Below are 144,179 nucleotides of genomic sequence, written 5' to 3' on the forward strand. Positions count from 1 at the left end.
GTTAGATTTTTGGAAAATAGAGGATTTTATTAGGTATAAAATATAAAAATATGAAAAAAATTAGGCTATGCACTTATGATTTAAATAAAGACGTGGGGCTCTCTATTTAGGTATAAATAAAAGATAACAAGTCGAATTTCCAGAGTATTTCTCTTTTTAGCTAAAAAACCTACATTTTACTAGTGTGGACCTCATTTATTGGTCAGTTCGTTCATCCAGTACTACGGGTAGGGGATGGGTGTAAAGGTGGTGGATGGGAAGTATCGTTATTTTAGCCGGCTATGAGTGTTACTTTATAAGAGCACATGAAAATCTAGTGCACCATTCAAGTAATATTATATCGATTCCTTTGACGTTACTTTTTTGAACAAGTACAATTGTAGAATAGTTTTGCTATTATTAAAATATATATTTTTTACAAGGATTAATTACATCATTTGATTTTGAATTACCATTTGAAAAGATTAAACAAAAAATGTCACTTTTTTCCTACTTATCTGCATACATAAATTTTTTTTTGAATTGGAACCCTTTGAATATCACTATTGTGGCGGACACAGGATGCCAGCAAACCTTATACAGAGCGAACATTTTTCATAATTTTTTTATTGGACCTCATCAAAGCATTTTTGGTTGATAAAATAATGAAATATTCCATAATTGTTAAAAGTCATAATGTAAAATATAACTGTATAATCCATCTTTAGGTTCCAGATATAATACTTTGCAGATCTATTCTCCAGATCTTAAAAGAAAACTTTATAACGGCTCCTATGAGCGCATTTTTTTTACTTCAAATATTAACCTAAATGTATAAATGACACATGTAACAATTTTGTAAAGATTTAGACATTTTGCTGTCGATTGCTTGCTGCTATACAGCTACGGCCAGCAGCTGCTTTGGACCAGCTTAACCGCTGACAATTTCCTTCTAGTACAAAAAATAATAATTTTATAGATGTTTTAATTTTTTAAGTAAAAATATGACCTAATTGTAATATTACGTAATAAAGGGGTTACTGGAGAAAAAATAGTTTTGACTGCTAAAGCCGGGCGGAGAATCTCAATGAAAAAAGAAAAACAATAGCATTTTTTGGACTTATTTAATAGATAGTAAGAATTGGCGTTTTCAACTGCCTCCCGTCCCCGATCTAAAAAGGTTCGTCTGCGAACACAATCTTTTAGGATTAGGAATTTTTTTCCGACTTGATTGGATGTTTTTATCCTTGTTAATTGCGTATTTGCGTCTTTGATTCTGCAACTTTTATATTAACAATGAATTATTAATTTGTGATATACATTATTATAATTTTAATTTAGTTTCAATCTTTTTTTTAATTTTTAAAAATATATTTAGCCTTTTTTGCTCATATATACCCCTGTATATGGATCAGCTGTTTACTAGCAGACGCCTTCCCTTTTTACTCTATTCTCCAGTTGATCACTGGGACACACAAGCACAAATATTTTCCCCTTTTCACAAACTTTCTTTACCCCCTTCCCCCTGAATAATTACAGAAATGAGAAAAAGGAAGGAAAATACAACTTTTGAGACTTTCTGTGTTCTTTTTGGTGTGACTCGACTTAAATCTTTCCTTTTTATTCACAATTTTTCCTATATTTTATGTCAATTCATTGAGTGACTAAATTTCTAAAGCTATCGACGCAATTAATCATGTTTCTTTTAGAGACACACGTACGTTGTGGTGAAATTTTGCAATATCGTAAATGTTAAAAAAAATATCCAATTAATTGAAAAACAAGAATTGACAATATCCACAAAGAGCGAATCTTAATAAATTATAGACAAGTGAGCGAACGAACATTGCCAATTTTACTGACAGCTATTTTTAATAGTAGAAAATTATAATAAAAATCCGTAAAAAAGCAAATGTTCATTCGTTGACAATTCTAGATAAATAATATTTCTTTTTGTATAAATTATATACACATACGTACAGATGCTACGCTTTTAACAACGTACCAAATCATAACAAAATTACTCATTTAGTAGAACAATTTAAAATTTTATGTTAAAATATCTTTAAAATCTACTTAATGTGTCATAATTATTATTTATAGTATTTTAATTTAAGTTCTCAAGGATTATCTAAAATTGGTACAGTAATCTTCATGCTCGGTTTAAAGTCGATAGAATGATTCAATCAAGCCTGGCACAATGAAAAAAGCGGTTGAACACACTCATCATGTAGAAAGACAAGAATGACAACATTCATATAAGCTTTCTTAATTGTTTTAAACTGTTAAGAGGCCAAGTTTTAAGTTTTAGAATTTGATAGGACAATTTTTACATGCCTAAATTAAGGATAAGAGCTATCCATTACGGAAAATCGTCCGGCCTCGCTTTTGAAAGTATATCTTAAAGACATTGTTGGATAGTCTAAAATACTGCAAATTAAATTTAACATAGTTTGTTAAATTCTATTCTTATTACCTATTCATGTTTAGTTTCAGATTTTAACGCGTATAATGCAAATTTATTAGTGAAAATCCAATCAGTAAAAACAACATCTCGACAATTTTGTATCCCAAGCGTGTTTTGACAAAAGTCGACAATAACAATTGAGGAAGCATAAAACTGATAATAACAAAAACTAGTGAAAATTAGAAGATCTGACAATGACTACTGCTGCTAGACGAAGATTAATGAGGGACTTCAAAAGATTACAGGTAAATGCCGGCAATGGATGTTATTTCAATTATTGGCATCTCTAGCGTTTAATCGTCATTTTCTTTGAGTTTGCCATTGAATATGTCATATTTTAGAGAGAGGGAGGTTGGGGGTTGTCATTTATGAAATACAACAAAAAACAATAAAAATCGTCTTAAAATTAACAAGAACATTGCTTTTACTTGTTACATTGTACCTAGATCTAAGACAACATTGAGTAGGTAGCTTGAATCAATTGAAATATCATTCATGAATGATTCCCTTTATCAGGAGGACCCGCCAGCAGGAGTGTCCGGTGCCCCTGGTGAAAATAATATTCTCTTGTGGAATGCTGTTATCTTCGGACCACATGACACACCATTTGAGGTAAATTACTTCATATTTTAAGACCCTACATTACTCTTTTTTGTTTGGCAGAGTTTCTAAGAAGCTTGACCTAAGACGGAATGGAGTAGAACTAAAGATCTTAAGGAATAAGAAAATTGACGTTAACCCCCGATTAAGATAATCAAATTTACCCCTTACTGTAAATAAAAATTAATGGTGGAAAATTTTGAACACTAAAGTTTTTTTTTACAACCCAATCTAGATTAAATCATAGTTTTGGAATCAACGAACAAGTGATAGAGTTTTTTTAATAAGATGGTGTCTACTAAAATAAGTTACAGTCTCCTCTCAATATATTTTATGGTACCAATAAAATTTACAGTTCCCACTCTCCCCGAGACCATCTCATTCTTTTATTTTTTTTATATCTTTTTCTATCGTTTTTGGCCTACAGAGTAGAAGTTAATGTCATTCTTATATTAGTAAACAAGGATGACAACATCCATAAGTAGCGAAGCACAAAAAAATCATAGATGGGAATACGTACAGGTAGATTTCTAAGGTTTTTACTAAAATCAAGAATAGATTTATTGGATAAAATAAATATGAAACCTTGTTTTATTTTGTACTAGAGTTGGCTCGATATAATTATCTCCCTATTGGCTAGTTTTCTAAATGCATATCTATTTCTCAATAAATCTATTTTCCTCACCCGGCATTACTATCTAAAAGAAAGTAAATATTTAATAATCTAAATGATTTTAAAAAGATTTTTTAAATTATATTTTTTTCTTTACATTACCATCACCAAAGGGTTAATGATGATGATTATAATTTTAGTTTAATATTTGAACACACAAAGTGTCGCCACAATCGAATTCTTTTAAAACAGAGTTTTCTTAAATTTATTATATTATAAATTTAAATTTTCTTTTTTATGATTAGAAATTAAATACATTGATATAAGGTAAATAGCAACATGAAATTAAAAAAAGGAATTTATTTTTGATAAAGTAAAATAATGGGTCTTATCGTTCTGGGCAATGAGAGTTTATTATGGATTATTGGAGCACTATGAGTTTTAAATAAATATTCCTTGGAAAACTTGAGCTCGTTTATAGACATTTATTTCCTATATAGATCTGACATGGATCTTGAAGCAATTAAGCAGGCCGTTTTGTACATGTTAAAAATTGGAAGATTTCATTAAATAAAAGTTATCGCATATATACTTAGTAAATGACGACAAAAGTGGATCAAAATAAACAAAGATATTGGGAAATATGTAAAACATATAAAAATAGCCAAAAACCTGATAAAAGGCAGTCTGGCCGCCATGGTTGTTTTCTTAAAAAGACAAAAAATTTAATTTTTAAATCCTTAAAAACTTTAAAAATTTGGAAAATCGGACCATATACACTGAAGATATGGAAAAAAGTGTTAAATATATTTATAAATAGCCTAAAACCTGCCAAAAAGGCAGTCTGGCCGTCATGGTTATTTCCTTTAAAGACGGGAAATTTAATTTTGATATCTACAACTGAAAAATTTTTGAAAATCGAACTATAAACACTGAAGATATGGAGAAAAATGTTAAAAATATAAAAAAAAGCCTAAAACCTGCTGAAAAGGCAGTCTGGCCGTCATGGTTGTCTTCTTTAAAAGACGGGAAATTTAATTTTGATATCCATAACTGAAAAAATTTTGAAAATCGGACCATACACTGAAGATTTGGAGAAAAATGTGAAAAATATAAAAATAGCCTAAAACCTGCTAAAAAGGCAGTCTGGCCTTCATGATTGTTTCTTTAAACGACAGAAAATTTAATTTTGATATCTGTAACTGAAAAAATTTTGAAAATCGGACCATAAACACTGAAGATATGGAGAAAAATGAGAAAAATATAAAAATAGCCTAAAACCTGCTAAAAATCGGTCCGACCGCAAATGATGTTTTATAGTCAATTGTGCTCCTTAATAATGGGAATGTTGTCAAAAAATTTCAGCATTCTATCTTTTATAGGAGCTGAGTAAATCCCATTTCCCCCATAGCGTTACGGACTGACGGACTGACTGACGGACGGACAAAGTGAATTATAGAGTAGCTTCGCTACTAATAGCTTCGCTACTAAAAAAACCGGATAATTAAAATTTTAAGTGATTTGATTCGCATAGTAAAAGGGTTTAGCATGAGACGGTACTTTATACAAAATTCGTATCTCTTTGCTGCTTGTCCTGTATGAAATTAACAAAATTCCTTCCTACAAAAGAAAATCCAACCCTTTCTAATGTTTCTTTAAAAATGAAAATCTAGCCATATAACTATAGAGATATAACTAAACTATAATTTCAGGATGGAACTTTCAAATTAACAATGGAGTTTTCTGAAGAATATCCAAACAAACCTCCACTTGTAAAATTCCTGTCAAAAATGTTCCACCCTAACATCTATGCGGATGGTGGAATATGCCTAGATATTTTGCAAAATCGTTGGTAAGAATTTTAAAATTAATATAACCTAATAAAAACAATAAAATGAGAGATTTGTGCATGTTAAAAACTTTTTGTTACTGTTGAGATATTATGATTCACCAAGAGGTAATACCGACAATAGATTTATTAACCTAAATAGCCAATCAGAAACAATAATCCGTCAAACTAATTAAGGATTTTTAGCTGAAGAAGATTACTGATTAGATTTAGTCACAAATGATTCAATCACATAATGCTATGCGAGCGATTAAATTTCCCCAGGCAAAGCTTTATCTTTCAATATGTTTCCCTTAACTATTCCTTTCCTTAGACCTAATATGTGTTAGACCGACATATCCTTATTTACAAGTGCGAATTAAATATAATGATGTTTTTTAGGTCTCCAACTTACGACGTTTCTGCCATTTTGACAAGTATTCAATCTTTGGTAAGTATTAAAATATTATTTATACTTAGAGTTACTTGCACACAACCCATGTAAATGTAATGGGATAGTTTTTCGCCAGAAATATTTGTGTCTTTTTTTTAAATGGGGAAAATAAATATATATACAGAATCTATTTGCCTATAAAGAATACAATTAAGCCAACTTCAAATAGTACAGGAAACGTTTAAAGTATTTTAACAAAGCAATCGTTTTGTTCATGGTTAACACATATGCGTCCTAATTTTTTTTCTTTAAAAATTGTCTGCGTGTTAAAGGCATTTGATTATTAGGAAGTTACAGCTTCAATTTAATATTTTTTGTTTATGAATTTTTTTAAGATCACGAAATTATGAAATAATTATAATAAAAGTAGCTTTGCCGTTATTATCTAGTGACTCTGTAGTTGAAGGGTAATAGAGGGGTATAAAAATAGCATGAAACCATATCCCGGGGGCGGTATGAACTTTCCTTAAAAAGGAAGCTGTCGGTTTAGTGGTTAGGGTGATTTTAACGGACAGACAAAAGTACCGTACTCTCTAGGTATGTTTGAAAGATATTTTCAAAATATTTATACTTTGTAATTTATTTCAGTTGAGTGATCCCAACCCCAACTCTCCCGCCAACTCCATGGCGGCCCAACTTTTCAAGGAGAACAGACGAGAATATGAGAAGAGAGTGAAGGCATGTGTGGAACAGTCCTGGTGTGATGATTAGTAACCAAACCTGTGTCTAGACAATATTGTCAATGCCTTCCTTTTTAATCAGCCGCTACCTTCATTTCCTTTTTTTCTCATTTTTCAACCTTCACCTGAAGAAACAAGTGTATATGATAATGTACTGAACGTACAATATTAAACATAATATGTATATGTCACTAACACAAGATTGCTGCATCGTTATTCTTCTTTTATTTTTTTATGATTGTTCTTTTAAATAACTTCATAATTTTTTTCTGCAAAAAACAAACAAACAACTTTTTAAAAGTCTACTTTTTTAAAATTCCTCTTCAATTCTTTTTTATTTTTGAAAATAAGATGCCTTCTTCTATAAAACCAAGCTAAATTATTTTCTTATTCGGTTGTTCTAATAATCTAAGAAATTAGTTTGAATAGGTTAAAAAGTTATTCTCATTTTTAATCTTTTGTCTGAAGCTTAAGGATTCTTTGGTTTACAAAATAATTTTTTGGCTCTTAAATTTTATCAACTGATAATTTTATGCGACATAAGCTGAGAAAATGGGTTGTTTAAAGTGTTTAAAATGTAAAAATAAAGTTTATCACAAATTTAATGTATTGTACTGTATAAAGTACTGGAAGTCAAATTTTTAGTTAATATGCATCAATCATACATTTAATATTAGACTAATTTATTCTCTTTCTTGGTTTGGGCCTTTTAAAGCTGTTTGAGGGCTTGATTTGGCTTAATAAAGGTTCTAACTTAGAGAGAGAAGCACTCTCTTTCCCTAGATAAAATTGTAATATGTAATATTTCTTTATGTCTAATCTTTTAACTTGTTTCAAATAAAAATTAATTATAATGAAATAAAGATATCTTAAATAAATAATTTAATAGTTTGTATCATCAAACGACCATTTTTTTCAGATAGTAAAAAAATTTTATGAAATACTGTTGGAAATTATTGTTCCATTTACTTATCTCAATCAATCAATCATTTTGCGCACTTGCCGCGTAAACTTAAATACACAAGAGATAAAAACAAACTTGAACAAATTAGAAATGAGTCATACTCACAACTCATATTTTCATTTCTTACAAGTTAAAACTTGCTTGTTAGTTCTTGTTTCGTTTTACGAGATGGATAATTTTAATTAAAAAATCACATTTTAAGTTATGAATTTGTTGATAAAGGGGTTGGTAGGTTGTGCTAAAATTCCGTAAAAGTATGCGTAATCCTTATTGAAAAGAAAATATTTTCCTAGATAATATTATCGTTCTACTACTGTTTTTAAGCCTTTAAACTCGCACCTATGCGGAAATTTAGCACAACCTACCTCCCCCTCTATGTATATATAAGGCTACTTGATTCTGTTAGCTATTTTTTTTGTTTTAACAGAATCGATAATGAATAGCAAACAATACTGTTGTTCATAAAAGTTAATCGAAGCATTGCATTGGTAGTATAACATTTTAGTCTCAATTAAAAAGTATAATTCTATGTTTAAAGGGATAGTTTCATTAAGTTTATTTAAGGTACCTAACTTCAATAGATCATCTTTCTCGTGCTTTTTTATACTTTAAATTAAATCCATCTAGGTATGATTTACTAAATTAATTGAAGCCAATATAGAACTTAATATCAGATATATTTTTTTCATTTAGAGAGGAGACATAAACTGGTAATTAAACTATGTAGTTTTCAAAGCTTTGTAACCAAGAACTTAACCATAAACTAGTTTTAGGGACTTTATTAACTAATATAGACTGGCAATGTCCAAATGTTTTGCCAATATTTTTAACCTAAAGGGTAATTTTCTGTACAACAGAGGTTTACATCAATTTATCGTCCAACATCTGCGTTTTCTTTCAGAGATAATTTAGAGAAAACAAATGAACAATCATGGCCGACATTGCGGAATTGATGAGAAAACTTCACAAAGACAAGATAACAGTATCTATAGAGTGGCTGGAACAATGTGTGGGATATATTAGGCAAGAACTTCGTCCCCCAGAGGCAAGACTACTACTAGAAATCCAGGTAATTATAAACCTTCCGTACTGGGCACGAAGAAGTGCAAATATAATTATAAGGCCCTTTCAGCAGTGACGTCAAACTTATTTTGTATATAGCAAGGTACTAGATTTCTTTGAAAAAGGAACGATTTTTTTTGTGATAATATATACCTATCAAAATATTACCTATGCGACTATTGTCAAAAAAGGCATGAAATTATTTGTTGAGTTCAATATTTAAAAAATCATTGAATGCTATAAAAGGCTTGAGTACAATGTTTGTGTAATTATAATTTAATTCTATTAAGCAATTAAATAAGATCCTATATTATTTGACAGGAGCAATGGCTAAGTACAGATATATCAGAACCTGGTGTAATGCAGAAAACAGCCTTTCCTCAAAATATTTCTTCTATTGATAAATTTTCCTTCGCTGGTTCCGTGGCTTTGCAGGTAACATATTTGGCATGATACCTATTCAGCCTATGCAAACAAATCATGTAATGATAACTTGTACATTAACAAGGATGGCAACATCCATAAAAGCGAAGCACTGAAACGGTAGGACAAACGGACATTAACGCTTGTATAGTGTCAGAGCTGAATAATCAGAATATAATTGTAAGTTTTGTTGAAATACTGCTTGATACAGGATAATGTTTATGGACATACTTACTTTTTTAGGACTTGATTATAGAGTTGCTTCGCTTATTACATTATACTTTGTTGTCCCAGGAATCAATATACAAAAAATTATATTAATCCGATGATTAGATCACATAAAAATTTGTTGTTAAAATAGTAAAAAAATCAACATGTTTCAAATGGACGTACGCTTTCTAAATCGTACCTAACCACTAAAGGAATCACCATGCAAAATTTGAAAGCGATAGGACAATTCTAACATGCCTAAATTAACGAAAAAAAGCTGATGGACGAACCGACCCTAATTATAGAAAAGCTTCGCTTTTAAAAAATATTCTCCGTTATTTTATGAGCTGATTGCACTGGAAGCAGAGTTTGTGTAAAGGATAAAAGTAACATGTTTATAATTATCCAAACTTGTATCTAACTTTGTGTTTGTGTTTTCTTTAGGTGAACTATGGATATGATATTGGAAACTCAGCATATAGTCAGCTGCAAAAACATTACAAGGTAGGTATGTTTTTCATAGTTTTGGATAAATGCACTGGACACTGCGAAAGATTAAACGTTGGATGGTCCTTGATCTTTGCTCAATTAGTGAAATCTTTCATGCTGAAACTTAAGACTAAATTTTTTATTTTAACAATTTTATGGCAAAAATGCACTGGAAAATACTAAAGATGTACAAACAAAACACGTTCATATATTTAAAAAAGAATAGTAACGCTTAATTTTTGTCTTTCTATTTCAAAATTCTTAATATTTAGTTGGAGAATGAAAATGCGCGAGTGTCAGCGGATATATCTGAGGATACCCAGTCAGGTTATCAGCCCAGCCAGGGCAGATTTGTAGCCAGCTGGGAACCAAAACCCTCCAGAATGCTAAAGCTCGCTCTTACAGATGGTTTCCAGACTTTAGAAGCTGTTGAACATGAAAGAATAGGTAAATGTTTATTTTTCATCGTATTAGAAGAAGAGTAACTACTCTACAAATGAGGTGTTTCGGATGTATCTTCTTACTCCACAAAATTATTAGAAATTTAGAAGTCACATCTAACAGTTTTGTTAAGTATATTTTTTATGCATAATTATTATTATATAATTCATTCGTCCTTGTTGGAACTAATTTCTAACTTGGTTGCAAAAGTAGACAAAGATACTGTTTGAAATCAGAATCAGGAATAAGGAAGTAGACTGTTTTACCTTAAATATAATCTCAAATGTCGGCTCATTCTCTATTCTGATATTCGCTATAAGTTAAATAGAGTTTTTTTTCAGAAGCACTGGATACTGTAATAAAACCAGGCATGAAGATTCAACTGTTTGGCCCTCTACAAATCAAAAAAGGAAAAATTTATCTTCGCAACAACAACATTCGTGTGCTGGGTGGTTGTGTAGACGAACTTGTGGAAAGGTTTAGCACAGAAAATGTTCTATCTCAGAAGGTTGGGAAACGGGTTGACGGTCCCGCCTTCCCATTCATGAAGGGCGCACCCAAACGGCCCCAGTTGGATTTGACTAAACTATCAACACAACAGTCAACACAATCTTCAAGTCAAAGGCCAGTGCAATCCTCAACGCAAAGACCAGTTCAACCATCAACACAAAGACCAGTGCAATCCTCAATGCAAAGACCAACGCAATCTCAAGCAGGTTTGCGACAAATAGCTCCCACCCAAATTCAGGTATTTTTTAGTATCATCTTACAGAGATTCATATACCTACCTTCCTAATAACATTGTACAATAGCCTTCAATCTTGAAAAGCGAAATATTGTTAATGACCAGATCAACGCTCCCATGTGATAAGCTCAACTAACTTCACCCACAAAGAGGAAACAATTAGAAATTTACTTTTACTATAATTAGCTTTGTATAATGTACCTATATATTTCAGAATCAAAGAGCCAGTAGTGGTGTTAAACGTCCATCAACCGGAGGACAGGGAGGTAGACCACGTAGTTTGCAGGCAGGTCCCTCACACGCAGCTATGTCAGATGATAACCTCAATGATATTGATTGGGATGATGATGGGTTTCCCGACAACGATGGTTTCGACGATGATTTTGGTGAAGATGATGTGCCACTGCTTAATCAAGTCAACAACTCGAATCGCAGACCGGACAACCAGTTTCAACAGCAAAATCAACAGTTTTCACAACCACAGCAAAACACAAACACCTTCAGGGCACCCCTGAAGAATATTTCCTTGCCAAATAGTATTTCTTCTAATCCATTAGAAAAGAAGCCTCAGTCGGTTGTTCGACCTCTATCAAGATCCTCCGATGAGGATAGTTTTATTTCTCCCACCAAAGGTTTTCCAAAAAAGACAATTCAGACCTCAATAAGTTCATTTATAAGCTCTAAAAAGCCTAAGCTTGAACCCCAGTCAAGTCAGATAGAACACAAGAAACCTGTTCCAGCATCCCAACTACCGACAGCGCCTATTTCTGTACCTGACTTTGATCTGGCTGCTGACATGGACTTCTTTGATGATGACATGGACTTAACTGATATGGAAGTATCTCAGTCTGTGTCTAGTGAACCTTTTGTTTACCTCAGCTTAGTAAAACAAGAGCTGGAGAGAAACCCGAATTTAAACACGGTGGTTTCTATTAAGGTATTGAGGAGGGATTCATTTTAAGTTTTTTATTCCACTACCTATAGAAAGAAATAAAATGCTTTTGTTAAGCTTCAAGTCCGTTTTATTATATTTTTTTTTCTTACATAGGTATCAAACCACATTCCAAGTTGCCATAACTTAACAAAAGCTATGAAACTCAATAATAAGACTTAGGCTAGGGGTAAATTAATTTGCGAAGCTTTTTGTACAATACTAACTAGGTACCCACAGAACTACAGGGGGGTATGTTCTGCACAAGATTTATTATTTAATGTTTTTGGTCTACTTTATTTTCTAATAATCCCCCCTTAGCTGGGGATTCCATGCAGAATATACACACCCCTGCGGGACTACTTAGATTCTTTATATTGAACTCCTAAGAGTAAGATTATCACGATTTTTTTAGGCTGTGAGTGCTACTCTGGTAAGAGGCTTGAAGGTCGCGAAGATGCCAGGTATAGATGGACCTGTCTGGAGCATTGGACTACTAATCAATGATGGATCAGATTTTTTGCAGGTTTATTTTTATTTCCTTAACGAAAATTCTTCTATAAAATTTGGATTAGCCTTTTTTAGATAAATTATTCATAAAAACATAGATTTTGAAAATGAAAAACACTTAAACTTAATTTCATTTTAAAGATTAACCAATAGCAAACTTTAATTTTTTCAAGTTTGAAAGGTACTAACTAGCGGATGCTTTGCAAAAATGATTATTTAAAAAATCTCAAATTCAGGTGGATATGAAAGGAGATATTCTGGAGAAGGATCTAGGAAGTCCATCTGAATACATGGCCGCCCAAAAAGCTGGCAATCAACAGGTTACTATATTAACTCTTTTTATGATTGTTCATGATTTATCTAGTTATGGATACCTTAGATTTGACCATGATGATAATTTTAAATACTGAACAAACCCCAAACACGAAGATACAGAAAAAACAACTTCTAGATATGTTGATTTTTAAACTTTGCAAATTTTCATATTTAGAGACTATTAGATAATAAAATTTGCAGAAAATTATCAAACGCATGTTTATTTCATAAAGGTGAAGGCTAGTTTCAAATCTCGGATGTCCGAGCTGAGCAGAAAGATAGCAGTCATCAATGGAATATTAAAATTGAGGTAATTTTAAAATTGTATTTCTACCGTAACAGTTGCAAACATAAATACAGGTTTTTCCTTGTTACTTTTTCGCAAGTCGTATTTATTATTTTCACTATTGGTAACAATCAAAGCATGCTCGTACGTAACAAAATGCGTGAATACAATATTCTGAAAAAAAACAACCTGAATATTGCATTGTTTTAGGTTTACAGGTGGAAGTGAAGTCCCATGCATTGTTAACATTGAAGAATTGTCAGGATTACATGTTGCTAAACTCAGAAGAAGGAAGTTGAAATAATGAGTAGGACAGAGAACGTTATTTTAATTTCTATCCCAATTATTTTAATGTCACCTTTACCTTGGTAGCTGAAAATTCTTGGGAGGAGGGGGGGGGGGGATATGTTACCTAGTGGAAGAGTATATTCCTTTGGAAATAATATACATTAAATTACCAACAAAAATTGGATTCTAAGTATTATTGCATCTAAAAGGTTTTTTTGCCAGTTATGAAAAGTATTTTTTTGTATTATGTAAACATTGGAACCTAAATGAAAATTCATCTTTTTTTCTTACATTATGCATTTAAAAAATTCTTATTTCAGAGTTAAAACATAAAAAAAATATAATGGCATTGAAACGTGGAGCTTTAATTGTGTTTGAAGGATGTGATAGGTCGGGCAAAACAACTCAAATTAAAAGACTCGTGGATAGATTGAATGCAGAAGGCAGCAAAACAAAGTATGTATTGACTTTTTACACATTTATTTCAGTCGATTTAAATTGTTATGTTCATTAACTTAAGTCACTCTTAAAGATAGTCTAAAATCTGACCAGGATCTAAACGAGGAGTCTGAGATAAATTATCTAAAAATAGATTACTTTAGAGATCTTACGGATTACACAAAATCACACATGCTTCTATAGTAGGTATGATTCTTGTAAATCAAACTTCTTATACTTGAAAATACCTATTTATTGCACAGTTCTGTGAATTTTTTGTCTGAAATAAGCAAAAGCAAATACCTATCGAAAGCATTGCCCTTAGTAATGGTATATAAACCGGGGGACTGCCATTTACACATCCAGCAAATTTACAGTGGATGAATTTTCGCCAGTGTAATGGATGTATTTATAGCAAACTGAATTTTGACTGTATAAATGGCAATAAAAATCGATTCTCCTCACAAACTTACATCTAACATATTATTTACACTGCACTGTCTAGAATACATTAATACTGGCATTTATACATCCATAAAAATAAATGACAATATAATCGATTCTCCTGACAAACTTACATCTAACATATTATTTATACTGTCAACAATACAGTCAACACTGGCATTTATACATCCATATTCCATATAAATAAACCATCCATTAACTATAACATGACTTTAGAATGATGAGGTTTCCAGAACGTGACACAGGTATTGGTCAGCTGATCAACTCGTACCTGTCATGCGCAAAAGAAATGGACGACCATGTGGTTCACCTTCTCTTCTCTGCAAACAGGTGCCAATGGTTGTTGCTTTGTTAAAAACTAGCGGCTGCATTCCTAGCTTCTAGTGGCTCTAGATTCGAAGGAAAGGGCAGAAAAATAGCTTAAAACCATACCTACTAAGACTTATTTATAAAAATGAAACTTTATATAATAGGATTTAAAACATGATTTAATGTACCTACCGTAAAAACTAAAGAGTTGAACAAGTTTAGATACTTAGCGTAAAGGCCGTTTTATTGAACCAAGGATGAAAACATCCATAAAAGCGAAGCACCAGTAGGACCAACGAAGATTAACACTTGTAGAGTGTCAGAACTGAAAAATCTGAATATATGTGAACAAAACAAAATTTTTAGTTAATTTGGTTAAAAACTGCTTAAATACAGGATAATCTTTAAGGACTTACTAACACTTAGTTTTAGGACTTGATTATGGAGAAGCTTCGCCTATAACATTGTACTTTGTTGTCCCAGGAATCTTATTTCAAATATCAGAAAAATCCGATGATTTTATCACATAAAAATTTTATGTTAAAAAAGTTAAAAATCAACATGTTTAAAATGGATGTACGGACATTCTGGTAACGATTATAGAGTTGCTCCGCTTTCTAAATCGTAGGTACCTAACTGCTACAGAAATCATAATGCAAAGTTTGAAATCGATAGGACAATTCTAACATGCCTAAAGTACCGAAAAAAGCTATCCGTCACGGACGGACGTACCCTTATTTTAGAAATGCTCCGCTTTTTAAAATCTGAATCAATGATAAATAACCTAAGCAAATTAAATTACTACTTTATATCATAGCAAAACTCAGATAGGTAGTTAAAATTAAGCATAAATAATATATATATTTTAAGATGGGAGTTAGTAAAAGACATCAGTTGTAGCCTGGAAGCTGGAACCAATGTTATCATTGACAGATATGCTTTCAGTGGAGTCGCTTTTTCAGCTGCTAAGGTTCCTTAATTTCTTTCCTTTAAAGGGAGGGGGCGGTTGTGACACTTTTTGAAACCAAAACTGAAGGAATTCAACTTAAAAAAAGAGTTACAGCACTGAAATTATGAATTACATTCGCTTTAAAGAGGTACAATGTGGAACTGTGAAGAAAAACTGGTGAAACCGCCGCTTCCGCCGTTGCCCGTCAAAAAATAATTCGGCGATAGCGGCGGTTCTGCCGCCGTTTCTTCACAGTTCCACATTGTTCCTCTTTAAAGCAACTGCCATAACAAATTTCAGTGCTGTAACTCTATTTTTAGTTGAGTTCCTTTGACTTTTAGTTTTGGTTTCAAAAAGTGTCACAACCGCCTCCCCCTTTGGTTAATTATCTTATTAACTTTTATGTTTTTCTATTTACAGCTGCTATGTCAGGCGTCGTCATAAATAGTATGAATTAATGAAATGACTTAGCGCATGAACAGGCGTTCTAGATAAATGGATGTAGAATATACGTGGACTGGATATTATGACAATTTAGGTTGCAATTTCTCCTCGCTTTTATTGGTCGGGACGTTTATCCAATCCAGTAGAAGAGGAGGGGATGGGGTAAAGGAGAGGGATTGGGTAAATCGTTATTTTAGCCCACTACAGAGTTCACTTTATTAAAAATAAAAATCTGGTGTAAGATCTAAGAAATACTATATCCATTATCACATTACCTTGTACACTGCACAGTTTAAACTTCTAGACAGTGTTCGTGCACATTCAAAGAATTGTTTTATTTGTTGCGGTAGTTAAGAGGTAGTCTTTATGAGAAATGGAAGTAATAATAAATTGTTTATTTTTGTTGGGTAATTGCCCATGCCTTTAATTCAAAGGTGTTCAAACATCTTTAACACAAGACACGTAGATATTAGATTCAAAAGTATATTGGTAATATTTTAGGAAAATATGGATCTGCATTGGTGTAAACAGCCGGATGTTGGACTTCCTAAACCTGATCTTGTCTGCTTTCTAGATGTATCCGAGGTTAATACCTAATCAATTCTGTTTAAGATATTTTGATTCATTCCAAAGTTTATGGTTTGTAGAAACTTGCATCGAACTGAAAGGCTTTCAGTATAATTTGAAATGAAATATGTAACATTTATTTTCTCACTTGTAATCTTTTTAATATTTTTTGTACCTACCTGTTTCAAAATTATTTTGACCAAAGAAAATGTTGTACACATTATATTTTTTAGGATGTAGCGAAAGCAAGAGCTGACTTTGGAGGTGAAAGGTATGAAAAAACTGAATTCCAATCAAAGGTAAACTTTTCCTTTTACAGCATTGTAATAAATTCAGGAAATAATATAATAATGACAAATAAAATGATCAAGCTTTGCTTTATTCACTCCGACTAATTGAGACTAATTGAAATGGAAATTAAAAGTAGCTAAAATTTAAATATATATTCATATATTAGAATAATGTATTTTCTCGTATTCATTCGAATCCGGTGGATAGGAACCGGTTCTCATCCATAAGAAAAAACTATGTCTAGCATCGTATTATATACAGTTTTCTATGAATATAGAAATGTACAATCATAAGATTAAAACCAGTTATTTTAGCCGGTGCCTCCGGCACCGCGGGGCTAAAAAAACTAGTTTTAATCTTATAATTGTACATTCTATATCCGCGGAAAGCCGTTTATAATACGATACGAGAAATAACTATTATTAAACTTAGGTATTATTTTTGACCAACAAATTGTAAAGATTTAAAAGGCAAACCTTCGCAATTGAAAAATTAGAGAAGATAACAATTTATCCTTTACTAGTTGCTGCGCTTCAAACTTTTGGGGAAGACTGACTTTATCTTATATATTGTTTTATCCCTGTGTAATAATGTCTTGGAGAATTGATTATGAAATTTCTATAGGTACGAAACAATTACAACTTGTTATCAGACAAATCCTGGAAATTTATAAATGCTGACAAAACTTTAGATGAAGTACATTCAGATATCTATGACGTCATCAATGAAGAGGTAAGTTTATATGCTTAGAGGGATTGATGCAACTTTTAATTTACATACATAATCAATTCTACTGATTAAAATATGGAAAAGAGAACAAGACAACATATGATATGAAATAGACGCGCAAAGCTATTAAAATGAATTTTCAAAGTTTCAATGCTGTATTTACAATTTTACATTGTTACTGTACTCTAAATGGTCACAAATGTTGAGTTCTTAATAATAGTCGAATTAAGTAGAAAAAAAAGAAGCAAAACCAAAAAGAGATAATTCACAGTTAGAGGCATACAAATATATTGAGTGATGGCAAGTTTTGTAGAACATGCTTTGCGGCTGCGCATTAAAAATAGAAAAATAGACATTAAAATTGTTAGGTATATTGTACATTTTTCTTTTTTTTGGCAAAAACTAATTTTTATTTAGATAAAGAAAGTGAAAGAACCTGTAGGAAAATTGTGGATGGAAGAATGTAATGGACATGCACACACAAATGAGAACTAGAAAAATTATATCGTTTTCTATGAAAGACTGAAAAGAAGTACCTAATACCTTACAAAGTGCCCCTAAACATAAATCCTCTATTGCAAAGGAGTTCTTTAGATAATATCAATCAAAAATATAATATACCAGTTTAAATATTTGAAATCTTCTTTGAAGAACTAATCATACAAATGCATTTTTATATTATTTTATTGGTCCAATTATAGTACCTATTCTTATAAAATTGTCCTCCAAAAAATGAAACGAATAAGATCTTAAAAATCTGGTGACTGTAGGTATAATGTTTTTAATTTTACATTGAGAATTTTATTACTTTTCTCAAATTAAGTACTTTTTTTATTTTTGTATGTACATTAAGTTGACAAATAGAAATATTTTTTTTATTGCCTAGCCAGCCATACATGTTATTTTTTACTAATATTTAAACAATCCTACCTTCTTTTTTTTAAAATTCTTAATGAAATGACTGATAAATTAAAATTACATTCTACATTATTTGATCTCAATCAACTAGAATAATTTTTAATAATAAAAAAAAAATTGATTTCTCAATTCTACATTTGTATTATTTTTATACATCAAGTTCATATTTTTATATTTTCAGACAAAATGAAAGAAGTGGATAAGAGTTTGGACATCCTGGTGTCGACCCATAGAGAAAATATTCAACATTGGAAGGTAAGTTGTAACTATTTGTCATTGAACTACTGAATTCGTCCCTAGTTACTAAGCTTAAAAGGTGGATTTCAAATATTTGAAATTTTTTTCTCTTTGATCAATGCCTGACTCAGTTGTTTTCTGAATCACAAACGAATTTATTATACCTAATTCGTATTTTTATTCATATTTTAGGTTAGGTTAATGAAAGATAAAAAAAATCCCCGAACAGATAGTACCCGTTAGTGAAAGGGTTAGAGCTCTCCGTAGGGGCTAGAAATATTATTTCTCTAAAACTAAAATTAAGGGTAAAGAAGATGGTTCGGGTTTAGTGGTTTCAAAGAGTTATTGGATGCACAAACACTCGGCTAGTAACAGTAATATAAAAACTTATAGGTAGCAATTTAGTTTTGTTACATTGGAGAGGGAAAAGGTGTTAAGCGTTAAAGTTACCTACTTGAATTTTTAGAATTTTACCTTATATTTTAAATTTAGATCCATTTTTTAGGCTACCGAAGGAGAAAACATGAAGTTGGTGGACACCTGGAAAAACCACATCCAACAGAGGCAACTCTTTTCAAGTCTTGACGTTTCTGAAACACAACTGAACGACCTTTACCCAGAAGCCAAAGAAAACCTGAGCCTCAAGTTAGAAAATAAGATTTCGGAGTTTCAAACCAAGCTCAATAATATAGTTGATACCATCGAGAAGCAAAAGAATGACGTTCTGGATATTTGTGAAAAATTTGATCGTCTGGCAGAGAGACTTGACAACGAAGCAATGATGGAAGATAAACTAGATCAGGTGTCTACTGCCTACATGCCTGAGTTTGTCTTCCTAGTTTCCAAGTTGTACATTCACCATTACAATTCTATGAAGGCGTATCTCGCTTCTCAGGGCAAGACTGGCAGCTTCGATATTGTTCCTAGTCTCGAGAAAATATTCAAAGATTATTATTTTATGTGATTTATTTTTATAATTCTTTCCAGATAATAAATATTCTAAAATGCCTTTAGAATGGTTGTTTGGCAGGCGTATGACGCCGGATGAAATGCTTAGGAAAAATCAGAGAGCTTTGAATAAGGTAAAAATAACAATAATCAAACGAATTTTTATATATTAGTATCAAAAAACATTCTGTATGAAAAATAAGGACGGCGTTTTTCAGCTAAGTCTTACCTGTGATCATGTGACACCAAAATCGAAAGTTGAAACTAATACTCTTACATATTTTTTTTAGTAAAAACCTGTAGTTTTAAAATTTAAACATTTTTAATTTTATTTCATTGTATTTAAATTGCAGGCTATGAGAGAATTGGATAGAGAAAGAGCAAAAATGGAACAACAAGAGAAGAAAATTATTGCAGATATTAAGAAAATGGCAAAACAAGGTATATACTATATTTTTTTGTTAATATACTGAACATTACCCCGTTCCGTTTTAGAAATTTTTTTTTTTTTATTTTTGCCCCCAGCCATAATATGGTTGATTTATGCAAAATAATGACCCATCCAAAATAGTTTTTCTGTAATGCAAAAATTGCGATGGTACAAGCACTGCAAAGATTTTAAAATTTGCAAAAAGACCTGTTTTTAAAGCTCTTGTACCATCTCAATTTAAAAGTTTTTACAAAATTTCAATTCTAGTGTGTCGATATAAACCTGAAATTTACCCAAAAAAATGGGGGCAGTCTCAATTATAACATATGAAGGACAAAGGTGCAGCAAATAATTTTCCAAAGTAAAAATTGCCAAATTGCATACACAAATAATAGTGTTGGGCCGGATTGGACGGATACAGATATCCGACTGATTTAAAATGCTGGATATCCGGTATTCAGGTTTATATTGGCACACTAGAATTGAAATTTTGTAAAAATCTTTAAAATTGAGATGGAACAAAAGCTTTAAAAACGGTCTTTTTGCAGATTTTAAAAAGTTTGTACCATCTCAATTTTAAAGATTTTCACAAAATTTTAATTCTAGTGTGTCAATATAAACCTGAATACCAGATATCCAGCATTTTGAATCAGTCGGATATCCGTATCCGTCCAATCCAGCTTAACCCTATTATTAATGTATGAAATTTGGCAATTTTTACTTTGGAAAATTACTTGCTGCACCTTTGTCCTTCATATGTTATAATTGAGACTGCCCCCATTTTTTTGGTAAATTCCAGGTTTATATTGACACACTAGAATTGAAATTTTGTAAAAATCTTTTCAATTGAGATGGTACAAGAGCTTTAAAAACAGGTCTTTTTGCAAATTTTAAAAACTTTGCAGTGCTTGTACCATCGCAATTTTTGCATTACAGAAAAACTATTTTGCATGGGTCATTATTTTGCATAAATCAACCATATTATGGCTGGGGGCAAAAATTTTAACAAAATTTTTCTAAAACGGGACGGGGTACTGAACATATTACATCGAGAAAAATGTGCTGTTTCACCGAAAATTTTATGTAACTTAAGTTTTGATTTTTTTTGCTTATAATCAAATCTTTTATACCTCTTTCTTCATTATGACTTTGCAATAGCAATATGTTCAAAATGTTTGATTTTTTAGTTCTAAATGACTTGAGTAATTCCTATCTTCTCTAGGTCAAATGGACGCTGTAAAGATCATGGCGAAGGATTTAGTACGGACAAGGAGATACATCAAGAAGTTTATGTTGATGAGAGCAAATATTCAGGCTGTGTCACTCAAAATTCAAACACTTAAATCACAAAATGCCATGGCACAAGCTATGAAGGTATAACACATTTTCATTTACAGATATTTAGTTTTGCACATTAAGTAATGCAGATTATTTGTTTCAAAATTCTCCAAAATTCACCGAAACTTATCGTAAAAATTTGAAATAGGGCAATTTCCTTCATAATTCAAATGGACCCCAAATAAATTATTTGAAAATTGTATTTTGATTCTTACTAAAGGTTAGGTTAGGTAAGGAAAGGTAAAAGAGCATCGCAGGGATAGTACCCCATAAATATTAGGCTAGAACACCGAGCCAAATATATACTTTTTTCTCTTTAAAGAAAATTTAAGGCCCTCTAAAAACTAGTCTTGTTTTAATACTTTTTTTTGTAGGGTGTGACAAGAGCCATGATGAACATGAACAGACAGATGAAGCTGCCTGAAATACAGAAAATTATGCAAGAGTTTGAGAAACAGTCAGAAATCATGGATATGAAGGAAGAAATGATGAATGACGTCATAGGTATGATTTAAAAAATCTATTAACTTGGACAGGAAACACGTTTGGTACTTCAAAAATTTGTAATCAAATAAAAACCAAAATCATATTTTTTATGTTGTCTATAGTGTCATGAGGGGACCAAAAAAACCGAGGATTATTTGACAAAAATATTCAAGTATTTTCTGCTTGAAATCAGATAGATAATTTATTTTCATTCTTACTCAGAATGTTACTCTTTTAAGTAAAAAGAGTAACATAATTATTTTCTATTATTCGGATAGAATTCGGACTTAATTGTCATTGATTAAGATGATGCTATGGGTGACGAGGAGGACGAGGAAGAAAGTGACGCTATTGTCACTCAAGTGCTTGATGAACTTGGTCTGCAGCTGGGTGATCAGCTCACAGATGTGCCTGCAACTGGCGGAACTCTGGCAGCGCCAGCTGGTAAGGGCAAGACTCCTGTTGCGGCGGGTGCGGATGTAAGTTTTTTTTAAACATAATTTAAATGATTTTGTGTTCAATTACCAATTGATATTTCAATGCTGTTAATTTATGGCTACGGTTCAATATGTTTTTTTCAAATAGGAGTTCTTGCTTGAATTAGATTTAAGAAACAATAGAATAAACATTCAGCATTATAAAATTAAACAAGGACAAACAAGTTTTAATTTTTCTGCGTGCATGGGTTAAAATTGTATTACCCTACTTGAGTTGAATTTTTTTTTCAAAGATGGTTGTCAATTTTGGTAAGAAAGGGGTATGACAACTTTACCCCCAAGGATGTTCTTGCATATGAAAATTATTCATAAAATAACCAGTGAACAGATTTTAATAGAAGGTGTTCCCTTTAGCAAATGTAAGGCTGGCATCGTCTTATTAAATCATGCAAGCATACATAAACAAACCCTAATAATAAAGTAGTGTGTTAAAGTAACCTAAATAATAATTATTAGGCTGACGCAGATGCTGACCTACAAGCTAGGCTGGATAACTTGAGAAGAGAATAATGAAAATAACTCAAAGTATTCAACAATATTATATTATTTTAAATATTTAACTGTCTGGGAAATAATGGCATCTAGAGAGAAACTATATTGCCTTGAAGTACATTATTTTTTGAAAGATAGGTAGATTTTATATTGTTCAATTTCCTTTTATAAAATATCAGACAATTATATGTTTTCTCTGGATGCTGCATTAAGTTAAATCTAATAAGATCGTCAATAAGTATTTTGGAACAATTTAAATAATGTTATTCTAGCTTCTTTGTTGTAATGGTTAATTGTAGAAAACTCGTAAATCAAGGTATCAAGAACATATAAAACCATCATAGACAGATAAAACTTTTTTTTAGTCTCGTTAGGTTAACAGGCTCCATTAAATCCCTTAAAAAATCCTTTTTAAGCCAATTTTGCATTTTATGGAAAGAAATGTTAAAATTACCCGTCAGCATTTACATTCGTTTCAATTGTACATAATTATTTTCGCCTTAAAATGATGTTTATCAGTTTTTATCAACAAATTAATTCGGGAAAAAATCATGAAACCTATGCGTTATTTCAGCTGTCGTTGGGTGTCAACACCTAGTAGAAATGACGACCTTTACAACTGTCCACCTAATATTTTAGAATTAACTTGCTTGTTGGTTATATCTCATTCCTGGCTATTTATACCTTGATTAAGGGTTTTCTCTGCAATAATCAACTCTCACCAAACAAAATATATTTTTTCATTCACATCTGTGATTAGACAATATTTATAAATATTTGCACTTAAACTTAATTATAGGTTTTGTAAAAGGACTTCGTAAACTGTTTGATTCTTGCAAAATTGTGCATTTTAAAATTGGATTTTGCTTTAATAATCAGGTTTATATTATTTCAACATTATAATTCATCGTTTTGTACTATTTAATAAACTATGCTTATGTAAATTGTATACCTAATAACAAATGATAAATAAAATTTATGATATATTTAAAAATATTTATTCTTTAGTAAAACATAAAATTATGAAAATCTGAACATAAATTTTCCGGCTTTAAATCCTTTTAATGTTGATTCTAGTGCTTGCTGATAATCCTGATTTCAATGATAATATTATCTATCCTTATTTAAAAGTAACAGGAACTCTGTCTGTGTGCTTGTCTGTACCAAAAAATCTTGCTAACCTATTATATGGTTCTCAATTACAGTGTAACTTCTAAGTTCTCATAGTTCATGGGTTTCTAACTATATAAGGCTGCCAACACCCCCCACCTCCCCTAGAAATTTTTTAAATCCTTGGTTTACACAGAAAATCTAAAGAGTTTTATTTGTTCACCCTAACATAAAAGTACCAATATGTCTACTTTCTGTGTGTGTAAAGGATCTCGTTAACCGTTGAAATGATGAAGTTCTCCCATACAGTGGAACTTTTCTTAGGACCAGACAAGATTTATAACTTTTTTAACTACAAGAGAAATCGTCCTTTGAAAAAACAAGTGCTGCAAAAAAATGTTTGAAAATTATATTATCATTGCCTGCAGTGTAATATTAATAAGTGGAGGAACCTGCAGTTCTCCATTGTGTACCATATCTGCCAGGTAAGAGATCATATCCAGCCTGGCTTGGCTCACACCTTGCTCCTTGTACCACCGGGACATCCAGAATCCTCGCACACTTATATCCTTAATTGACGCAGTAGGGTTAGGTTAAGATAGGCCGAATTATATAAAAATTCCAGGGTTAAGAGTTAGGGTTCCATTCCTTTAATAAATAAGTTGATGTTTAGTTAAGAGCAACCCTCGTCACTATCGTAATTGTTAACTAGCAGAGAAATAGTCGGGTTGTATAGCCTAAACCAAACTGTATCATACCTACTGGTTACATTAAAGATACCCACTACTTACGTTATTATTATGGGAATGCCTTGATCTACATATATTACCATGCACAGTTAGGACTTCGATATAAAGTTCGTGCAATCAAAACTATAAATCATAAATAAAAATTACTTTAAATATAAGATGTGAGTTGCCAACAGTGACAGGTTTCAAAGACATTCCTCCATATGTAACATGAACACCACCATCCGCCAGAGCCTTACACAGCTCTGTAGAGCTGGTCCCGCCCACACAGTTCAGGGCTAGACGTGGCCGGGGCAGCTCACGCCAGCTACGCCTCGCCTCCTCCTCAGTGAGCACATGTGTCGCGCCTAGCGAGGTCAGATAGGATTTAAGGGAATCTATGTCCTCACGGTTGCGAACTACATTGATGGTCTGAACTTTCTTTTTCTAAAAAAGAAATTGTCAATACAGCTTTCCAAACATTTTTCAAAGCGTAGTGTAGTTTTAAGGAAAGAAATATTAATTTAAAAACGTACAAAGACTATGAAAATTCAGTCACTTTTTTATTTTGTGATTATCGCTTTCATGAAAGCTCCCATTAAATTTATTTAAAAACGTATATAGTTAACCTTGGCTATTTGAATGGCCGCTAGACCTACAGCGCTGTTAGCTCCATTCTGGACAATCACGTCTCCTTCCTCAAATTAAATAAATTTATTAATATTTTATTGAAACTATGTTTATTTACTAAATGGGTAAACCTATTTATTCAGCAAAATATCTGAATATTTAGGACAAATGTCATACTAAGGCCAGAGAAAGGAAGTACTCCGTTAAGGTTTCTTTATCCAAATAAAATATGACTTAAAGTTCACACCAAAAATATTTCCTTTGGCTAATTCCTTTGAGAACACATTAGGTGCATTAATTGCCAAATGTACCACTTTTCTGCACTACCTCTCCGATTTTGTTAATACTCTATATTTTGGTCCGTTGGGTCATTCAAGGATGCTGGATGGCCAAAAAAAAGTTTCAGAGTCCCTGGATGTCTAGATATCTAGCTATCTATGAAGGTAGGTAACAAAAATGTAAAAAACACCCATTTTTTCACAATTTTAAAAATTAATTTTTTCATCAATCTTACATCCAATCTATACATTTTATACACCAAAATGATCGTTTATTCATGTAAAAAGCGCACAAAATGCTATTTTGGCCAAAACTCTAATTTTACAGGGTGTCCAACAAAAAGTGTATTTTGGATATCTAGCGTAATACCCAAAATACCTGTCCGAAAAAAATCATTTTTTTTGGCTTAAATCCTGTGTTTTATCTGTGTGCATATGTGGTATATAACGGTTCGGACCACCCGGGACTATAAGGTTGTCAAATTTCACTTTGGGACACCCTGTAAATGTGATTTTTGCGTCTGTAGAGCTAAAACTTGGTCCAAATTGGCTATTTTTTTCAAATTACTCTAATATGTGTCTTAGTATGTTTGGCCATAGTGTTTTCTGACCAGATCAATATTTTCATATTTTTTGGACACCCTGTATTTTCCAAAAAAGAGAAAAAAATTTTTTTGTTTTTTTTAAATTTTTTTTCTATTTTTAAGTTACTTAAAACTGTCATATAGATACAGATTTTGACTAATAACAATAATATTTGCCTATTTTACAAATTTTTACACTTTTGGGACACCCTGTGCATGTTTTTGAAAAATGATGGTTTTTGCCCATTTTTGGGGGGAAGGAGTCGTTTTAGGGCCATAGACAATTTTTCTACATTTTTGTAGAACTTTTCAAGACACATCAATTGTTATTAATGCAAAAACCGAACCGTTTTGCGGTTATTCACCGCCAAAGGCAGAATTTTTTACGTTTTTTGCCGTTCCCGAGGTTCTAATGGGCATTTGTGGTAAGAAGACGTTGATTTATCAAGATAACTGTGAAATACTTTTATTTAGGCATTTTAATTTACTAAATTTCATGTGAAGTAAATTTTTTTTGTATATCCAACCGATTTTTGTCAAAAGGAATTTCAAATGCACATGATTTATGTTTCTTTTATCACTTATGTTATAGCAATTATTTATGTTATATTCACTTCATTTTCTTGTTTTAACAATTGAAATCCATCTCGACGAAAAACGGTTAGCTGCACAAAAAATTTTACTTAATATGAAATTTAGTAAATTAAATACCTAAATAAAAGTATTTAAGAGGGATCTTGATAAATCAACGTTTTCTTACCACAAATGCCCATTACAACCTCCGGAACGGCAAAAACGTAAAAAAATTCCGCCTTTGGCAGTGAATAACAGCAAAACGGTTCGGTTTTTGCGGTTTTTGCATAAATAACAAATGATGTGTCTTAAAAAGTTCTACAAAAATGTAGAAAAATTGTCTATGGCCCTAAAACGACTCCTTCCCCCCAAAAATGGGCAAAAACCATCATTTTTCAAAAACATGCACAGGGTGTCCCAAAAGTGTAAAAATTTGTAAAATAGGCAAATATTATTGTTATTAGTCAAAATCTGTATCTATATGACAGTTTTAAGTAACTTAAAAATAGAAAAATTTAAAAAAAAAAAACAAAAAAAAATTTTCTCTTTTTTTGAAAATACAGGGTGTCCAAAAAATATGAAAATATTGATCTGGTCAGAAAACACTATGGCCAAACATACTAAGACACATATTAGAGTAATTTGAAAAAAATAGCCAATTTGGACCAAGTTTTAGCTCTACAGACGCAAAAATCACATTTACAGGGTGTCCCAAAGTGAAATTTGACAACCTTATAGTCCCGGGTGGTCCGAACCGTTATATACCACATATGCACACAGATAAAACACAGGATTTAAGCCAAAAAAAAATGATTTTTTTCGGACAGGTATTTTGGGTATTACGCTAGATATCCAAAATACACTTTTTGTTGGACACCCTGTAAAATTAGAGTTTTGGCCAAAATAGCATTATGTGCGCTTTTTACATGAATAAACGATCATTTTGGTGTATAAAATGTATAGATTGGATGTAAGATTAATGAAAAAATTAATTTTTAAAATTGTAAAAAATGGGTGTTTTTTACATTTTTGTTACCTACCTTCATATATAGCTAGATATCTAGACATCCAGGGACTCTGAAACTTTTTTTTGGCCATCCAGCATCCTTGAATGACCCAACGGACCAAAATATAGAGTATTAACAAAATCGGAGAGGTAGTGCAGAAAAGTGGTACATTTGGCAAATAATGCACCATTAACAAATAAAAAATAGTTTACCTGTAACTGAACAAAATCTTCCAACATTCTTAGTGCAGTGGCTGGGTTAATCATAAGAGTAGCTGCGCCCTCTACAGATATATCCTGGCGAACTTTTATCAACTCTGTCTCATGGAACACACAGTGAGAAGTCCAGGTGCCGGACATAGATCTTGCTGGCAGCACCCAGTCACCTGGCAGGTGATGTCCGCCACCTTCTGTTTCAAGAACTTGAGCAATCCCCTCACCTCCACCCACAGCTGGTAATATTGGTTTGATTGGATAGGAGCCCTAAAAAAATAATAGGTTAGATAATATTTTTAAAATAATATGCAAGCTGTAAAGTCTTTTTACATTCTGTCAACATGCAATTCTAATTACTTATGTCGACTACCTATATAAGAAATTAACTAAAAGTGGTCATGCCATTACTTAGATTATCTTACCAACTATTGATGTGTCGTGTTGACTTTACGGCTTAACATGAAATTGCCTTTGCTGTCTGATAAAATCGACATAACAACACTCTAGTCCACCCGTTTTCTAACCTGTATGGTATTAATATCTGCAGGATTTACAGGACTGGCCAGAAACTTTACCAATACTTCTCCCTTCTTCAAATCAAATGTTTTCTCCTCCTTAATATGCTTTATGACCTCAGTTGGAATCCCGTAGTTAGTGTATTCCAGCCTTTCTGTTGCATAACTAGATTGTGACCGTACAGGTTGCACGAAAATGTTTCTGTAAAATTTTGGAACAAATGTTCCTAACTTATGCATTGGTTTTATTATTATACCTGTCATCTGAAAAAATATAAAAATATTAAATATTATTCATGTTTCTGAAAATTATAGGCAAGGATGATCAGTATTTTTTTGCCCGTAACTTTTTCGCCAATCAAAATAATAGCTAAGTAAAAATATTGTAATGATGACAATTGCATTATATTGTTAAAAAATAATGAGGATTTTTGATTGGCAGAAAATGGTACCCAGAAGTCAAAATAGTATTATTAACTCCAACATTACTTTAAACTTATCCGTTTAACTGAATTTTTATAATTTTAATAGGATCACTTGTTTCATAATCACAATCAACGCAACTAAGTCCTTGATCAGACAATTCTTTAAGAAAATGCGCATAAGTTTTTTCATTTCTAATTGTGCTTGCTATAAAAGCTAGGCTGTCTAATTTTCTGTTTATTAAACTTTTTATTGTCTTAACAAGATCAGGAATAATTCTGGAATCAAAAACAATATCAGCTCCCAAGACAACATCTATATCAGCAAAATTGTCAGTTTGTGGCGTCTCTGCCTCCCAGTCCAGGGTTGCCAAGCTGTAGGAGGAGGTATCAGATGCCAGGTTGTGCTCCAGGTTTATCTCCAGGTTGGACAGCACCTTCGGATGACAATCAGTCAGGATATATTTGCTGGGAATCTTGGATTTCAGACAGAAGATTCCGGTAATTCCAGTTCCAGAACCTTTATTTAAAAATGGATTAAGATGAATGAAACTGATTTCAGCCAGAGAAAAATTATTTTTTTTAGAAAAGACAATGGCAGATAAATTGATGTCAGTCCCCAATGATAATACACGCTCTTTGTAGATTGAATTAGTTGTTAAACGTTTAGATACTTAATGAACCAACCATTTTAAAATTCAACAAAAGCCCCCAAAGTTGTCAAAGCCAACGAAAAAGTAAATGAAAATGTAAAACTTTTGGGAAAAGTGTAATAAACAGCCCAATGTACCCTCCCTGATTATACCACTAAACAAGTTAAATAATTTTAGTTACCTACCTAATTCTAAAATTTTCTTTTGTTTGAAATGTTGATTGTTTTGTGAGATATAATGAGATAGGTGTATACCAGCTGGCCAACTTGTCAACCCCGTTGTTCCATCACTGAAAATTTTTGTTTCAAAAATATCATGGTCAGTTTTAGTACTCAAAATCACATAAAAACTGAAAGATCGAAGGGATAAAGAATAATTTAATTATTTACCTTATTATTTGTTTTGTTTCAGCCAATGATACAACTTGGTCCTCGATAAAATAGGACTTAAAATATTTGTCAACCAGACTTTTGTCTGAATGTTCTAACTGTGGTTGAACAGCTTTGAGTTGAACTTCATGTAGAACATCATAAAGAGTTTCTTCAACTTCAGCGCCATTAGTCTCAAGGATCCGTAGCAAAGCTTTTATGAACTTTAAACAAAACTCTGGGTCCACAGGGTTTTCTGTATTTACTAAATAACAAAAAAAGGTTATTAAGACTTTATTACTTAAAATTTACAATAAAAGGAAAATACAGTTTTATTTAGGACCATTCAAAATATAAGTATAAATCTTTTATTGGTAGACGTTTTATTTAGAGTTTAAAAAAAGGAATCGACTCATAAACTCTAAACATTAATAACCCTTTTCTATAATTTAAAATTGACCTTTTAATTTTCCGAAAATAAATTTGGTAATTTTTTGGATATTTTGCCTAGATCCCATATCATATAAGCTAATTAGTGAATTTTCATGTATCAAAACCAAACAATATAATAACAGAAAATAACATCATACGACAACGTACTAAACCAAGACTTCCGTTGGTTGCATAACCTTTGCTTTAAAGTCATAGCCTTATTACAAGCTAACGCTTTTTCTGTTTAACTTATACTTTTGTCACACGTTTTATACAGCTAAGCGGATGTTTTATAATAGCATAAAAAAATTCTGATTATTTACCTTTACAAGAAATAGTTTTGTGTATAAGTTTGAGCTGATGTGACGCTGAATTATTATTTTTAATGAAATCTTTCATTTTATTTTGATCAATTTTCCACAGGAAAAAATCAGATACTATTTGGTCCATATTATTTTTTTATTCGTAATCTATTCAAATCTGAAAGCAAGAATGACAACAGTCATAAGTAGCGAAAAATCTCCAGAAAATTAAGGCATCATCTAAGATCTGATAATGAAATTTTAAGTCATATCCTCTATCCTTAATAGCAGTTGAGAAAATCACGTTTCCCTCAAAACGTTAGCGACAAACGGTCAGTCATATATTTAAAGTTTAAAAATCTCGGAAATTGATGTTCCGAATGGGTTGTACTTATCAGGGAAGCTTTATAAATGTCTTGGGCGGTTTTAGTCTATTTTTCGGGAATCCTTAAACATCAAGTAGGAAATACGAAGTGGCAACGCTTAATAAAAACATAATATATATTATTTATTAACAACAAAATAAACATTTTAAAAATTGTGTTTCTATTTAAGAAAATGCACATTTATTTTATTCAAACTGTAGTTGCTATAAATGTAAACAAAATTGTCTGCTAGACAAAAAATATATAACTCGTCTGCAAAACAGGGTTAAATATTAATAAAATCAAATCAAATCAATTCCACACCATACTATAAAGAAATTGGGTATTTTATTATTTAATGATAGTTTTAAGTTGTTTTAAGGTTTTTTTTTCATTTGATACAGATGGTCCAAATATATTATTTTATTCATATATTTTTTTTTTATAAATGTGATAGTACATCCCTGTTTTCATCATGTAAGTGTACACATGTAGAAATAAATAACACAAACAGCTGATCAACTCACCTTATAATAACTTCTCATCCCAGTTTTATATAATTTTTGTTATTTAAAAAAATAAATGATTATATATTTATGAAACCTTAAAATGGAAAAAGAAATAAAAAGAAAAAGAGACCCCTCAGAATCAATATGTGGTCAAGGTAATTTTTCTTTCATAAAAGAACAAAAGATTTGATAAAATTAAGGGGTTGAATAAAGTCGATGTTGTTAAGACCTTCATAATGGCCTTTATGAGGGAGTCCTTGGTGTTTTAAAGTTACCTAGGGTTGTCCTTTTTCAGCCGTGAATAGTAGAAAAGCCCAGATGATTTATATCTGGACTAACAGGAGGCCAAAATTACCTAATTGTAGTCACATATATCCTCTATTTTTTTCTCGATTTTAAAACCATCTATATTATTTCGTTTTAAATATAATTGAGTGTTTGCATTTGAACTGATTTTTTTGAATACTTCACTTTTTGGTTAACTAGTTTGTGTAGTTAGGAAACTTTATATATTTATGGTTAAACAAAAAAATATATTAATTCTGTAGTCAAAGTTCAGTTGAATTTAACACAATTCAATTTCTATCCCAAATAACCTATTTGAAGCCTTCTTAAAATCGAGAATTCATCGGTTTTGTTGAAAGCTAGATATAAGTAGACGAACAAAAAACCATACTAGTTTGAGCAATACAAAGGATTAATCATTTTCTTTTTAATTTAGGTATAAATCCCCCACCTTCAAATGGGAAGAAAACAAAAGGCCGAGTAAAGATAAAGACAGAATTTATAGAAAATAAATTGCGGAGATACACAACTTTTTCCAAAAGAAAGACTGGTATTATGAAAAAGGCTCACGAGCTCTCTATTTTAACAGGTAAAATTTAACTTTAATCGATATAGTATATATCCCAATTGTCCTCAAAAGACCTGCTCTCGGTTTATTTGTTGATAACGTTCTATATTGCATGATCTTAAGGAGATATTGCAGTTTATAGTTCGTTGCATTCTTTTCTGTTGGGACACAAAAATGTTTCTTTCCATAAATAAAATATACCAACAATTGTATGATTTCATATGTACCTAGTATTTTGATAACGATAGAGGTATTTTTATCCATTCTCTCATTATCTATTTACAATATTTTTTTATTCTCAATATTCACAACTGTTTTGTAGTTAAGTATATAAGATGCACTGTAGACGTAAGCATTTGTATACCATCCAATGTAATACTTCTTGTCTTTGAAGCGAAAATTTTAAATAAAAGACTTGACGCCGATAAAGCTGTTTATAATTAAAATATAAATCTGAGATTATATTCAATTAGGTCAATGTTTACAGCCTTCTGATTTTTGTTCAAAATAATGATATTGATTTAGAGCCTGCAGTGCATAAAAACAAAATGTGTAGGTATTTATGTGTATTTATAATAAGGAACACAAGTGATGTTGCTAGTCGCGTCTGAAACTGGCCATGTGTACACCTTTGCCACCAAAAAGTTGCAGCCCATGATCACCTCGGAGGCGGGGAAGGCCCTGATCAAGACCTGCCTCAACTCTCCTGATAAGGGGGAGGGTGGCAAGGAGGAGGGAGACCAAAGAATGTGCGCCGAGGGTTTTGAGGAGACAGAAATTGTTTACGAAGTAAGAACTTATCTATTTATTTGCCCCTAGCATCTAGAGTTCTGGTTTTATAAACACCCAGGAGCAACATGCAGCTTCTCTAAAATGGAGAACTCAAACTAAGCGATCTAGTTAATCATGCGCGTGAATAGATATTTTATAGAGGATCAATAAAGAAGACCGTACACCAAACTGAATTTCTTAGCTTAAGGGGTTTTCAAAACATCTTTTTTATTTGATTTAGAAACTTAAGGCTTCATTAAATACCTATCCAAGGAAGTTTTTTCTCTCTCTTGATATTGAAGAATATACTAAAAAAATATTTTCAGGTTGAGAACAAGGATAAGTTGTGGAACATGGAAGCGGAGAGTGATCCTGCTGAGGGTGGTGCTGCTGGCATGAAGAATGAGTATGAAGAGAGTTATGATGATCCAGGTATCTAAGTTTTGTTTTGTTAACATTTCATTTTGATTCACAGGGAGAAAGGGATATCTTTTGGCGAGAAATTTTCTCATGTTTAGAGTAAGATGGATGCATTGTGACCAACTTCTTTAGTTGTGACACCTGCAATAAACATATTTTAAAAACATTAATACAAACACAGCTACACTAAAATTTATGTATTGTAATCTCGTAAAAAATTGTCATAAAATGAGTAGGTACCTATAAAATATTTGAAATAGGTAAGAAATTTTAGATATTTCTAGATATTATTTTTAAGATTAAAACAATTTTACTTTTGAGTTGCAAACTCTAATTTTTTCTCTGGTTTCATTATTTCATTACTTTTAGGTTCTGATGACGGGGATTCTGAATCTGACTTACCAACCAATCTTTCCATGAACAAGAGAACTACTGATAGTGATCTTAATGATTATTCCAACAATATCTCTATGCCTAAACGAGCGCCTGACACTGAAAGTTTTAATTATACAACTACTAATAAGCCCAATACCAAAGGATCAACAATACTATCTGAAAGACAGCCTATAATAACATCAGTCCAATCATTAAACCCAAGACTATCGCCTCCTCTGGCCTTATCAAATAATCCTAACCTAACCGCGTCAACTCTTGGTAATAACGGGCGCAAAATCCCATTATTTCCTCAGGGTATTCAGCTGTCAGAGTTGACTGCTGCTGGTCTCCTGCAGGCTCCACATCTACCTGCAGAGGTGCTAGCACAGCTTGGCTATACAACACTCCTGGCACAAGCACAGGCACACCATCAACAGCAGCAACAACAACAACAACAATCTAATGCCTCAACAACCTCCCAACTACCTCACCATGCGCAGCAGAAAATTTTCACTAACATAACTACTTCAAATCTTTCCCCACATCCTCAGATATTAAATAGTCATACTACCAGCCACAGTCTTCCAACTGCTGTTGTTTCTGCCATGACGGGCCCTCCTAGATTTTCATATGTGTTACCGCCGGAAAGCCAAGCGCCAATAAATTCGCTTGTCGGCTATCAACTACGGCCAACTGGAGGCAATTCTGCACCACTTTCGCCGGCGGCTAGTGAAATGATGCCTGAAAATTTGAGCTTACATGATAAACATAGCTAGTAGATACTTATATTCTTGTTTTTTAAAATTTATCCATCATCAGTTATTTTATACAGAAAGATATCTTTTATTCTTTTGTAATAAACAAGTTATATATTTATTACTTCAGCGTTTTGTTTTGTTTTCTCGGCTTTTTCTATATAAATTATCACCTTTAACACAAGGACTTATTTTGGTGCAAATGAACTAAATAATGTATGTTCTTATGCTACTTACGTCCTACAAATCACCAACCTCTTATTGCTTGCCGATTGTCTAAAGTTTGTAATTGTGCTTGTTAATGGATGAAAAAAAAATATTTATAAATAATGCTATGCATCTGGCGTAGTATATGTAGGATCCATTTTATATTCTGTTGGTATATATTATTCAAGATTCGAACCCAGTATATCCCAGGTGCGTTTGTAGTTAAAGCTTAAGTCGCAGGAAGGTTACAAATTGCGATTGAATCCCAAATAAACCCCACCGATTCTTATTTCTTAAATATACAGTCTTTTTCTCGAATTACCCATTGAATAAAGCATAACTTGAAAATTAGCTTATAATTTTTTTTTATTTTGAACACAATATTTGTTAATCATAGAGTTCATTATGGATTAGCAGCAAGCATATTTGGAAACTTTTATTATAGAAAAAAAATATTTTATATTTTTCATCAATATATATTTAGAATAAAAATCTGAAAGAATCTTAGAATAATAATGATAGAACAATGACGGAAAGAACTATTATAGAATAATAATATAATCATAGACTAGACAAGAGAGAAGATACTTGAGCAAAAAACTTGGCAAGTGCAATAATCACAATTAGTTGAAAATTAGATTTAATCCATAATTTGGCAGATCAATGTTATTGGATAAATTCTAGTTTGCTTAATTTATAAAGATTATACATACTAGTAACTTAAATACTTTATTTTAAAAGCAGTGGCTACGCCCCTTGAAGCTTTTAGGGGCACTTGATGGAGAGAAGGGGGGGGGGGTTAGTCGACCTTCCACTTTCAATAAAAAAAAATGAAAACTTTTATTACACCCAAAGGAGACCTATAAGAAGCTTTAATGATACAGACAGACACACAAACAAACATTTCCTGTTACTTATTTTTATAAGATTTAGACATATTTTCTATTGAAATAAGTAAATATTTATACCAAATAGAATTTATCAATAACATTTACATTTCAGAAAACAATTTTTACAGCAGATTTTCACTTTTGCCCTCAAATTAACATTTCATGGGTTGAAAAACATAACTATAAAACAGTTTATTAATAGAAATAAACTTTATCCTACCAATCAAATGACTTATTTTTCAGTTTTAGCCGAATTAGATACTTTTTAAAAGCGAAGCTTTTCTATAATTAGGGTCGGTCCGTCCGTACGTCCGTCCGTCCGTATTCCGTCCGTACGTCCGTAACGGATAGCTTTTTACAATTTAGGCATGTTGGAATTGTCCTATCGATTTCAAATTTTGTATGGTGATTCCTTTAATAGTTAGGTACGATTTAGAAAGCGTAGCAACTCTATAATCATCACCAAAATGTCCGTACGTCCATTTTAAACATGTTGATTTTTTTACTTTTTTAACAACAAATTTTTATTTGATCTAATCATCCGATTGATCTGATTTTTGGTATATTGATTCCTGGGACAACAAAGTATAATGTAATAAGCGAAGCAACTCTATAATCAAATCCAAAAATGTAAGTATGTCCATAAACATTATCCTAAATCAAGCAGTTTTTCAACAAATTTACTTACAATTTTACTTTGACTCTTATACAATTATATATGATTATTCAGTTCAGACACTATACAATTGTTAATGTCCGTTTGTCCTACCGTTTCAGTGCTTCGCTTTTATGGATGTTGTCATCCTTGTTTTTGTACAAAAATCTGCTGTAAACAAATATATATGTGAACAAGAATATAAATATGTGTAGACGCAACAATAAATTTATCACAGGAAAGAACAAAGCAACAGAAACCAATAAGTATGGCAGGTGTTACACTTATGCAAAATATTTTGAGTCTATTTTGTATGGTCACTTATATAGCTGTTGATCTATCCCTTTCCCCTGATAATAACAACAACATTTAAACAACAAGAAAAGATATTCAAAAATAGAGGCAATGATATTCAATTATGGCTAAAAATTCGATTGATTTCCGATGGATTAAAACCGGTTCTGAGCCATACTGGAATAGAATCATGTACCGCATCGTATTATTGACAGTATTCTCAGAATAAGAAAGTAAAATCTTAGTGTTCATTCCTATTTTGTTGACCCTCGGGACCAAAAAAACAGAAATTATAACTTTTAACTTTCTTATTCGCGGATAGATCTTTAATACGAGGCACTACATGTATTCTTACTTTCTCACTTAATAAGGCATAAACCATCCATTAATACACTTTTTTTTTAAGAATATCACTTTAGAGACCATAAACACATGAAACGTGGCCTCCTTTTAGATCAAAGATATATCTGTTCAGGGTTCATTTAACTCCTCATGGAATAAACTTTAATTTTAAATTATTAAATACAAATATCTCACCGAGATACATTTTAAGTTTTCTAGTAGACATTTTAAAAGGAGGTATATTTGGATTTTCTAACACCATGTCAAAAAACTTTGAAGATATTAAGGGATAGTGTGAGCTAGCTAATTCATTAAGAGACATGAAACAAACTTTTAATAAATCATTTAGATTTTTAGTAAAAATAGAAATAGGGATTTTTAAAAAGACACATAAGGTAGTTTATTGCTATTCATTTTGAAATTTAACTATTAAAATTATAATTGTTAATCTTTTTCATAATAAGTTCAAATGTTATCATTGGATACCAACTATTGAGAAATAATCATTAATTGAAAATTTTTAGGTTTAGTTTAAGATTAGTAAAATAAACTATGTATCTGAAATATTACTATTTTACTATTTAGGAACTATTACTATTATAACTGCACAGATAACTATAAACTATTTATTTTCTACTGTACAGTAACTGACTTGATATGACTTGGAAAGATTTAGGCTGGTTTATTGTTTGTATTGGTCTTTGGTTTAGAAAACAAAACAAAACATGACCTAAGTTGTTTTTTTTCACATTAGTCTTAAAATGAATCGAGAAAAAGTTGAGTTGGACCAATCTGGACAAACAAGTTGTGAAAGAGTTAAATGCTACAAAAAATTGCTAAAAGACCAATTAAATCCACATCAAGAAAATTGAAAACTTTTAAACTTCTCAAGAACATCCAATTGAAAATTTTTATGACATGAAATTATTTTGATAGAAGTCCACATTTTTTCGTGCTTGTCCGGATTTGTGAAACTACACAACTTTACCTTGAATCAATTCAAGATAAATGTGTTATGTTAAAGGGGTTTAAGATATGTTCCACAATTTTCAAAATTTAACTTTTCACGAGTAAAGATAAGGAAAATTCTTAGGCCATGATTGTTTTCTGTGATTAATATCTGGTTTATTCATTTTGTAGTCACATAGCTTCTCTAAACTTCAAATGTTTAAAACAAATTAAACGAAAGTATAAATCTAATCAGTAAAATTAAAATAGAATGATTTAAGGATTTGCCTCGTTTCTTTTTCTGGAACACATTTGTTACGGTAGTTTCAATAAAATTTAAATTTTAATGCGGTATCTCTTTTAGAGTTCGTGGTATAGAAGGGGCTTCAAAAAAAATACATTTAGAATTTATTGTCATTTGCTGTGATACTTAATTGTATATCATTCTTAATTCTTTTTATCATAATCTGAATTTAACTGATTTGATCAGTGTTTGGCACGTTCCATGGCACAATGGTAAAGGGCGGCAATAAAGTTTGTGACGCCCGTATCCTTCGGTTTCTCAAGGCCCCGCCGTAATTTGTTTCTGAGAACTGAGATAAACTCTTTCTTGCTCAGCCCACCATCTCCATCCTAAATTTTATTATCCGATTAATACAAAGTAAACAGATCTCTGTCTGTGTGTGTACCGAAGTATCTCGCTCACTACTGAACCGAAATGGTTCATCTTTGTAGGGTAGGTCCTGGGAAGGTTAACAGCCATTTTGTGGGAGGGAATCAACACCCTCCCATGAAAAATCGACCCTAGAAAAAATAATCCACAACACTTTTAAAACATTCTTTTTAAAACTCTAAATAAAAAAGGGCTCTTGAGGTCTCTGAAGGCTTAGCCGCTAGTCCTCTTAATAAATGTAATAGGATAAGAGAAAAAGGACAACATAGAAACTATTTTGGATATTACCTCATCAAAAATAGTGAAAAGAACATGAACGATATGCTCAGATAGCTGCACACCAGCACAAACCTAAAGTAAAAAGAATATGAAGAATATGCTCAGACAGCTGCACACCAGCACAAACCTAAAGTGAAAAGAATATGAAGGATATGCTCAGACAGCTGCACACCAGCACAAACCTAAAGTGAAAAGAATATGAAGGATATGCTCAGACAGCTGCACACAAAGAAGATAAAGTATAGAATAGAATCCAGGTAGAAGATTCTGCCTGGCTAGCCTGAAGTAAAATTGGAACTTTTGAAAGACCAAAACGGCTACAAGGCTGTTAGTAAATAACATGATTTCAGTAATTATTCAGAAAAACTATTCAAAATAAATTTCTTTTCCAATGATTTACTAAAAGCCATGTAGCCAAGAATCCAGCTTCCTCTTCCCTATTCACAATGGATTAAAAATGAATTTAATGTGCATATTAAGCCTTAAAAAATAATTATGTAAGAAAATTTACAAAAAAATATTGGTCTCAGTATTTATATTATAAAACTAAGTTGCGCTCTTATGTTTCTTATATTAGATGTTGATACAAATTAAACTTTTCTAGTTTTGTCCAACTAGTCATTGTGATTTGTACTTTATCATTATTGTCTTTACTGCGCAAGTCAAAGATTCCTTCAAATTTCCCAGAAATATTTAGGGTTTTCATTTCTATTCCTCCTTATTCTATGGCTGCACACCAGCACAAACCTAAAGTGAAAAGAACATGAAGGATATGCTCAGACAGCTGCACACCAGCACAAACCTAAAGTGAAAAGAATATGAAGGATATGCTCAGACAGCTGCACACCAGCACAAACCTAAAGTGAAAAGAATATGAAGGATATGCTCAGACAGCTGCACACCAGCACAAACCTAAAGTGAAAAGAATATGAAGGATATGCTCAGACAGCTGCACACCAGCACAAACCTAAAGAGAAAAGAACATGAATAATTTTATCAGCATTACACACAAATATAAATGACTATTTCTACGCCTAGATTATTAGAATATATATTGGATTTTGCCGTCAGCTTTACACAAAGCTATGATCGTGCGAACTAAAGAAAGCATTAGGGGCTATCCCCCTTAATTTCAAATTAATAAAAAAAAAGCAGGGGAGAGTTTCAGTGCATGATAGACACTTTGAGGGAAAGCACCAACATAAATATCATTGCAAATATCATCAAATCATTGCAAAATGCATCGCTACTATTGGACTTGATCTTCTTTGTTTTAAAAAATAAAATTTGAAATCCTACCTTTGAAACATGCATGAGAGTGGAAGGTCCTATAGAAGATCCTGCCAGGTGATAGAAAGATAGAGCCTTGTCTATGTCATCAATGTGAATCAAAACTTGGAATATTTTGAAATAATCATCCAAAGAAACTCCTAGTTCACTCTCCTAAACATAAAAATAGGTATTTTACTAACTATTTGATACAAATTTATCGTTTTGTTTTATAGACAGTTGCCCGCAGATAGAAAAATAAAAAGCTATTTACATCATCTACACTATGATCTTGCCATTTCCTGTAAAAGTTGACCAACTAAATATTACTAATGAACAAAAATATGGGGAACCAGCAGGAAAATAGCCCATAACAACATCAAACCTAAAATTATATGAAGCTTCCCTAAAGGATAACATAATCCCTTTAGTAGTTATCGAGATTCTAACTTGCAGACAAAAAAGCTTATTATTTAATTCTTCTAAAATGTTTGTTATCATTTATCATGAAGAGCAAAAATACCTTAAATGTTTTCTTAACCCGTTTAAGAACCAAACTTCTTTTCTTCTGTGTATAGTCAGCATACGTTAGCAGCAGCTCTGCAAAGGATTTTTCATTGATAAACCCATTCTCGTCCGGTTCTTTCCGTCCAAATTCCAGCTGCAGAATTTCTCTTTGGAGCCTAAACATTTAAATTTTTAATATTGAGGAAAATTATTATACCACTAAGTTTGTTTGCTGAAAGACAGAAAATGTATTCTGGTTGTGATTGTGTTCTATAGAGTGGTTTAGAGTCATGGAGTTAAAATGTTCTAAAATTTGTTGGCTCAAAAACTTTGGGGACTTTTGTTAAATCTTTGTTGGATGGTAGAAATTCGTAGTGAAGTCAGGGTAATATAGTAAAAAGAATTTATTTAGTAGGAGGCAAGATTTAGAATTTATTTACATCAAGTCCAATAAGATCACCTGTATTAGATAGTGTTTTGGCATTGTGCACAAAATTTCCACACACAACAAACTCAGATTTTTTTATTTCCACACATTATCACAAAACTTTGCTTGCAATCTTTAATCAAACTTTGTTCAAGTTATTCATACAAAAGTTTGTGTATTGTAAACAGGGCTCGGCAGCAGCAATCGAAGCAGCTTTGCTCCATTGCTCTATATCCAGCTGCTTGTCAGCTGCCACTCCACAAAAAGTATACCACATCGGATAATTGACACTCTAATAATGTTTGTTTTTTTAAGCTAATAAAAAGCGCTAAAAACGCAAGATAGTCATTCGTTCTTTTATTGGACAGTCCGCAATTTTAATCTATTTTGAGTTCTGGATCTGATTTTTTAATAACTCAACTTCAGCTGCTATATTGATTAACCAGACTCCTTACAGCCGTTTCAGTACAGCTAGATGAAAATAAAGCTGCTTGATTAACATGCAGCTGCCGAGCCCTAATTGGAAGGCTTTGAGATAAAGATAAATATTGTCAGAGAAACTCTTAAATTTCTTCTTTCTTTATCAGAGACAATTTACAATTATAAAGTTAGTATTACAAGAAAATCTACAAACATTCTCTATAAAGTCAAAAGAGCATAAATTTGGATGCCGACAATTTGAGGGTGGACATCAGAATACCCTCCCCAATCCAATCTTCACATTTTAAAAAGTCTTTCGATCCCTTTCTGGTCTTTCCTTTCCCACACATTGGTTATTTGATTTTTAAAAAAATTTGGGGGAAGGGGAACAGAATCCCATATGTATTTTCTGTAACCAAATCATTTTTTTTTTCAGGTTATATCTACAAGATGAAGTGTCATACCCCATCTCCAAATAGCCTTAAACCTTCCCTGACCAATTGAAAACTTGTCTGAATTACGTGATCTTGGCAGAAATGCATAGACAGAAGACATCCTGTTACTTTCCAGTATGAATTACTATATAAATAAAATATAGGCTTTTATAATAATAGAGGGTCTACTCAACAATTAACCACAAGTGTATGTATGTAACTTACTCGTCCTGAAACTGAAGGAGATTGTCAATGGTGAGCTTGCCATCATTAGTCTCACCAAAGAGATGTCCAATGATGGCGGATTTATGTGTGTGGTGACCAGGAGCTTCCTTGTGACGGCCAGCCCAGGATGTTCTTGCCCGCAGGATATTTTGTACCTGACATAAAGGTGAATTAATTTACATTTACAACTAGACTAAGATATTTTTTTTTTAAATTTGCGAATGTGGCGTAACACGTAGTGCATTTACCATTGATCAGAGGGGAATTCTTAAAAAAACTTTTACCTCACTAAAATCAGTTTGCCCGACTAAAATTTTAGTGAGGCAAAATTATCCCTCTAAATTTTTAGCGAGCCTCACTGATTTTAGTGATAATAATAAAAATAATTCCTACTGCTGCTTAAGCAGGCGCGCGACATATAAATAGTTAGATAAAGGAGGAATGCCTTGGCCAAGAACATACTCAACTCATAACCATTCACAGTTGGGACTATATTGCAAATGTCATTCAATCAAAGGGTTGGTTATCTGAAGACATTTTACCAAATAATCATGCATAGCATGAAGCAATATTTTGTTCTCAGACACACCAAAATAAAATCATGTATCATGGTCCTCTATAAGGTATTCGAGAATAGGTTTTCCATTTTGGTTAGATTAAGATTTAGTATCAAAATTTTAAAAAAATGACTTCATGGCACAAAATTATGAAAATTTCCCCGATTTTTATTAAAAATATATAACCTGATTAAATTCTTCTAGATCTAAATCTCCATCACCGTTCACATCCATCATCCTTAAAATCATACATACAGATTGCCTTTAAAGCATATCTAAATATTATCTAGATTTAAAAGATATACTAGTGGCTAGTGCCCCTAGAAGTCTCTAGGGGCACTTAAGTTTAGGGAGAGGGGGGAAGTCGTCCTACCTCATTTTCAATTCAAGTTTTAAAAGATTTTTTTTGGTGGGGGTCATTTTTCATTTGGAGGGTGGAGATACCCTTCTACGAAATAGTTAAAATCCTTCACTGGACCTATAAGAAGCTTCACTGTAAGGGAAAACAATATAGATTGAGCGATTAGAACCAAAATATATTACAACCACAGAAATGAAATAGTATATGTCGCGTAGCATACGGACGGACGAGAAAAGTAAAATAGATAGTAAATTGCTTATATTCATTTTGAATTACAGTCAAAGAAGTAAAAAAAATACATAAGGAATGATAGAGTAGGTTCGCTACACAAAATATCTGTTTCTTCATAAATAAATCAAAGTTGAACATTAAAAAAATTGCGGTTAAAAATCTTAAATACCTGAACGCAATCTCAAACTGTCGTCTGCTGGAAGAGAGGATGGTGAGTAGGAAGATATAATCAGAGAAAGAGATGAGACCATAGTCTCCGAGCCGACGGAACAGGCTGTTCTCCTCCAGCTTGATGTCAGAGGACTCCCTGCTTGATGGGGACCCGGTGTATTTCCTAGCAAACATTTTTTTAAAGTTCAATTATGACCACAAAAAAAGAAAATTCGGAAATAGCTTTTCTAGATTTTCTGTAGGCCATTTTCAGAGCTTAAGGACCTTAAAGGTATTTTTTGGGAGGGAGAAGGCAAGAAATCTTAATAACAAAAATCACTAAAGGTCATAGATTAATGTCTATAATGCCTAATATTTTTTATTAGTTTTTTTGTATTATAATTGGGGATGTACATCAATTTATCTTATCCCTTAGATCCCTGTTAATAAACAAAACAATCCAATCAAAATTAATGTTTATCTTAGTTTAGCAAATGAATATATCTCATGTACTTTGATTATCTAATTGCATGATAATCTTTATACTGTCAAGGCCAACATATCTTCAACATGTTAGAAAAAACTTTTTACATTAATTGTAACTCTGAGATCATTAATTTTATTTTACAAAAAGATTTCCAACATCATGATATCTTCTTAGCTCAACATAGAAAATATTATTTTTTTACATTCATGATTTTTTGTGTGATGTAAATTTGGCCGATTTCACTTTAACCGAAAGTAGGCAAGAAAAAGCAAATGGTTTGAAAATTTGTATTTTAAGGCTTATTTCAAGTTGGATCAGGGGTAAGAAAGCCCTGAAAGGTTTGAGTTTCCCGCAGGAATTATACCAAGTTTTTTTTAAAGATTTAAAATAAATCCGATCAAAATAGAAATGAAAACTTTAAAAACCTGAGGTTTCCCTGAATACTTTTTTTAGCTTTTAAAGATTTGAGCCAAAAAAAGGGGATTTAGAATGTTTTATCTGTAATTATTTTCTCCCTTCATTAATTTTCAAAACTTAACTTACATGTATTGGTCGAGGCCGAGTCCTTCTGGTTGTTTGAGTCCAGGGGTAATGGAGCGTAGGAAGTCTTGTGGTGTCATATACACTTCCTCTCCAATCTACAAATAAACAAGGATGACAACTTTCAGAGATATATATCCTATTCAATTCAGCTTCAGAAATCTTCATTGTCATTTACACTTTGTCCCCAATCTAGACATAATTAAGGATGACAACATTCAAAAAATAATTCCCCTATTTCATTGAGCTTTATAGTTTTGCGGTGTCAAACAAACTTCCTCTCCAATCTAGAAATAAACAAGGATGTCAACTTTCATTGCTAATTCTCCAATAATCTAGCTATAGTAGTTTTGTGTCATATACACTTTCTCTCCAATCTAGAAATAAACAAGGTTGGGAACTTTCATAACTAAATCCCCTATACTAATGAGTCTTAGTAGTCTTTTTGTTGTGTCATATAAACTTTCACTCTATTCTAGAAATTAGCATGGATGACAACTTTCAAAACTAAATACGGTTCCACGACAAACGCAGGAGTCCCAAACGTCGGAGTGGACTAACGCAGGAGTGTAAATTAATTTAAGTAGGTATTTCTATACAGGTTAGGTTAGGTTAAGATATGAATATACAAATAAGCCCCCCGCAGGGGTTAGGCATTTAAAAAACCTAAAACATGGTTTAAAATAGGTTAGGTTCGGTTAAGGGTCCACTCCTGCGTTTGTCCACTCCGACGTTTGGGACTCCTGCGTTTGTCCTAGGACCCTATATACTCTTTTTGGGTATAGTCCCTTTCGTGGCAACGCCTCTTAAGGGGCGTTTCGTCGTATTTTAACATTGGCTTTTGATAGGTTTTTTAGGTTAGGTAATTGTCCCGCAGGGTTAGTGAACCCTGCAGGAGCTAGAAATAGGATAAAAGCTACTTAAGAGGCGTTGCCACGAAAGGGACTGTGCCCTTCTTTTCTATCAGGCTAGTAAAGTAAGGTTTGTAATAGGCCATTTCTTTGTCAGCTAAAAGCAGTGAATGTTAAATTTTAATTTTATGAATCCTCAACAATTTAATAAATGCAACTTTAATAAATTAATAACTTTTAGATATGCTTAACTTCATTGGCAAAAAGTACTGCAAGTTTCTGATAAGATATACTATTCATCTTGTAGATTACTTTTTCATATCATATTTATTTTTGCAAAAGCAGAATAAATATTTTATCTCTAAATTTAAGACCAGGAGTAAGTAAAGTTAATGCAACAAGACAGGAATGAGTATCAACTATCATAGCAAAGCTTTAAGCTAAAGAAGGTGTATTAACTTTTATTTTTATAGCTAGCCGGTGCTTTTAGTAAGTAGTAGATGTCAATTTTTCCATAGAATTTAGATATGCAATCGGTTTTTTAAAGTTTTTTTTTTAAATTAAGTCGATTTTAAGGTACTAAAACGCAACAAAAAAAGAGGAAGAATAAAAATGTTATAAGAAATACTAATAATGATTTAGGATTTAAAAATTCTTATTTATTCAAATGTATGCAATTTAAAGCTCTTAACATTTGATTTAAATAGAAATTCGAGAGATGCCCGAAAATATTTCTGTAAATATCATCAACCCCCCCCCCCTCCAAAAAAAAAGACTCAGTGTATACTTTAGATAAGTTTTCGAATAAATAATCCAAAAGAGGATAGAGGGGCTACCAAGGAGTGGTTCTACAGCTTTTCTGGGAATAACCTAACCTAAACTAAATAATACTATCAAAATAACAAAAGTTCTAGTGGAAGAGAGGAGGGGGTGGGGTAGGTCAACTGACAGAATAAAGGATCTTTACAAAATGTCTGATAAGTTTCAATCAATTTAGTTTTCATTAAACTTTCAGTTCTAATTTAATTTGATACACACATGAAATGGAATTTATTCAGGGATAGGACATTGGAACTTGAAATAAGAAAGTTCGAAATTATGTTACTCCGAAGATTTAAAAATGCGTTAGAAGATTTAATCTTTAGGAAAGATTCCGTATTAATCAACGCATACTTTTCTTTCGTATAGAGGCATTATAAGTAAATCTCCTATCGAAAAATCGATTAATCCCTGCAATTTATACAGGAGAGATATAATAAACTGTATGTAATAAAATTTTACAACGTACGAGCATACCTATTTGATAGAATAGCTGCTCTACTGCAACAATACCTTGTAGGTAGCAAAGTATCTGAATATTTTATCAGGAGTTGAAAAGGTTCGAATCCGGTTCTCATAATCAATAATTTTTCTATCTCTAAAGCATTTAGGAAATTATATCTTTTATGAACAAGTTTTTAATTCCATTAAAAAATAAGGATGAATACGTCAAATAGCTGCAAAGCTGTTTGAAATTATAGGCTAAACATAAAAACATGTAAAAAGAGAAAGAAAAATGAAGAACAGGAAAATATTATAGAAATTAAAGGAAATACAGTAATGAGCAAGTGAGATAATTATCTTTAATTGTAATAAAGATCAGTCATTTTGTTCTCAAAACAAGAGATTATTTTTTGGTGAGAGGGGTTGAGGCAAGGTTGTTTTTTTATTCATTAATATTTTAATTAATTTTCCATTCCTGAATCCAACTCTTTGTTTCGCCTTTCCCTCTTCCTCTCCCTCATCTTCCCCATCTTCTCCTTCTTCTTCTCCCTTGCCTGTCTGTGCATGAGAATTATCTTGGTCATGGTCATCTGTCTCATGGGCAGAATTTTCATTCTCCTCATTTTCACTTGTTTCTTTGGCATCTTCGGTTTCCTAAAACATTCCCTTTTTTATACATTAAAGTAGAAGATTTTGTTCAGGCAATTGATATATAATTTAAAAGGATATTGTGATATGGGAAAAATTGTCAATTTAGCTTGCAAATATGGTACTCGTTTATATTAGTCAATTATTTGGATGGGGTGGAAGGGGAGAATCGTCATTTTAGCCTGCTGCTAGTTTCACTTTATTAGTGAATATGAAAATCTGGTGTAATATCCAAGTAATAATATATCCATTGTTCAGCCAAACTTGCTAGCATATTTGACTGCTATCTTGTTTTTTTTTGTTTATTAACTGTCAAACAATCTGTCTTTATCTAGTTTAAGTATGCTTGTGTCAGTTCAACCCCATCTATTCGACTATTTGTCTGTATATTCTTAGTCTGTTTGATTCTACAAATGCATGGCTGTCTGTCAGTCTGTCCCTGAGTCCATAATAGTAACTATCTGTGTAAGTATATACCTGTTTAAAAGCTGGTTCTGTTTCTGCTTTCAGTGTTTCCCCTCGAGCCAGACCAACAAAACTTAATACTTAATAAAAAATAATATAATATCCTATTATATAAAAAAGTAAGCATTTTTTTTGTCTGTAGCGAAGGATTTAGCTAACCACTGAACTGATATGGTTCTCCTTTACAGTGAAGTTTTTTATAGGTCTAGGGAAGGTTTATAATTATTTGGGGAAAGGGAATCTCCACTCTACTAAGAGTAATCGCCCCCAGAAAAAAATTACCCCCCCTAAATTTATTTTTTAAAAGTTTTAACTCTTTAAAACTTAAAATGCAAATAGGGGAGGTGGGTTGGGGTGGAGGATTGACTTCTTCCCCCTACATTAAGTGCAATTAGAGACTACTATATAAGATAATGTAGTAAGGTTTTTTTTGTCTGAAGCTTAAGATATTAATAACTATAGGTTCTATGATAGTTTTATTTTATACTTTATTTTCAGATTTAAGTCTTGGAATGGTCTTATGCTATTTTTCTAGTCAATTAAAAAGTAGTTGTTCAATAATATCTGGCTTATCAAAGAGCTGATTTCATTTCGTTTTGGGCAGTTTCAAATTTTTTAAATACCATATTTCTGGATTGAAGATCTCCCTGAAAGGTAGAGGCTAAGCTGCTAGTAAGCTTACAAACCTTTTAAGGTATACCTTTAAACTTTTAAACCTAAAATATTTTATTTATCCGTCTTTCAAATAAAATCTATTAAGATTAAGATGAGAAATGTATTACTTTATCAATGGTTTATTAGTTCATCTTAATGATGTTTTGACATGTTCCTATTTTTGAAAACACATCAGATACAAATAAGGATAAATAATTACATGATAAAACTGAAAAAGGATGAAGACATCAATGTTTTGATATTTACATATTTTTAGTATCACTGATAGACTGACAGAGCAAATATATATATACTGGATGTTCATTTGCGAAAAAAAAATCAATCGTTTATCAAACCAACAACATACAAAATCACATTTCCCCCAAAGACACATTAAAAGAATTACAGAGTTGCTTCGTCCTTTTAAATATTAGACTAGCAAGAGTAATTTGACAAATAAAAATGAGTATTTAGTAGTTTTAAATAAAAAAAAACTACTCACAAAGACCTACAGCAACATACAAGTATTTACTGCTGGTGGTTGTAGGGCGCCAGTAGTGTGGGGAATCCTGCAGAACACTTCTGGAACGTGATCTGTCCTGTGGCCGCCCGGAGAGAAAAGGCACAGCAGAAGCTGATCTAGTTCTGTTGGAACTAGCAGCTGAAAATATTTAGAATAAGCAAATATAGACCAATCAAATTATATTGAATTATTTAGTTTATTGTCAGAATACAGCGACAAGATATTAAAGTATGTTTTTTTTGTAACCTTTAAAATGAAAAATTCTTCTTTTAAGAGCCAATTAACATAGGATCGATTTATCGAAAAATTCCTTATCATCCCTTTTTTCTGACTAAGATTAAAATCACTAATATTCACCTGAATGGAAAAGGTTAGTTCTACTTCTAGAGGAGCTTAGCTCACAGCCGCCATTTTGTTTGCCCGCCAAAAGTTGTGTGTCACCAGATGATTCATTATTTGCCAGCCTATGGAACGGGTGGTCAACATTTAGTTGAAATCTGTCAACACTGGCACTCCGTCTAAAAAATATAATGCAAGTTAGTAAGTCTTTTGTCCTTGCACGTCTGTATGTCTCAGCAAACCAGAAAACTTATCTAAAAACGTTGTTAAAAGAAGAAAACAACATGGACGTGATATGGACATAACCAAGATGTAGAGTAGCTTTGCTACCTCAAAAAAGTAAATTTTAACCTGTAATCACCAGAATGGAAGTTGAACAGTCTAATGAAGGCGGGTGGCGCTGCAAGGAAAGATTGGTCATCATTTGTTAAACTCTCTAAACTCTTGACCCTGCCGCCAGGAGCGCTGCGCGAATGCCGCAACAACTTTCTTCTGAATATTGGCGATACAAGTCTGTTTGGCGCCATTTTTTGTATTGCTCTGGTAGCTCTAACTCAAGCATCTCATCATTTTAAAGTCTGCTTCTGAAAAAAAAAACGACAGATTTATTTAAGATCTCCATGCTTTTTTCTAAAATATTAAGTTAATTATCAGTACATCTGGACAATAACCTTATTTTTATAAATATTTTTTAAATTCAATCTTTTATAAAAAAAAATATATGTTTTTTTACTGTGATTTATGTGTTCTTAGTTGTAGTTGTCCTTGTTTAAGTAAAGAATATAAATTAACTAAATCTAATTAAACCTAAATGAATAAATTTTTTTTTGGCTTAATACATCAACATATACAACATATATGTAGGTAATATGTATTTTGTGTAAAAAAGACAAATGTTAAAATATTTACTTTTCGGATAATGTTTCTTGAGAAAATTCAACATCCTCGTATATTTTTACAACGTTTCATTCCCAACATTTGTTAGAAAAAAGTTGTATTTTTAAGTATGCAAGAATGTTAACATCAAATCTTACAAAAAAATCAATAAAGGTGTATTTAATAAGTCCATCTATGGTTTTTAATACAAAAAATGAGAAGATATAGTGAATTATAAATAAGTTTTGCAACAGAAAATCACTCTTTTCTATAAGAAAAAAGATTGATAGAAAATATAAATTGAAGAAATAAATAATAAAATGAAATAAATTGTTCCATCCTAAACCTAATAAAGTTCTGCCCATCCTAGTTGTGGTGGACTTAAGTGCTTTTATAATGGAGAAAGGATTTTATACATTTACTGCAAATTACATTTTCTAGGGAAAATTTGGGTTTAGGCTTTTTTATTTTTGGTTTATAACACCAAAGTAAAAAAAGTTGTTTATTTATTGTTGAAACGTATGCTAACATCAATAATGCGAAATTTAACCATTTATATAAACTAATAGTACTAAATAAATAAGTAGATCACTGTATAAAAGACTTTAAACATAATTCATAAGTCAAAATATAAGTCATTTTAAAATTGCCTTAAAGTGCAAGAAATCAAAAGGATGTACTTATTTCCACAAGGATATAACATAAGTTCCTGGCCATTGCTCTACAAGGAACTTTTTTTTTGAGTAAATAGGCGTATATCTTGAGCCTCAGTTAACAAAATATAATTTAGTACAAACTATGTAGCAGTGCCCTGTTTGAACTTTTTTACCATGTAACTTTAATCTACATGAGGTGGGTAATTTTGTTTATAATAACAGGCTGTGTACATCAACTTATCATCTATTGACTTTTCCCTTAAGATGATCGACTAAAAAGTGAAATTATCAAATTGCTTCCTTACAAATATGATTTGGGGGAGTATAATCAAACGCGTTGGCAAAGTCAAACTGTAAATAATTAAAAACTTTCAAATTGAATTAAAATATTTATAGTTCAACTAAAATTATTTTGCATAGAATTCAAAGATTACAAACTAATTGTAAAAAAGTTTCTGACTAATACAACTTGATGTTGTTTTTAATTAATAGAATATTTTTACAAGAAATTATTTTCTTTTCCTTGAAAGTATTGTGGAAAATTGTGACTTGTATATAATTTAATCCTATGCACAAAGAGTCAAACAATCTTCATAAAAAGTTTTTCTTTCTTAGTACTCCTTAAAATTATTATTTTTATAATTAGCTGAATCCAAGTTAAACTTTGAAAAAATATTATTAATGTATGGTTGTACTTCCTTTGATAAAAAAAACATATTGAATAAATTTAATTTCAATATAAGTAATTGATACAGAATTGGAGTTATTCAAATTTACTTTCATACTAAGGAAAAGAAAATAGAAAACGCCCAATAAATAGCATAAATGTTAAAATTTTAAGGTTTGGAAGATTTTTGTTATTTATTCATGGTTACCAATTGAAGAAATTTATACACCGAAAAAATAAATTTAAAATCCAAAATAAAAGAAATTTGAATTTATTGTTCATAAAAAAAGTTCTAAAAGTTTTTACAAGATTAAATAAATTCGGATACATTGAGCTAACAATTTTATATATTTTCACGCCGAGGTCTTCGAAATAGAGAAATATAATAGATAGACAATCCCCAGGAATAAGGTATAGCCAACAAGCGAAATTAATGTAAAACAATATTCGGGGGGGGGGGGGGTAGAAAAAAGGTCGTCAATTTTACTATGTGTTGCCCCCTAACGACAGCTGAAAATCACGTATAAGTTTCGTTATTTTCTTTCAAATTAATTTCATTCTTGGTATAAGCTGGACAATCGTAATCTTTATAGCAGTAAGAAGATCTCATATACATTTTGACTGGTCATTTTACAATTTACAGGGAAGTTTAATAATGGTATTGTGAAGGTTTTATGCTACAGGACAGGATCATAAAAAACCTTCTGAAAATATATCTTGTTTTTAAAAAGATATTGATATTTAGACTGAGCCCCTTGAGGCTTCCCACCACCTCCAATATTGATGAAGTATAAAAATTAAAAACAAATATAAACAAATTTTCCTTTACACCTCTTATCCTTATTGTCAAAGTCAATAGTGAAGATGCCTTTAGAATAATAATGTTGAAAAATAAAAATGAAATATGTATAATATTCGGCGTTATCCTCTTAGAAATTTTTTTTTCAATTTTTTTCCATTTTGTACTCCCCCCCCCCCCATCCCCGACTACCAACGAACAACTATTTTAGGTTAGGTTAGGTTTTAGGCTAGGGAGCAGAGCGCTGCGGCAAGGCAGGCAAGGGGGCCGAGCGCTGCGGCTAGGCAGGCTAGGGAGCCGAGCGCTGCGGCCAGAGTTCATAGTTCGCTGTCGGGGGGGAGGGGGGGGGGGGTAATTAAAATTTTCAATATTGAAAAAAAAATTTCTAAGAGGATAATACCTAATATTCTAGTATCACATTCACCCCACAGGATTGATTCCTAAAAGAAAATAAGTTTCGATAAAAAAAAAACGTCTTTTAATAGATGTTTAGCTTAGTTTAGTACAGGTAAGCTAGTAAAGAAATTACCCTTGCAAAGAAAAAATAGCCTAAAACCACGCCGTTATTTACACGATTCTTCCAAAAATGGAGATTTCAACAAAACAAAAAAAACATAATAGGATTGATTAAAACATACCAACATTAATATGAGTGAATATATAAATGAACAAGGATAGTTAATCTAATCAATGCTTGATTGTCTTTCAATACATATAGTGATTAGGCTGATTTATTATTGATTCTTCTAAAGATCCTTTACAAGAACTATAGGCTTTTACAATATAGAAGAAGTTTTTCTATGCTTTTTGTTACATGTGTACAAGATTAATATTAAAAGTAATAACATTTTTAGAATATTTACAACAAAATGATAAATTATTGTCTAAAATTCACTTTAGCTTCATACCTAATGTCTGAAGAATAACTTTTTAATAAAATTTTACTCGAAAGTTAAAATCATGCATTAAAAAAATTATTTGAAATGACTTTCATTAATAACCTTGGGATGTGATTGTCAAAAGGGGAGGGTAAAGGGAGGGTATCCCCCCCCCCCCCAAAAAAAAGAAGAAAAATTTGGGATGCCTCCAAATTCTATTTTGGAAGTAGATCAGATTAGCCACTCACCCCACCTTTAATACTCCTTATTGTACCCCTCCCCCCACCCAAAAAAGCTTCGACGTTCTTGATGTCCATTCATAAACATTTAGTAAATAAGTCATTAATTCAACTAGATGAATCTAACATATATCAGAACTATTATCACAACATTACAGATGAATATTCCCTAATTATCTTTAAATTACGTTTTATTTTTCAACTTGCAAATTTAAATACTTTAGTTCTTATGCAAAATTGAGTTTTATTTAACTATACTGAATTCAATATATGCAAGGAAAAGGAGTGTTTTAAGTTCTTGTATACTGAAGCACTATTATCTACAAAGTAAAGGATGGATTGAGATTGAACGACTCATGCTACATATATACATTGCATTAGAGAGTTTTAAAACTCACTAAAATAAGGGATTTAATATTACTGAATTAGGTACAATTATATTAATGGATTTTCTTTAGATAAAACATTTTACTGGATATGCGGAAAGTGTCATAAAAAGACGTCTATTTGTTAGGGGTTTCCTTTCACAATTCTCCTCTTATCCTTCCTCTTTAGACGTATTATTATGACGTCACACATGACACTTTCAGCATATCCCACTTTACTTGTTATCAATCCAACTTTTAAAAATTCTGAATTAGACAAAAAGTCAAAACTATTATGAATGCGTATGCAAGGTTGAAACTAAGTCTTATTTAGTTTTGTGAAAAATGAGACTTTTTGATAAAATAATTTAAACTATATGTAGAATTTAAAAAACTTTTCAGTTATTAGACTAGATAAAAAATCATATTATTTTTTTAAAAGTTCACTGGCTTTGAGCACTCTAATCACTAATGACTGTATTAATATATACATAGAAATAATCGCGCCTACTGCACTGTAAACATACATCTCATAATTTATCTAGAATGTGTAAATAAAAACAAATCACTCGAGCAAATCTTCTTTTATTGCGATATAATTGATTTGATTTGACAAAGAAAGAACACAGTACAAGTGTCTGACTGATTATGACGTAACAAAAAAAATTAGCCAATGAAAGGCCATTATTGACCAATGGTAAAATTTATAGTGGCCTCTCATTGGCTAATTTTTTTTGTTACGTCATAATAAGTCAGACAATTTTACTGTGTTCCAAAGAAAATATTAATTTTTTCAGTTGTTTTAAGGCGCTGGTCTTATTATTAATGAGGACCTTTTTTATTTCATTTTCTATGTTTTGTCTACCATTCACAAGTACTAAGCTTTTTTGTCTTTAGCGAAGGATCTCGCTAACCACTGAACTGATATGGTTCTCCTTTAGAGGCAAGTTTCGTATAGGCCCTGAGATGGTTTTAGGCTATCTTTTTATTTTTATAACTAAGTCTTTGCATGGTTTTAAGCTATTTTTCTGCCCTTCCATATCCTTTCGAATTTAGAGCTCCTTACAAAAAGACAAAACTTGTATCGATGAAACCTACAGATGCAAGGGGTCAGCCGCTAGTATTATATAAAGTAGTAAGCTTTTTTTGTCTGTAACAAAGGATCTCGCTAACCGCTGAACCGATTAGGTTCCCCATTGTAGAGAACCTTCATGTCATATAGATACAGGATGGTTTGAGGCAACTTTTTTATTTTCAATTTAAGCCTAGGGATGGTTTTAGTCTATTCTGCTCTTTTCTACCCATTGAAATACAAAGCCCCTAGAGGCTAGGGGCGCAGCAGCTAGTATAAATTATGTTAATGAAATATTTGGATAAATCCTAAAAACTGAAAATAGGCCCAGTCACACCCTTCTAACCCTATGTTTCAAATGGTAAAAAAGCCTTTGAAATTTAGAAAATGATAGGCATTTTGTTTGATAGATTTGGAAAAATTATTTGTTATAGTTTGTTATAATGCCTTTAGATTATAGGTGAGTTTAATATGACCATTTTTATCTAATCCCATAAGGTCGACATTATGATAATATAAAAAAAACATCATATTGACAATACTAATATTTCAGTCCTAACAGCTTTTATTTTAAACATTTGGTTGGTAAAAATTATTAAAAGTGCATGTTGAAGGACTGAAAAGTAAGAACTTGTAAAAAAGCAACTTTTAAAAAGATATGAATAAAAGTGTATTCATATTACATAGTAACTATAATGCATTATGTATATTAAAGAAAATAAAACACACATTCAGACATGTCTGTATGTATTTATTAGAAGCAAAGCTATCTTATAATTCATTTTGTCTGTCAGTTAGTGATGCTGTTAAAGAAATATGATTTTTTTTCGGCTGCTATTTAAGATTTAAGTCTATACAACTTGCTTGGTCCGTCGGTCTATCGATCACGCTTCAAAAGACTAACATTTACTCTATAACTTGCTATGTCAATTTGTCCACTAATGATTTTTTTAGCCTCCCTACTTACGGATGTAGTCATCCTTGTATAAGTATGAATATCCGCGAAAACCTGTCTATAATACGACGAGATAAATAACTATTCCAAATTTTATCTTTCAGATACATAATACTTTATTTATATTACGTAGGACGAGATTTATTATTGGTGTGCTACTAGGGTAGAATGATTATCCTTGTTTTTTTATATTTGTGGCATTATGTAACACTCTTCATCTTTTTATTACGACTATGAACTGTAAGTAAATACTTTATTCAATTATTTTTAGTAGCGAAAGATACTGGGTATATGTCAGTATTTATTCAGCCGCTGAAAGGAATCAATTAGGGGACAATGTGATCTGCAGCTAGACGATAAGATTCTGCAACTTGTTAAGAATACCAATAATATTATTGTCTATGTCTTATATTGTCCGTTCATCTGTCTGCCACAAGGCTCATTTTCAATTTCTGATTTAGATACCCAGCACCAGATATTATCATCCTTGGTTTCCATTCCAAATTTAATTAAATTTTTTCAAAATGGTGCAATTTAGTAAATTAGAAATAACAAATGTACAATTAAAAATGCACCCTGCCACATATTAATATCATAAATCAACCCTTAATTTCATCTAAACACGAAAATATCCTAAAAGTATATTATTATCAAATAAAATAAACATTCTGGTAAAGCTGGCAATAACATTGAAAGGTTGACAGTAAAATTTAACAGGACTATTACTCATGTCTTTTTATTTTCTTCATGTAACATTTTTATTATTACTCAATAAGACATTATTTTTACATTAAAAAATGTCATTAAAAAAATGATTATTTTATCCAAATTATATTTGTATATTTTCTAAAACATATTACATAATATTCAAAATACTGAAGTGTAACAAATATAAAGCACGAAATACAAATTGCGGATAAAAATGACGCCCCTGGTGTTACGGAGGCCAGAGGTCTACTGAGGAGTAAAGTGTGTAACCATCTATGTATACAAAATCTTCTCAGTGAGGACATTCTTGGCCTGTACCCTCCCTCTCCCTCTCTCTCATGTGTACCACCCCCTCTCTTTCTCTATAGTATGCCTACTAGAGGGTTTCAAAATTCTAGAAAATGATTAGTTTACGCTAGCAAAAGACACAAATATGATAATAATTTCTCTAAAGTTTTTAAGATATTCCAGTTCGCTTTAAAAAGTTAAAAATACTAGGTAACCTTACAAAAATGCATAAGTAATTTGCAGAATGACTGACAAACTGACTTAAAAAGTAAATCAATAATAGTATAAACTTTTCAGCTGTCAATCTTAAAAAGAAGTTAAAAAATCTACATTTTCCCTTTTCGTTTTTATAGGTAGACAAACAGACAGAAGGCCATCGGGAATTATACATAAAATATTCTCGCTAAAAAAAGATTCATTGGTAATAGAAAGCCAATAAATTGATTTTTATTTACCAAATAAAATAGGAGATTATTTAGTAATATCGGGGTTAACATTTGTAAAAACAAACAGCAAGCAATTTTCAAACTTTAAAAAATGTATAATTTGCAACATTCTACTGGCCACCCTCCCATCCTCTCTGTCTCTATATTTACTTTGTCTCTCTTGTGACTCTATGAAGGCCCATATATACCCAAACTATCTCTTCACATGGAGGGCCCGCCCACGTCCCTTGGGCCATAACGTATCCTAAACCTCTCCCACAACCCCCCTCCTCCACACCCATACCTCTCACCCACACCTATCCTCTCCTCCACCTTCCTTGACTCCGATATTAACTAGATTGGCCTGGGATATATTTTAGCATCGGAAGAGGGCACACGGCACTGTGTAGCCAAATGAACGCTATGTGGCCCATGAAAGGGTTATTACACCACAAGTTATATTATACAGATAGAATAGGTCTGGGGAGGAAGGGAATAAAGAGATATAGGAGGACTAAGTATGATCATATGCACGGGATTACCTTTTAGGGCTTTGTGTGAGAGGGATATGTATTTGTCATTTAGGTAACATCTTTATAATAATAGGATTAAAAGGCATTTAAGAAAAGTGTGTATATGCTTGTGGGTGTCATTCTTTTCAAGATTGACAAAAAAACGTTTTTAATTAGAAAATATGGAATTTGCATTAGATAATTACATATGAATATCTACACCTATATTGCATAGAATAATTATGTCCATTAGCAGCTCGAACAATAGACATAATATACGTAGATTGCCCATCTTTAAAAATTCGTTAAAAGGGAATTTCATTGGGGACAATGTCAAACACCTTTGGTTATTTTTTTGCATACAAGTTATACTAGCTAAAAAATTTTAGAGGATAATCAATTTCTAGAAAGCAGCTTTATACAAAGGAATCTAACTATTCATTCTACTAGGAAATAAATGTTTACACGATATAATTTACCCGAGAAAAGCTTTATCTTCATTATGCAAACGAAATGAAAAGAAATTATAACAATTCCTTCGAAAATTTGTTCACAACTTCAACCGATGACATGTCTGGAATGTACCTCTACTGTTCTCCAATTGGCTGATTTAGAGAGCATTCTCTAGTTTAATTATCACTATTGTTCGAAAAAACTGTAATTTTTTCACAGGGGGCTTTATTCTTGCAATATGCACTAATATGTCCATGTTCGTGGTCCATATAAAATATGAATGTTAAATTGATGAATCATTAAAGTTTGTAGGTCTATCTGCATTGACGTCCAAGCGAGGGGGGAGGGATACATTATTGTTTAAGAAAATTTCACCTTATTTGTAACAACCATAGACGTCCAAGGGGGGGGGGGTAAAGTGGGGATTACCCCCCCCCCCCCAAACTTTTTTCATTTTACCCCCCCCCATTTAAAATTTATCCCTACCCTGGGGGTGCCGTACCAACCATTTAGGAGGGGGTATTTGACCCCCCCCCCCCCCAAACAATTTTGGGGGGGTAAATACCGCCGAGGTAAAAATTTGGGGGGTGGGGGTGTAAAAAAAAATTACGGCGCGCCTCGCGCCCCATTTTACCCCCCCCCCCCAAAAAACAAAGGAAACCCCCCCCCCCTTAAAATTTTTTACCCCCCCCAAGAAAAAAAACTTGGACGCCCCTGGTAACAACTATGGGCTTTGAACCGCTTTGGTGGGTTTTTGGTTAAATTTGTTATAGGTGGTATTAACGATCCAATTAAATAGAAATTTGGGATTGGAAGATATTACCCCAATTACCCCATCCCCCCTATTTCTTAAAACCTTGCCAAGAAATAATTTTACAATTATTAACTTCAACAATCAACTTTTGTTGTCTTACAATGTTGTGTGCACGCGACAGATTTGTTTGTAATTTTATGCAAATTGCAACAACTAGTTTAAATTCCGAGGGGGAAATATAAACAAAACACAATCCCCCAATCCCCTTAAAAACTCCAATGTCAAATATATAAAAAAAAACGTTTTTGGTTTTTATTTAAAGTTGGTTTATATAACAAAAGCAAAGTAAATAAAGAAATAGTCGAAGTTATATCCTTTTTGCGTTATAAATTTACTATCTTATATCAAAGTAACAAGATGAATATGAGTCTTTCTGGCCGTTTGTACCGAAGAATCTCGCTAACATCTGAACCAAGATGATTCTAATAGGTTATGGGAAGGGTTATAACATTTTTAAGGGTGATTGCCACAACCCTCCTATGTGAAATCGCCCCTAGAAAAAAGCAAAATTGAAAGTTGGCGGGGGTCGCCTTCTCCTGCCTCCCTCCCCCCCCCCCCCGTCACCTCAAGAACCCACAGAGACCTTGTTCCTTGTTCTATAATATAAAGAAGTATGGTTTTCTTGTTTGTCAGTTAAGATCCTCTGTTAATTAGACTGATTAAATAATTGTATTGCAGGGAAGCTTCACTTGGGTTCGTGGATGGTAGGAGCACAGTGTCTAGTATGTACTAAAGTTACTCACTTGTCTCACTTTAAACTTTCTTCTTCTGATCAATTTTAAATAACAAACTATAATTTAGCGCGGCGATGGTAAAATCATTCAATCGGTTAAAACATAAATAATTATTTTATAAAACAAGGATGACAACATCCATAAGTAGCGAAGCACAAAAAATTGTGGATGGGAATACGTAGAAGTAGATTTAAAGTATATTTATTAAAATCAAGAATAGATTTATTGGAAAAAAATAAACACAAAACCTTGTTTTATTTTGTATGATGAAGATGGTTAAAGTAAATTACATACTAGATGCACATAACAATGGGGAAAAAAATATTTTGAATCTGTTAATGCAAAAAAGTTTTAAAATTGGACCAAAAATACCAAAGATATGGGAAAATATGTCAAACATATAAAAATAGCCAAAAACCTGCTAAAAGGCAGTTTGGCCGCCATTGTTTCTTTTCTTAAAACGCCAGAAATTTAATTTTAATATCTTTAACTGAAAATTTTTTGAAAATTGGACCATAAACACCAAAGATATAGGTAAAAATGTGAAAAATATAAAAATAGCCAAAAACCTGCAAAAAGGCAGTCTGACTGTCATTGTTTTTTTCTTCAAATTACAGGAAATTTAATTTTGATATCTTTAACTGAAAAAATTTCGAAAATCGGACCATAAACACCAAATATATGGGGATAAATATGAAAAATATAAAAATAGCCAAAAACCTGCAAAAAGGCTGTCTGACTGTCATTGTTGTTTCTTCAAATGACGGGAAATTTAATTTTGATATCTTTAACTGAAAAATTTTGAAAATCGGACCATAAACACCAAAGATATGGGGAAAATTTGGAAAATATAAAAAATAGCCTAAAACCTGCTAAAAAGCAGTCTGACCGCCATTGATGTTTTATAGTTAATTGTGCTCCTTAATGATAGGAATGTTGTCAAAAGCTCTCTATCTTTTATAGTAGCCGAGAAAATCACGTTTCCCCCAATTCATTAATTACGGACAGACGGACGGACGGACGGACAGACGGACGGACAGACGGACGGACGGACGGACGGACGGACATTGTGAATTATAGAGTAGCTTCGCTACTAAAAAAGAACAGTCTTACAGATTTGAATTGTATCACAAAATACATACATGCAAGAAAAAAGAATAAGAATATTATACATATAATATATCTATTTTCGACTTTTGTATATTTATGTGTGCACAAAAGCGTTTGACTTTTTTGCCTATCATTTTTTTTAGAAATTTACTAAAATTCGTTGGCCCCAATAGGTTTTAAGTTTTGCAATTTTTGGGGTCGATACACAGCTTATAGTGCCTAATAAAAAAGACGTCATACAGTACAAATAACCAATGGTAGGCCAGTATACATTTATATTGACCAATGATAAAATATACACTGGACTTTCATTAGTCATTTGTATTGTATGACGTCATTATTTATTAGGCAATATAAGCTGCATCTGATGATAGGGTATATAGAATCAAAATTACTATAAGATAAGCATTAACAATAAGTCCAGTCTTTATGTTGTTTAGGTCTACAGGACACTGGGCACTCAATATCCAAAATATCATTGGCCTCCACGATAGAGGCTACAAAATTATTTGGCTCCAGTTTCCGTCGTGTTGGAAATGGCTGAGTCCTTGGAAATCTCTGACAGGTATAAGCATCATGCGACACTGCACTCCACTTCCCCCAGGGCCATAAATAGCGCTTTAGAAAGCCTTGATCAGGGCCGTAGGCCGCGCGCGGCGCCCAGAATATAGGATCCTTGGCGGCCTGTTTGAATGAGTCGTACAGCAGCCGGCGGACCCGTGAGTTTGTCTGTCCCATGGCCACTCCCCAGCCGCTGCCCAGGACCTCAATTCTGTGGGCCGGATGGTCACGCATGAAGTGGAAATGCTTTGGTGTGGCCAGCCATTCATTTACTGCGGATACCTCACGGGGATTCAACCTGAAACAAAAAACGATTATGACTCGAAGCTCCGTATAGTGCCTATAAAAAATGACGTCATATTAGAATAGTCCCTTATTCTAATAAGACATAATTCGGGATTTTTCGGCCAAAAATGTATTAACTTTAAAGAGCTTCTTATGACTTTATTAATAAATATATTATAATTAATTATATTTTGATTACCAAATCATTTTGAATACCTTAAAAACTTTTTAAAAAATACCTAGACAATGACATATGCTTATATGTATGATATACTTAATTGTCAATCAACTAAACTTAAATGAAAACGATCAAATTACTGAAAGAGTTGATTAAACAGCTTTAAAATAAAATATGTCTTTTCAAATGATCAAATATGATTTTTCTTTAATAAAATAAAACTCAAAGATTTCGTGTTAGAAAAGTTAAAAAATCCATTATTGAGGTAGAAGCTCGCAAAGAATTTTATTCAACAATAAATTATTGTCTAAAATTCACTTTAGCTTCATACCTAATGTCTGAAGAATAACTTTTTAATAAAATTTTACTCGAAAGTTAAAATCATGCATTAAAAAAATTATTTGAAATGACTTTCATTAATAACCTTGGGATGTGATTGTCAAAAGGGGAGGGTAAAGGGAGGGTATCCCCCCCCCCCAAAAAAAAAGAAGAAAAATTTGGGATGCCTCCAAATTCTATTTTGGAAGTAGATCAGATTAGCCACTCACCCCACCTTTAATACTCCTTATTGTACCCCTCCCCCCACCCAAAAAAGCTTTGACGTTCTTGATGTCCATTCATAAACATTTAGTAAATAAGTCATTAATTCAACTAGATGAATCTAACATATATCAGAACTATTATCACAACATTACAGATGAATATTCCCTAATTATCTTTAAATTACGTTTTATTTTTCAACTTGCAAATTTAAATACTTTAGTTCTTATGCAAAATTGAGTTTTATTTAACTATACTGAATTCAATATATGCAAGGAAAAGGAGTGTTTTAAGTTCTTGTATACTGAAGCACTATTATCTACAAAGTAAAGGATGGATTGAGATTGAACGACTCATGCTACATATATACATTGCATTAGAGAGTTTTAAAACTCACTAAAATAAGGGATTTAATATTACTGAATTAGGTACAATTATATTAATGGATTTTCTTTAGATAAAACATTTTACTGGATATGCGGAAAGTGTCATAAAAAGACGTCTATTTGTTAGGGGTTTCCTTTCACAATTCTCCTCTTATCCTTCCTCTTTAGACGTATTATTATGACGTCACACATGACACTTTCAGCATATCCCACTTTACTTGTTATCAATCCAACTTTTAAAAATTCTGAATTAGACAAAAAGTCAAAACTATTATGAATGCGTATGCAAGGTTGAAACTAAGTCTTATTTAGTTTTGTGAAAAATGAGACTTTTTGATAAAATAATTTAAACTATATGTAGAATTTAAAAAACTTTTCAGTTATTAGACTAGATAAAAAATCATATTATTTTTTTAAAAGTTCACTGGCTTTGAGCACTCTAATCACTAATGACTGTATTAATATATACATAGAAATAATCGCGCCTACTGCACTGTAAACATACATCTCATAATTTATCTAGAATGTGTAAATAAAAACAAATCACTCGAGCAAATCTTCTTTTATTGCGATATAATTGATTTGATTTGACAAAGAAAGAACACAGTACAAGTGTCTGACTGATTATGACGTAACAAAAAAAATTAGCCAATGAAAGGCCATTATTGACCAATGGTAAAATTTATAGTGGCCTCTCATTGGCTAATTTTTTTTGTTACGTCATAATAAGTCAGACAATTTTACTGTGTTCCAAAGAAAATATTAATTTTTTCAGTTGTTTTAAGGCGCTGGTCTTATTATTAATGAGGACCTTTTTTATTTCATTTTCTATGTTTTGTCTACCATTCACAAGTACTAAGCTTTTTTGTCTTTAGCGAAGGATCTCGCTAACCACTGAACTGATATGGTTCTCCTTTAGAGGCAAGTTTCGTATAGGCCCTGAGATGGTTTTAGGCTATCTTTTTATTTTTATAACTAAGTCTTTGCATGGTTTTAAGCTATTTTTCTGCCCTTCCATATCCTTTCGAATTTAGAGCTCCTTACAAAAAGACAAAACTTGTATCGATGAAACCTACAGATGCAAGGGGTCAGCCGCTAGTATTATATAAAGTAGTAAGCTTTTTTTGTCTGTAACAAAGGATCTCGCTAACCGCTGAACCGATTAGGTTCCCCATTGTAGAGAACCTTCATGTCATATAGATACAGGATGGTTTGAGGCAACTTTTTTATTTTCAATTTAAGCCTAGGGATGGTTTTAGTCTATTCTGCTCTTTTCTACCCATTGAAATACAAAGCCCCTAGAGGCTAGGGGCGCAGCAGCTAGTATAAATTATGTTAATGAAATATTTGGATAAATCCTAAAAACTGAAAATAGGCCCAGTCACACCCTTCTAACCCTATGTTTCAAATGGTAAAAAAGCCTTTGAAATTTAGAAAATGATAGGCATTTTGTTTGATAGATTTGGAAAAATTATTTGTTATAGTTTGTTATAATGCCTTTAGATTATAGGTGAGTTTAATATGACCATTTTTATCTAATCCCATAAGGTCGACATTATGATAATATAAAAAAAACATCATATTGACAATACTAATATTTCAGTCCTAACAGCTTTTATTTTAAACATTTGGTTGGTAAAAATTATTAAAAGTGCATGTTGAAGGACTGAAAAGTAAGAACTTGTAAAAAAGCAACTTTTAAAAAGATATGAATAAAAGTGTATTCATATTACATAGTAACTATAATGCATTATGTATATTAAAGAAAATAAAACACACATTCAGACATGTCTGTATGTATTTATTAGAAGCAAAGCTATCTTATAATTCATTTTGTCTGTCAGTTAGTGATGCTGTTAAAGAAATATGATTTTTTTTCGGCTGCTATTTAAGATTTAAGTCTATACAACTTGCTTGGTCCGTCGGTCTATCGATCACGCTTCAAAAGACTAACATTTACTCTATAACTTGCTATGTCAATTTGTCCACTAATGATTTTTTTAGCCTCCCTACTTACGGATGTAGTCATCCTTGTATAAGTATGAATATCCGCGAAAACCTGTCTATAATACGACGAGATAAATAACTATTCCAAATTTTATCTTTCAGATACATAATACTTTATTTATATTACGTAGGACGAGATTTATTATTGGTGTGCTACTAGGGTAGAATGATTATCCTTGTTTTTTTATATTTGTGGCATTATGTAACACTCTTCATCTTTTTATTACGACTATGAACTGTAAGTAAATACTTTATTCAATTATTTTTAGTAGCGAAAGATACTGGGTATATGTCAGTATTTATTCAGCCGCTGAAAGGAATCAATTAGGGGACAATGTGATCTGCAGCTAGACGATAAGATTCTGCAACTTGTTAAGAATACCAATAATATTATTGTCTATGTCTTATATTGTCCGTTCATCTGTCTGCCACAAGGCTCATTTTCAATTTCTGATTTAGATACCCAGCACCAGATATTATCATCCTTGGTTTCCATTCCAAATTTAATTAAATTTTTTCAAAATGGTGCAATTTAGTAAATTAGAAATAACAAATGTACAATTAAAAATGCACCCTGCCACATATTAATATCATAAATCAACCCTTAATTTCATCTAAACACGAAAATATCCTAAAAGTATATTATTATCAAATAAAATAAACATTCTGGTAAAGCTGGCAATAACATTGAAAGGTTGACAGTAAAATTTAACAGGACTATTACTCATGTCTTTTTATTTTCTTCATGTAACATTTTTATTATTACTCAATAAGACATTATTTTTACATTAAAAAATGTCATTAAAAAAATGATTATTTTATCCAAATTATATTTGTATATTTTCTAAAACATATTACATAATATTCAAAATACTGAAGTGTAACAAATATAAAGCACGAAATACAAATTGCGGATAAAAATGACGCCCCTGGTGTTACGGAGGCCAGAGGTCTACTGAGGAGTAAAGTGTGTAACCATCTATGTATACAAAATCTTCTCAGTGAGGACATTCTTGGCCTGTACCCTCCCTCTCCCTCTCTCTCATGTGTACCACCCCCTCTCTTTCTCTATAGTATGCCTACTAGAGGGTTTCAAAATTCTAGAAAATGATTAGTTTACGCTAGCAAAAGACACAAATATGATAATAATTTCTCTAAAGTTTTTAAGATATTCCAGTTCGCTTTAAAAAGTTAAAAATACTAGGTAACCTTACAAAAATGCATAAGTAATTTGCAGAATGACTGACAAACTGACTTAAAAAGTAAATCAATAATAGTATAAACTTTTCAGCTGTCAATCTTAAAAAGAAGTTAAAAAATCTACATTTTCCCTTTTCGTTTTTATAGGTAGACAAACAGACAGAAGGCCATCGGGAATTATACATAAAATATTCTCGCTAAAAAAAGATTCATTGGTAATAGAAAGCCAATAAATTGATTTTTATTTACCAAATAAAATAGGAGATTATTTAGTAATATCGGGGTTAACATTTGTAAAAACAAACAGCAAGCAATTTTCAAACTTTAAAAAATGTATAATTTGCAACATTCTACTGGCCACCCTCCCATCCTCTCTGTCTCTATATTTACTTTGTCTCTCTTGTGACTCTATGAAGGCCCATATATACCCAAACTATCTCTTCACATGGAGGGCCCGCCCACGTCCCTTGGGCCATAACGTATCCTAAACCTCTCCCACAACCCCCCTCCTCCACACCCATACCTCTCACCCACACCTATCCTCTCCTCCACCTTCCTTGACTCCGATATTAACTAGATTGGCCTGGGATATATTTTAGCATCGGAAGAGGGCACACGGCACTGTGTAGCCAAATGAACGCTATGTGGCCCATGAAAGGGTTATTACACCACAAGTTATATTATACAGATAGAATAGGTCTGGGGAGGAAGGGAATAAAGAGATATAGGAGGACTAAGTATGATCATATGCACGGGATTACCTTTTAGGGCTTTGTGTGAGAGGGATATGTATTTGTCATTTAGGTAACATCTTTATAATAATAGGATTAAAAGGCATTTAAGAAAAGTGTGTATATGCTTGTGGGTGTCATTCTTTTCAAGATTGACAAAAAAACGTTTTTAATTAGAAAATATGGAATTTGCATTAGATAATTACATATGAATATCTACACCTATATTGCATAGAATAATTATGTCCATTAGCAGCTCGAACAATAGACATAATATACGTAGATTGCCCATCTTTAAAAATTCGTTAAAAGGGAATTTCATTGGGGACAATGTCAAACACCTTTGGTTATTTTTTTGCATACAAGTTATACTAGCTAAAAAATTTTAGAGGATAATCAATTTCTAGAAAGCAGCTTTATACAAAGGAATCTAACTATTCATTCTACTAGGAAATAAATGTTTACACGATATAATTTACCCGAGAAAAGCTTTATCTTCATTATGCAAACGAAATGAAAAGAAATTATAACAATTCCTTCGAAAATTTGTTCACAACTTCAACCGATGACATGTCTGGAATGTACCTCTACTGTTCTCCAATTGGCTGATTTAGAGAGCATTCTCTAGTTTAATTATCACTATTGTTCGAAAAAACTGTAATTTTTTCACAGGGGGCTTTATTCTTGCAATATGCACTAATATGTCCATGTTCGTGGTCCATATAAAATATGAATGTTAAATTGATGAATCATTAAAGTTTGTAGGTCTATCTGCATTGACGTCCAAGCGAGGGGGGAGGGATACATTATTGTTTAAGAAAATTTCACCTTATTTGTAACAACCATAGACGTCCAAGGGGGGGGGGGGTAAAGTGGGGATTACCCCCCCCCCCCCCAAACTTTTTTCATTTTACCCCCCCCCATTTAAAATTTATCCCTACCCTGGGGGTGCCGTACCAACCATTTAGGAGGGGGTATTTGACCCCCCCCCCCCCCCCAAACAATTTTGGGGGGGTAAATACCGCCGAGGTAAAAATTTGGGGGGTGGGGGTGTAAAAAAAAATTACGGCGCGCCTCGCGCCCCATTTTACCCCCCCCCCAAAAAACAAAGGAAACCCCCCCCCCCCTTAAAATTTTTTACCCCCCCCAAGAAAAAAAACTTGGACGCCCCTGGTAACAACTATGGGCTTTGAACCGCTTTGGTGGGTTTTTGGTTAAATTTGTTATAGGTGGTATTAACGATCCAATTAAATAGAAATTTGGGATTGGAAGATATTACCCCAATTACCCCATCCCCCCTATTTCTTAAAACCTTGCCAAGAAATAATTTTACAATTATTAACTTCAACAATCAACTTTTGTTGTCTTACAATGTTGTGTGCACGCGACAGATTTGTTTGTAATTTTATGCAAATTGCAACAACTAGTTTAAATTCCGAGGGGGAAATATAAACAAAACACAATCCCCCAATCCCCTTAAAAACTCCAATGTCAAATATATAAAAAAAAACGTTTTTGGTTTTTATTTAAAGTTGGTTTATATAACAAAAGCAAAGTAAATAAAGAAATAGTCGAAGTTATATCCTTTTTGCGTTATAAATTTACTATCTTATATCAAAGTAACAAGATGAATATGAGTCTTTCTGGCCGTTTGTACCGAAGAATCTCGCTAACATCTGAACCAAGATGATTCTAATAGGTTATGGGAAGGGTTATAACATTTTTAAGGGTGATTGCCACAACCCTCCTATGTGAAATCGCCCCTAGAAAAAAGCAAAATTGAAAGTTGGCGGGGGTCGCCTTCTCCTGCCTCCCTCCCCCCCCCCCCCGTCACCTCAAGAACCCACAGAGACCTTGTTCCTTGTTCTATAATATAAAGAAGTATGGTTTTCTTGTTTGTCAGTTAAGATCCTCTATTAATTAGACTGATTAAATAATTGTATTGCAGGGAAGCTTCACTTGGGTTCGTGGATGGTAGGAGCACAGTGTCTAGTATGTACTAAAGTTACTCACTTGTCTCACTTTAAACTTTCTTCTTCTGATCAATTTTAAATAACAAACTATAATTTAGCGCGGCGATGGTAAAATCATTCAATCGGTTAAAACATAAATAATTATTTTATAAAACAAGGATGACAACATCCATAAGTAGCGAAGCACAAAAAATTGTGGATGGGAATACGTAGAAGTAGATTTAAAGTATATTTATTAAAATCAAGAATAGATTTATTGGAAAAAAATAAACACAAAACCTTGTTTTATTTTGTATGATGAAGATGGTTAAAGTAAATTACATACTAGATGCACATAACAATGGGGAAAAAAATATTTTGAATCTGTTAATGCAAAAAAGTTTTAAAATTGGACCAAAAATACCAAAGATATGGGAAAATATGTCAAACATATAAAAATAGCCAAAAACCTGCTAAAAGGCAGTTTGGCCGCCATTGTTTCTTTTCTTAAAACGCCAGAAATTTAATTTTAATATCTTTAACTGAAAATTTTTTGAAAATTGGACCATAAACACCAAAGATATAGGTAAAAATGTGAAAAATATAAAAATAGCCAAAAACCTGCAAAAAGGCAGTCTGACTGTCATTGTTTTTTTCTTCAAATTACAGGAAATTTAATTTTGATATCTTTAACTGAAAAAATTTCGAAAATCGGACCATAAACACCAAATATATGGGGATAAATATGAAAAATATAAAAATAGCCAAAAACCTGCAAAAAGGCTGTCTGACTGTCATTGTTGTTTCTTCAAATGACGGGAAATTTAATTTTGATATCTTTAACTGAAAAATTTTGAAAATCGGACCATAAACACCAAAGATATGGGGAAAATTTGGAAAATATAAAAAATAGCCTAAAACCTGCTAAAAAGCAGTCTGACCGCCATTGATGTTTTATAGTTAATTGTGCTCCTTAATGATAGGAATGTTGTCAAAAGCTCTCTATCTTTTATAGTAGCCGAGAAAATCACGTTTCCCCCAATTCATTAATTACGGACAGACGGACGGACGGACGGACAGACGGACGGACAGACGGACGGACGGACGGACGGACGGACATTGTGAATTATAGAGTAGCTTCGCTACTAAAAAAGAACAGTCTTACAGATTTGAATTGTATCACAAAATACATACATGCAAGAAAAAAGAATAAGAATATTATACATATAATATATCTATTTTCGACTTTTGTATATTTATGTGTGCACAAAAGCGTTTGACTTTTTTGCCTATCATTTTTTTTAGAAATTTACTAAAATTCGTTGGCCCCAATAGGTTTTAAGTTTTGCAATTTTTGGGGTCGATACACAGCTTATAGTGCCTAATAAAAAAGACGTCATACAGTACAAATAACCAATGGTAGGCCAGTATACATTTATATTGACCAATGATAAAATATACACTGGACTTTCATTAGTCATTTGTATTGTATGACGTCATTATTTATTAGGCAATATAAGCTGCATCTGATGATAGGGTATATAGAATCAAAATTACTATAAGATAAGCATTAACAATAAGTCCAGTCTTTATGTTGTTTAGGTCTACAGGACACTGGGCACTCAATATCCAAAATATCATTGGCCTCCACGATAGAGGCTACAAAATTATTTGGCTCCAGTTTCCGTCGTGTTGGAAATGGCTGAGTCCTTGGAAATCTCTGACAGGTATAAGCATCATGCGACACTGCACTCCACTTCCCCCAGGGCCATAAATAGCGCTTTAGAAAGCCTTGATCAGGGCCGTAGGCCGCGCGCGGCGCCCAGAATATAGGATCCTTGGCGGCCTGTTTGAATGAGTCGTACAGCAGCCGGCGGACCCGTGAGTTTGTCTGTCCCATGGCCACTCCCCAGCCGCTGCCCAGGACCTCAATTCTGTGGGCCGGATGGTCACGCATGAAGTGGAAATGCTTTGGTGTGGCCAGCCATTCATTTACTGCGGATACCTCACGGGGATTCAACCTGAAACAAAAAACGATTATGACTCGAAGCTCCGTATAGTGCCTATAAAAAATGACGTCATATTAGAATAGTCCCTTATTCTAATAAGACATAATTCGGGATTTTTCGGCCAAAAATGTATTAACTTTAAAGAGCTTCTTATGACTTTATTAATAAATATATTATAATTAATTATATTTTGATTACCAAATCATTTTGAATACCTTAAAAACTTTTTAAAAAATACCTAGACAATGACATATGCTTATATGTATGATATACTTAATTGTCAATCAACTAAACTTAAATGAAAACGATCAAATTACTGAAAGAGTTGATTAAACAGCTTTAAAATAAAATATGTCTTTTCAAATGATCAAATATGATTTTTCTTTAATAAAATAAAACTCAAAGATTTCGTGTTAGAAAAGTTAAAAAATCCATTATTGAGGTAGAAGCTCGCAAAGAATTTTATTTCTTTTCATTGGGAAATATTTGGAAATTTTACCTACATTTTCTATTCAATTCACAATATGGGGCAAATAAAAATAGAATTAAATTATTTAGAGTCCAATTGAGTGTTTAATTTTGCAAATAAAGTTTTTTGGGCTGTAACTTTCAGAAACAGTTACTTTTAATTACGATAAGTCTGTCTTCCGTCCCTCAAAATTAAAGTATATTTATATTCTACGTAGCCGCGCGGCAGACGCCTGCAAGCCTTAATTCCTCTTTTCAAACAATTTTTTATAGCATTTAACCTGGTTTAAATTTGAGGCTTAGCCGTTGCTGACGCAAGGCTGCCGAACCCTGACATATTCTAATATGGTGCTATATTTGTTTTTAGATTTAGACATTATTATCAATTAAGCCATTACATTTACTAAATAAATTCCTTTTTTACTTTAATGTTTGCTGATGTGTCAAATTGACAAAACTTAGCTTATGAATAAACAAGTTTACCTTGAATCAAGATCTCTGGAGAGGTAAACATCAACCTGCGGGTCCATTACAGGAAAAAACCTCCAGTTCATGGCAAAAACTTTGCTAATATTTGTATTAGAGGGTAGCTGGCTCACGTAGCAAAGGTCTAGGTTGGGATGTGCGCAGGCAAACTCGCATAGATCCTGCAGAAGGGAGGATCCAGGTTCCAGGTCGTAGTAGACTCTGACCGTCCAGCCAGGGTACAGCTCTGGTATCAAGTTCACATTGTCCATAATGCCCTTATAGATAATAATAGATGTAAAATTTCAATTCTTATTTGAAGTTTAACAACGGAAAAACATCTAAGATTAAATGATTATTTATTTTATGATGCCCTAATTTTTAACAAATCGAATGAAATGCATTTTAGACCTAATATATTCTATATAAAATGTTTCTGTATGATCATTGATTTTAAGAAATAGCAGAAATGTCTGGTTTTTTTTTATTTTCATTTCAAACTGACCTTAAAATATTTTCTCTTCTTTGCTTTAGATGTGTTTGGATCTCCATAAAACGAGAAGCCGATGACTCTTTGTCCTGGGCCCCTGAGAAATGAATCCTGGCTGCAAGTAGAATCATTAGCAGAGCCACGGACAGGACCTCTGGTCAGTAGGGCACGGCTACAACCACATGCGGACAGGTTTATCTAAAAATAAGAGTAAAAATTGAATACAGAAGTTTTATTATTATACATTACATTAATGATGCAAAGCAACTCGATATCCTCCAATTTCAATTCTTAATATATTTTCAACGAATAAACCTTTCTGGTTCTGCTTTTCTCAAAACCTTTACATGCCCATGGTGTTTAAATTTTTACGAAAATGTCCTTTTTGGCTCTTTTGATTATACTGACCCTAAATAAGGGATAAAAAGAGTTTTAATCTACATAAGGGGTAATTTAATTATCCTAATTGAAGGGTTCATCAATTTATCGTCCATTTTCCTATCCATATAAAATTTTTCTTTAAAAGAAGCAAAGCGTCTCAGTGATTATGATGGACTTATACGATTATGATAAACAAAACTGTCCCATTTGTGGGTTTGTGTATAATTGGTGGAAAAACTTGGATATAATAGTTTTTATAACCCAAATAATATTTACTAAAAATTCTCCAGAGTTTTCAAGGCTGCAAATAAGAGAATGATTTTTATAAAAACAAATTGGGGATTAGTATGATTTAGAGTCCAGTGTCCTCTCCCTCCATACCAACCTGTTGTATCTTCTCATATTGCCAAGGAGTGAATTTATTTGCAGGCTCAGGTTTTTCAGTGACTAGTTTTTTAAAGGTTTTGCTCACTTTTGTAGCCCAGCTACTAGCCTGAAATTATGGGAAAAAATAGATATATCAAGCTTTATAAATGTAAAACAATTAATCTAATATTTACACTTTAATGTTTGATTTTGAAAAATGGAATAGAACGCAAATTTGGGCAATGATTAAAAAAACCTAGAAAAGTGGGAATAAGTTCTAGACAAAGGTAGTTATGTGATTTTAATTTTACCAACTAAGGAATGAAACATCGACCAAAAGAAAGCAAATATTCCCTGCGGGGTGGCCTATATATTCTCCTCTTAAACCTAACCTATACCTTGTTTATAATGTATTACGGGTCAGGGCATAGACAATACAATATTCATTAAGATTTTGGATCATGGAAAGAAAAAGAACTAGCGGGTTTCGTATTTTTTTCACAGTAGCTTTTCTCCTATTTCCAGCCCCTGCGGGAGGCTCTTACACTGCTCTTACACCTATCAAAAGCTACTGTAAAAATACGACGAAACCAACTACTTCGTTTTCTTTCCATGATTTAAGGTTTTTCATTAATTTGATTAGTTAAGAAAAAAATATATCCTAAAACCTTAGGATTCCAGTATTGGAACATGGATTTTAAGACATTGACTGTATCATCTGGTTCTATCTTGTCCAACTTCCTGGGTATGTTGGTATCTATGCCCAGCAAGTTGGCAGTCTTATTCACCAGGAATTTTAGATCAAACATATCAGTTATGTCACTGATTCCTTTAACAATCCACAATCTACTTTATAAATATAATTGATAAAATTAGGATAAAAATTGTATTTCTATATTTTTCTAATAGAATGAAGCTTTTTATAGAACTAGGATAGATTACACGCTTCCCCCTAAAAAATAATATCAAAGGTGATGGGTCTTCCCTTCCTCCAGTTTTAAAGTACCCCTAGAAGCCCCTCGTTTATTACACTAGTTTACAAAGTTTTCTTATTCCCACGTTTTCTTATTCGTGGGCTTAACAACTTTGGGGACTTTACTGAATGCTAATTGGTTGGTTTATTGAGTTGAATATTTAAACGTTTCAACCACTAATTTCAATTTGCAGATTGTGGATGTATATCAATATATAGGCCATTTTCCCTGTATTATCACTATAAATCCCTGAATAGTAATGATATAAAAGTAGATTGTCCCTTTATATTGATCCAAGCTTTTCTCCATAGAATTATCCTTTTGCTTGTTGTGAGTTTTCTCATCATACTTGTGCACATTTTCTACAATATATTTCTCAGTCCTCTCACTTTCTTCAATATTTCTATTAATATGTGGCACGGGTTTCAAACCACTGGCATCAGAAATCACTGAATTCTGTACGTTCACTGAATTTATCAATGATAAAAATGAAAACAATGAAACAAAAGTTATTAATAGTAAAAATTTTACGTTATTTTTATGTGGCACAAAAATTGTTGAAATCACACGTGTCAATTTTTTCATGGTTCTGATTTAATTTTCACTGTTACTGAAATGCATTTATTTTTTTTACTTTCATTTCATTTATGATATTGTTTTAGTTATTATAATTTAAGAATCTTTTTAAAAACACATTAATTAATAAAATCATTATTAATTACTGAAATATCCACTAATATAACTAAGTTTATAAAAAGTGCACCATCATGTTAGTTGGTTGTGGTATGACTGTGTAAACTTGACATACTGTCTCCTAAACTCTTGTTTGCCTCCGTAACGCAGCTTGAAAAAACGCTTTCACTCTCACATGTAGTTGTGTCATCATTTACGTATATTATATAACATTATAAAATCTCAAACCCACAACTTATTATTGAAGCACAAACATTTATTAATTACTCATTCTAATCTATTTGCTACCAGGGATCTATTCTACAGGGATAAGACAATGACGGATAAATTGATGTACAAAAATTACCCCTTCTGTAGAATACAATTAGTGGTTGAAACGTTTTGACACCCAACTAAATAAACCAACCAATCAAAATTGAATTAAAGTCCTTAAGGTTGTTAAGCCAACGAATAAGAATCGCTTTTATAAGACTTTGGGGTTTAGTGAAATAAACAGCTCAATGTTTCCTTCCTCCCTGATTTGCTGCTTTGTATTTCTGCGAATTTGTAAAACACTTTGTGTTTGTGGATATATAAAAATACGCATGTGAAGGCATACCTTAATTGAATGTGCTAATGCCATTTGGGGTGCGTAGCTTCATTATAAATTATGTTTGTATCTATACGTATGTTTGCACAACTATTAAAAAATTACAATCGTTAAATAATTTAAAATGGACTCAAATCCAAAAATGGACTAATTGTTGAGTAATAAGTGTTGAAAATATACTGTTATGCGGCAGTAGAAGCTTTACCTGAAGGAACAGATGTATTATTAATAAATATTTTTTGAACTAACTGCGGAAGTTTTTTGAAGCTACGTATGTGGCAGAGAAACAATCGACTACAACTGTAAAGAACTAATTTTGTTTCGAACCTTTCTTAGTAAAAATGAAAATTAAATGCATAACAAAACAAAAAAGGTAACACCCTAAAAAATTGTCATATTTCCGGGGTTTTAATAACAACAAGGATGTCAACTTCCAAATACAAAACAATCTAGTAACATAAAGTAAAAATGAAATTACTTGTTGATGAAATAAAAATTGAATAAATTGTAATTCATAATAATGTCAAATTAGTATTTTCTGTATGGAAGACGACAAAATTATCGTCTTACATATTGGATAAACTAAAATTAAGACAAGTCACACAAAAATATAAAATTTGTAGTTAGTATACGTTACAAAAAATGACCGGTCTTCAAAATGCTCTAGCCCCCCTATAATAAAGTTATAACCCTATTTTTTTGTGTGTGCTCTTTCTATATATGTATGTTGGTGTTTGTTGCGGTCGGTCAAATAGATCAAAGGACAAATTTACACACATTCGGCAGGCCATAAAAGAAAACATTCAAAATGTCAAAAATCCATTGATTATATATTTTGCGTGAATTTTACTTAAGGCGAAAAATCTTGATACAGGATCAGTAATATTTGACATAATATCATTTCACTTAAATTCATTTCACATAAAACATTTGACATAAAATCACTTCACTTAAAGGTACATTTGACATAAAAACATTTCACATAAAGGTACATTTGACATAAAGGTACACTTCACATAAAAACGTTTCACATAAAGGTACATTTGGCATAAAGGTACATTTGACATAAAGGTACATTTGACATAAAGGTACATTTGACATAAAGGTACGTTTCACATAAAGGTACATTTGGCATAAAGGTACATTTGACATAAAGGTACACTTGGCATAAAGGTACATTTGACATAAAGGTACACTTGACATAAAGGTACATTTCACATAAAGGTACATTTCTCATAAAGGTACATTTCACATAAAGTTACATTTCACATAAAGGTACTTTTCACATAAAGGTACATTTCACATAAAAACGTTTCACATAAAGATCCATTTCACATAAAAAAAATTCTCATTAAAGAATTTTTCACATAAAAACGTTAAACATAAAGATACATTTCACATAAATTTGTCATAAACTATATTTGTTATGAAAACATTTGTAATGGGTACCAGTATAAAACTTTGAGTACCAGAGCTGGATCTTTAAATCATTTCAATAATGCGCAAAATTGGGGTGCGCCGAATTTCAGCCATTCACAGCGCGGCATTTCGTAAAATGCTGTGCTCTCATTGGTGGAAAGTTGGCTCACCCCGATTTGGCGCACCATTGAAATGATTTAAAGATCCAGCTCAGAATGTAATTTTAGGTACCAGTATAAAACTTTGGGTACCAGTATAAAACTTTGTGTACCAGTATAAAACTTTGGGTACCAGAATAAAATTTTGGGTACCTGTATAAAACAATGGGTAACAGTACAAAACTTTGTGTACCAGTATAAAACTTTGGGTATCAGTATAAAACATTGGGTACTAGTATAAAATTTTAGGTACCAGTATAAAAATTTGGGTACCAGTATAAAACTTTGGGTACCAGCATAAAACTTTGGGTACCAGTAATTTTTGACAAACTTACCTTTATGACAAATATTTTTATGACAAATGTTCCTTTATGACAAATGTAATTATGATAATTGTTTTTATGACAAGTGTACTTTTATAACATATGTTTTATGACAAATGTATTTTATGACAAGTATATCTATGACAAAAATTACTGAGCCAAGATTTTTGCAAAAAGTTTAACAGATTTTCATTCTTAAATTTCAAAGATTTTTTTTGCATTGAAAATATTTTGAAGAAAAAAACATGATTTTATGCGAAGTGTAGTATGAAATGTACCTTTATGTCAAGTTTACTTTTATTTGAAGAGTACCTTTATGTTAAATGTATCTTTATGTCAATTGTACTTTTATTTTAAATGTACCTTTATGTTAAATAAACCTTTATGTGAAATGTTTTTTTTTTATGGGAAATGTACCTTTATGTGAAATGTACCTTTATATGAAACGTTTTTTTGTTTATATTTGTCAAATGTTTTTAGGGCAAATGTACCTTTATGTCAAATGTACCTTTATGAGAAATGTATCTTTATGCCAAATGTACCTTCATGAGAAATGTACCCTTGTGTGAAATGTACCTTTGTGTGAAACGTTTTTTTTTGTGTAGTTTACCCATATGTAAAATTAACATTTTTGTTAAAAATTTTTTTTTATGTGAAGTGTAACTTTATGCCAAATATACCTTTATGTTAAGCAAAATGTATCTAATGTGAAATGTATGTTTATGTGAAGTGTACCTTTATGTGAAATGTAACTTTATGTGAAATGTACTTTTATGTCAAACATACCTTTATGTGAAATGTACCTTTATGTGAAATGTATCTTTATGTCAAACGTACCTTTATGTGAAATGTACCTTTATGTGAAGTGTACCTTTATGCCAGGTGTACCTTTATGTCAAATGTACCTTCATGACAAATGTACCTTTATTTCAAATGTACCTTTATGTGAAGTGTACCTTTATGTGAAGTGTACCTTTATGTGAAATGAGTTTATGGGAAACGTTTTTATGTGAAGTGTACCTTTATGTGAAAAGAGTTTATGTCAAATGAGACTTTATGTGAAATGTTTCATGTGAAATGAATTTATGTGAAGCGATTTTATGCCAAATATTACTGATCCCTTGATACACACTTTTTGGGCTGGGTAAGGTGTATATAGATGCTATAGATAAAACTCAAATAACCCCTAGGCTAAAATCAATTTTACTATGTAATTTTTGGGCTTAAAATTCACTTAAAATAAAACATTTTGACATTTTGAATAATTTCTTATATAAACTGCTGAATGTTGGTCAAAGTTCTTTGATCTAATTGACCACAACAAACAGAAACATACAAAAATAGGGCTACAACTTTATTAGAGGGGGACAAGCGCATTTGTTTCTAACGTATACTGTAATAGGACGTATAGAGGTTGGCTATGCACATAATATTTAATAATTCAAATATTTGTCAGTCTTGTTCGTTCAGCTTCACTTATTAAGGATGTCATCATCCTTGTTATTCTCTAGATTATGAGCTAATAAATAATCTATATTTTGTTTATCTTAAAGATGAGAAAACTTGTGTTGTTAACCACAAGAACTAAGAAAAATGTTAAGATAATGATTAGAAAATTTGTTGTTTTATCAACATGTTGCTTTATTATGTTTTTATTGGTGAAGCTACTCTATAATTCCTTTTTCAAATCTCCGTATGACCGTCTGAAAGGTATTTTTTTCGGCTAGAACTTCTTGTCAACATTTTCGTCAATATTGAGCATAAATAAGTGTAAAAAAGTCCATTGCAGTCTGACTACTTTTAGTCAGGTTTTCTGGTACTTTTATATTTTTCACATATTTTCTTATATCTTTGGTTTGATTCAAATATCTATCTATCTATCTATCTATCTATCTATCTATCTTTCTATCTATCTATCTATCTATCTATCTATCTATCTATCTATCTATCTATCTATCTATCTATCTATCTATCTATCTATCTATCTATCTATCTATCTATCTATCTATCTATCTATCTATCTATCTATCTATCTATCTATCTATCTATCTATCTATCTATCTATCTATCTATCTATCTATCTATCTATCTATCTATCTATCTATCTATCTATCTATCTATCTATCTATCTATCTATCTATCTATCTATCTATCTATCTATCTATCTATCTATCTATCTATCTATCTATCTATCTATCTATCTATCTATCTATCTATCTATCTATCTATCTATCTATCTATCTATCTATCTATCTATCTATCTATCTATCTATCTATCTATCTATCTATCTATCTATCTATCTATCTATCTATCCAAATTCACCCTCCACCGACTAATTGTTTCTTTGTTGATAGCAAAAAGATTTAATGATTTAAAATGATATATTGATTGGTTGTGAATAAAATTAATAGTCTTTCTAAGAGAAACTTATTTTAATATCTGTAATCATCAAGTAGTGAGCTTTATAAATATTGATGGATTTTCTAATTGGCCATTCCAAAAATTAAGAATATGAAACACATAACATTGAATACTATTTTGTCAAATATTTATTTTATTACTTTACCTTAAGTTTACATATTGGTTTTTAAAGTTTAAATCATTTCGAGCCTTTGTACATTCAAGATAAACTGTGTCATTGTAAAAATGTAATAATATGTTGATTCTTTATTTGAGCAGTTATTAATATAGAGAAAAAGAATAAAAAGTTTGAAATATTTAACATGAATTGTGTTTAAAATCTTTAAATTCTGTAAAATGTTAAAATCTTTCCTTTAATACTTGATGTATAATCAAGAAAACCAAAATGGTGTGCCTTTCTGTAGCATTGTGACTTTTTGGAGCACAGAATCCACCCCTGCTGTATACCTTATTCTTAAAAATAAATTGAAAATAAAGATGGAGGATTTTTTTGTTTGACTTTAGGTCAGGTTAGGTTGGTAGATTATATTGGGTGCTGGGATTAGGCAAGGTGGAAAAACTACAACTCTCCATTATTTCAAATTTATTTTAAAAAGATGGAGGGGGGGGGGGGGCAGTACTCGCCATGCACTTTGAAAGCACCTTCTTAACTTGAAAAGAAAGATTTCTTCAATATGAAAGGCACACTTTTGATTACTTTCATTTTTTTGTTTTAAAGAGATGTTGAGTTTCGCTTTTGTTGGTGCTTTTGCTTGTTTATTTTGTAATTTTATACAAATAATGATAAATTATATAAAAGTTGCGCATGGCCTTGCATTAATGTTTAATAATTTTATAATTTAATAGTCCTTATGCAAAATAAATTCAACAAAATTCTAATGCAACTCACAGAGATGTAGGGGATATACAGTACAATATTAAAAGATTCAAAGATGTGATTTTTTTTGTGGAAACGTGCTAGTAATCATTCGGTATGAGTTTGTTGCAAGATTTAAGTCTTTTTTTGAAGTGGGTTATTTAAATTTTTGGTTTTATTATTTTAAGTTAGATATATGGTGAATATGTCTGGTTTCTTGTAGGCTCTAGGGATATAAAAGACGTGTTACCCCCCCTCTCCCTCAATCTTTGAAAACCCTCATTTTACCCCCACCCCCTCAAAAAAGCTTGGACATCCTTGACGGCTGTTAATACTGCTTTGTCAAACAAAAAATTTATTATACATTTACTAGATATGTTCTAAATTATTTATAATTAGCTTTCTTAGCAATTTCAGGCTCTGTTTTTGAAAGGAAGAGAGGATCCAGAAAAATAGCCTAAAACCTTCAAAAAACTTAAATCTGAAAATATAATAGCCTAGCACAAGAGGATATATGTAAAGCTTAACTAATATAGAGTGTAGGACCAAATCGGTTCAGTAGGTACTAAAATCTTAAGATTTAGATAGAAAAGAATTCTTTAGAATTAATATAATGTTCCTTATTCCTTGTATGATAGTAAGATGATAATCATATTTTGTAATAACATTCTTCTTCATAATAAATCTTAATCTGCAAACATTAATGTTTAGAAAAAGGTTTGTAAATTACTGCCCTTGTGTAGATTCTTCTTTCTTTAGGCCGCCCCCCCCCCCCCCCACACACACACACCATAGGCGTATATGCATTTTTAGTAGCGAAGCTACTCTGCAGAAATTTGGTGTTTGTCCGTCTGCCTCAGTATGTCTGTGGGTTTGTCATTGATAACCTTGGATAACCTCTAGAGGACGGGATGCATCATTAGTGTTATTTTGGTGTATCTCTGAACCAAATCTTTCTACTGAAGTGCATGATTACGCGGCCAAACGTTCTATATACAACCAACCCTTTAATTGCACGACCTTTATCTGAGAAGTCATAACTTTTCATGGTAATGATTTGCGTCTGTTTTGAACCAAGGCATCCCCCCTACTCTAACTAATTATGTTGTGCATCTGACATAGCAACAGTAGAAACCATTTTTAACGTATTTAGTTATGACGCGGTGTCGGGCCGAAATTCGAAACCATCACCTTCCGAGCGGATGCGCTACGTATTACGCAACAGTCACGAGGAGTTTGTCTGTAAGTAATGCTAGAGCTGTCAAAATTTTGGTACTAACCCTCCAACAGACACATAATAATTACTAAAAATCTCTGATGATTAGTAAACGCCACCATATAAAAAGTATCCAAATATTATATCCTCTTCTTTGTTCTCTTTTTTTGTTTCCTCTTTCTTATTAACCTTCTTTCTTTTCTCAATTGTTGGCCGAATAGATTTATATTTTATCAATGTCATATATATATTTTTTAAAATTATTAAAAAATTTTAATGATACAAAATCATTTTTATATTCGAAGGTCTAATCTAAGTACAGAAATAATGAAGAAAAACATAAAAAAAAAATAATTTTTTTCTGAAATAAATGTAAAATTATTAGTTATTAATGGACACAAGCAGGCTGTTGTGAACTGCAAAGTATAGACTTACCTAATATGGTTTAACACAAAATGGACAAAAAACTGAAAAGCATGAACTAAACACTTTTTTGTCCTGTTGAATTCATCGTAAAAGCTTTCATTTCTGTATTCGCAGAGAACTGTCTTTATGATAATAAGACTATACTACAAATGTATGTATATTAAGGAACATATTTGTAACAATTAATAAGCAACGGAGCACAAATATTGAAGAACAAATGGACAAAGTGAATTATAGATTGGATGTTTTTGTTTACTGTCATAAAAAATAATTTGTACATAGGAAGTAAAAAACACGAAAACTTTTTCATGAAATATGCATTGATCTTCTTAACGACGGACCAATAAATAATAATCCTGTTGGAACAATCAGCCAATTATCTTTAACAGGTGCCGAGAAATTTAAGTTTCATTCAATCTTTTTCTTTCAGAAGGACGAAAATTTCGATTTATAAAGAAGCTTCTTTTTCAAAATATAAAGCTTTATAAATAAAACATTTAGCTCTTAAAATGTCAGAATATATTGTGAAATAGCTACAAATTAAAAAATAATACCTAGAGAGGGAAGAAAAGACTTTAAACGATGCATTGCCTCTTTAAAAGTTAGGGTAAGAAAAATGAATTGACCCCTTAATCTCGTAAAAAAGTTTTAACCGCAGCTCTGATACACGTAAATATACCAACACACACACACACACAGAAAAACCCACACGTTTACACACACACACACACATACAAATACACCCCACACACACACACACACGCACACAAACACACATTGATCTGTGAAATTAATTTAATTTTTTGACCACAATATTGATTTCATTTATTGATAAGTTATCAAAGACAATTAAATTTAATCGCAGCGAAGTATAAAAAGTTAGTGTTTAATAGTAATAAGCAAAAGCATATTATACAGTAGTGGCTGCGCCTCTTGTGTCACTTTGAAGACATAAAGTAAAGATATTGCTAAAGGAAATATAGTAATATTATCTAGGGGTGACTTTTTGGTAGGAGGGTTAAGATACATTCCACCCAAAGAGACTAAAATTTCTAAACCACATTAGTCTTTTTTTTCTGTTAAGAAGAACCAAATCGGTCCAGCGAATGACAAGATATCTCGGTAGACAGACAAACATAATATTTCTTTTAAACAAGGTTTGTTTGTCAAATGTTTGAACTAGGAAGACAGATAACATAATATCAACGATGTAAGAATCATAATATGGATGGGAAACCAGCAAGAAAAATTTATTTAAGCTAAGCTGCATTCAAAACATTCTTGATCCTGTGGAAATTTATCGGATTCGGAGCCATTCTGGAACAAAAACTTTTAAAAAAAATCCAATTTGATCCTATTGTGTGTAATGCACGGTGGTGATGGCGTGAAAATGCCTCCAGTTTAATTGCAGTTTAGTGCTGCACAATTTCAAAGGAGTGAGCTTTGGTATTTTTTTCTAATTGAAATTATTTTATAATTAGATATGTAAGAAAAGGCTCAAAAGTGTTAAATAAATTGGTATTCCAAACTGTTTAAGAAAATAGATTGACATAAAATCTAGCCAAAAAGTTCAATTATTTGTTTTGTCGCTGCTAGCCTGCTACTCTATAAATCAACAAACTTTTAATTATTGTATGTTCCCTTGGAAAATTGCATTGAGGGGCAGTAGGCTGTGTAGGCTGTAGGCCAGTTTATTTTTCCTCATTTTCTTTTTGTTTCTTTACAATAGTTTACAACCATCATGTGAAGCAATAAGGGTAGCAGTAATAGAGGGATACTTAGTTACTTATTTTGCGTCTGTTGTTTAAGATCTCTAAAAATCTATTTTAAGGAGATCATGTGTTGTTGTGTTGTAAACTTGGAAAACAAAATTAATAATAGTTAAGACCTTTTCTGTATTTTACTTTTTAGGATCGCTGCAATTTTAAGGTTTCTCTAATTGTCAGTCCTTTCAGTATTTAAACAAAAACTGGACATAATCATCTGTCATGAACACTAATCAACTGTGATCAAAATACTAAACAGTCGGTCTACCCCTTGGCTGATTTATTGTCGCTTATTCTTTGTTCATTTACCATTCATTGTTTTACATAAAACAATTTCTTTCTATAAAAGTCAGGCTTAAATTTGGAAATAGCTGGTTAGGTCAAACAAGCTGGTTCTAAACATGCTATTTATTAAAATATTAACTAAACTTTCTTTTTGATCGGTAGAGAGTCGTATGAACTATTTGTTCAGTATTTGCGCTAAAATAATTTATAGGTTAAAAACAATATTAAGCCTCTATTATAATTAATGTATTGGAATAGTATATAAGGCTATAACTGTTCTTTTATTGCAAATTTCTCATAAATCATTTGCAAAGATTTCGCGATGTTTATGACCCTGGCTCCGTCCCTTTTTTTATGATAACCCTTTTTTCTTCCTAGTTTCCTATATTTTTAGGGGCCAAGCTGTTCTGTAATTGTAGCCTGTGCGCCAATGCCTTGGTACACACAGACCCTTAGATTATAAAGTTGATGCTCTATTTCATATATACAAATTTTAACCTGTGAAAACACTTCAACGGTTTATGACAAATATGCAAGATTTGATTAAATGGCATATACCTTCGATTATTCACAAGTTGTAGAGTAACTACGCTTAAAATATTGATACAGTAGTACAACACTCATAAATTTATTTTTCAATTATATCAAAATGCAAAGAAAATTTTGGATTTAAAATATACATTCCCGTCTTTTCTATATACTTATAAAATCGCACAAAAAATCATTTATGTCAATGGATATAATCGCCCAGATACATTAAAAATTGAATTTAGATAAATTATTAAAACAGTACTATTTTGGCATTAATAAAAGGAAAGTGGGAAAAGCGAGACTTTATAGAACAAATTATGCTCGAAACAAAAGGGAAGATTTAGACCAAAATAAAACTGAATAAGAGGGTGAAAATATGTATGTATATAAGACAAGAATGGTTAAGTGTATAATTTTCCAGTCACAAATATAAATTGAGATGTATAGAGACGCCTGGGGGACAATATACACACTATAATCTCAATGGAGATTCTTACAAAAATATAAAGTTGCTTATTTAATCATGCTATTTTATGTAGATAGTCACAAATCTAATTAGTATTAAAAAATATTGAACAGATTAGATTACATAATTATAATTAAATTTAATGTAATCTCGGACTATTTATCATTATTTTATTTGTCTAAAATTTGTAAGTTTAGCCTTGAAGCAGTGATCGGCAGCTGGGTTTTAATCTGTGCGGATGCGGCTGAATATAGTTAAGTAACCTGCGCGGCTGAATGTGGCCGAGTCCTTTAAGGATGTTGGTATTCTTGTTATTGTATCAAAGTATATTGGAAGTTATTTTGAATATTATCAGAGAATCGGTATAATTGTATTCATAAAAAAAACTTATTTAATTCTTTTATCATATAAGTTAAGCTTTTTTTTAGTGAAAAGAAGTAATTGTACAAAAAAATTGTTAGTAAATGCAGCTGTCTAAAGTATTCTTAACTCCAATTTAAGACCCTAACTCCGATCAATTTCAGCTCCTTCCTAATAAAAACCAAAAGTGTATACACGAGAAAATAAGACCATGATAAACCTTCATATGGCAACCAATGTTTTAATTCAAGAATAAAATTTCAAGATAATTTTCTTTACACTAGTGTTTGATATTCAAAATTTGTAAAGAATGCCTCATTGCCTGTAGCCTTCTTGTTATATGTAAGAACTAGCGGCTACGCCCCTAAGGCCTCTAGTGGCACTTTAAATGTTTTTTTTTATATTTAAATATGTCTATGTTCCGTTTGACGTTTATGTTTCGTTAAACTCTCTATTTTAAATCGAGACACCTAAATTTTTGTTTAATTTTTTTGTGATTTCTCTTGGGAGGGTGGTGGTACCCTCCCCCAAAATAGTTATAAACCTTCCCGATACCTATGAGAATCTACCCTGTTAAGGAGAACCCGATCAGTTCAGCGGTTAGCGAGATCCTTCGGTACAAACACACAGACATCCTGTTACTTTAGTATAAGGATTGTAGGTAAATAATTTACATCCTTGAACGGTTTTCATTTGGTGAAATTTATTTAAATAAACTAAAACTTTTTGTGCTATATTTATATACTACCAGCTACACCCCCTGTCATAAACCTCCCCAGGATGTATGAGAAACTCAAATGTAAAGGAGAATCATATCGGTTCAGTAGTTAGCGAGATCCTTCGATACACACACATAGACAGACAGACATCATTTAAATTTCTCTTAGAGTAATTAGAGTTATTTTATAGAAATGTGAATTAAGACATTTGTGACATTATTTCTACTAAAGATTTTATCTTGAAAGATAATTGCAGCTTCGCGGTTTAGAGAAAGCAGCTAAAGGAAGAATCTCCAACCAAGAACTCGGCATAAAATGGCTTATCATACTTCTAATAAAGCACACAGAAACATTTTCTTATGGTAGGTACGCTGAAATAAGATCCTTTACCAACATCTGATTAATACAGATTTTTGCTCTTTTTAAAGGCGAAGCTTTTCTATAATTAGGGTCGGTCCGTCCGTACGTCCGTCCGTCCGTCCGTCCGTCCGTCCGTAACGGATAGCTTTTTTCGCTAATTTAAGCATGTTAGAATTGCCCTATTGGTTTCAAACTTTGCATGGTGATTCCTGTAGTAGTTAGGTACGATTTAGAAAGCGTAGCAACTCTATAATCATTACCAGAATGTCCGTACGTCCATTTTAAACATGTTGATTTTTTTACTTTTTTAACAACAAATTTTTATGTGATCTAATAATCCGAATTATCTGATTTTTGGTATACTGATTCCTGGGACAACAAAGTACGAAGCAACTCTATAATCAAGTCCTAAAAATGTAAGTATGTCCATAAACATTATTCTGTATCAAGCAGTTTTTCAACAATTTTACTTAAATTTTGCTTCGACATTTATACATTTATATTCTGATTATTCAGTTCTGACACTATACAAGTGTTAGTGTCCGTTTGTCCTACCGTTTCAGTGCTTCGCTTTTATGGATGTTGTCGTCCTTGTTATAAAGTTGTCTTCCAGACCAGTTTTTTATGTCAGAAATTTATATATCAGCTTTTCAATTTAATTTCTATCCATTGAAAACTATAGGAACAGTTGCCAAAGGAACAATTCTGCCATTAATGCAGTGATTTCCAGACTTAAACCCGACTTCAAACAAGCAAGTTGTTGATATCTTTTATAATTCTACATGCCTAATATTATATTTCAAACTAGCGGCTACGCCCCCAGATGCCTCTAGTGGCACTTTAAATGTTTTGTGTTTAAAAAAAATAATACGATACCTTGCAATGTTGCGAAGGAGTCTCTATCAAATTATTACGATACTTTGCAATGTTACGTAGGAGTCTCTATTCGAGAAGAAAAAAAATCGATTTATTGTGATTTATCTTGGGAGGGTGGCGGTACCCTCCCCCAAAATAGTTAAAAATCTTCCCGGGACCTATGAGCGAGATCTTACGGTACAGACACACAAACAGACATCCTGTTACTTTAGTAAGAATTATATTTTAAACTATAATATGGTTTAAGAGAAGCGGCATGGTATAAACCTCTCAACTTTGTGTCTGTTTTTATATGTATGTGTTTGTTTGTGTGTGTCTCGGGTGCAATGTTAGTGCATCATTTCCCTCTAGGGCCACTAATTAAAAAAGCCCCTCCATTACAAATTTTGTTCTTTCCAGTTTCTTAAGTGACAATGTCGTTCACTACAATTTTTCTAGAAATCACAAAACCTTACGATTTTACCTTTATTTTTTAATTATTTTTTTCATTTAGGGTTTTAGAGTAGCTTCGCAACCAATGACGTTCACAGGGATTTGCCTTCGGGGAACAAAAACAAGGGAAGGCAGACCTTCAAGAGATGTAGGGGATATTAGATTGTATATTACCCTAGTACCCATAGTTTTATAATAAGGTTTTCTTATTCGTTGGCGTAACAACTTATCTTATTGAAGTTTGATTGATTTAACGATCATTGTCTTATCACTTTAGATCTCTACAGGTCTTATCCCCAATATCAATTTTAAGCTGGGGGTGGACAACCACCTACACTCCCATTTTGCACACTTATATGGGCAAATACGAAATTTACCTACTAGTTGAGAAATGTTTGAACCATATGATACTTGTGTTTTTTTAATGCTCAAGGATTGCAATCAAGAAACAAGTTTAACAAGGATGACAACATTCATAAATAGTTTTGACAAAAATGTACCAGGATTTGTTGCTAAACTTTTAAATACAGGATACTGTTTAAAGGACACACTTACATTTTTATGACTCGAATATAAAGATGCTTCGCCTATAATATTGTAATTTGTTGCCCTAGGAATCAGAATTCCAAAAATCACATGTATAGAATAATTATATCACATAAAAAAATTTTTCTCAAAAAGGTTAAAAAATCAACATGATTATATGAACGTACAGATATTCTAGTAACAGTAATTTTAGGGTTGCTACGATTTTTAAATATTACCTAATTGTTATTGGAATCATCATGCAAAACCGATAGGACATTTCTAACGTGTCTAAATTAACGAAAAGAGCTAACCTTTACTGACTGACGGACCGACCCTAATAATCTTTGCTTTCAAAAAGTGTGTTTTTGATTATGTTTATTCAAATAACAACAACTGAGACCAACTTGTACTACATGATAATGAGAAAAAATAACCTAAAAAGTAAATGAGCATATATCACAGTGCTTTGTTTATTTTTTTTCAATTTGATAAATATGTATAATTGTACATGCAAGGACGTTTTAATGCATTTAAAAAAAGAATAGATAGTTTAAGTAGTCATTAAATATCTAAAAATTATCTTTGTCATAAGACGTTAATAAATATAAAATCGTTATATGCACAACCCTAATCGAATTATATACAGCTATCCGTGGATAAACCAGTTTTGTCAGTTTGGGCCTTTTTTAATTAATTTTAATTTTAATTTTAATTAATTTTAAAATCATAATTTTAATTTTAACATTCTGGAAAATTGTCTATAACATGATGCTTTACATGATTTTTAGTATTTCTGAGAACCGGTTCTAATCCTGCGGATATTAATCGGTTTCGAAGCCATACTAGAAAAGTTTTTATTATGTTATTAACAACTAAAAGAGGAATAACCCCCCTCTTCACAAACAAAATCTATTCAGCAACTAACTTTGTTAATTTTGAAATTTGGTGTAAGGAAAGCTTACCTTCCTAGCATACTTTTTGCATGTATTAGATGTTAAAGGATAAAGCAACTAATAAATATCTGGCAGTTTTACCCATATAGTACAAGGACCTGAAAAGAAAAAATGTAGTTTTGATCCTTTAAAGGTTAAGAAAGCCTGCAGGGATATTACTACGTAGAAATAGGGTCTTACAGGGCAGGGTTAGACACCCCTATACGGGACAGCAACATAATTGTTTTAAATCTAAACAAGGGGGAAGGGGGTCATTTTATTGTTCTACGTTTTTGAAGTTGATGAAAAATTAACATTTTGTGTATAATAAAAACAAATTTAAAGTATTGATATATAATCATGATAACAACCGTATCCAGTTTTGGGGACCTTTTTCGTCTGCTTGCAAATTACTTTCTTCTTTACTGTAGCGACTTAGCTGTGTTAATATTTCTGATGCTTTTGACTTATATTCAAAGACTCAATTGAAAGTCTGCATAGGTTCCATGGGGTGGGGACCTATAGTTATATAGCCTCTTCCCTTTCTAAGGTTTTACTTATTAATAAATACACAAAAATTAAATCTAGCAAATATTTTTCATTGTCTTTTAATATTTTTCTCAAGTGCAATATCCCTTTGGATATTGTATGTTGTATGGTGTATCTATCTAAATATTTACCTAATATCCTCGTGCTAGTGCACCACCACGCCCGTTACACAGTGCGCCACGCCCCATGACACGCAACTATAGTAAGAGATCTAATAATAATAATAGTAAAGATAAAGTAATCATTTAATTACTTGTATTCAAAACAAAATGTTCAATATTCACGAGCACTAGCACGCAAGCGCGTGCTATATCTAAATCTATATTTAGAAAAAGAATTTTATTGATAATAAATTTATTTTGTTGAAACTTAGTTCTTAAATTTAAAGAAATTCAATATTTTTTACTAGAGCTCCTAGGTTGAAGATTATTCGAAAAATGTTGCTTGGTTGCATATAATGGAAACTGCTCAAAAAGTATTTATAGTTGCAGCTGTTTTTTATGTTTAAAAGCAACTTCATCGGTTAATGTTTTCAGTACAGATTTTAGCTTGATGATAATTTGTCTGCGGTTTTTACAAATTTTTACGATGGCTTTGACCTATTAAAAATATGCGACAGAGAGAAAGTGCAGCAACCGCAAAAAAAATTCTGAAAGCTGTGGTCGAAGCCACATGGGTAAATTTTAAAGTGTTGGTAATTTATAAAATTTGACTGCCCCATCAGAAATATAACTCTAGCTATGGTAATTTCGTATACACTCGTTTACACACTAGGCGCTAGTATAAATACTTGGGCATTATCGTTTAAACATCTTGGGTTTCATATTAACAAGGATGACAATATCTATAAAAGTAAAGCTCTGAAACAGCAAGAACGAACATTAACTCTTGTAGAATGTCAGAACTGAATAAGCAGAATATGAATATAATTATAAGCTTTAACAAAATTGTAAGTAAATTTGTTGCACAATTGTAAAATATAGGATTGTGTTTAAAGGACATACTTACATTTCTAGTACTTGATTACAGAGATGCTTCGCCTAAAATATGGTACCTTGTTGTCCTAGGAATTAATGTTCCAAAAAGCAGTTGAATAAGATAATTATATCATACAAAAAGTTGTTGTCAAAAAAGTTGATATGACAATAATATCATACTATTAGCCAAAAAAAAAGGCTACAACCACTAACCAATAATTTTGTCAATATTTAGCCAAATAGAATTGAGCAAGACCCGTGCACGAAAACTTAAAACATAGGGCTACACACACACACACACATACACAAACATACACACATAATATATACAGGAAGGTAATTGATTTAATGTATAATGCCTACAATTGCGGCCCAATGGATGGAAAAATGGTTGAAAATAAGAAATATTGCCTACTTTATGTAATATGTACCCTTTCCTACGGTAATTTAGCTTGCACTTCTTCAGTTTACACTTTAAAATTTCAGGGATCTTAAGGGATACGATGATTGATTAATGTACCCAATGATGACAAACAAAATTACCCCTTTCTAAAGAATACATTAGTTGAATAGTTCGCACATTTATAATTTTGAACCAACCAATCAAAATTCATATAAAGAAACCAAAGTTTTCAGCCGACAAACGGGGTTTTAAACAGGGATCGGAAGCCTCACGTAAGCCGCGCATAAGCCTCAGTTTTAAACCTGCTTGTGAGCAGGAAAAAAAATTTAAAAAACAAGGATTGTCTGCTAAAGAGCCGTTTTATACATCCAGCTGAATTTTATAGTGATAAAATCACGATTTCACTGAGGCTTACACGCGGCTTACGTGAGGCTTCCGATCCCTGGACTTTTAAACATTGGGTACCAGAATTAATTACAGTCTAATGGCCAACAATATTTGTATGTATGGCCATGAATTATTCAGAAGTTTTGCAACTACAGTTCGTTAAAAATATTTGGATTTATTACTGTGAATTATGGAGAAGTTTTCCTACTTAAGTTAGATAGAAATATTTGGATGTATGGCTATGAATTATAGAGAAGTTTAGCTACAAGAGTAAGTTAGAAATATTTCGATGTATTGCTATAAATTTTACAAAAGTTTTGCCACTGAAGTTGGATTAAAACATTTTGATGCATTGATATTAATTATGAGAAGTTTTGCTACTGAAGTTAGTTAGAAATATTTAGATGTATTGCTATGAATTATAGAGAAGTTTTGCTACCAAAAATAGTGGGAAAAATTTGGATGTATTGCTAAACTCGGAATGATAATAACTATTATGATTTCAGCTATTGTTTTAGGAGCAAAGTTTCTCTTGGAGCTTTTCTGCTTGGTTTGTTGGTTGGTTGACTTGTTCTTCAATATGTCGTGTAATGTGTAAAGATCACTCTTTTGTATAAATAACTCTCATACTCTATCATATGGACGTTTAGACGTATCGGCTAAACGGCCCTCATTTATACAGTCAAAATTCAGTTTGCCATAAATACATCCATACTTATTGAATTGCACTGGCGAAAATACATCCACTGAAATTTGCTGGATGTGTAAATGGCAGTTTCCCATTAAAATAGAGTAAGGAAGAAAGTTTCTTTTAGTAAATGTTATCATCCTTGTTTAATTCTAAAGATCTTGAAAACACAGATTAACATACACACACACACATTTAACGTAGACAAAAATAAAATAAATCATTTATTTCGACATTCATTTACAACTATCATGTGAAGTAAAAATGTGTAATAATAATATGAGAGAGGTTTTACAGTGAGGGTTATCAGTTGGTAACTATTATGTTAAGCGAATATTTATTTTTTAACGGCGAAGCTACTCTATAAGTCTTTGTATCTGTACGTTCTTTTGTATGACTGTACTTCTGGTAGGTGGTTGCAAATTTTTATTTTAGAAGTTTACAAAGTGTTGCCCCCCCCCCCCAACGACAGCTAAAAATAACGTATAGGTTTCGTGATTTTTTTCCGATTTAATTTCGTTGTTGGTATTTTTTTATTACTTTTAAAAAATTGTTTGACAAAAAAACATTCAGTTGAATTCCAGCTTGTTGTAAAATGTAATACATTTTTGTTTTGAGGTTACTAACATGAACATCGTTTATTGGCCAGTTCATTCATCCAGAAGAAGGAAAGGAGATGAGGTAATGTGGATGGATTGGGAGGGGGACATTACTTTAGCCAGCTACAAGTTTCACTTTATTAGAGTACATGGTAATCTGGTGTAAGATCCAAGTAATAATAAATCCATTCATATGTACGAAATTAACTATAAAAGATAAATATATTGATTAGCCGAACAAGAAGATATTAGTTTCTTCTAAAACCCCTCTGACTTATGGTTTTTAAAGTGATAATATTCGAATTGCTTTAACCGCCAATCTACACAAATTTTTGAAAAATACATAATTTAGATTCATTATATGCTGCATTACATAATAAACATTTATTTTTTATTGTTAGTTTTGTAATTATTCAAATTTTTTATACTATTTTATCTTTTTCCTTATTGTTATTTTAGCCTTTGTAATAGTATTTGGCAAAAAGTTATTTGATCGAATAATATATTTAGAATTGATTTTTAGCCATTTAAATAGATTCCTGGTATGATGATGCATAAGCATGTTCATTATTTGATACGATCTTTATAATGCCTATACAAAATGACGTCATACAATACAATTGACAAATGATAGGCCAATACACAGACCAATGGCAGGCCAGTATACATTTTAAGGGACCGATGGTAGGCCACTATGACGTCATTTTTATAGACACTATTTTGTATGATTATCTAATACTTTTGTTTTATTTCTATTAATATTGATGACATATCACAAGCAACCGTTATGTTGGCAAAACTACATTTTCTTTGATATTTGCGGATTAAATTCAATTAATTAATGAAAATGTCATAAAACTTAATTGCAAGCCAAAACACTACAGTTAAGTTTATAATAAGAATAGTAGGCAAATTCTCTTATTTTATTGCTACATCTTAACTGTATCCTTACCCCCTCAAAATCTCCATATAAAAAATTCTCTAATAACAATATGAGAGAGAGGGTCTTTTTTCTATTAATGGAAAGAGTTTTAACTTCGTAAAACAATTTGGTCAGTAAGAGGGGCACTTGTGTCAATACTAAATTTCTTCAAATATACTAAAACAGTAAAAAACTACTTCATTATTCTATTCTGTTTGGTCATTTGAGAGATCTTATAAAATAAAGAAATCATATATAAAAAGTTTTTTTTCTTATAAACCTGTGTCTTAAGACTGAATTTAGAATATACGTAAACATTATAACAGGGGAAAAATTGTCGTCAATTTAGGTTGCAAGCATGGACCACTTTTATTGGCCAGTTCGTTTAACCAGTAGAAAGGTGAAGGGAATGGGGTAAAAGGGATGGATGGGGTTAATCGTTATTTTAGCCAGGAGCAAGTTTCCCTTTATTTAAGAACAAGAAAATCTGGTGTAACATCCAAGTAATAATATATCCATTGTCTTAAGATAATTTTGTAAAAGCTTTGCTTTACGAATAAACCCCACGGTATTCTACATTTGTTTTGCACGCTCACTTGCGTATTCCAGCTGAGTAATTGAAACTGACATATCTTGAAATATCATTCATTACATATCATGATTATATTGCGCAGATTTAATTAGATACAACATAGATAGATACGCAAAATAAAATAGAGCGTTATCAACAGGTAAACTTTATGTACTTTCATATATCCCTAAGACAAATCCTAATTTCAATATCAATGAGGGTAAAAGCAAATAAAAGAGAGACGTTGTAAAATAGCTAGAATAAAAATCTAAACCACTTAAAGCCAGAAGATATTCTTTAATGAGCTTCCTAGTAGGAAGACGAAGAAAGTCTCTCAAAAAAAATTCGGACGTCTTAAAAATGATGGCTGAGGAGTGGGAAAGAAAACCCCTTAAAAAGATGGATAATCATTAATTTTTATGACGTCACATGCTGATTTTTTGAGAGATTTTTGCATCTTCCATAGTATAGCGAAGTTACTCTATATTTCACTTTGTGTATCCGTCCGTCCCTAATGCCATTTGGGAAATATGATTTTTAAGCTTCTATTTAAGATAGCCAGCTAAAATTTTTGGTGAAGATACTCTGTATTAATGAGCATTCAGTATAAAATTTATTTTGTCCGTCGGTCTGTCGGTCATGCTTCAAAGGCTCGAATTCTCTCATTTCTATTTTATTTATTTATGACAACGGAACAATGACCTTCTGCTACTTAACTCATTTTGTCCGTTAGTCCATCCATGTATTTTTGCTTCGACAATTATAGATGTTTCCATCCTTATTTTTATCTTCAATTGGCTATAAAGTTTTAAATATAGGTACATCAGAACATAGTACTACTACTCTAATTTAACGAATCTATTGTGTTGACTTTATTGTTGGCTGTTGCTTGATTTAAGACAATCATTCCACCTTCTGAATTATCATTCTTTACATCAATTAATATATCTTCAACGCTGGTTGGTAGTCCAACTCTTCTTTTATACAACAATGTCAGTTGGTTTTCAAAAAGCCAAAAATCATCATGTTTATTTGAACGTAAGGACTTTCTTGTACTGATAAAGTTTTGCTAAGCTTTCAAAATTACATTAAACCTTGAAATTAATAGGACAATTCTAACATGCCTAAATTAGCTAAAAAAGCTATCCAATACGAACGAATGAACGTACTGACCGACCCTAATTATAGAAATGTAATTATATTGTAGTATCCTACAATATAAAGTAGAATTTAATGTTTTTTCGTTAATTGTGGTCTTGTGATAGTTCTATCAAAATGCTAGTTCATAAAATTCTCGAAGAATTAGAATTCATTAAATAGCATAGAATAAAGTTAAAAAGTTAGTTGGGGTTTGGATAGTCTATCGCCAAAACAAATAGGTAACTCTGTCAGTAATAAATAGTTTTAACTGTCCACATTCTTATGTAAGGATAGATTGATTGAATATTATCATAAATAAGCACCACTACAGTGGTTGCTGCTTAAATGAAGGAATACGAAAATGGACAGACATAATTTTCATTATGACTCCGAAACTGATATATGTATATCCGCTGGATTAGAACCGGTTCTTAGCCATACTAAAAAATCATGTATAACAGCGTATTACAGACAATTTTCCACGAATATTAAAATATTAATCATAAAATTAATACCCGAAGGCCTGGGCTAACAGAACTGGTTTTACTCTTTCAGCAGCCGATAATCAATGTCATGAAACTTTTTCTGATTTAAAGACATTAGGTATATGAAATAATATAATTCTATTTGCAGATAACTAAATCTTCAGCTCTATAAGTTGTTTGTATTTCTTTAAATTGATTCATTATTTTTTCTAAACAGTATTAGAGCTAGATTAGAACTTAATTTTGATAAGTATTTTATTGTCCAATGAACATGTAAACTAAAAATTTTGCTTTCTAAAAAAGTTTTTGCTTCACTAGTTTTTTTTATAATGGCATCCTTGTAATAATAAAACATAGTGCCCCCCCCCCCCCCCCCCCCTAAGAAAGCTGGGGATGTATGATAATTCGGTATTTTCCTCTTAGAAATTTTTTTTTCAATTTTGAAAATTTGAGTACCCTCCCCCTCCCCCCCCCCCCCCCCCCCCCCCCCGACAGCGAACTATGAACTCTGGCCGCAGCGCTCGGCTCCCTAGCCTGCCTAGCCGCAGCGCTCGGCCCCCTTGCCTGCCTAGCCGCAGCGCTCGGTCCCCTTGCCTGCCTAGCCGCAACGCTCGGCTCACTAGCCTAAAACCTAACCTAAAATAGTTGTTCGTCGTTGTCGGGGGTGGGGGGGGGGTACTCAAATTTTCAAAATTGAAAAAAAAATTTCTAAGAGGATAACGCCGATAATTCTTTTAAAAAATCAAGTGGGGTGTGACGTCTAGGTAACACTAAAATACACCCTCTTGTTATATGTAGCTCACACTACCCAACTTAACCCTCGATTTTGGAGTAATTGGGTTGCTAAAATAATCACTCCCCTAGCAATACCCTCTGACCGTCACTGATTCTGGTTGTAGAGCATCTGTCTAATGTTTTTTTTTAAACCAGTGCTTAATCATTATTACAATTTAATTTTTGCATAATGAAATTATTTAAATAAAAATCTCAAAGTTATTTGTGTCTATATAAATTTATTTTAACAGGGCCTGACAGCTGTGCACAGGGCTTAAAAGAAGCAGCTGCTTTTCTACTGGCCACCTATAGATATGCTTTACCCGCTGCCATGTTACTGAAGTAGAGACAGAGACAGAATCCTAAAGATTAAGGTTCTCCATATCAATTTTAACCATCATTGGATGTAGAATATACGCGAATATTATGATAGGTGAATTTAGGTTGCTAATATGGAACTTGAATATTGGTCAGCTTGTTCATAAAACATAATGGGAGGAGATGGGAAAAAGAGGGGAAGAGGGTATTTTTATTTTAGCCCGCTGCATGTTTCACTTTATTAGAGAACATGAAAATCTAGTGTAAGATCCAAGTAATAATATATCCATTTAACCATCTGATTTAACAGTGATACAGGGAATGTGCTACAAATCAAACTCCTCAATGAAACTTCATATTGATAAATTCTGCTTATGTAAGTTCTTAAGTATTTAGAGAATAAAAACATCCATTTTTATTTGCAACAAAAAAAAAAACATTTTAATCCAAATGAATAATTCCAATTCTATTCAAGATAAAGTTAAAGTCTTATATATAAAGATTTATTTTACCTAAAATGCATTTACAGAGGCGCTCCATCTCTTTATAAGAAAGTGTGGAATATTAGTGGACTTCTATTAACTAGAGCGAAATATGATAATTTATTGATTAATGGTGCACTGAAAGGGAGTAATGAATCTTAAAAGTAAGGCTTAAAAATGTATAGCATTTTCATCCAACTAAGAGTAAGATATTGCAGAGATTAGCTGATTTGGCAACATACCCCCAACTGTTAGTGGAACTTAAACAAACTTTTAAAAAATACATATAATTGATAATGTGTTGGCTCGTTGTCAGGAAGGTGTCGGTTTCGAGTGTGGACCACGAAGCGTCATACTAGAAACGTTAAAAATGACTCATACTGCTCCTATACAAGGCTCGTAACATACTAAGCGTAGTGGGGAAATTGACTTGTAAACAGACACAACATTATCATGCACAGTCAAGTCTTCCAGACAAAGGTCGCGTAATCAACAGGTTGGTTTTCTGTTTGCTGTTACCTTATACGATACCCTGCTGGGTGCTTAGACAGAAATGGAAACAATGCACTCCTTAGAAATCCTTAGTTGCTAGAATTAACGTTACAGTGTTATGTATAGCAACCTAGCTCATTAGACAGACAGATGCTTGCACAAGCAAACTATAATATACTCACAGCCCCAACTAGATTATTGTCCTGCCCAAATTAAAATATATTGTTTTGTGATTGTGTCAATTAAAAACTCATTTGCATTCCTATCTTTATTTTTTATCATTTTTTAATGCAATGGTTTTTTATGTTATGTAAGCTTTTTATCTTGGAATAAATTGTTTTGATTTTTTATTATTCTTAGTTTGGAAACTGTTCTAGCTTTCAAAGTATCTTTTTTTAGCCTTTTGAAATATTAAACAATTTCTAAATCAAGAAGCATAAAGTATAGCACTTAAGGGTTTTACAGCGAAGATATTTCATTTAAAGAAACATTTTAACTATAATCCTCATTAAGACGAAAAATAGTATTTTACATATATTAAACTATCGTTAAAAACTAAACAAAAAATATTAACTTATTAAGGCTCTAAGTTTAGTGTCAAAAAGGCGTTCCTGAATAGTTTAAGTAAAATGGTCTTGTTCCTATGATTGTTCGATCTTATAAAACATTTGTAATATATTTTGAAATTGTATATAAAATGTTGATATTTTGACAGTGAATTTGATATTGCTAATTTTAAAGTGAATTTGTTAATTGCTATTTTGCAAGACAATTTTTAAAGATATCTTCATAGCGAATATTTTTTTTACATTTTATAATCCTTATAATAAAGTAACAGGATGTTTGTCTGTGTGTTTGTATGTTTGTACCAAAGGATCTCGCTAACCGCTAAACCGATCGGGTTCTCCTTAACAGGGTAGCTTCTCATAGGTCCCGGGAAGGTTTATAACTATTTTCTTGGGGGGTGGGACACCCCCAACCCCCCCAAAAAATGAAAAATCCCCACCCCCCCCAAAAAAAAATTTAAATTTTTTTAACTAAAATTTAAAATAAGGGGGGGGGGGGGCAGGCACCCCCCCCCAACCAAAAAAAAAATTTTTCGCCCTCCCCATCCCCCCATTTTTTTTTTTACTTTTTCTTTTAAAATCTAAAATAAGAAATTGAATTATTAAATTCGACTCTCTCCTCCTCCAGTGCCCCTAGAGGCCTCTAGGGGCGTAGCCGCTAGTATTGTATATATTGCTTTGTATTTGGTAAGATTTTGATTGTGATTTTAGCAGTTGCTAATTTTCCACGGACCAGTGTTGTTGCATTTGTGGTTTATATTGTGTTGTGAAACCACAACAATTTGTTTTATTCTTTATATCAACAACAAAAACAGCCAAAAAGAGTCGACAACAGTAAACAAAACTAAGAAAGTTCGCAAATTTCCTGAAACCTAAAGGGACACTTCTAGGTTGAGAAATATTTTAATTTTTAAAAGCTAAGTTGTACGAAAGGTTGTCTTTTTCATATTTGAAAAATATTGCAAATCAAACCAATTCTTTGATTTAAGAGAATTAATCTAGAAGTCTTTATGGAAGTATGTCAACGAGTTGTGTCTTTTTATGGACCAAGGCATTCCCCCAATCATATGCAACTTTTGTCACTTCTAAAGGTACATTTAATTAAAATTAAAAGGTATATTTAATATTGCCTTTTTAAAAGGCTTTTAAATCTTAAATATTTTGTCAATAAAAACTAATAAAACATGTTTTAGTTCGTGAAAATCCTTTACTAAGATTTGCTGAAGGGGATTTTCTAGACAAAAGCCTATAATAAAAACTCGGATAAGGTAATTAGTAAAATGGCAATTTTTTCTTTACATGTGGGATCTAGGAGCGTTAAGGTATAACCCCTTAATTCTCTTTACTAAAAAAGGGGGGAATTAAATTTTCTACCAGTTTCCTTTGAGGGGATTTGTCTTCAAAACAACCCTCCATTGCAAAAATAAATAAAAACTTCAAAGCAGAAAAATGACATAATTTCAACGGCAAAGCTTAAAGGTTTTGAAGAAAACAAATATTTTGGATAGTAATGAATATATGGACAAATAGTAAGTTTTTCCTAAATTCAACTTTCCTTTATCCCATAATAAGAAGAGACAACCAACTTGTTATTTTCACTTTCTTTGTTATTGTATTGAACCCTCTCTTTAAGTCTTTTGGTTGGTCGGTATTCATGTTCAAAGAGAGAAATAAATGTAATTGAAATGACGTTTGAATTGCCTAAAAAAAAACATCTTCTTTAATATCTCAATATTCCAGGTCAAACTAATAAAATCCCAGTTTCTTGCAATTAAATAGCTCTAAACCTGCATAAAGCTAATGCAAAGCTTCCCTGAAAGGGTCCGTTATTTAGACCGTATAAGAGATCATAAGGAACATGTATGTATTCAGACACAAGGGCATTCAATCAACTAATTTAACTATTTCCATGCTGTAGTTTAAAACACTAAAATTTATGAAAACATGGATGACAACATCCATGAAAGTGAAATAAAAGAGTTGAACAAACGGACATGAACACTTGTAGAGTGTCAAAACTTAAAATAATAAATAAAAGGTATAAACAAAATTGTAGACGAAGAAAGTCCCTCAATGACGTCATAAAAATGAGGGATGAGGAGAGGAGGAGTGGGAAAGAAAACCCCTAAAAAAGAGATGGATAATCCCTAGTTTTTATGAAGTAACATGCTGATTTTTTGAGGGACCTTCTTCGTCTTTACAAAATTGTATAGAAACGTGTAACAAAAAAGGATTACAATTTAGAAATTAATTTTAGAGACACTTTACTTAAAACATTGTATCTTATTGTCCTAAGAATCATTGTTCTTAAAAAGGACGAATAAGATACAGAAAATTAAAACCATCATGTTTTAAATGGTCGAAATGTATTGTAGACCAACATAAAAATTGATTATCTTTGATTAGAGGAAAAGTTGAATGCAAGTTAGTATTAAATATTAAATGAAATTCTAAGAAAAAAAAGAACATACAGATTTCGTTTGTTTTATTGATTTCAACAGCAATCATTATTGTATAAAATAAATACAGTTTATCATCGTTATAATTCATGTTATTAAACATGGATTATGACTTTTATCTTCCACAAAACAGCAAAAATAAAATATTAAATTTTAGCATGCAAAATCTCAAACACGGAGGCCAAAATTGCAGAAATCATAAACACAACACGTTTTTATGAAAAAAGTAGTAAGGTTGATTACTTTTTTACAAGAATGTTTTTTTTTAACTTAAATGATCTTATCAGAAAGAAATATAAACACTAGAACTTCGGGGCAGATCTTGTTTTATCAGCTGCGCTAATTTTTATCAATAAAAAGACTGACAATTTATAGGCTACATTAGGGATTCACCAAAAGTAACCATAGCGTATAGCGAATAATCTTGAAAAAAAAAATTTATTTAGCTGGCCTGCTTGAACACTTTCTAATCTGAAAAGTGAGAAATCTGCAGCATATGGTTTTCCTATTTTCAACCTTTATCATCACTTTCAATAGATATAAATACTAAAGAGTAACATAACAATTTAATTAAAGTTCTTATGTCTCTCTAAGGGAAGGGACACAAGCTTTCAGATATTAAATAAATTTTAACAGATTCATAATATCTAATTTCCTATAATTTATTTCTTCCTACCCACATCTCCTTGTTTGCAACCAAAAAACAATCTTGAGCTAACCTAATACAAGATCAATGTATATTTTTTTCTGAGTATTTTAAAATAATATATTTAATAAATGACTCATTTAATGTATCTAATACCAAAACAAATCAAATCTTTCCTGAAAAGTATATATGATTAAACACCATCATCATAATCACTCTATTGCCATTAATTTTTTTTAAATGATCTGTATTATACCAAGTTGTCCAAACAAACTTTTATAATCAATACTCTATTCTAATATTTCAATCTTAGATTTCAATCACTTTATACAGAAAATAAAATTTGTGTTTTCATGCTATCATTGTGATTTCTTAAAAACTTAAATGTTTTCTTGATTTTCTTTCTTTTATATCTGTTAAGTTTTTTCATCAGTTGCAAATAATTTCCTTAATTTTGAGTCGAGGGGGGGGGGGGAGGATCACACTTTTACCCCCAATCTTGAAAGTCTATGGCTAAAGCTGCGTCGCTATGAACAAAATTGTACTTTTTAAAATCTATTCTTTTGAGTAATATTTCAACGACAATAGAAAAAAACAAATATATTATTTGACATATTTTTAAGTTATGTGAGAAAAAAGAAGAGAAATAAAAGAATAGCAAAAGATAAAAAGTTTAGGATCATGGAAAGAAAACGAAGTAGGGGATTTAGTCGTATTTTCATAATAGCTTTTCTCCTATTTCTAGCCCCTGCGGCAGGCTCTAACCCTGCGGGGCAATCATCAACAATTACTTAACCTAAATTTACCTATCAAAAGCTACTATGAAAATACGACGAAACCCGCTACTTCGTTTCCTTTCCATGATCCACAGTTTCTAAGAGATGCTAGTTACCGGGAAGGATGATACAAGTCTCTAAAAAAAATCACCATTAATCTTTTTACTATTGCTATGCCAGATAGGTGACGAGAAATAATGCTTTTGTCATACACAGTTTGGTACAAAAAACAAATGAGTGCTTTAACAATCCTAAATTTAAACTATAGCTTTCTCCCTAGAAAATTCCTCAAGACTAAAACAATTCTTTTATGCTGAATATGAAGTATTTAATAAATTAATATTCATACTTTTAAATACTTATTAATAAATAAATATCTGTTTATAAGATATATCCCTACATCCCTGGTCCATTTATGTTCTAAATTATAAATTTAATTGCACCAGACAAAAATCTAATTTATTATTATCCTTATGATCGACTATACACTGTACAGAAGGACAAAATATGTTCTTTCACTTTCTTCCTTATTATGAGGAGTAAAGCTTATCTTATAGTCTCTTTGGGCTTTTTCACAGCAACACATCGTCACCGATAGTTTGATTTATTTGTAGTTTAAGGAAGAGGATATCTAATCCGCAATGAAATAGCATAAAAGCACCAGTATACACATTACCTGAATAACATTAAATAATCAGTTCATCAGTAAGCTAAATATTGATTAATGATTAATGAACGAACGGACAAACGACCTGGATGGATAGACAGACATCGTTCTACTTTGTATTATAGATTTCTATGAACATGTTAGTTTTTTTGGTTGATGGAGAGGGAATCTTACTTCCCACACAACCATATAATAATTTAGTATATAGTTCCCTTTTATGTTTGTTTATGCTGTTTTGAATAAAAGGCAGAACATGACATATAAATCTTACGAAAGTAACACGAAAATATACAAAAATAAAAACAACATAATTAAATAGAGGTATACATACTAGAGGAATATTCAAAAGGTTTGTAGAAAAATTGCTTTCTATAATATTTTAAAATGACATTGAGCAAACATTAATGAGTAGTGCCTGTTATGGGCTAAGACATTCCCCCTAGGTACTATTTTTAACGTGTATAGTTATAACTCGGTGTTAAGATGAGATCAGAACACATCACCTGCCCGACGACGAGTGAATGCCCGTTCGTTAGGACAAGGTTGCGGGTTAATACCTCTATTGTTACTATCTCAATTACCATGCCGCCTTCGCTTCATATAAACACATATATGCCTATTCATGTGACATATAACATTTAGAAATTTTTACATTATGGAAATGTTTATGTCCTGGATTCCTTATAAAAAGGAAATTATTATTATTTACAAGGATTTTTACATGCTTAGCATTTTTATATGTGTATATATATTCCAAATCTGACTCTCTGTATCTTTTCTCCAACTTTTTTTGGGCCGATGTACATAACAATTCACAAGTAAACAAAAATAACCGCGGCATTAGCGTAAATCATAGCGTGTCGGCTTACTGTCGGAATTGAGTTTAGTCCACAAAGCGTCATATTTAACAATGGTACCTACTGCTTCTAGGTATGGCACGTGGCACTAATAGTGATAGTAGGGGGAACTCATTACCATGCACAGTTAGGACTTCGAACAAAGGTCATGCAATCAAAGGGTTGGTTTTCTATAGGATTTTAATTAACCGTGGGTGTTAGAGTATCGCATCTCATAACCAGCGGGTGATACTTTGGCTTCTCTATATAATCACTTTAAATTGAAGGAGAATCCCTACCAAACGAGGAAATTGACTATTTAAGTTTACCCATATTATTCCCTTGAAAAATGGAATTTAGGAATGTGAATATCAACTTCCTCCTCACTCATAAATGTGCTTTTTAATTTGTTGGATCCTGGGCACGTTGATCCAGAATCTAGAGTTAAGGGGCGCATTGACTTAAAACGATAGTAAAGTATTAAATGAAATGACAAGGGCAAGGATTGTCACAGTATTAATTATCAATCATTAAATCAAAACAATAAACTTTTTTTATGTTTTATTATTTCCAAAGTGTTATTATTTCTCCAGAACAAAGGGGTTAATTGTGAAATTACTTGAAAGTAATGTAAAATGAAATAATTGTTCGATCATCTAAAAATCATTTTATATGTTTTATTTTTAAATTGAGTATTGTCGTTTGAAGGGCAATCTTAACAATTGCTAATGTTTTAATATAATTAAAAAGTTAAACATTAAAATTGCTTAAAAAGTACCAAGTCAAATATATAAAAAAATCAAATATTTTGTGTGTATCTCGCATCTGAAATTTTTGAAGACACTTCTTTTAAGGATCTTAAGAGATGAGACAATGAACGATAAATTGCTATATCCCAAATGATGAATAACAAAATTACCCCTCCTGTGCATTAAAATTATTGATTAGTTTTTACACCTCTAGTTTGATCTTCCAATCAAGATTTTATTAAAGTTACTACAGTTCTTAATTCAACGAATTACAGAATATTTTTTTACTATTCATTTCATTCTTGTCCTCCTTGATTTAATCTATAGCCAGTTTAATTTTTAATACTTTTATCTTCTTATTAGAGACTAATTAGTCGGCCGCACAATTAAAAAAATGTGCGTCTGACACTAAGAGCTTTAGTCTGAAGCTTCGCTGTATAAGAATAATTATGTTTTCCTGTAAAATTACCAGAAAGGCTTATAAAAAAGTGAAAAGGGTTAAAGTATAAAGAGAAAATTTTGTGTATTGTTAAATGATTTTATAGTGAGTGTATCCTCTAGCATGAGTTGCTTTTTTGAGTTTAATTATGGTTTTATGGGAACCAAATGCATTTTAAATTCCATCTTTTCTTTCTTGCAAAAGTAAAATTTTATACAATTAGTGTCCGTCCATATATGTCAGTTTGTATGGGGAAAAGCTTAGTTTTTTTTTTTATACATTATCATAAGCTTTGAAGTTTTTTGAATTAAAGTTATCTTCCTGATTATATCTTATTTTCTCATGGATAACTCAATGGTGGGCCATAAATTCCGCAAAATTTTCATTCCAGCGAAGTGGTTCAAATACCAAATTATATCAGAGGAATATTTATTGTTTACTAATATTTTTTATAATCTTTAAAGTTAGAGTAGGTCCGTAACGGATATATCCTATCGGTTTCAAACTTTGAATGATGATGATTCGACTGTTACAGTCAAAGAGTAACAACTCCATAATAATAAACAGAAAGTTAGCATGCCAATTTCAAATGTGATGATTTTATGAGACGATTTAATTATCCTTAAATGATTTTTGGGATATTGATCTATCGACGATTACGCATAATGTCATAATTTGGTCTATAATTTAAATATATATGTATATTAAGCATCCTGTATATTGTATTTTAGATATATTTATAAACGGCATTTTCATTTAGACTTCTATATAATATTGAATTTTAAATACGTTTTTTTTCTCAATATTTGTTAATGTTCGTTTGTCTGACAATCTGATTTGTTTAGCTTCGCTTTTATGGATGTGCCATTCTTTTTTTATAATGCGATCACCAATATCTTACAGATGGAAATTTTACGAAAAAGTTAATTTTATTGTAATCAGGTTTTCTTTTCTTGATTGGGTTGTTTCCACTCAATATCTATGAAACTTGTGATAACATGTGTTAATGAAAGTGAATTAAAGCTGTAATTCAACTTTCTGTGCCCGTTAGCGAGTACATCTTTTAAAGGGAATCTCATTTTCTGTATAGTTTCCATATTATAAGCAAATCTTTTCTATTATTAGGGTTGGTATGTACGGTCGCAATGAAAAGATTATATAGTTAATTTAAAAATGTTATAGTTATCCCATCGATATCATGCTTAGAATGATGATCCCTGTAACGGTTAGGTATAAATTATATAAAACGTAGCAATTATTGTTCAATACAAGAACGTCAGAAGGTCTAAATTTAACTAACTTCCGCATTTTTATTAAATGCTATATGTATAGTAGACATAAACAAACCATAAAAAAATATGCTAAAAATTGTTTTTTTAAACTAAAAAAAGCTCATGAGATGAAAGTCTAATCCAGGTTCCTATTTTGTACAGTACATAAGTTTGTTTATAGAGTTATACAACTATTTTGAAAGGTTTATCAGATAAAATGTACAAAATGTACAAAAAATAAAGCACAGAGAAGGGTACCTTCCCCCTCCCAAGAAAACAAAACAAAAATCCTCCATAATTTTTTTTCTTTCAAGATTAAATTGGAAAACTAAGGGTTAACCACTCCATTCCCTCAAGTTTCCCTTGTGGCCTCTAGGGGCGTAGTCGCTAGTATAATAAAAAATAAGTGTCCTTTTGAATAAAAAAGTAAGGGACAGAATTTTAGTGTCATTAATATCCTTCTAATGATTATAATTTAGACTATAAAAGAAAAGATAGATTAAAAACAAGGACGAAAGCAATACAGAACACTATAAATTTGGTAAACAAACATTTAAGAGAAGAATAAATAATTCTTTGGTAAAAAATGAAGGATTACTAAATTCCAATAATAAAATTTAAAAAGTGGCGTAAATTATTTATTAAACTTATCATTGATTGCATACAGACACATAGTCACATATAGAAAGTTAGAGAAGCTAAACATGTAGAACACATAGTGTACTTGCTAAAAAGAAAAGAAATAGAGAGAAACATAGAGAGAGAGAGCATATGGCATTAGAATATAAAAACTTTAGACTATTTTATCAAGACATTTGAATGATAAATATATAATGTGTCTGTCCGTTTGTCTCTTTCCCATAGATCCAATGGTACTAACATCACAACTATTGCAGACAACCAACTGTTTGATTGCACTACATTTGTTTAGAAGTCCTTAATGTGCATGGTAATAAGTTGCGCCTCTTTTGGATCAAGGCATTTCCTGCTCTTGCTAATAATGTCGCGCACCTGGCATAGCAGCAGTAAGTACAACTTTTAAACTTCTTAAGTAATGACGTAGTTGAGGCTGAGACTCGAACCAATCACCTCCTCAACAACAAGCGGATGCTCTACGTGTTGTACTACCTTCGCAGTTTCTATATATACTTACTAATATACGGGCTAACAAGTATTGTTATTTATAGAGTATCTTCAGCACTTAAACGTAAAATTTTTAGTTTATTTTGAGAAAGGCCTAGTGAAATCCTTATAAAGGGTATAAATGGGAAATGATTAGAAACATCAAGTACACTTAAGATATAATAATACACGACGGGTAAAAGTACTTGAACCAGAAACATTAGGATCAGTAAATTAGGCTTAAAATTTTACTATATAGCTTATTTGGGTAAGATTTAAGTGTGTTAAAATTTTACTTTAGGTCATGTTAAGTTAGGTTATATTGGGTACTGGATAGCCCTGCAGGGTGTGGGCACCACATGTATATTAGGCTCGACAGGTACCTAATGAGAAACCACTGAATTCTATTTTATCCTAAAAAAAACTACTAAACTAGAAAATCTATGTTTAAGTTTTTTAAATTGTAAATTTGTATTCTTTATATTTGTTTCCATGGACATGTCAAAGCTATACTCACTCTGGGTCCTCCACCCCATACCAGTATTGTATACTATATCTTTCAAGACTATATTCAGTGATTTATTGACATTACCTGCCAAGGATTAGTATGTGAAAACATGCTCTGAATATCATACTCTACAATTCTAAAATCTTGTAATTAATTTGCAGGCAACTAACATATCCCTATTCCCCTAATCACTTGTGCATCAAAATATCAAATTTATATTTGCTTGCCTTGCCCCACTACTCTTTAAAAACTTCCCTTTGCAATGCAATGGTTGTATCGATTCCCATTCATTCACGGAGTAGTACCACAAAATTTAATATGAAAGTAACAGGATGTTTTCTCGTCTGTCTGAATTTAGCTTACGGTCTAGCTTAACACTGAACCGATATGGTTCTTCTTTACAATAAAGGTTTATAATTATGTAGGGGGAATGGTCGAAATACCTTTCCCCTCTCCCTCAAGTTCTTCTAGAGGCCTCTAATTGAAATAAGGGAGGGTTCACAGCCTTTATAAAAAAAAGTTTGAAAACGAAAGGACTATTCCGACAAGAAATTAATGATAAGCATGCAACAGCCCTAATCAAGAATATCCCAGTTATGTGAATTAAATCTATGAAGCTTCCCTGAAATTTAGAACTAATATGATTCAGTTGTTTGACAGACAAACAAAACCTTACACAATTATAAATTTTGTAACACCCCCCAAACTGATATGAAGCTAGAATGCAGAGAGGTGAACCAAAATTATTTTTGGATTGTAATATTGCTTTTTAGTAGCGCAACCACTCTTTATTTATATATATGTACGTCTGTACGGCGTAATATGCTACTAAAATGAAAGATAAATGTATTTTTAGATCTTGAACCCATGTACTATTATCAATCATTTGAAATAATAGTCGGCCTGCTTCTTTAATGCCTTTTTTGCTACTAGCGGTTACTCCTCCATCATCTAGGGGCTCCGTATTCGAAAAAAAACAGCCTAAAGCCATCCCAAGTCTTAAATCTTAAAATAAAACAGTTTAAAACCAATCTGTGAGCTATGTGAAGTTTATCTTTATTGGTTCAGTGGTCATCGAAATCTTAATACTTATAATATAGGATTGTATTTCTACAGTAATTGAGTATTTTTTTTCTTATACAAGTAATATAAAGTATGTCGGTCTGTAGCGTAGGATCTCGCTTGTCGCTGTACCTATATAGATCTTCTTTACAGTAAAGATTCTTAAGGGTCTAGGGAAGTTTTATAACTATTTTGAGAAGGGTACCTCTGACGTGTAGCAATAGTAAGAATAAACAGCTAAATATTCTAATAAAGTGTATTAATTCAAGACAAGTTAAACATACAATAATAATATTAATTATAATAGCAAGTATTCACTTTTATGTTCGTGCCGAGTTGCAGAGCAATGACTTGCTCCGAAACGGTTGACACAAGAACTAAAAACTAATTTACAAAATACATACATTGCTCTCAAATCAGGAAGAAAGGGACTATACATCACATTTCTCCCTGGCTTTAACATGCACATGGATTTCGAAACTGTAATATTTCAGATTGAATATAACAATATGTTTGTTACATGTTAATTATCATATATATATTATAAGTAGCATTGAATGCTTATTAAAATAGATAATAATTGATCTGGTATGACACCTGCCATTTTTTTTTATTTTTTTTTTTTTAATTTTATTTCCAGATCTTTAAACACTTCATAATCATTTTTTTTTATTTTGGTTCCTTAGAACTCTTTTGTGTTTTTTTTTATATTCCTTTTTTTCTTTATGTGCTTTTTTTCTTTTTAATATTTTTTATAAAAAAAACATTGATTAACATATAATCATTAAAAATGCATTGATTAACATACAAACATTGAAATGCATTGATTAACATAGTTATTATAAATGCATGATATTAAAACACTGATTAACATATAACCATTAGATTTAAAACATGGCATTATAGAGCATTAATATAAAGCATTAATTTTAAACCTTTTCGAGACTACTACTGCCTCAACAAATATTTAATACATAAATAAAATAAATATGAATTAATACACAGTAAACTATAATTACTACTTTCTTTTTCCAGACGCTCTGCTTTTCTTGCTAGATTCTTCAACGTCCATAGGCATGATAGTTTCATCATCATTCACTCCAAGTTTTGCGGTCTCATCACACAAGCCGTCTTGAGGCATCCTTGCCTCAGTATCACCAAGCATATGTAAACATCTTGCAAATCCGCTATTAACCGCAACTGAAATCGAGGTTGCAACGTTATCAGCCTCTTCCTGATTATCCAAAATCTTTTGATGCTTACGACTAACCTCCTCCCCAAATTTATCAAGCATCATCAATATTCCAGGCGTGTGCTCCATCCTCATTTCCTCCATCGCTTGTTCATCAACACGCCATTGCTGACCTGACAATTCAAGGTCCAGACAAACAGGAATGTTCGGATCCAAAGGCTGATCCTGCTGAACACAAACAGGACCCCCAAACCGAGTAACCAACTTGAAATCACCCTCAAACCACTCATTTACTTTGTGTTCAGGATTAAACTTCCACTCAAGATTGGTTGTCAACAAACTTGTATGAACTTTTCCATCCAACTCCAATCTAAGTTCCTTTACTACATTCTCTAAAGTAGTATCTGGATCACATAACAATATCTGCTTGGCTAGAGTCGGACGGAGACGTTTGCAGCGCATCTGCATTTCCCAGGTCAAAACTCTGGCGTCTACTTTATCGTTCACCAAACTACCTGTATATGTAGCACTCACAAGATTTTCAATTATGTCTCTTTGTCCATCCAATCTAACATAACGTATCTCAGCTGGCATTTCTCCACTGGTGATTAAACTCACCGAATTCACGTTAAGGATGCGGGGAATGAAAACCGATAAGTTCATGTATTCATTCACCTGAATAGAGTCAATAAACACTTTAGCACTCAAATCCTGTTCAGACTTTCCTTCAAACCAATCTTTTTGTAACTCGAACAAAGTTGTGGATGGCATCTGTTTCAGAATAAAGGAGACTTTATTCACGACGTCTTTCCAATGTGCCAGGAGCCGGATAGCTGACACAACCTGCGTTTTCAACCGCGCATCAATGCTATTACCCACCGTTCTCAGCACTGTCTGAAGACTCATTCGACCATCTGCAGGTATGACGTCAATTTTTGAAAGTTGATGCCAATCATCTAGTTCCCCCATATGTTTGATTATGGGTAACAATTCTCCCAACGTTTGGCAGCTTTTTCTCTCATCTCCATCCAGGTATTCAATCTTGGCAAGCAACACCAAACTTGGTAACATTTCGCAAACAAGCTTAGAGAGAAATATAGTTGCACTCAATTTATTCAAACTAGTTGTCTCATTCCAGGACAACTTTCTGTTTATAGCTTTAGAATGCTCACCAGCCGCCATCAGGTTTAAGTGTCTTGAGTTCTGGCTGGTGAAGATAGGGATCCTGTCCACAGCCCAGTCTATTGAGTTGATGCATCTCCCCATCTCTAACTGCAACGAAAGCATGTTTATTAAGTTCAATTTAAACCTTGGTTCATTATCAATGAGACGAGCTAAATCTGCAAGTGGCATGTCCTCACTGCTCAAAAACACATTCCTCGTCGATCTGCCCACACTCAACGTCGGCAGCTCGACGCGCGACATTACCAACACCAGCCGGGATGCAGAGTTGCTGACCAACGCAGATACCGGTAGACCAGGTTTGACTTGATTTCCTTCATTCGCAGATTGTTTGTGGCGACCATTTTCTTCGTTGCTCAATAACTTTTGATTCATTGTTGCCGCCGTAACCAACCTGCAAAAATACAATATAATTAAATTTCAGCATAAGAATTTAAAATCTAGCATTAAATTCTTCCTCAGTAAATCTTTTTTTATAACACCATGAGCAACAACAATACAAAACTACCAACATGGGAATTATACCCAACAACAACATTAAAACAATCAATACAAACTTAGCAAACAATGGTAGTATATCTGTAAACAAATGTTCTAAACCAAACCAAGAACCTGTAACCTGTTCAAAAAATGACAACTTATGATCAACAAAATCCAACTTAGAAGCTTGTCCATTAAAATCCTCAAAATCCTCTAAGCCCTGATATCTAATAGTCTTATTAAAATCAGCAATAAACACCTTTTCATCACTCAGAAAAATCTTTTGTCCCACATGTTCAGATTTCTCATTGGCAATGTGAAGAATTTCGAGTCCCTGCCCCTGATTCCCAATGAACAAATTAGCTGTCAACTTCAAAAATACCGGACTTTGCGAACAATTCAACAATTTTATGTCCTCTTCTGTAACAATCATTCTACTATATTCTTGTATCCCAACTGTCTCACCTTTATATTCCACCAACAAATGTCCTACTGCACATCCATAATCCACACCTAACTTTACTGGAATTTCAACCGCTGTACATTTCTCATACTTAGCAATCTCTCCTAGGTATATAATCCTGAACCCATGATGCAACTGTACATTTGATCTAACTTCTGTTTGAGCACATCTAGAAATACTAAAAAATTCCATCATTCTCTCATTCCTTTCTCTACTAGCTAAAAACATAGCATTCAAATCAAACCTGGCCTCCTGTTTTAACAAATCCCCAAAATAACTTCTAACAGCTGCCTTCGGTTCCTCCAAAAACTTGATACCCTCCAATTCTGTTACAAAAATATTAAAATCCAGATGCTGCAAAGTAAGTTTCTCTGTTCCCATAACTTTAACTAAAATATTCCTTTCCGAGTTAGAAACAAAAAGTTGATCATTCCACGTAGTTAAATTGAATGTATCTTGAAAAACTACCTTAAAATTACTGGCCGGTTTTCGTACTACATACGGAAAATAAGGTGAAGTTGATGTTGCCCACAAATGATTTTCTTCAAAGTTCGCCACAATCGTCTTTTTATCATAATCCATAACAATATTTCCCTTGATCAAAACTGGAGTATTTTTTACTAATATATGCAAAGTCCCAATAGCAAAACCTAAGTTGAACCACATGTTATGCGCGTATACTCCCAGTGTCTTGCATTGGATATTTTCACCACCAACATCCCAGAAAGGTGACAATGTTCCATTAACCGTAAAGCTGTGAACAGTTGGCAAATCTATGTTTACTTTGAAACTAATACCATCATGCTGATACTTGCCAGAATGGAAAACCCTTCTACATTCATCCATACTCAACTCTACCTGTTTTTCATGTGGCACGTCTAATACGTGCACATGACTCGCAGTGCCGCAAAACCAGCGCTCCAATTTTAGCCTAACCTCACAACTAATAGCCTCCGACAGTATAAAATCGGTTTCTGCTAACCCCAGTAATTCCACAGATCTGACCGGTTCCATCCTATCATGCAAACAGGCAGCTGATCTAAGTTCAACATCACTTATTTGAGAACAATCATAAGCCGCTAACCGTGGATCCTGTGACGTATACATACCACCAACAATAATACAACAATAGGTTTGCATCACAACAACAAATAACAAAATATCCAAATACCTGACTCCTCTATCATCTTTGGATTTCTTCACAGGTATTGGTCCAGAACGTCCAGAACTTTTTGAACTACAGGCGTCAGGTGACCTCTTTCGCATACCACGATCTCCATCTCGTCTATTCCGGTCATGTTTGTCACCACCGCCGCCTCCTCGCTTGTCGTCACGCTCCCGACGGCTATCATGGTAATCTCTTCTCCTGCAAATATTATACAAATTATTACAAATATTATTTTTTAATCAATTTTGCGAGGTTCCGAGTTACTACATCTGCTACAGAATAACGTTCTAATCTATCTTTATCTCTATTCTGTCTATCCTCATCCAATTTTTGTAATTGTACTTCATTTGTAGAACCTTTAGGACGACCTTTCACAGGAATAGTTTCAGACATTTTTTGCGATTTTGCATTATCTAATGATCTATCTAATTCATCCTCCTCAACATCCCTACCTCGTTTAACACTTCCCCTTCTCTGCTCCAAGTTTACAATTTTACTCTGAAGTTTTGGAAAAGTGTCCTCTAAAATACTCATTCGAGACTCTAATTCTCTAGCAGATTCCATGTTAATATCCTCTACACCCAAACTGTTGTCAATTAAACTATTATCAGACGCATAATCTCCATGAAAAACACTATCTTTACTAATAGTAGAATATGTAGAGTCTAACTTAGTTTTGTCAGTTGTATCATTCGTATCTACACTGTCAGAAATATGAGTACTCTCCAAAGTATCACTAAGATCCTCAACTAAATCATCTAAATTTTCATTATCCTGAGATACAGTTGACCTTTGCTGTGACAACCCAACACCCAAAAAAGATTTCTCCAAAAAATCTGGTGTTACCTGTCCATCCTTCCGCCTTCCAACCACCTCTGGACTAGCGCCACAACTATTCTCCTCTTCAGAAACGCCTAAACAAGATAAATTTCTTAAAGTATTGGGAAAGTCATAGTTTATTTTCAAGTTATTGTCCACAGAGAAGAACTCATCTGTAATCACTAAGTCAATCTTTTCATCTGGAGTCAAGTCTAGAGTACTCTCAATAACATATATTTTATCCCTTGGCACAATTCTCACCCCTTTGTCTTTCAATCTACACTTTTCTAGGGGTTGAACCTCAAACAAACTGTCAGAAATTACTTTTGTCACTAGACACGGACCCACCCATAACGAACAAAGTTTACGAGCTACACCAATCGTTGTGACGTCATAATAAATATAACAATAGGAATTTATAGCTATCGGCCTACCTATCCTTTCGGTATTTTCTACCTGTAAATACTTCTCAGTCCTCTCTTGTCCAGTTCTCCAATTTCTATCAAGACACTCCAATAACTCTGAAAAATTCATATGTTTAATTTTCGTGCGTGTTAAAGGATCAAATGCGTCAAGCGGAAGTTTAGGGTTTCTTAGGAACATCTTGAAAAACGGGGAACATCCTAACCTCCAATTAAAAGAAGTGTTCATACAAAATTGTGTAGCTTTAAGTTTATGAGCCCAATCTCCATCTTGAAAACGTAAATCAGTCTTAAGAAACGAATACACCGATTGGTTGTATCTTTCACTAAAATTCGAATTAGCTGATCTGGGAGGGATAAAAATTTGTTCAATTCCCAACCTTAAACAAACTTCCCTAAAAACTTTCGATTTGAAACTTTGTGCATTGTCAGTCCTGATTCTCTCGCACAATCCCCAAACAGAAAATAAATTAAACTTCAAACATTCAATAATTGTTTCAGCTTTAACATCTTCAATAGCAAACAACCACACATATCTAGTACAACTGTCAACTACTATTAAAATATGCTTACAAATGACTCCATTATATTCACACTCATTCAAAGGACCTATAGCATCTATGGCCAACTCTGCCATAGCCTCCCCAGCCAAAGGAGAAAACTCTATATTATGATTATGTTTTGGTTTTTTACGTCTATTCAAACAAATAACACAATTTGCAACTGCCGCCGCTACATATTTAGACACATAGGGAAAAATGAAGTGACGGTTAATCCTGCTCAAAGTCTCCAGATAACCCCTATGTCCCGCTGTAACATCTGCATGAGCTAACAAAAAAACTTTATTGTACATTCCAATAGGTACCACTACCCGTTCTATAAATTGAAATTCCTTCTGGAGCCGCATAGGTGAAGTCAAAATAATTAAACCATCTTTAAAACTCAAATGTTCGAAAAACCTTAATATTTGTTTACCACGATAAGGCATTTGAGACAATTCTCTGGACGTGGGTTTGACATTATTTACAATAAATTTCCTCACCTCAACTAGAACAGGATCCTTCTCCAGACTACGACTGAATTCTCTCGCCTTCAATCTGGACGCTATTTGACTGGCCGTCTCTGCTCCAATTCCTGCAATAAGACATAATTTAGGATCTTCTAATTGATATACAGTATCCAATATTAACTCTCCTTGTTCGTCCGTCGATAATCTAGATATCCTATCTTTACTATCCTCTAATGCAGTACGTGACAATATATCAACATTAGTATGCATCTTGCCCTGCCTATGTACAACCTCATAACTGAAGGTGGATAAAAAATTTATCCACCTTATGGTGAGGCCAACAAAATATCCGTTCTGTCTCCAAGTAGATAAATGTTTCAGTGCAGCTGAATCAGTCCTCACTATAAATTTCTTGTGTCTCAAATAACATTCAAATCTTTCAACAGCATTTACTAATGCACATAATTCTCCTTTATGCGCTGCATAATTGGCTTCATGAGTTGAACAAACACGTGACCAACACGATATCATTTTCTCTTGACCATTTTGTTTTTGACTTAACACTGCAGACATAGCTGTAGATGACCAATCTGTATCCAACACAAATGGTTCAGCCTCCATCCTCCAATCTGGAAATGATTTACTTATCTCTTCACAGAACAAATCTCTAGTCTTTGTAAAAGCTTCCATACTTTTTTTATCCCATTCTATTTTACTACTGTTTCTGAATTTGTTCAATGGTGCCGTAATATCAGAAAAAGTCTTGAAATATGAACCATAATAATTTATGAAACCAGTAAATCTTTGAATATCTTTACCTGTTTCAGGTACTGGCCAATTCTTAATTTTTTCAATATATGCTTTGTCCATGAATATGCCTTCTGCATTTATAATATGGCCCAGAAATTTCACTTCCTCTGCAAACAATGTACATTTTCCAAGATTAATCTTGAGGCCTGCTTCACAGAATGTTCGTAGTAGTGTATTCAGATGCTCCAGATGTTCCTCCACATTCATACTATACACCAGAACATCGTCCAAATAAACTAGACAAAATGCTCTTAGTTCAGGACTCAAATCCATTACTCTATCCATCAATTTTACAAACGCACTTGGAGCATTGGTTAATCCGAACGGTAGCCTCTTGAAGCAATACTGCCGTCCATTAGAACAAAATGCTGTATATTTCCTGACAGATTCCTTCAAGTGCATTGAATTATACGCCGAAGTAAGGTCAATAGACGTAAAAATCTTCTTTCCTCCAAGTTTGTCAAATAGCTCACCAATGTTAGGCAAAGGGTAACATATCTTCTCAGTTATCTCATTTAACGAGCGGTAGTCCAGGACAAACCTGACTTTCACCTCGTTAGTGTTTCCCACTTTCTTCTTAACAGCAAAGATTCCAGAATTAAACGGTGAATTACATTCTTCTATCACATCTGTTTCCAACCATAAATCAATCTGTTCTTTTAGTTTCTCTGCATGATGAGGATTAAGTCTAATCATTCTATTTTTGAAAGGTTGAGCTCCAGGAACTAACTGAATGTCATACTCCTCCAAAGTACAAGATCACACTGATTCCATGCATCTCAATTCTGTTGCCATCTTTGGCAAATATCGTCTTCACGTGATTTTTGTTCAGCCAATGACTGCCTAGATTCATAGGTACAGTCATGCCAGAAATCACAAAGCAATCTTCTTGAAAACTGTGGCCTCCAATCTGAAATTCAACATTCCGAACAACACCATCAATCTTGATGCTGGAACCCTGCACGCCTGTTGCTTTCGAATCCGTCTCTTCAATTATACAATCAAGCTTTCTAGCCAACACTTGAGATATCAGGCAGCCTCTTGCATTTCCGCTGTCAATTAAGGTCAGGATTTCCATGCCACCAATCTTCGTTGGAACGTAGACTTCAGCCGCTCCAGCCGCCATCTCAGAATCTTCATGAAACTTATAAAACAGCTATCTAACCAACACCAGCAGTTATGAGGTTGTAACTATCCAATTTTCTATCAAATAACTATCTATCTGTTTACAACAAATAACAGAATAACGGAATAAAACAAATCACTCACCGACAAAATTTCTTCCACCAACAGAAACGTCCAAAATATATCTTAATCCACAATCAACAAAACTTCTCTCCGGCCAATCTAAAATATTACAAACAATTTTAGATGCCAATTAATAGATAAATCACTTTAAATAAGAATTAATATCGGTATTAATATATATATAATTAATTGTTTACAAGACCAATTTTCGAGCAGCAATATATATAATAGTAATCAAATATTAACAGCATAAAACAAAATTTTAACAACTCACCATCAAATAAATAATGATAACAGTATCTCTCAACCACCACAAATACTCTTCTCGGCCAATCTAAAATAAAATACAATTATTTTAGATGCCATATTTAAATGTTTTCACTGAACAAATAAACTTGCAACACATTCAATAAAAGAAATTGTATTAAGAAATATAACATGAATCAAATATTATCAATCACCAAGCAACTAAATAATCTTTCTAGATACCATAAATTCAATTCTTTTGTAATTCAATAAAATATTACCTAATAAAACTATTATTATCAGGTTAATAACTGATCTCCTGCACACTACTTTGATGTATGAAAGTTTTGAAAGTTGAAATCCAACTAACTATATATCTCCATACCTGAGAGCACCTTCTTGCGCAGCTCTGCTTCTGTGCGCAGCTCAACTTTCTGCGCATGGAACGCCCCACGCCTTGCAGCTACCTCTCTACACCACCCCATTTTGCGCATACCAGCTCTGAGAGATAGTGCAAACTTCTTTGCAAATATGTTCACTCCCCCTTTCTCCTCAAACAAGAGAGACAGCTCCATTATATTTGCGCATACCAACTCCGAGAGACGCCCCCTCCCTTCCTTCATAAAGAGAGACTACTCCACGATTTTATCTAATGCATTTTAACAATTTTGCTTCATGAAATTCTAAGCTTCATAAAAAATTTTGCTGAATCAACATTACTAAATCGCAATATAATTGTTTTAAAATTAAATACTTAAAACCACAATAACTGACTCAACTTTTAAAACAATTTTCCACATTTCATCAAAATTTAATACTTTTCAAATATCTAATTTCACATTTTTATCAAATTTAATTCAATTTTAAATTCAAATTAATATTCTTTCAATAGCAATTTTACAAAATTGTATTCCTAATTTGTTTTTTTCCATTTTCACTTTTTTATTATTCTTATCTCTGTTAGACTCCACAACAGTCTGAAACAAAAATGAATTTTTCTAATTTCAACAAAACATAATCAAAAACTAAATTAATTATTTTGATTTTTTATTATAACATAATCTCATAATTTCATATACGGTTATAAACAATATGTTATATTTTCATAATTCAATTAAACCATCAAAATAAATTGTCACAATATTAGAGTTGCTTCGTTCACTCTTTATCATTAATTTTGTTTTGTTGTTGTTTATTTACAATGCGCATAAATCAAAACAATGCCGCGTAACAAGTAGAAAATGGAATAAGGTTTTAATGATCATAATACATACAAAGCATTAATACCATAAAATGTCATCTATTATAGCATTATTCCATGCCTCAACCTCCGCTACAAGATCATCTTCATAATCGCGTGCCCCTAAACCATCGACATACGCCACTTCCTTCGTATCTTCCCCTTCTTTCACCTCTCCTTCAATTTCACCAACCAATTTCTTTTTGTCAATACTATTTTCATTCTTTTTAAAACTCTTTTGCCCCGTCTTATAAGGAACAAAAGGCTTGTTTCCCCACCGCAAAAAGTATTTTCCTTTAGGATTAGGCAACTTTTTATCTCTGATATCAAAGCAATCCCTCATCATGTGACCTTTTTTGTTGCAATAATAACAAATAAAACCACCTTGAATTGCGCCAATTAAAGGAATAAGTTCAGCTGGTCCGCCAAATTCATCAGCTAAATCAATTTCACATTGATTTATTTCGTATGACAAATTATCTTCATCACTAACCTGATCAATAGTTACAGGATTTGACTTGGAACCAACGCCACCAACCATCGTTTTAGCCAAAGCCATCTGGTTTGTTGTACATCCTCTAGCCATTGACCCTGAAATTTGGTTAAATTGTAGCCCTTTAACAATCAGTTGTGCTTTAACTATTAACTCTGTCCGAAACTTCGTTATCATTCGCACTTGTCCGTCACGCTCCAAATCCAACGAAAATTGACGCATCTGATTAGCCAAAAGTGGAGATAAGATCACATTACACACTTGAGAATAGAAATCCATAAACATATCATCAGTTGGTTTCGGATACGCACGTTTCCAGAATGATAATATCTTATCAAAAAATGCATCAATCTTATCATTCTCATGTTGCTTAACACACAAATACGCATCTTTACACACGTTTTTCATGTCGGGTGGTAAAAATGTCTCTCGCATCTTACACAAGTACCCCTTTAATGTTAATCGTCTATTCTCCATATCAGCAGGTTTTAGTGTATAACCACAAGCGGTTCTTACACCCACACACTTATCAAACAAAATTTCCTTACACACTTGATGATTAGTCATATGATAGCGTCTAGTAGTCATCCAAAACCTCTCCAAATAATCATCAAAGAAAATCACATCATCATCTACCAAAAATTCAGGCGCATTTTTTCTGAACTGATCATCAAGCTTAGCACACGTTTCATTGTACCTATGAACATTCTCCTCCCCCTGCGAAACATACAAAGATCTATCTGGTACATAAACAAGAGATTTACACCAACTAACCTGCGATTCACTCAGTCCAGCCTCAAAGAAATTGAGCGTATTAAAATCCTCCGCTTTAACCTCAGAAAGGGCTGGCCACCACATGAGAACTCCATTGTAGATATTATCCACAGCATCAACCCTAGACAACTCCCAAAGTTTTATGATCTTATCTTCATGATCTTGCATTCCACCAAAAATAGTTCGAGAACCACTAGCAAACAATTTAGGCTTCTCCTCTGATCCTCCAGATCCTCCAGATCCTCCAGCCGTCCTCTGCCACGGCATAGAGTTATTCAAACCATTCTGCTGGTTATTCAAACCATCCTGCTGGTTATTCAAACCATTCTGCTGGTCATTCAAACTATTCTGCTGAGCAATCTTTTCCAGAATTCGCTGCTGGCCAGTCATAAACTCATCCACAACTGTCACATTCTCGGTTTTGATATCATTATCAACACTAGGCACTACCACCTTATCAAGACGATCTTCTAAATCGTCCATCCGAGTAGCCAGTCCAGTAACCGCAGCACTATTAGTATCAACCTTATCCGTCAACTCCTGAACTTTCGCCTCCAGCGGCGCCATTCGTCCAGTCAGATTAACCAGCATATCCCCATTGGAATGAATATCACCCTGCAACGAGACCATAAATTCGAGCATATACTCCTCCTTCTCCACCGGTGACAACTTCCTGTAATAATCAATGTCCACCTTCATGGCGTCCAAAAATTCCTGAACAAAACTAAAGCAAAGAAATAATACAATTAAAAGAAAATCTGAGCCGTAGGTTCGTACTACACTACTGCGCCAAAATGACGTGTAGCAATAGTAAGAATAAACAGCTAAATATTCTAATAAAGTGTATTAATTCAAGACAAGTTAAACATACAATAATAATATTAATTATAATAGCAAGTATTCACTTTTATGTTCGTGCCGAGTTGCAGAGCAATGACTTGCTCCGAAACGGTTGACACAAGAACTAAAAACTAATTTACAAAATACATACATTGCTCTCAAATCAGGAAGAAAGGGACTATACATCACACCTCCACCCAACTAGGAGAATTCACCACCGCAAAAAATTAAACCAAATTTGCGAGTTGAGGGTCGACTAAACCCAAATGCCTGAGTTTTCTTTGCCTATTTACATTTGATGTTGGATAAACATTTTTATTATACTTGTTGCACTACTTGTAGACAGCCTTGTTCTTGTTATGTTGTGGAAAGGGAAGTTACCTGGGATTAAAAATTGGGAAGGCCCAGACATAATCTAAAATTGCTTATGATATGCCTCCCCCCCCTTTTTTGTGAGGGGGTTATATCAAATAATTGGGCAGCTTTTCCCGTCAATTTTAAAGAATGATGTCGACATGCAGTTTGCTTGGATTATGTCGACATAAAAGTTGGTGGTGGTATTTAGTAAGAGAAGTCGTAAGTGACATGTTATCATGCGAGCTAGTTTTAATGATATAAACGTCGACATTACTCCATAGATTAAGTATTACTACCTTATACTAACCATATAACTTTAATTTCAATAATGAAGTCTTATTTGATAAAATTAAAGTTTAACCAATTGAAAGTGTTGAAAAACACATTTCTGCAAAGAGAAAAAGTATTGCGCCATTTGTGAATTCCCAAAGGAAAGAAATATATGAATTTTTGCAGCTTTAGAACATTTTCTCCTTGTTTGTGATTTTAAGAAAATTCAAGCACAAATATCCTTTTATAAAAGCTTTGACCAGTGACCTGATCTATTATAAATACAATTCCTTAACTGTACAACCTTTGACTAAAGCTCACATTTATTATGCAGAAGTAAAAAAATTGCACCCAATTTTGTAGACAAAATCATCATAATAAGAGAAGTGCTTCTATTATGTTATGTTTAATTCATTTGTTGGAAGGTATAAACACCCCGGATGGGAAAAAAGAGTGGCCGAGCAGAAAGGGGGGGGGGGGTGATGTCAGTATGTTGAGAAAGTGGTCACTAAATTCACATTTACATTTTAAACGGTCATTGATTGGAATTGATGGATCTATAAAATAATGTAAAATGAACACGGCTAGCCCAACACGCCTATTTTCCCCACTTCAAGTCCCCCCATAAACTTTTATATTATAGCTTATACTGGAAAAAAAACTTCACATGGTTTCTCAAAGCAAAGCAATGATTCTCTAGATTTAGGTCTCAAATGGTAGATTTAAAGCAAATTGTTATTTTTGTATGTATTAAAAAAACATTCTAGCAATTACTCGTTCTAATTGATACACATCCCCAATGATAATAAACAAAACCATTTCTTTAGATTAGATTATGAGTTGAAAATTTTGCACAATATTAGTTTGGAACCAACCAATCAAAATTCAATCAATGTACCTAATTTCAACAAGACAAGGAATGATATAACGTGGTTATAAAACTTTGGGTGCTTGTGTAATTTACTGTCCTATGTCTCCTCCCTCCTTGGGTATAGCAGATTTTAAATAACTATTAAAAACATATAATTGAAAGTTTTTAAGGGGAAAATTAAAAATAAAATATATGATATATCTATAAATTTTGCAATTTTTTAACGTGAAAGAAACCATATATATGAATTTATTCATTGAATTTTAAAGTTAAAGAGACTTCTCGTGCATCGATTTTAAACATATAAAACTTTTTAATAGTTAATAACTTATAATTAAGACCGTCACCCCACAGTTAGGGCTGAGAAATTGCAATTCTAAACGTGTTGAAGGTTCTTGTGTTGGTTAGTGATGCCATTGTAGAATATTTTCAGGGAGGGAGGGGACATTGGACTTTAAATTACACTGGTACCCAAAGTTTTATAACCACGTTATCTTATTCGTTGGTTCCAAATTTATTAAACTGTTTTGGATGCATTTTTGAGAGGGGTATCAAAAATATACCATGAACGTGCAGAATCATACTAAAGACTTAAAAGTAAGAATAATAACCAACATAATTTTCTATTAGGGTTTTTAATTTTAATTTCTTTTATTCAGTTGGAAGCAAAGCATCTAGATTGTCATATTTATGACAATAGAAAAGCAGCTGTAACCATCAACTCAATTAATTCGTAAAAAATGTTCGTAAATGTTTCGTAAATTTGGGTAGCAAAACATTTTAGTAAAGTCGACCTTTTAGAATAATTTCACTGCTTGGCTTTACCCAATCTTGTTTAGAAATACAGGCGGAAAAAGATGATATTTCCTTGTCTAATTGTAAGTCTAAGTTTACTTAATCTTAATGCTGACAAATGTCTTTGTAAACATTGAATCATTTTTAGGAGACAACACTTTTTAAACGAGAATATTTAGGTGTACAGTAGCGCAGCAATAACAAATTAACAACTTTTATGAACTTGGACAAAGGGGAAATTATTGATATGTAAATATAGCCAAACGGACAAAGTTAGGTATAGATTAGATGTTTAGTTGTAATTAAAGAGATAAAGAAAGAAAGATAATATGCGATAAACCATAGAAAATCACGAAACCTTTTTAAAAAATAAGTATGAAACGTTTGAAGCATAACTGACAGACCTTCGACCAAGTAGATCAAATACAGGATGCGTATTGGTACAAGAAATCTTCACCAAAAATTTCAGCTGTCTATCTTAAATATCTGGCGAGAAAATACAAGTTTCCCCTACATCGTTACAGACGGATGAATTAGTTAAGAAGTACATATATTTACTGCTAAAAAGTTTTACGAAAAATTACCAATAGTAATTGTTGATTATTGACATTTTACAAACCTAAATTTACGGAGGTAGTGAGTGACGAAAAAATTGGCGTACAGACAATTCCTTGTTTAGAATAGCTGCGCCTCTGAAATGCATTTAATCTTATATTTTTCAAATTGTTTCATATCATTTCCATGTTCATAGACTGTGCGAGGGTTAGAATTATACCAGGTATTTAATTAGGATAATGGGATTAAATTGTACGTCTTTTTTTTCTACATTATGACGAAAATGAATTATACCGCTGGTTCTGAGCAATACTGAAAAATCATGGATCTTGTCGTATTATAGACAGTTTTCAAGAAGAATTCAATAAAATCATTAAATTAATATCATACCTTTAATAAAAAGTGATCATTTATGACAGGGGCAGTTTTGGTTCACCCAGGCTTTCGGCCTACTCGAAACCAACAAAACTGTATTTAATCTTATATTTATCATTTTAGTTTTCGCGGAAAGCTGTCTTTAGTACGATACTATAAATAACTATTTAGCTATAAATTCTAAATAAATATCCCTTTTTTGCTTGCTTGCAACTTAACCGATTGGGTTCTCCATTTAAGAGAAGCTTTACTTTGGTCCTGGACATATTTTTTTCTAAATAAAAATAAGCCCAAGAATAGTAAGTAATAACGCTTGTAAATGAATATCCTATTACTGCAAGATATATTTATATTCATTTAATTACCAAAATTTTCCTCATTTAATATTTTAGGTATTTTTTTCTTTTGAATATCAAAATTCTTGATTTTTCATATTTGATAGTTTCATTTAGGTTTATGGAAAATTGTTTAAGTGACACATAAAAGTCGTTTGTTGATATTTTATTTAATTTACGTTTTATGGCCGAGTACGTTTTAATTATGAAACTTTACTGTATTATCAAGTGTGTACTTTTAAATTAATTTGTTAAGAAGGGCGTTCACTTTTAATAACAACAACTTGCTTTTTTAGTAGCGGAGTTATTATTATTGTCGGTCTGTACGTCTGTCTCATAGCTAGTTTAGGCATGTTTTAGAATTTTCCTATCGATTTTAAAATTGGCATTTAAAAGTTAGGTACAATTTTGAAAGCGTGGCAACCCTATGATCATCATTAGAAAGTCCGAATACATATAGAATTTTTAGAAAAATTACAGCAATTTTTATATGATATGATTATAAACTTGTTATAAGCAAAGTAACTCTAGAATAAATTCGTAAGATGTAAGTATGACATCCTGTATTCAAGATGTTTTTAGAAAAAATTACTTGGAATATTTGTTTAGACTTTTAAATATTATTGAAGATTGAGTGTGACGTTACTATTCATATCTCAATTGTATTTGTTAAGCTTCTATGAATGTTGTGATCCTTGTTTTAACAGGCGGTAGCAGACATACCTTCCCTTGTGACAGGTGCAATGATAAAATATAATATTTAGGGTGGCTAATTCAATTAAAAATTTTAAAATATTTATAGTTCAAGGTTAAGTTAAACTTTTAATCTCAATCTTTATTAGCTAAAGAATATACATATTAAGTATAGATGTATAACGGGAAACAACTACCTGGATCCAGTGTTGGGGACCCTTTTCGTCCGCTAGCAAATAGTTTTCTGCTTTTTGTAGCGACTTGGCTGTTTTAATATTCCCGCCGTTACTGGCTGATATTCAAAGACACAATTGAAAGTCGGACAGAGTCCACGGGGTGGGGACATAAATTATCTAACCACTTTCTTTGCTATTGTTTTATTTTAATAGCTATAGTAGGTTTTAGTTGTTTGGATTCTGGTATTTTGAGCAATATAAGGTGTCAAAAATGATTTAAAGTTTTATTTCATTCCTATTGTCTTTATGTAAACCGTGCTAGTTTAAATATAATTCCGGTGCTTTCCCTCCAAATGCCTATCGAGCATTGCTCCCCTACTCCCTCCCACCCATCCCTCCTAAACCTAACCTGACCTAAAGTGATAAAGTAACAAACTAAAAAACAAGCCCACCCCCTATAATTTCTAATTTATTAAAAAATGAGGGAGATTTTTCATTGCTAAACTAAGGTTCCACGCCAAACGTAGGAGTCCCAAACGTAGGAGGAGAAAAACATCGAAGTGGACAAACGAAGAAGTCCCAAACTTCGGAGTAGGACAAACGTCGGAGTGGACAAACGCCAGATTTTTTTGATTTATAAATCATGGATTCCGGATGAAGGGTGTTAATAGTATGTGGCTGGGAAAAGAATTATTAATCAAAACTAGCACAAAATAATACAATAATTATCAGAACACACACATACATATATTTCTAATTGCCTTTCAATAATAACTTCAGGCCCCCTCTCCCCCCAATTTCCACCCACTGATTTATAGTTAAATATTATTGATATATGACGTCATGGTTTGACAAACATATTTGTAAAGTTTAAAAATCATTAATAATAAGATTGAGAAAATGTAGGAAGACTAATTATCTAGGAATTGACCAGGCGAGGGGATTTATTACAATAAGGGCAATTTTGTCCATAAGCAGCGCAGCTACAATGAGTAAAAATGATTTTTATGAATGTTAAAAGGCAAACTGTATGACAATTTTGTGATATTTCCAGTAAATGTAAAGATTATGAACTAAATGAACAACAGTTTCATTTTTACCTGTGGTGTGTGTGAGAGGGTGTAATATGTAATACAAAGACAAAATCTGCTTTACTAACATTATTAAGCATTGATTGAATAATAGTCATTTGGATAACTGACAGACATACGAACACACATACTTTGATTTTAGAAAAAACATCGCTCCTAGTTCTAACAATATTGTACAACAAATTTCAAGGGATGTTTACTTAGGGCGGATAAGAACCTCGACTATACCATAAAAAGTACCACATCCGAAAGTTGTAGAGGTTGGATGTAATGGGTTCGAATTTCATTACAAATGAAAGCATTATAATAGGACTTTGTTTTGTCATATTTGTAAAATTATTCTTTCATAAAAGTGAATGACCATTGAAAGACATGCACAATTATGACCCCAAGACAAAATCTGTGCAATAGAATAATAATTGTTTGTCCATTATATTTTTGATGAATGCACTAACACCTCGATTATAAACTCAAATATGTAAAAATTTATTCTTTCTTGATAAAGTGTTAAGATGCCAATTGTTTAATAATTTGAAGACAAATGATACATTTTGTGTCAATACCAAATAAACTTATGTGTCCCAATATATGTTGATATGATGTTTACTCCAACCTTTAGTGTATAAACCATGAAAGACATTTTTATATAAATTATGTTAGAAATTTAGCTGCAACTATTTCTTTCATTTTTCATAATAAAATTTTCTTATTTGATGTCCAATCTAATAGAGCTATAGATAGCTAAGTACTGCGTATGCATTGGTTATTGTTTACCCAAGCAGTATTTAGGATCAAAAAAGAAATCTATGCTAATTTTTTAAAGCGAAGCTTTTTTATAATTAGGGTCGTTCCGTCCGTACGTCCGTAACGGATAGCTTTTTTCGTTAATCTAGGCATGTTAGAATTGTCCTATTGATTTCAAACTTTGCATGGTGATTCCTGTAGTAGTAAGTCTATAATCATTACAAGAATGTCCGTACGTCCATTTTAAACATGTTGATTTTTTTTACTTTTTTAACAACAAATTTTATGTGATCTAATAATCCGATTGATCTGATTTTAAGTATACTGATTCCTGGGACAACAAAGTACAATATTATACGCGAAGCAACTCTATAATCGAGTCCTAAAAATGTAAGTATGTCTATAAACATTATTCTGTATCAAGCAGTTTTTTCAAAAAATTTACTTACAATTTTACTTCGACTCTTATACATTTATAATCTAATTATTCAGTTTTGACACTATACAATTGTTAATGTCCGTTTGTCCTACCGTTTCACTGCTTCGCTTTTATGGATGTTGTCATCCTTGTTTAACAACAAATTTTATGTAATCTAATAATCCGATTGATCTGACTTTGGGTATACTGATTCCTGGGACAACAAAGTACAATATTATACGCGAAGCAACTCTGTAATCAATTCCTAAAATTGTAAGTATGTCCATAAAAATTATTCTGTATCAAGCAGTTTTCAACAAATTTACTTACAATTTTACTTCGACTCTTATACATGTATAATCTAATTATTCAGTTCTGACACTATACAAGTGTTAATGTCCGTTTGTCCTACCGTTTCAGTGCTTCGCTTTTATGGATATTGTCATCCTTGTTTAATAACATTTAAAGGCTGTTAATGGACACAATCATAGATTTGCAGCAGCCCTATGGAAATTAGCAACTTTCAAAATTCTAAATAAGTATGTTTTTTTTTTCTAGAGTTTTACGTAATAATTATTGCTTATTACCAACCCCATTTAGTTCTTCCTTTTAGGAAAGCTTCACAAAGGAGGTGGTTTTAAGCTATTTTATTTTTAAACTTTAAGTCTTGGGATAGTTTTAGCTGATCAACATTAGAATGATTTTGTTGTTTTAATAAATCTTTTGTTTTTATAATTTTCTTCTTATTAAATAAAAGTTGATTGATTGTTAAATGTTACCAAGAAAACTAATTAAAACATGATTTTACACATATTAATGACCTATTAATTGTCATTACAGAAATTACATGCTTGGCTTGGGCGAAACTACAATTAAAAAATAATTAGAGAAAGTAACATAAAAAAATTTCTCGTATTCATTCGAATTCGGTGGTTAGGAACCGGTTCTCATCCATACGAAAAAACTATGTCAGCATCGTATTATATCCAGCTTTCTACGAATATAAAAATTTACAATCATAAGATTAAAAACGGCTCCTCGGGGCTAAAAAAAACTGATTTTATTCTTATAATTGTACATTCTATATCCACGGAAAGCTGTTTATAATACGAGAAATAACTATTATTAAATACAAAATTTAAAAGATTAAAAGTTAATGTGAAATTTAAATTTCATTTAATAGGCTAATTTTTAAATGTCTGTGCGAATATAAGCTGCAGTTTAAGACAATAAAAAATTTCAAATCTGTAAATTTGTAAGCATTTTTTGGATGCTTTAATACTTGTTTAAAACAATTTCTAGCGGTAAAATAAAAATTCTAAACCTAGATGAATACAGAAGTTAAAGGCAATTTTTAGGAAAATTTACTGTTATAATTGAAGTGATTAGAAATTGAGTTTAAAAATTAACTTTGCCTCAAGCTACAAACATTTTTGAGCTCTTTAAATATTTTCAAAATTGAGCCCCACATAGAAACTTATATTTTAATACTTTTAGGTTAACAAATTATGATAATCTTCAGGGATACAGATATAAGACAATTATCAAAAACTATTTAGAGAAAAGTTGTAAGGTTATAATCCTATAATTCTGTGTTTGATTGTATCTTTCCAGTCTTTCCCCTAAGAACCTAGCATGATTTTTTTTCATGGCTGTAAGCCGCGACTAAGCCTTAGATTTAAAGCCGTTTGGATTTTTTGAAAAAGGGATTGTCATGCATGTAACAGGTTTAGAATTCCAGTTGATTTTTAAAATTTTAAAAAGATGATTCACCTGAGCTGACGAGCGGCTGCCGAGCCTGGTTTTAGTCTTTAAGACGCATAAACCAAAAAATGAATTATTATCACAAGAATTATATCTAAGTATATATGTACTAATGTAGTGTAGGTAAGCCATTTATAAAATCAAGCCATTATGAAAATTCCAAGAAAAAAATAAAATTTATTTTCAAATCACTATGACTATAACATATAGGATTAAAGTTATCAATCAATTACGAACGAACGGTAAAGACCCAAATGAGGAAAATCTTCGCTTCTAATAAACCAGTACTTGTTAAAGTTTAAATTAAGACTGACTTTAAACGTTATATTTAGCATAACACCAATTTTTGGCTTAAAGGCAAATCAATCATTTTCGGAATTTTTCATAAATTTTTCTTATTTTCTTTTTATAGATCAGTTGGTAGGTAATGCATCTTTCGCGGTCTCGCAAATTCTCTTTTTTCTGTTTAGATATACTAGCGGATGAACCCCTATAGCCGCTGAAAGCTTTGCACCAAAAGAAGATATTGGTAATCCCCCACAATCAATATTTAAACATTTGGATTGTTAAAACACAAAATAGGAATTCGTGCGGCATGAAGTGAATTAGTTAGTCGTTATAAACTTTGAGGAAATCTTTGTATTTTAAAATGTTTTTTTTTTTTAGCTGTTCCCAATAACGAATTGTCAAAAACTATAAAAATATCCCTCCTAGAGCCGCTGGTTAAAATAATTATGTTAATTTAAATTTGGGTTTACTGATTTTTAGAGAACTTCATACCCAATAATTTTATTATCATGTAAACTTAATTGGAATATTTTATTGAATAATTATTTGTAAACTTTTTATAAAAATTATTTCATGCCAGTTCTGAACTATTTTTTATCATCATCTGAAATTTTTTTAAAAATCTATTGTTTGAAAATTATCATATGCACTATTTGAAAGTAAGCAACAAGGACATTTATGCCCAAAAGTGCCAATATACAATAACCGGCAATTTTGCAAAATTTGTATAGTTTAAAAATTTGTGTGATAGGTATAATATTTTAAAAACCTAGTAATTCTAATTAACAGCTGTTTGCCGTATGACAGTCGGACATACCCTTATTATAGAGTAACTATCTACTTAAAATATACAATACAATGCTTACTAGGGCGTTTACAGGATATTAACTTATACAAGAATAAAAATAATCAAACCACACCAAGCAAATAAAAATTCACTAACTTTTAAACGCGCAAAGGTATGTTCTATAAAGCCTTCTCTATCTGATTATATAACAAGAGTATTTTAGAACAAATATTTATAAAATTATTTAGATATTCATATTCAGTTGCGTGCACAGAGTTTTTTCCCGCGGGTGCAAAACCTTGAGGAGTAGAGACATGGTTAGACATTCCTTATAAATAGATTTTAAGTTTAAGAGAGATGTTGATACTCCGGCCCCCTTCTGCAACCTTACGAATGGGTTCTAGTTTGTTTTGCGCCTTTTTCATGAAACTTTTTACGTTTTTGCTTTTTGACTTATTATAATTTTAGCTACGTTTTACATTAGTGATTTTGTGTATTCTGAAATTGCATTAATTATCTGTTTGTAATCCAAACGCATGTCGTATAATCTTTTTCGTGTTATGACGGTTTACATTCTTTTTAATCTCAGATGTGATGCAGTGCTAGTTTAAGATGCAAACTAGTCAAACTTATAATGGTCCTTCTACAGTGTGTTTTTTTTATGAGAACTTTTTTGAAAGCAATTTTACCCCACTTATAGTTGTCAGAATTTAATGATTAATGGCTTATTTTCTTCGTTTTTAATGCAATTAATAGAACAGCAAAAATATATTTCAGTTTTTATTTAAAAAGTACAGTAAAATCTAAAATTCAAAACTTAGGTGTCAACATTTAAAAATGGTTTTAGCGCATTTTTCTTATGCTCAAATATTCAACCTTTTGCAAGAATAGCTGCTAAACACTTTAAAGTTGACATATAAAGCTAGAAATGTATACAGATACTATTACATGTACTAAAGCATATCAAAGTTTGAAGGTCATATCTCAACCAGGGAGGGAGTACTGTCCCCCCAAAGTCGACTACAGAAAATCCAATTTTTTTCTTGCAAAGGGTAGAAAATTTAGGCATAAGAAAAATGCGCTAAAACCATTTTTAGATGTTGACACCTAAGTTTTGAATTTTAGATTTTACTGTACTTTTTAAATAAAAACTGAAATATATTTTTGCTGTTCTATTAATTGCATTAAAAAACGAAGAAAATAAGCCATTAATCATTAAATTCTGATAACTATAAGTGGGGTAAAATTCATAGGCGTCCAAGGGGGGGGGTAATGGGGCGATGCCGTAGGCACCCCCAAAATTTTTTTCATTTTACCCCCCCCATTTAAAATTTACCCCTACCCTGGGGGTGCCGTAGGCACCCCCAACCATTTAGGAGGGGGTATTTACCCCCCCAAAACAATTTTGGGGGGGTAAATACCCACCCAAAAGAAAAAGCTTGGACGCCCCTGGTAAAATTGCTTTCAAAAAAGTTCTCATAAAAAAAAACTGAAATATTTTTTGGTGTTCTATTAATTGCATTTAAAAACGAAAAAAAAAGCCATTAATAATTAAATTCTGATAACTATAAGTGGGGTAAAATTGCTTTCAAAAAAGTTCTCATAAAAAAAAACACACTGTATTTTGCTTAGAATCATTGTTTTTAAAGTACCTAAGCACGGTTAGTTTTTTATTAAATGAATAAGTTAGGGTACAATGTTTGGCACTTTCGATATAAGTAAATGATAATAAAAAACCCATAGAATGCGGTAATAACTTCAGAAAAATCGAAGAAAATAGTTTTCATACTTAATTAACGTTTTTAAGTTTTTCTTCAAAAAGTTTAGATAAGATGCCTTTAAAAGTCGTCTATGATTTTGTCAGGGATAAAAATGTAACTTTAAAATAAGAATTACAACATATTTTTTCAATTAGTACAAAGTAAAATTTTGAACATTTTATTGATCAGTATATTTTTTTAAATGTAAAGTAGAAACCTGAATATTTTATCATAAAAATTGTGTTATGATTTGATTGTCTGCTAGATTACAAGAAAAAAGATACTGACAGTACTTGTTGGTTCTTTAAAAAAAATTAGGTAGATTACTTTCAGAACCCCTCTTTTTGCAACGTTATTTCAATAGAACAGAGCCGTAGTCTTAGTGTACTCAATATCTAGACAGCCAACCATTGTTTTAGAATTTTTCAATTTTTTTAACTTCTGATAAAAACAGAATTAATGGTATTTTTGTAAATATTATACCTCCAAGAAATGGCTATACTTCCCAATCATATGTTGTGTGATATTTAAGAGGAATTATTTTGATATAATGTCATTAAAATATTCATTGAAAAAAGTGCTATTCTAGCTTATACTTTACATTTTAATGTGTATGATAATTCAAATAAAAGATAATGAAGATTTATATTATATTTAATTGTTATAATTATAAAGAAAAACCTGGAACAGTAAAAAACTGACTTTATTTTATTGACGTAGGGAAAATTTTGTCAAATATTTGAATAAAAAAACAATATAACACAAAATAAATTATTTTTAATATAGTCACAAAAAGGCTTAATGAGTTTAGGAAATATTTCATTCACTAATCATGTCATTTAAACTCTATTTCACAGAATACAGTGTAAAAAGATGTTCTCGTTTTAATTTTAAGTAATTTCAAATGCATTTTAATACCTTTTAATGATTTATTTTTTGAAACATCTTTTTATAAAATGTTATTGATTTTTGAAGTTATATGTTAAAATGTTTTTAAATTTTGTTAACATTTTGTTTTAAATGTAGAAAATTGGTAATTCTAAGCATTCAAAAAATGATTTTATTAAATTTTCATCACTTAAATTGCATGTTTAATGAAATTTTCAACTGATAATTCAAGAAAAATCGTTTAAGTTTTATTATATTTTACTTTGAATTGTTAAAAAAATATATTATTGTCAAAAAAGGAGAAGTTATGTTTTACTCAAAAAAAGACCTAAAACATGAAAATTAACACGTGTAATGAGAATTTTTTTCTTTCAGGTTTAATTTTAAGTAATTATTGATATTTTTTGTAAAAAGGATTTTATATAAAAAGTTTTAAAACTCGAGTTATGTAGTGGTTATAAAAAAGGTTGCGAATTTATGCAATTTTCTTGCAAAAAAAATTTTCTAGGATTTTAAAAATAGCAAAGGGTGTTATTAGACGTACTTACAGATACAATTGCTAAGTCATTTTGGCCAAACACTAATATAAAGTTTTGACATCTGAGGGTCTAACCGTGTAAGATTTCTTTTTCAGTAATTGGGCTAGGTTAAGATATGAATAAATAAATAAGCCCCCCGCAGGGGTTAGGCATTTAAAAAACCTATAAGATGGTCTAAAATAGGTTAGGTTAGGTTAAGTGTCCACTCCGACGTTTGGGACTCCTGTGTTTGTCGTAGGACCTTAATATGATAGGAAAGTAAACTACAGGTGACGGAGGGAGAGATGACTTACTGACAAACCACAGTTGTAGCCAAGATTTGAAGGAAAACAATGTCACCCACGCATGAGAAAACGTTATCTAGCAGATTGAATTATGTCATACTTAAACAAATTTAATTTTGCAAGTTTAATGAAAAAGTACCCAGGATCTTGAAAACCGCCATCAAAAGGAAATAAAATCTAAATTCCTCTAAAATATCTTGTCTATTAATTCTCTATTTAAAGGTGAGTAATGACCCTCAGTGTAAAAATGCTTCGCTTTAAAGTTGCTTTACGTTTAGACTTTTCAGTAAAATTTTCAAACTAAGTATCCACCTTTTAGCTTTATTAACACGCTTTAAACATGTTTTATTGAAGCTTCCTTGTAAAACAATAAACATACATTCTGTTTTCATCATCTGTATATCATGAAGTAGTACTACATCCATGACAGGGAATCTTAGGGAGGCATTATACTTTGAGATTAAATTGTAGAGTAGCTATATTTTCTACTACATATACAGAATGTAACTTGAAAAGGACGAACGAAAAGACTTCTTAGTTATAATTTTGCAATACATTTATATCAATTGATTTCATAACGGTCAGACAACTCTTTTATGCCCGAAAAAATCTAATTGCCCGAGACGTACAGACTGTTATTATAGAAAAGATTTTAAAAAGTCTTTAAAGAACGGTAATAAATGTAGAATATTATAATGAAAAACAAAGAAATAATAATTTTGACATTCATGCGACTAAAGATAAGAAAGCATCAAGCTATCTTGGTACAGTATACTTAAAAAACAAGGAGAATAGGTTTATAGATAGCGTAGCAAGATATTTAATGTAAATAAAAAAAAAAACTATATGCATAGTTTTATAAACAACTTTTCACTGATAGTAAAATAAATTGTAATAAAAAATTTGTTGGCTCCAATTGACCGAAGGCCCGAGCTAACTGATCTGTTATTAATTTCATGATTTTTTTTTATAATTTGTGGAAAATTGTTCATAATACGATACAATACACGATTTTCAGTATACCTCTGAACCGATTCTTGTGAATGCTGGAAAAAATGAAAACGGTGGTAACTGACATATTATCGACACAACAATATTCTGAATGCATTATGACAGTAAGCAGACTTAGTCTGTCATAAAAAAAAATATATTATAAAATTATATAAACTTATAGAGTCTTTGCGAATCTGAAAATCAATTTATTTTTGTGGCTGTACTTGTTATACCTTATCAGAATAATCATAATAAAATTCATGTCAGACTAAAATATGAAAGCAACACAAAGCATCAACCAAGTACCATTGGGTAATGAGTAGCGAAGATTTTTAGTGGTAATTATATGAAAAGCTTTATTGTTGTATAAAATTGAAAGGATGTCTGTATTTCTGTGTGTTCTGAAAGATCTCGCTAACTGTTGAACCGATGTGATAAAAAAAACGCCCAAGAAAAAATATATAGCAACCAATCCCCAACAAACTTTTTACTTTTCTTTTTAACTACTAACGGACGGGCTGACGGCCTGCCTGACAGCCAAAGTAAATTAATAAGCAACTTTGCTACGAATAAGAGTGATAATTAAGAATTGAATATAAGAATATTACATACCTTAGCAAAACAAATAAGAGAAGGAGATTGAAACAGATCCATACATATTTCTGTGTTAATTTCAGCGGTTTACCTCAAAGTTTTTAGTCGAACACAGTGGGGGGGGGGGATAGTTTTTATTCTGTTTGTTTATCACTTTAAGACAGGTATGGTTAGGTTATATTGAGGATTGGGTAGCCACGGACTACAGGTATAGGCCACGCAATGGTATAGGCATAGAAAAATCTACCCTGCATCCTATTTTTTAAATTAATCAAAAAAAAACTTGGAGGGAAAGCACCTTCATTCCGTTGACAGCTTATTTCACAGACAAACAGAAAACTTTAAACTTATAGAGTAACTTTGCTCTATAAATGTGCAAGTTGTAGTTTTACAGAGCCAACAGTTGGGGAAAATACATTGAAATGGAACAGTTAAAATAAATAAGATTTAAAATCAACATTGGCAAAGTTTTAGATCTTCGTTAGTTGTTCATTGGTTTATTAGATTTTTATGATCCATTTCTAAATAAATTTTAAAATTATGTTTTTTATTATGATTATTTTCCACTGTTAGCTTAACATTTTAGCAAGCCTTTCATGTTGTAGACCATCTTTGGATTCTCTCCAGGAAGGGAGTGCACATTGGACAGTAAATTATATTCAAACCTTAAGTTTAGAATCATTGGTTGGCTATTAAAAGTTTGGTACATTTTAAAATCTTGATTGGTTGGTTCAAACTAGCAGCTTTCAAACTTTTCATTTCATAATTTTAAACTATAAAATGGGTAATCTTGTTGTCATCATAGGGGATGCACCTATATTTATCGTCTATGGTCTTATCCCTTACGATCCCTGGCTCCCTCTAACTTCTAAACTAGAATAGAGATAAAATAGAACAATAACTCTCTGACCAACTTAACTTCTTTTTACATCCTATTATATAAAGTAAAAAGGTTTATTTTGTCTGTAGCTTAAGATTTCGATAACTACGGAACCGATCGAGTTCTCCATTTTATGGAAGCTTCTTATAGGTCCCTAGATGATTTTATACTATTTAATTCTTATATCTAAGTTTAGTTTTATATTTTTTTCCTACTTTCCTACCCATTCGAATACATAGCTCCTAGATGCTAGGAGCACAGCCGCCAGTAGTCTTTTATAGCATTCACGTTTATGTTAAGTTCTAGGTATTGACCAGTTGAAAAGTTTAGTTTTTATCAGGAATCTTTGTTAGTAGATTGGTGCACAGACCCAATTATGAATAACCAAAAAACCTATTCTATAGATAAAAAATAATTTGGGGAAAAGTAATTTCACTCTTTGTTGAACCAACCACTCAAGGTTTAATAAAGTATCGTACCCTCAGTAAGTTTTAAGCCAACAAATTAGAGAATGTGTTTATCAAACTTTAGATTTTAGTATAAATTACACTCTAATGTCCCATCCCTCCCTGTGCTTAATTATTTACAGACACTCTTTTTTTCTAGAGAACGTAAACACTCCAATGTATAATTTTGTTATGGGGCAAAACAATTTTAATATGATGCAAAATTTGTACCATGTTCTAACTTACACCTGTGAAAATTTATAACAAGTCATCGTTACTTAATATGCAAAAAAAGGGGTGTACTTTTATATCATAAGACTCTATTTTTATATTTACTAGTGACTGCGTATAGAGCGTCTAGGGGCAAGGTCTTTACAAGCAGGGATATCCCAACTTACAAGCAAATATTAAATCCCAAACCTTCTTCCTTCGGTAGCTGATATACATTGAGAGAAGAGAATATCATTATCGTCCCTATCTTTTGGGTAAAAAAACACATTTCTTTACTTTCATATTTATTTTCAAATTACAATTTGAATGCTATGGTTGTTCATTTTCATATTCTTGTTAAATTTCTTTGTGATTTCAATATTTGAATCAGAATTGATAAAATCCCTCAACTCATTATAATGACAAGTATAATCTTAATCTAGTGGTCGCTTGATCAGTAATGAAAAGTAAAGTAAACATAAGTTTTAAATATTTTGCTTTCTTAGATTTGTATTTATAAGGGTAAGACAATGGACGATAAATTGATGTACCAAACCGATTAGGATAAACAAAACACTGAATCTAGGCACAGCATAGCAGTTACTCTTTAATACGCTATTGCTTTCTTTTACGTTTAATTCACTACTAAGAAATATAAAAACCCTTACAAAATTTAAAGTTTTTGTTGTCGTCAATAATTTATATATTGTATTCTTTATGCATCGTAATATAATTGTAACAGGATGTCCATCAGTCTGCCTGTTTGTACCGAATGATCTCACTAACCGCTGAACCGATATGATTATCCTTAATATTTTAGCTTCTCATTGGACCTGAGAAGGTTTAATACTATTTAGTTGGCGAATATCACCTTAAAAGGCCTCTGTGGGCATAGCCGCTAGCATCAAATGAAGTATTATGGTAATTTTCGATTTTTTTAACGTGCCGCTAAATTGAACCAATGTAGAATTTACTTGTAAAAGACATCCAATAATGCGCTGGCATTTTGAATCAAGAAATATTTCATTCATATTATATTGCTTCATATATTTTACTCCTAATACACATGTCCTTGTTATGGCGTTTTAGAAATACGATTCATTTAAAAATTTCCATAAAACTATGATTGAGTGGCTAACAAAGTAAATTGTAAAAAATGCCTTACCGCATTTATTTTTTCACATATTTTAAAACGGAATTTTAACGAGTAGAATAATTAGTTTTTAAAGAATTGGAATAGAGACATAAGGTTCTAGATCATCTCAATCATTGCTTGGCAGATACCAGTAAGACGAAGGGAAATTATTTCTACTTTTAAATATCACATGGATGTCTAAAAATAATGTTTTGTACAATTTTTACTTTCAAAAATTTCTTTTTTTTGCTTTGTTTTAGTATTGTTTATATTACATTATCCATTTAATGATATTAGCATTATTGTTTAATTTTTTGTGTTTTACTTACAAAACTAGATAACTAGGTTCGTTTAGTTCCACTTAGCATTGTTAGGTTCAGGGAAGGCTAAGGCCTCCAATAAGGGTCGAGGCTTGAGTGATAGTAATCCAGCTTTGGTGGAATTCTAATGGAATCCTATAAAGGCTGGTAAACCACACTAGAAAATTATGATAGGTACGCAATACGTACGCATTCATACAGAAGAAATGATCATCCTATAATTTCAAATTGATATGACGCAAGGGTGTGAATACAAAACAGATTAAATATACGAGTAATTTAAGAGCAACAGGTCCTTTCAGAAAAAAAAGAAAACTCAGCTAAAAATCAGCATAACAACGGAGCCTCAAAAACCTAAGAAATCCTAATTCTTTTCCATGAAATCAAATAAAATAAGGTTGATTAAAAGTAAAAATCTTCCAAAAGACTTTGTATTTGTAACTATGATGACATAAAAAAGAAAACTGTTTATTTTTCTATGTTTTATTTTCTGTATAAGCAAATAATTTCATCGTATTGTATGCAACCCACGACGGGTAATAGCACATGCAACTTTTTGTGATAGCGGTCATTTTATGTAATTTTCAAGTCTATGTCATATAGGGGAAATTGTTTTATATAATTATACGATATACAAAACTTTGTATTGATTTTTATTTTATGTTTGACCCACTTTATCATTCAATTGAAATATACCAATAATGCAAAAAAAACAGCGCAGCAATAAAGCCCACTGTTAAAACTGAAAAAAAATGGTAGAACAAATTTTGACTAAAATGATTTCACTTTAAGCAGTGCCTATAACTTATCATTTAATTTCTATTAAAGTTGGATCAAAACTAATAAATTCGGTTATAATAGATTAGTCGTTAGCTATTTTACTCGGCCACCCAGTGCAGAGTATGCTGATGTAAGTATTTATGATAATAATAATATTATAAAAAACTTTATTTATTATCTTAACATTATATACTTCAGACGATTATAAATATTATCGTTTCTTATCATCTAAGAAACAAAAGTACAACTTTTTAACAGTTTGGATATATCCGTCTGTAGCTTTGGTTGTATTAGCATTTATTTGACCTCAAACCAAAAAAATCACAATACAAAAAGTATTGAAATGAACAGGGAAAAATTGGAAGCAAGATAGTTTTCTCTTTCAAATTAAAATATTACAAGCTTTTACATCAATAAATTTTACCACAGTTGTCGTTCTGATGTCTACAAATTTGCATTATTGCATTCCTGTTGAAAAGAAGAGTAAGTTATCCAGGATTTAAAACTTTTTCTTGATGGATGTATTGTCCAATAGACATGTTCAATATTTTGAACTTATTTGTAGTCAAGCCTTCCTGATAGGATTTTGAGAACAATGAAAGGAATGTTTGCCGTTTCCCACAAAGTGACTTGTTGAGCACAGCAAACCGACGCTTGCCCTTATTTAGAAAATGAGGGGGGGGGGGGGTTCGTTTATTTCTTGCACTTAATAGTTCCTCAGGTATAGCCCCCCCCCACACACACACATACACACACACATGGTTAAGGCATAGAAACCGCTTCCCCTGTTTTCAATATATTTTATTTATAATGCCCAACTTGCACTTCAAGGGAAAGTCCCTATGTTTTTTAAAGCACTATATGAGGTTAAATATACCTTCTGTGGACAAGCTTCTATACCCCTATGGAAAACATGGACATGTCTATTTTACAATTTTTAGCTTGCAGGGAAATAAAGATGATTAAACTTTTATCTTATCATGTCATCACCATTAACTAATATAAAAATCTCAAGGAAGAATCCCTCTAATCCTCTAGTAGACCTTATTGCCCCCTACCCACACAAACTCTTTTTTCATTTTTTCTGAAGTAAGTTAATGTTAAAAATTTTTTAACCTAACATAATTAAAACCCCGTGGAGCCTTTATAACATTTACTTAACATAGCCCTTAAAAAAAACATCAAAACCTCAAAATTAAAAGAAGGGAAAGGGGGCTAAATGTGATTGACTAGCGATTGTAGGATTCTTCAATTACTTGATTAAAGATTCGACAACTATATATTTATACTTTTTACAAAAGGATTAATATTTGTTATTAGACAGTCTAGAAAAGTTTCATCTCATGATTTTATAGACTGGCATAAGAAACCTGAAGGAAGAATAATATATTTTTAATCTGGCGGATAATTAAAGCTTCAGCTAGATATTTTCTTTAAAAGCCGAAAGAAAAGTAGTTTTTTTACTTAATATCAAGTTGCGGAAAAGTTAGCTCCAAACAGCGGAAAAATCTTAATTTATAGAGTCTAAATATGAAAATCATTTGTTGTTCAATAAATTAAAAATGCTATTATTACTCAATTCTAGTATCAAATACAAAAAAAATATCTTTGTGATAATAAATGTAATTAAAATAAAATTTTCATTTAGTTTTTTAGTTTAGTAATCTATAAGTTTACATATGATGGACCTATGAAAAAGGAAAAAAACAAACCAAACTTGAATTAAGACTAGGAAGATTTTATTTTTGTCTATCACATAGACGCGTGGACAATGTTTTTGTTGAGTCAAATGAAAAGAAAAAGTTAGGATCTTAGAATACTTAGCACAGAGAGCTAGGTAGCTTGTAATAAATGAGTCAACATGGTTCTTATTTAAAAACTGTAATTTAATTGTTTTTACTTTTTTAAATTATACATTTAAGGATTTTCAGGTATAAAAAGAAGGAAGTCTTTTGGCAAAATAAGAAAATGCCAAAAACTTTAGGCAAAATGTCCAGTTAACATATTTACAGAAAACAAATCATTAAGTTCAGGGATTTTAGTCTTTAGGTAAATTTTTCTGTCAAGTTAAGGTGTTAATCTTTTTAAAGAACAAAAGCATTACTTCTTCTTAACTATTTGTATTTGGATTTAAAAGACTTGAACCCGTAACATCCACGACTAGTGGCGGTCACTTAAATTGATGTCTATCTGTTTTAATCTATGATTGAGATTGGTTTATTTAAAGATCTCCGTGACACCAGGATTAAGTCACTTCAAACTTCACAGTTAGGGATCACAACAGCAAAATCATTTTTAGCGTTTAATTATATTTGTAACATTTTTTATAAAAAAAATAGCAGCATAATTATACTTAAAACTGACTAAAATTTATAGAAAGCTCCGCAGGGACAAAATCCCGATGGGTCACGCAGTGTTATTGCCCCACAGAGACTAGAAATAAGTTTTCAAATGGGAAAAAAAGAAGTAAAAATACATTTTTTTTATTATTTAAAAGTAGATTTTACTCATTTCATAGTTAAAGCTTGTTTTTCTCATTTCATTTTCAGAGAAAGAGTAATGCAATTTATTTTATAAGGAAGACTTCATTTTTACATAATTAAGAGAAGAGTTTGTTAAGCTTTAAATGTTTTGCTGTGAAACAGCTACACTTTTAGACCTTAAGACACATCAATGTTCTTTCTCTTTTAGATGCAAATCAAGAAGGAAAGATAAAGCCAGAAGAAGAAAAACAAGGATAAGTTATTTATAAATAGAGCAGCTGATTAAACAAATATGCAAAAATAACGTCTCATCAACTTATAATAAATTAGTATACAAGCAACTGCACACCTCGAGGCAGCTAATATTTTTTTTAAAAATAACCAATCTTCAATTTTTTTACAGGAATTGGAATATACGACGTTTAATCTAAAATTTTCGAACAAAAAGTATATAGAGTGGTTTTGCTACAAAAAAAAGTATCAGAAAGGAAAAGAGATTTGAGTATTGAGAGAGAGACAGAGATTGGGGGGGGGGGGGGGAGTAGAAGAGAAAACAGAGGTTAAGAAGAGAAAAATGGATAAAGATAAAAGAGAGAAAAGGAATAATATTGACGAAGAAAGAAAGAAAAAGACAGAGAGAGAAAGAGAAAGAAAGAGAGAGAGAGAGAGAGAGAGAGAGAGAGAGAGAGATCGTGCTGACACTGTTTATAAGAAGTGCATTAGAAATTTTGACAAAAAATTAAAATTGTCCTTTTTAGGACCTTCACAAACAAATGTGTTCACGAGTATTCAAACCAAGGCATGGCAGCCGCCAATTTTTTTCGGCTGGCTGGCAACAACTGATTGTTATAAAAGGAGGCGTCGTAGCTAGCTAAGTGTCTTATTACCATATTAAATATGTTGGGAATTACAGGCAGCTAAATAACAGAAATTGTGGCTCCGGATTAATATTCAAATTTTCAGCGTCAGAACTGCAAATCCCATTGCATAGCTGCATACGTATTGTCAAAAGCGGATGCGGAATGACAGCTTGATATATATATTGTCATATCGCGTTATAATACTTTTATATTTTCTGGGGAAAAACGACTGCGGCGGCTGAACTCTGCCTAAAAAAGACTTTGGGGAAAGATATGAGAAAGGAAGGATGATATATTCTTATGGGCTAAAAACAAGGGGAATGTGAACAAAATAGTTCCTCGAATTAGAATGCTGTTTAAAAATGTGATTTAGAGGTTTGTGATTCCGCGTATTTGATGAGCATGTTTGGTATACATATGCATGAAAAAAGTATCAAGGTCAATTTATGCCAATAAAATAGGCCAATGAAACAAAGTTGCTTACAATTCGACAACAAACTATTGCAGTCGTATTTCAAACAAATCACGACATCTTTTTATAAATTGAAGAAATAATTCCAATTTATTTCTAAAAGTCTGACATTGAAAGGTAGATTTTAGACTTTTTTAAAAGTAGGTTATCATTCATCCTATTACTAATGATGTCAGTTAAGATCTCGCCAACCTCTGAGCCATTAGATGCTATGGATTATTTGAAGCCAGGCTTTTTACAAATGATTTATAAAGTATGAAATGTCAATATAAGATCATGTACTTTTTTGGTTTTATTGACTAATAATTGTTCATTATATTTTTTGGAGTTTTAAAAATGTGCAAATTAGGATTATTGTTTATTAAGGATTCATTTTTTTATTATAGAAAAACGTTTGTATGGAGATAGTTGCTTTAAGAATGTACAAACGGCTGTGCCTCAAAGCATCCATGAAACAGAGAAAAGCATAAAACCATTCGAATACTCAATCTATAAAAAAATAGCATAACACTAC

General features: G+C 31.9%; 11 protein-coding genes across 14 annotated transcripts; 6 read left to right on the forward strand and 5 right to left on the reverse strand.

The window, feature by feature from the left end:
* The first annotated feature begins 2,105 nt into the window (after window positions 1-2,105).
* LOC145317105 (ubiquitin-conjugating enzyme E2-17 kDa-like) lies at window positions 2,106-7,502 on the forward strand. 2 transcript variants are annotated; one of them, XR_013878900.1, is made up of 6 exons: window positions 2,106-2,691; window positions 2,963-3,058; window positions 5,372-5,511; window positions 5,890-5,938; window positions 6,530-6,921; window positions 7,189-7,502. XR_013878900.1 is itself a non-coding variant. In XM_080158009.1 (5 exons), exons 1-5 carry the CDS (start codon window positions 2,641-2,643, stop codon window positions 6,650-6,652), a joined length of 459 nt encoding a protein of 152 aa, XP_080014135.1. In that variant the 5' UTR covers window positions 2,106-2,640; the 3' UTR covers window positions 6,653-7,502. The 2 variants fall into 2 exon arrangements, 1 of the variants encoding a protein (XP_080014135.1); XM_080158009.1 differs by having other exon boundaries at window positions 6,530-7,502.
* Window positions 7,503-7,942: 440 nt separating this feature from the next.
* LOC145317099 (uncharacterized) lies at window positions 7,943-13,505 on the forward strand. Its single transcript, XM_080158001.1, has 10 exons — window positions 7,943-8,654; window positions 8,969-9,082; window positions 9,725-9,784; window positions 10,042-10,216; window positions 10,552-10,958; window positions 11,170-11,892; window positions 12,302-12,412; window positions 12,633-12,716; window positions 12,945-13,021; window positions 13,208-13,505. Exons 1-10 carry the CDS (start codon window positions 8,517-8,519, stop codon window positions 13,299-13,301), a joined length of 1,983 nt encoding a protein of 660 aa, XP_080014127.1. The 5' UTR covers window positions 7,943-8,516; the 3' UTR covers window positions 13,302-13,505.
* A 76-nt stretch (window positions 13,506-13,581) lies between these two features.
* On the forward strand, window positions 13,582-18,582 carry LOC145317103 (thymidylate kinase). Its single transcript, XM_080158007.1, has 7 exons — window positions 13,582-13,741; window positions 14,405-14,518; window positions 15,368-15,467; window positions 16,392-16,475; window positions 16,691-16,756; window positions 17,373-17,480; window positions 17,895-18,582. Exons 1-7 carry the CDS (start codon window positions 13,629-13,631, stop codon window positions 17,970-17,972), a joined length of 663 nt encoding a protein of 220 aa, XP_080014133.1. The 5' UTR covers window positions 13,582-13,628; the 3' UTR covers window positions 17,973-18,582.
* Window positions 18,522-19,627, forward strand: LOC145317104 (uncharacterized). The gene is made up of 2 exons (XM_080158008.1): window positions 18,522-18,650; window positions 19,138-19,627. Exons 1-2 carry the CDS (start codon window positions 18,582-18,584, stop codon window positions 19,594-19,596), a joined length of 528 nt encoding a protein of 175 aa, XP_080014134.1. The 5' UTR covers window positions 18,522-18,581; the 3' UTR covers window positions 19,597-19,627.
* Window positions 19,583-23,817, forward strand: Vps2 (vacuolar protein sorting 2). Of its 2 annotated transcripts, XR_013878899.1 has the most exons (7): window positions 19,583-19,714; window positions 19,934-20,021; window positions 21,233-21,384; window positions 21,723-21,852; window positions 22,141-22,313; window positions 22,788-23,139; window positions 23,518-23,817. XR_013878899.1 is itself a non-coding variant. In XM_080158006.1 (6 exons), exons 1-6 carry the CDS (start codon window positions 19,637-19,639, stop codon window positions 22,839-22,841), a joined length of 675 nt encoding a protein of 224 aa, XP_080014132.1. In that variant the 5' UTR covers window positions 19,583-19,636; the 3' UTR covers window positions 22,842-23,817. The 2 variants fall into 2 exon arrangements, 1 of the variants encoding a protein (XP_080014132.1); XM_080158006.1 differs by having other exon boundaries at window positions 22,788-23,817.
* On the reverse strand, window positions 23,806-28,763 carry LOC145317100 (enoyl-[acyl-carrier-protein] reductase, mitochondrial-like). Its single transcript, XM_080158002.1, has 6 exons — window positions 28,473-28,763; window positions 27,946-28,215; window positions 25,291-25,359; window positions 24,830-25,108; window positions 24,356-24,502; window positions 23,806-23,915 (listed from the first exon to the last, which is right to left on the reverse strand). The coding sequence occupies exons 1-6, from the start codon at window positions 28,725-28,727 to the stop codon at window positions 23,844-23,846; spliced, it is 1,092 nt and encodes a 363-aa protein (XP_080014128.1). The 5' UTR covers window positions 28,728-28,763; the 3' UTR covers window positions 23,806-23,843.
* LOC145317101 (putative uncharacterized protein DDB_G0277003) lies at window positions 28,727-30,820 on the reverse strand. Its single transcript, XM_080158003.1, has 4 exons — window positions 30,662-30,820; window positions 29,928-30,171; window positions 29,724-29,827; window positions 28,727-29,405 (listed from the first exon to the last, which is right to left on the reverse strand). Exons 1-4 carry the CDS (start codon window positions 30,786-30,788, stop codon window positions 28,960-28,962), a joined length of 921 nt encoding a protein of 306 aa, XP_080014129.1. The 5' UTR covers window positions 30,789-30,820; the 3' UTR covers window positions 28,727-28,959.
* Window positions 30,821-31,463: 643 nt separating this feature from the next.
* Window positions 31,464-34,812, forward strand: LOC145317107 (uncharacterized). 2 transcript variants are annotated; one of them, XM_080158011.1, is made up of 5 exons: window positions 31,464-31,669; window positions 32,236-32,388; window positions 32,948-33,156; window positions 33,465-33,570; window positions 33,928-34,812. In XM_080158011.1, the coding sequence occupies exons 1-5, from the start codon at window positions 31,615-31,617 to the stop codon at window positions 34,707-34,709; spliced, it is 1,305 nt and encodes a 434-aa protein (XP_080014137.1). In that variant the 5' UTR covers window positions 31,464-31,614; the 3' UTR covers window positions 34,710-34,812. The 2 variants fall into 2 exon arrangements, with proteins under 2 accessions (XP_080014137.1, XP_080014138.1); XM_080158012.1 differs by having other exon boundaries at window positions 31,521-31,663.
* Window positions 34,813-38,339: 3,527 nt separating this feature from the next.
* On the reverse strand, window positions 38,340-49,907 carry LOC145317106 (calcium uptake protein 1 homolog, mitochondrial-like). The gene is made up of 14 exons (XM_080158010.1): window positions 49,679-49,907; window positions 49,346-49,506; window positions 48,968-49,126; window positions 47,824-47,891; window positions 47,174-47,352; window positions 46,768-46,852; window positions 44,588-44,682; window positions 43,577-43,741; window positions 43,002-43,053; window positions 42,259-42,413; window positions 40,769-40,928; window positions 40,276-40,419; window positions 38,986-39,048; window positions 38,340-38,657 (listed from the first exon to the last, which is right to left on the reverse strand). The coding sequence occupies exons 1-14, from the start codon at window positions 49,852-49,854 to the stop codon at window positions 38,511-38,513; spliced, it is 1,809 nt and encodes a 602-aa protein (XP_080014136.1). The 5' UTR covers window positions 49,855-49,907; the 3' UTR covers window positions 38,340-38,510.
* A 10,962-nt stretch (window positions 49,908-60,869) lies between these two features.
* LOC145315468 (uncharacterized) lies at window positions 60,870-61,931 on the reverse strand. The gene is made up of 2 exons (XM_080155452.1): window positions 61,924-61,931; window positions 60,870-61,737 (listed from the first exon to the last, which is right to left on the reverse strand). The coding sequence occupies exons 1-2, from the start codon at window positions 61,929-61,931 to the stop codon at window positions 61,287-61,289; spliced, it is 459 nt and encodes a 152-aa protein (XP_080011578.1). The 3' UTR covers window positions 60,870-61,286.
* Window positions 61,932-69,865: 7,934 nt separating this feature from the next.
* LOC145318321 (uncharacterized) lies at window positions 69,866-73,745 on the reverse strand. Its single transcript, XM_080159625.1, has 5 exons — window positions 73,566-73,745; window positions 72,917-73,024; window positions 72,166-72,348; window positions 71,679-71,938; window positions 69,866-70,739 (listed from the first exon to the last, which is right to left on the reverse strand). The coding sequence occupies exons 1-5, from the start codon at window positions 73,704-73,706 to the stop codon at window positions 70,289-70,291; spliced, it is 1,143 nt and encodes a 380-aa protein (XP_080015751.1). The 5' UTR covers window positions 73,707-73,745; the 3' UTR covers window positions 69,866-70,288.
* Window positions 73,746-144,179: the final 70,434 nt, after the last annotated feature.

This window comes from Acartia tonsa, chromosome 4 (genome assembly GCF_053477335.1).
Source record: "Acartia tonsa isolate MP-2025a chromosome 4, ASM5347733v1, whole genome shotgun sequence".
Classification (NCBI taxonomy): Eukaryota; Metazoa; Arthropoda; class Copepoda; order Calanoida; family Acartiidae; genus Acartia; species Acartia tonsa.

Coding starts and splice junctions, on each gene's coding strand:
- LOC145317100 (XM_080158002.1), bottom strand. CDS start 28,727: ATGACAGGTATAATAATAAAACCAATGCATAAGTTAGGAACATTTGTT. Junction 25,360..27,945: donor AAGATTTTGTTCAGTTACAG/GTAAACTATTTT, acceptor ATTTAATTTGAG/GAAGGAGACGTGATTGTCCA. Junction 23,916..24,355: donor TTATTAATATTACACTGCAG/GCAATGATAATA, acceptor CATTGAAATCAG/GATTATCAGCAAGCACTAGA.
- LOC145317103 (XM_080158007.1), top strand. CDS start 13,629: ATGGCATTGAAACGTGGAGCTTTAATTGTGTTTGAAGGATGTGATAGG. Junction 13,742..14,404: donor GCAGAAGGCAGCAAAACAAA/GTATGTATTGAC, acceptor ACATGACTTTAG/AATGATGAGGTTTCCAGAAC. Junction 17,481..17,894: donor ATGACGTCATCAATGAAGAG/GTAAGTTTATAT, acceptor ATTTTTATTTAG/ATAAAGAAAGTGAAAGAACC.
- LOC145317106 (XM_080158010.1), bottom strand. CDS start 49,854: ATGGCGCCAAACAGACTTGTATCGCCAATATTCAGAAGAAAGTTGTTG. Junction 47,353..47,823: donor CAGAACCAGCTTTTAAACAG/GTATATACTTAC, acceptor GGAATGTTTTAG/GAAACCGAAGATGCCAAAGA. Junction 43,742..44,587: donor CTCGGCCTCGACCAATACAT/GTAAGTTAAGTT, acceptor AATGTTTGCTAG/GAAATACACCGGGTCCCCAT.
- LOC145317105 (XM_080158009.1), top strand. CDS start 2,641: ATGACTACTGCTGCTAGACGAAGATTAATGAGGGACTTCAAAAGATTA. Junction 2,692..2,962: donor GGGACTTCAAAAGATTACAG/GTAAATGCCGGC, acceptor TCCCTTTATCAG/GAGGACCCGCCAGCAGGAGT. Junction 3,059..5,371: donor CACATGACACACCATTTGAG/GTAAATTACTTC, acceptor CTATAATTTCAG/GATGGAACTTTCAAATTAAC.
- LOC145318321 (XM_080159625.1), bottom strand. CDS start 73,706: ATGTTTGATCTAAAATTCCTGGTGAATAAGACTGCCAACTTGCTGGGC. Junction 73,025..73,565: donor TCCAATACTGGAATCCTAAG/GTTTTAGGATAT, acceptor CCATAATTTCAG/GCTAGTAGCTGGGCTACAAA. Junction 70,740..71,678: donor TCCAGAGATCTTGATTCAAG/GTAAACTTGTTT, acceptor TTTTTGTTTCAG/GTTGAATCCCCGTGAGGTAT.
- LOC145317101 (XM_080158003.1), bottom strand. CDS start 30,788: ATGGACCAAATAGTATCTGATTTTTTCCTGTGGAAAATTGATCAAAAT. Junction 30,172..30,661: donor CAAAACTATTTCTTGTAAAG/GTAAATAATCAG, acceptor TTTGTTATTTAG/TAAATACAGAAAACCCTGTG. Junction 29,828..29,927: donor GAAACAAAACAAATAATAAG/GTAAATAATTAA, acceptor AAAAATTTTCAG/TGATGGAACAACGGGGTTGA.
- Vps2 (XM_080158006.1), top strand. CDS start 19,637: ATGCCTTTAGAATGGTTGTTTGGCAGGCGTATGACGCCGGATGAAATG. Junction 19,715..19,933: donor ATCAGAGAGCTTTGAATAAG/GTAAAAATAACA, acceptor TTTAAATTGCAG/GCTATGAGAGAATTGGATAG. Junction 20,022..21,232: donor TAAGAAAATGGCAAAACAAG/GTATATACTATA, acceptor TATCTTCTCTAG/GTCAAATGGACGCTGTAAAG.
- LOC145317107 (XM_080158011.1), top strand. CDS start 31,615: ATGGAAAAAGAAATAAAAAGAAAAAGAGACCCCTCAGAATCAATATGT. Junction 32,389..32,947: donor CGAGCTCTCTATTTTAACAG/GTAAAATTTAAC, acceptor ATTTATAATAAG/GAACACAAGTGATGTTGCTA. Junction 33,157..33,464: donor AGACAGAAATTGTTTACGAA/GTAAGAACTTAT, acceptor AAATATTTTCAG/GTTGAGAACAAGGATAAGTT.
- LOC145317099 (XM_080158001.1), top strand. CDS start 8,517: ATGGCCGACATTGCGGAATTGATGAGAAAACTTCACAAAGACAAGATA. Junction 9,083..9,724: donor CTGGTTCCGTGGCTTTGCAG/GTAACATATTTG, acceptor TGTTTTCTTTAG/GTGAACTATGGATATGATAT. Junction 10,217..10,551: donor TGTTGAACATGAAAGAATAG/GTAAATGTTTAT, acceptor GTTTTTTTTCAG/AAGCACTGGATACTGTAATA.
- LOC145317104 (XM_080158008.1), top strand. CDS start 18,582: ATGAAAGAAGTGGATAAGAGTTTGGACATCCTGGTGTCGACCCATAGA. Junction 18,651..19,137: donor AAAATATTCAACATTGGAAG/GTAAGTTGTAAC, acceptor TCCATTTTTTAG/GCTACCGAAGGAGAAAACAT.